This window comes from Andrographis paniculata, unplaced genomic scaffold (genome assembly GCF_009805555.1).
Source record: "Andrographis paniculata isolate CXL003 unplaced genomic scaffold, ASM980555v1 Contig14END, whole genome shotgun sequence".
Classification (NCBI taxonomy): Eukaryota; Viridiplantae; Streptophyta; class Magnoliopsida; order Lamiales; family Acanthaceae; genus Andrographis; species Andrographis paniculata.
In genome coordinates this window covers 1251040-1395218 of record NW_026137424.1, presented here as the reverse complement: position 1 = coordinate 1395218, position 144179 = coordinate 1251040, and the positions used below count along the sequence as shown (strand labels likewise).

The following is a 144179-nucleotide window of genomic DNA, read 5'->3' as shown; positions in this document are numbered from 1 at the left end:
AAAAAATAATTTATTTTATTTTACAAAATATTATATTCAAATTATTGTTTCAATCAAAAACTAAAGTTAAAACACAAAGCCAAACAAACTAATAGTTCATAAAAATATATATATATATATATTATCGATAAAAACATAGCCACTGTGGGAAAGACAAAACTGAAAATCTTTACAGTAGTGAAATTTTCGATGCACAGTAGCAATCTTTCTATTTCTAAAAGAAGAGAGAATGAAGCCCGTAAGGATGGTTTAGTGGGATGAGGATGGACTCATAACCGTGAGATCGTGAGTTCAGACACTCAAAACCTAACTGACATATACTTCCTTCGTTCTAAAACAATATAGACATTTAGAAATAAATACAATTAAGAATAATAGTATTATATTGACAATGGATGTAAAAATATTTTTAAAAGACCAAAATGCCCCTACTTCATATGTACAAGCTCATGTGTAAAATTTATTATTATTATTATTATTATTATTATTATTAAAAAATTCAAATATAAATAAGTGACAAGCTCATGTGTAAAATTTATTATTTAAAAATCTTATATATTTTAGAAAATTATAGTGATTGAATACTTAGTATAATAGTTTTAGATATAAAGAAAATTCTAAAAATTGAGTTATGACAATTAGATCATTTAATTTTAGTTGTTTGTTCATAGTTGTGACAAATATAAATGCCTATAAATCAAATGATTAATATAACGTGTGTATATATATATATATATATATAAACAATAATACATTTTCAGATAATAAAAAGTATTAAACCTGAAATTGAAATAAATTATACTTTGTTATTGTAAATTTTATTTTTTTGTTATTTTTATTGATTAGAAATTATTAGTACAGTAAAAAAAAAGCAAAGAAAAAAATATTCATTATTGTAAATAAAAAATGAATTTATGTTACTATCGCAACCAAAAAAATTAAAAAATTAAAAAATAAATGTAGAATAAGTTCAATTTATTCGAACAATTAAACAAATAAAATTATTATCCAAAATTGCAAAATATTGTGATATGCAATCGAATGCTCTACCACTCCGCTGCGAATAAAAAAACCTAACTAAATAAAGAGACTAAAAATTTTGCAATCCATTTTGAATTTTTTTCTTTTTTTTTTTTTTTTTGTAATTACAATTTTTTACTTTTTATTATTAGATTTACAGTTTATTATTAATTATTTTTATAATAAATAATATTTTTATATTTAATTGATTTTTTTAAATATAGATTAAAATAGAATAAGTTGCAATATTTATGCCTATAAATATGAAATATTTGTTACTTAAAATTTATTTATTAATTACATATATTTTCATTTTTAATATTAAATATATAAATTTAATATATCACATATACATTTAAACTATGTATTTTAAATAGTTTTATTTAATTATCAAAAAATTAAAAAGTCTTGTTTATGCTTTAATTTTGTTTATTTATTTTACTTCATTTTTTTATAAATTATTATATTTATATTTATCTTGATTATATATTAATAAAAACTAAAATATTTGTTATAAGTCAATTACTAAAAAAAAATTACAATTATTGAAATAAATGATGGGTGAACCAAGCCTATGACTACTTTTACTAAAATTAATGATAGATATTTTTTTTAGTAAACATTCACAAATAAGTAATTTATGACTACTTTTTACTAAAATAAAAAAGAGATATTTTTGAGTAAACAGACACAAATAAGTAATTTCTTTTTTATATTTCAATGTATCTATAAGAATAATTTTAATAAATTTTTAAAAACAAATTGTGATTTGTAATGAATTTGAAATGAATAGTTGATTTCAATTTTCATTTAAAAAGTATTTTAATATAATATTTTATAAGACGAAATAATGTATTTTTATGAAAAACTGTACTTAGTGAAAAAAGGTATAAAAACTAAGTTTACTTAATAATATTTTTATTTTTAACTGACCATAACTACTTTTTATCAATGACAATAATGTAAATAAGCGAAATTTTAGTGGTTAGAAATTTTAATGAATAATTAATATTTTATTAAATATAGTATAAATATATTTTTGGTGATAAACAAAAATAGTAAAATAAACACAATTTTTATGGACAAAATGGTATTAATAAGTATATGTATGCATTACAGAAGGAATTTTTTGGATTGAGAATAAAATTATATTCCTTCTGTCCAACTAGAAAGTATATACATTTCTATTTTGGAATGTTCAATTACAAAGTAAATATTTCATTAAATACCTCATTTTTTTCCACAGCAACGGTAAAAATGTCATTACACTACTTTTAACTGCCCACTACAATTAAAATATTATTATTCTTTAAACAGTTACTTTATCCGTGGACGGAGGGAGTATAATATTTGAGAATAAAATTACTAAGTATATTTTGGATTGAGACGGAAATAGCATTAATAAGTATATTTTGGATTGAGAATAAAATTATATAATATTTGAGAATGATATGAGTTCCCCCATTTTTAATTCTCACAACATATTTTCTTTGTGGAGTTTTTTGGATTAAAAAAAAAAAGTAATTTTGGTAAATAATACTCCTTCCGTCCCAAAAAGAAGTATTTATTTGTTTTTTACACGTTAGAAATATTAGTATTATATTGGGATATAGTAGGAATAAAGTAAAATAAAATAACTTTGTTAGTACCTGTGATATAAATATTATATTGGGATATTAGTTTTAGAAATAAAATAACTTTGTTAGTATATGTGATATAAACGTAATGACATTTGTATAATGTATTGTAAGTTGTAAGGGTATTTGTAATGTTAGGTAGATAGCACAGTTACTAAAAAAGGAAATGAATACTTTGTTATGGGACGAACTAAAATAAAAAAATTGATACTTTGTTATGAGACGAAGAGGGTATTTTTTTCGTTTCAACTCAATTTATTATTTTTATCATTTTTGTTTGTCCATTAAAAAGTATTGATTTCTAATTATAATAAAAATAATTATATTTATAAATACGAAATACTCCTGATTGTTACAAATCTATCCATTTTCTTTGTAATTTCAAGGACAAAAGTATCAAAATCATCTTACATCTTGAGTGACTAATAAATCCTATTATTTCCTAATGTACGTGAAAAAGACAAATATATTCTTTCTATTGGAACTCATGGAGTGCTATTTATGTAAATTTATATTAAGTTGGGATTTTTAAGTGTTTTTAGAAAAAATTAACTATTTTTTTTAATGGAAAATGAGTAATTTGATAATTTTAAATTAAAAAATAATTTTTATAGAAAATTATATAGTTTTAGGATTTCTAAATTTTAAAAATATTTAATATATTTCTTATGGAAAATTAAAATTTATAGAAAATTACAATATATTTTTAGATTAAAAAATTAATTGCTTTCATGGAAAAATTATTATTTTTAGATTTAAAAGAAATATATATATATTGGAAAATTTAAGGTTTATTTGATTATGGTTTGAAATTGATTTGAAATGAAGTGTTAGATTTGCATTTTTGCTTAAATAACATAGAAATTGCCTAAACTTCTACCACAATAGTAACCCGTAAATCATTTTTTTTAAATTGGTAACTTTGAAAAATATTTTATTTTATTTGAAAAAATATTATATAAAATTATTATTTAAACCAACATTTAAAATTAAAAGAGAAAGCCAAACACACTAATAGTTCTTAAAAAAAAAATTATCAATAGAAACATAGGAAAGAAACTGAAAATCTTAACGGTACCAAAGTTTGGAATTTTTTACGCAAAACGACGATTGTTTCTATTTTAAAAAAAAAAAAGAGAATGAAGCCCGTAATGATAGTCTAGTAGTATAGAGATGGATCCGTGACAGCGAGATCGTGGATTCAGACACTAAGAAGCCTAACTAACATATACAATATAAACTGACAATACATAACATATAAATTAACAAAGAATACATGTATAACATAATACAAATACATAATATAAATTTACCACACATTGTAATAATTCATAGATTATATGCCGCACTGATCTCATTACAAAATATTTTAGCAAAACACTCACAAAAATTCCAGTAGGTTTGATTAAGAATTTTGTATTTATTAGAAAAAAAAATGGACTTTTAAGTTATTTGTCACGGAATTAGTACTATTACAAATACCATAAAAATTATTCTATTTTTAGGTGTACCGATTTTTATTATTATTCTTTTTTTTTTATGCAAAAGAGACATTTGTACCGTACTTTTTTTTTTGTTACAAATTGATTTCGTAACAAAGAAGTATTCAAACATTTTGTTGTGTAGCAAAATTTTTTAAAAATAAATATTTTCCATATGCCTATTAAGAGCGTTGAGTACCATATTTTGTTAGTAAAATTATTGCTACAAGTACTTTTTATTACTTACACTTTATAGTCAAAATTCACAACAAAATCGAAAAAAAAATGATATTTTGTACGAAATGAGCATTTGTTACGGATTAATAACTGATACTAAAAGTCTTTTATTTGTTCATTTTGACATAATAAATACGAAAATAAAAAAGAATGAACAGTGATTTGTTTGGTTTTTTTTTTTCATTATTATTATTTACAAAATAAGGAATGTATAGTGTTTTTTTTTTTTTTTCTGGATGAAGCGTAATTTGCAATGAACGGATTTTATTCAAATTAATTATTATTATTATTATTATTATTATTATTATTATATGCAGAAGCTTAAAACAAATTCAAATATAAATAAGTGTAAACAAGTCCAATCGATCAAAAAAAAAAAAAAAGTGTAAACAACAACTATGTGTAAATTTATTATTTAAAACTCTTATATATTTTAGAAAATTTTAGTGATTGAATACTTAGTTATAATAGTTTTAGATACTTCTAAAGAAAATTCTAAGAATTGAGTTACGACGATTAGATCAATTTAATTTTAGTTGTTGGTTCATAGTTGTGACAAATATAATTAAATGCCTATAAATCAAATGATCAATGTAACACACACATGTATAAACAATAATATATTTATATATTTTTAAATAATAAAAATGATTAAACCTGAAATTGAAATAAAATTATACTTTGTTATTGTAAATTTTAATTTTTTACATTTTTATTGATTAGAAAGGATTAGTGCAGTAAAAAAAGCAAAGAAAGAAAAAAAAATAAATTACATAATAGTAAAAACGTTGCTATTTCAGTAACAAAAGAATATTAAAAAATTCAAAAATTAATTTAGGATAATTCAATTTATTCGAATAATTAAACACATAAAATTATTATTCATGAATGCAAAATATTGTGATCTGCAGTCGAATGCTCTACCACTCTATTATGGAAAAAAAAAAAAACATTTCTAAATAAAGGGACAAAAAAAAGATTTTGAAAGGAAATCGGAATAAATTAAATTTAGTTGAATTGTTAAAACAATTGACCTTATAATCAAACACTCAACCTTCTGATTCAAAGTCTAACGCGCTATCAATCTCTAATATATATATTTGAGGATGATCATTGACTCCATGTGTCTTTTTTGTGAATTTTAAGGAGAGAAAAAGACAACCCTTAAAAGTTTAATCGGAGAGCGGCATTGAGACCGGTAATAAACATGCTACCGACAAAAAAAAATAAAGATGAAGAAAGGGAAGATGAAGAAAGGGAGAGAAGAGATCGATGAAAAGAAGAATAAAAAAAAAATGAGAGAAAGCAGCAGGAGTTTTTTGGTTTTTTTTTTTTTTTTAATTATTTATACTCAAATGTATAAATGTAAAAAGTATAAACAAATTATTTTATCATATTTATTTATAATGATATAAAATAAATTTTATAATTATTAATATTAATATTTTGTTATATTTTTTTCACATAATTAATATATATATATTGTATGTTATAATGGATTTGTTTATTTTTAATATTCTTGTGTAGAATGATTTTGCATAAATATTACTCCCTCCATCCCACATACCATGTCCATGTTACCGTTTTTGTCGGTTCCACATTCCATGTCACTTTCTTTTTTAGAAAAATGATTACACACTTTAATCTCATTTTAAATTTTTTAATTTTTTTTAATTTTAATTAAACTAATTAGTTATCTTAATTTTAATTTATAATTATTTATATTATAGAATAATTATTTTCACTAATACATTCTTAATTATCTACTAATTACACTCCTCCTAAAATACCGTGTCTACAGTGTAGCAGGTATGTGAGACGCAGGTAGTATTAAATATTGTACATATTAATATAGAATATAATACTATTTTCTATTAATACAATAATTCTTTTGTTCCTTATCAAAGGGTCCAGTGGTGTTTTGTAGTATATTAAGAAATAATACTTCATCCGTTCCACATATCATGTCCACGTTGTCGTTTATGTCCGTCCCACATTCCATGTCACTTTCTTTTTTTGAAAATAATTACACACTTTAATCTCATTTTAAAATTTTTAATTTATTTTTTTTAAATTTTAATTAAACTAATTAGTTATCTTAATCTTAATTTATAATTATTTATATTATAGAATAATTATTTTCACTAATACATTATTAATTATCTACTAATTACACCCCTCCTAAAATACCGTGTCTACACACGGTATATGGGACGGAGGGAGTAGTATTTTATAAGTTAGTGGAAGTGTGTAAGATGTTGTTGACATTTTTGCTCTTTAACTTTATGTATAAAGTAATTGTATGTATAATAATATATTTGTAATTTAAGTAAAAATTAATGGTATTTTCGTATTAATATATGATTATTTTTTTTTTAAAAAAAAAGGAAATGAATACTTTGAAATGAAACAAACGAAAATAGTAAAAAGAGTAATTTTAATTGAGAAGGACGAAGTATTAAATAAATTATTTTTCATAGGTTATTATTTAATTATTTATGTAAAAATTATATATGCTATTAATAATTTAAAAGTTAATCTAGTATAGTACTCCCTCCGTACCACATAATTTGTTAATATTTTCTATTTTCGTTCATCTCATATAATTTGTTATTTTCTTTCTTGAAAATATAATTATGCACTTTAATCTCATTTTAAATTTTAAATTTTAGAATATTATGTTAAGTAATATTTAAAAAACCAATGATAATTATATACGTGAAAGATATGTTTGCAATTTTCCGAACTCTGAATATATCACTATTACTTATGGATTATTGTTGTGCTATGTGATAGATGATTGTTAATATAAAACTATAGTATTAATTAAAAATTTATGTAACAATTAAATTTATTATTCTTAATAAAATTAAATATTTTTAACCATGATAATTTGGGATGATTGATGACTTTAATTTCAAGATTAACTTTCACTTGTTTACTTTTTTTTTTTTTTTTTAATATATGTACGGACACAACCTCCTTAAACTTCTTCGGCCATTCATTTGTAACAACACAATATCTAAATTTGACATTCATCCATAAATCTCATTGTCTTTATGTTTCTATTTTGGTTCAATATTATGTTTACAATGAAGTCGAAATTCGACGCGCGCCAATTTTCTTGTTTGATCCTTCGTGAGAAAGACAAAATGGCTTATGCCATGAAGATGTCCTTTGTTCTCTTCTTTGTTTGCGCTCTCTTTGCCCGGGGAATAGGTGCGTCGCGTCGCTTGTGTGTATTATATATATATGTATACACATTGAAAAATAAAATGTTCTTAAAATCTTCCACTACAAAAAAAATAGTATATTTGTAACGGAATTCCGTCCCTAAAGATTACGTAACTAACATAATTCCATTATTAATTCCGTCTCTAATATCATTAGTAACGGAAAAAGTGAATTTAAAGACGAAAAAATCTCGTTACAAAAATGATATTTTCTTGTAGTATTCATTCGATGTTTAGGTTCTATTCTTTTGAAATTTGGTACCAATATTAATTTTATTATACAATTATTATGATATTTTGTAAAATTATATTATTTTTTCTCACAATACGCTACATCCAACTCATTGTTCAAACCAAGGTAAAGCCAAAATTAAAAAATAAAATCAAACTCCGAAAGAACACACATTTTTTGTGTATTCGTTGCTTTTTAAGTTTTTCAATCTAATGCTCCATGAAAAATTGAAAAACACATATTGGTTGTATTTTTTTAGTATCTAGAAGTTTTTAAAGTTTTTGTTATTAGTTATTGAGAATTGTGAAAGTATTATGAAAACATTTATTTATTTAGATATTTTATCAAAAAAATAATACTCTCTCCGTTCCAAAAGAAAGTATCTTTTTTCGTTTGTTTCAAAACAAAGTATTTGTTTTTTTTTTTTAAGTAATTATATTATTTACTTAACATTAAAAATATCATTAAAACTTATAATATATTATACAAATGTCATTATTGTTATATTCCACAATTCTAATAAGAGTATTTTAGTCTTTTTCTATTGATTTGTACCACATACAAATATAGTACTAATACAACCATTATTATTTGAAATTTAAGGGTGTGTTTATTTATGTTGGGATTTTTAAATTAAAATATATATATACATATATATATAAGAAAAAATAAGTATCATACAGTAATATTTTGAATTAAAAACTCTTGTTGAATATGATATTTTTAATGATAAATAAGTTTTGCGATGCTCTTTACAAAAAATAATAATAATAATAATAATAATAATAATAATAATAATAATAACATGAACAATATTTTTCTTATAAATTTGTACCTAAAGTTAACGCGACTCATAGTTTTCATTGTTTGATTTTTCTCTTCTTACAGCGACCGGAGAAGTTTATTTAAACGATGACGATGTAAGCACTGCCGTTCCTCCAGCTTCTGAATCGAGCATTGATGCTCCGGAAAATGCTTATGTCGATCCTCCGGGTGCTAATTATGCCGATCCTCCAGATAACGACGCTGCTTCAGCTCCCGATGATGCATCGAGCATGGCTCCCGAGCAAGATGACTCGGGCATGGCTGATTCTCCATCGGCCTCTGCCGATGACGTGTCTTCTGAATATGATTAGCGAAGGTGGTGAATGTGCTAAGTTTTTCTATAAATTTGAAAAAAAAAAAATTATTCGAAGAAGACGTGTGTTTTGCTTGTGTTGGAAAAACAAATAGGAAAGTTTGCTCGGACAAGTTGTATTTACTCATTGGTTTCTGTTGTGAATTTATTCCTGAATTTTTTGGATTTATCGTACAAACCTCGTATATAAAAATACGAATTATTTAGTAACATAAGCAATTAAATCAAATAAATCCAAAATACTAGAATACCAAAGTCGAATGTAAAAGAAATGATATACTGGAATTGAAAATCAAAATACAAACAAATAGGATTAAGCCTAATTGAATTGAGATGAACTTCCTGGTTCAGTCTTCTTCTAATCTTCTAATATGGAACTTGGGTTTGCACCAAGAGCTTCAAACTCAAATTTTACTGTTCAGTACTCTTTCCGTTGGCATCTTTTTTGTTCACTATTTTTATTTTGTCCTACTTTATTTTTCGACTATTTTATTTTTGAGTAAAAATAATTATATATTTTAATTTCATAATCAATAATATTTTTAATCTTAATTAAATTTATTAGTTATCTTAATCTTAATTTTAATCTATAATTATTTGTATTATACGTACTATAATAATTATTTTTACTAATATATTTCTTAGTTATTTACTAACTATACTTTATTTAAATTTTCGAATCGTAAATTAAAATAAAGGGAAAAAAAATCAATTTTGTTCCCAATATAACTAAAATTTATCAATCTTGGTCCCAATATAAAAAAACTCATTAATTTTAGTCTCATTATAAACCATTTCAATCAATTTTGGTCCCATTATAAACAATTTCAATTAATTTTGGTCACACTGTTAAAAAACTAACGGAAATTACTGACGTGGACGTAACGGAGGTGACGTGACAGCTAGCCTGAAAACTACACGACCATGTACAATTATACACGACATGTCACACTGCCATGTATATTTCAGTGTACAATTATACATGGTCATGTTGTTACACGACTATGTATAATTCTATATGGTCGTGTAACTTTCTGTTTTGGTATAAAATTTTATATTATTTTATATATTTTTTTTAAAAATATTTTGAATTTAAAAAAGTTGATATAGTTAAAATGAACAAAAAAATGTAATCCTAATATAATTAAAATGTATCAATTTTAATTCAAATATAAAAATTATAGGATATGTTTTTTTTTGTGAAAAATTTTGCCTAAAATTCTACTATTCATCAAATTTTTCCTTTTACAAATCTTCAAATACACAATTATTTTTTATTTTTTTATATTATTATTAAAAATGTATTTTACATTTGAATACAATTTCAACGTAGACATATATAAATGTATTGAAATGTAAAATTAATTTTTAATATTATAATATGCAAAAATAAAAAAATAGTTGTGTAATTGGAAGTTTGTAAGAGAAAAATTTCGATGAATAATAGAATTTTAGGCAAAATTTTTCAAAACAACATATCATATAATTTTTTTATTTGAATTAAAATTGATACATTTTAATTATATTAGGATTAAATTTTTTTTTTCATTTTAACTATATCAATTTTTCTAAATTCAAAATAATTTTAAAAAATAAATAAATAAAATTTTATACCAAAACAGAAAGTTACACAAGCATGTAAAATTATACATGACCGTGTAACAACATGGTCATGTATAATTGTACTCTGAAATATATATGGTCGTGTGACAACATGGCCGTGTATAATTGTACATGTTCTTATAGTTTCTAGGTTAACTGTCACGTCACCTCCGTTACGTCCATGTCAGCAATTTTCGTTAATTTTTTAATGATGGAACCAAAATTTATTGAAATTATTTATAATTGGACTAAAATTGATTGAAATAGTTTATGATGAGACTAAAATTAATGAATTTTTTATATTATGACCAAAACTGTTAAATTTTGATTATATTGAAACTAAAATTGATTTTTAGCCGAGATGAAGGGAATGTTTTTTTTTCTTTTTTTTTTTTAAAAAAACATCAAATAAAGCACTATTTGTTTTATTTTTTTATTACACTAAAAAAATAAAATAAAATTGCAGGGAATAATAATACATCAAACCATTGTTCTAATTTCAATTTTAATGTTCAAAACTTCCAAACCTACTTGTAACCACCAACATGCCTAAGTTGACGGCATTAATTAGCTTCCCTTTTTAATCAGTCTATTCACATAACATTTATACCATTTTTCATAAATGTTATTAAAAGAAATATAAATATAGGCACATATTAATATAAAATATATCATTTCTTAGTAAAAAATCAATTATTTAATATAAAATATTCCCTCCGTCCAGCTATAAAGTATACATGTTTCTATTTTGAGACGTCCAATTACAAAGTAATCATTTCATTAAATACCTTATTTTTTTCACAAATACCCCTACTTTACATCACATAATTACTTTTATACCAAAAAAGTAAGGGCAAAAATGTCATTTCATTACTTTTATCTACCCACTATAATTAAAATATTATTATTCCTTAATCTCCGCGCCAAAAGTAAATGTATATTTATTTAGTGGACGGAATGAGTATTATTTTTTATATTATCGACACAGTTTTTTATATCACACAAAAAAATTAATTAATTTAAAAATAATGAGTGAACACTGAACAGATTGATTGTATCACTAGTAAAATTAAACATATAAATGACAATTTTAGGAGGCCGATTGTTTGGCTCTAATTTTTTGGACTTTAGTTTTTTTTTTTTTATTATTTAAATATAATCGCCTCAATTTTGTTTATTGTTTTATGAATTATATATTTATTAATTGATTTTAACACAAATTATTTTATATTTAGATATTTTATCGGTGGAAGTATTTATAACAATACGAAAAATTTAAAAATATAAATTATTTGTAATAAATTATTAATTTAATTATTTAAAATGCAATTATTTTATTCTTGAATTGGATTTTTCTCCAAAAGTTTTACTTAGATTTCGTTAAATAACTATTCTCAACCAGGCCAAATGAGAAAATACTTTTAGGGTGTGTTTGGTATAGAGAATTGACAGAAAAATGGAAATGTTTCTATTTCTTCTGTTTGTTTGAATCAGAGAAATAGAAGTTGAAAAATAAATCATTTTCATTTCTCTACTTTCATTTCTCTCATATATTCAAAAAAATAGAGAGAAATGATGTTCAGTATATGTATTTTTATTTTTTTATTTTTTTTGTAATATTTAATTTTTATAATTATTTATATTATATTATTTCAGTTTTACAAAAATTATTTTTAATTTATCATTCAAGTATTTAATTTTTTACAAAAATTTATACTAAAATATGATCTTACAAAACTTCGTATATAATTTATAATTTTTTGTTTTAAAAAAAGTCACCATAAATATTTTTTCATGATTCTCACTTGCTAAAATTCTCTTTTGTTAGATTAATCATTTATTTTTGTCCGATCCATTCATTTTTTTTTTTTTTAATTTTTCAACTGAATTCTCTATTGTACCAGACAAGAGAATTAATTCTCATTCTTTCCTCAATTCTCTTTCTCTCAAATTCCATTCTCTACCCTCATTTCTCTGCAATTCCTCTGTACCAAAGGGTTTTTCATTTGTATTTTAAATTTATTTCATACATTTTTATTTATTTTTTTTACTTTAAAAAATATTATATATTTATATATATATATTAATCAAATATTATACTATTTAATAATTATTTTTGTTTAAAAAATATTAAAATTCAAACCAAATAAAAATTAAAAAAATAAGTAAATACACGTCATATTGCTAAAAGAGATTGATATGGCGTTGCCATTTTATTTATTTATTTTTAATTTGAATATTGGTATCTCTATAATTATGGAGAGGCCAATCTACAATGTTTATATTTTAATTAGGTATATTTTTTTATTTATAAATTATTAATATTTATAGTTTTTCAATTTGTTATAATTTAAATTACACATTCAATTCATAAAAACTTTATACTAAATAATTACAGTATTTGTAATTAAATTTGAAGTAATTTTTATATCAAAAAATTTATATATATTTTTTTTACATATTTATCACATAATAATATTTTATATTTTATTATGCATAAAAATGTATAAATATTTTTGTAAATATACATAAAAGTAAATATTTGATTACATGAAATGTACGTTTAAATTAAATAAAATTGATCAATACAAATATAAAATTTAACGTGTTAATATAATTAAAAATAACAATATTGTATAAGTATACAATAATATTCATTGGATTAAAAGAAAAAATACATTACAAAACTAATTATATGAGTAATAAACAAATATAATCATTAAAAATAAAACATACAATACTTAGAACGGATCTAAGTCACCGGCACCAATACCATCGGAAAAAATGCAAGTACCGACTAGTCGAATTTTGTTAATACTATTTTGTTCTTTTTCTTATGATCTCTTGTTGTTGATTATAATATAACATACGAAGATTCGTGTCCAGAATATCATTAAGATCCATTGCCAAAATTTTATCTTCACGTCTGAGCATTTTATATTCTAATTTTTGTTTTTGAAGCACATTGTACTCGTTCATTTGTTCACATGTTTTATTCATAATTTCGACAACTTGTGATGTGTAGTTTTTTAAGGTTTCAACATTAGAATATAAGGTTTCATCAATCTTCTTTTTCATTTTATATTTCTTTCCCGTATGACGTAAATGTTCTTGTGGAGTTTCAAAATTATTATCCGTAAAATTGAACGAAGATCCACCAGCGTCACCCTCATGATCTAAATGAATAGAAAATGAACTCAATGTATGAGAATCAGGAGTTGAATTCTCCGATGACGACGACACAAGTATTGCATTATGTTTTCGGGGAATTTTTCTAGGAGGCACACACTCATTGTGATCTTTAAATTTTCCAAAGTCTTTTAGTTGATCATAAACATGATCAAATCTAAAACTCTTGTTGTTTTTTTCCGCAAACACTCGTCTAGCGTCTCTCAACTGGAAAAAAAAAAGTTTTATAGTTAGTATATTAAATTTATGAAGATTTTAGAATAATAAAAATTTAGAAAGATACTTACTATATCCGATTCCGACACACCATTCCGATGCAAATTCTCGACTTCTTTCTCAAAAACAAGAAATTGTCCGACTTCTTTCTGTAGTTTGCCCATCCGAGTCTGTATAGATCGGAAACTGCGTGGAACCCATTCTTCTTTCTTCTGCACATTATAGGCTTCGGCCACTCTTTTCCAAAACACTACGGATGTTTGGCTGGTGGATGTAATTGGATCTTGAGAAATTTCAAGAAATTTTTCAACAAGTAATTGATCTTCAGCGTTGATGAATCCAGTAGAACGTTTAGAAGACATTTTTATTTTTTTAGAATTTTACACAAATGTAGTGTGAAATGATAATTTAAAACAAAACCCTTCAAATATATATCAAAAGTAGTTTTCTATAATAATTTCAACGATTTAGAGCCATTGGATGTACCTAATATTATCCGACAAATCAAAGCCGTTAGATGTACCTAACATCATCCAACAATTTAGAGCCGTTAGATGTACCTAACATGATAGATCTATTTAGAGCCATTGGATGTACCTAACATCATCGATCAATTTAGTGCCGTTGGATCTACCCTAACATTATCCTTAAATATCATACACATTGTTCTATAAATTATTATATTTATAGCATATATTACATATTTCAATTTAATATCAAAATATTTTTTCTATTGTAAAAATAAATTTCAATATGGAAGGGCTTTACAATGTGGTAGGCCAAAGTTCTTATTCATCGACATTTTCTTCGGAAACATAAAAGATTTTTTCAACGATACATACAAGTTATAAGTTCATATATTACTTCATAATTATTTTATTGAACATATATATTTTGAACAATTATATATAGAGAGCAATATAATAATTAATCACATATATAATTTTTTTGTATTTAATGTAATTTTTATTTTAATTTAGCATTCTATATATTTTTATATTTAATATAATATTATTTTTTTGTATTAACTTTTAAAATTATTTTCTCGAATCTATATATATTATAAACATATTATAAAGTAACAATAAATGATTATGTAAATAATAATAAAAGTTTAGTATAATTGTAAATATAAAAAATTGTTTAAAGTAATATATACAATAAAGTATTTAAATTTTTTTTTTAGAGTGAAAAATAAAATTTTGAATTGGATGTAAAAAAATATTATAACAACGGCATTTTTTGAGTAAAAATTGTATAAATAAAGTTTATGGATTGAAAATGATCTTACTCCTAATTTTTATTTTTATTTTTTTTTAATTTTTTATTTTTTATTTGAGTGATAGTTTATAAGTGATTTTTTTTATATAAGATATGCATTTTAATTTATAGAAATTACAATAGTTACATAGTAAAACAATACAAAAAAAGTAAAAATGTGTTCATTCAATATTTTTGTCATGATCTGATTCTTAATAAATATTATAAAAAATACTACTATAATATATACATACTTACACAATATATATATATATATATAATATCTGTATCTTTTATCTAATTACAAAAATTAACATTCAACATAAATAAATATATATATATATATATACATCTTAACTCAAAGTGAGCACCTCCAAAGCCTTCGACTTGTTTACTATATTTTTTCTCAAGTAACATTAAATACAATTATTGTTTAATCAAAACTTTAAAATAAAGATATAAATATAAAATCAAACATAATGACTAAAATAACTAGTAATGACATTTGTGTAATATATTGTAAGTTGTAAGGATATTTGTAATGTTAGGTAAACAGTACAGTTACTAAAAAAATAAAAAAATAAATACTTTGTTATGGACAGACTAAAATATAAAAATAGTTATTTTGTTATGAGATGGATAATTCTTTAGTTCAAAATTTATAAATTTTTGCATATGTTTGTTCACTTTATAGAAATCTACCTTTTTTACAAAAAAAAATTCTCTATAAATTAAATATGAGTTCCAGTCTATTTGATTTTCAGAGAAATAGTTTTTTTTAAAAGATAAAATAGTTATGTGATATAATTTAATGTTTTAAATATGCATATTTGATGTCATATATTTATAAAATCAAATTGAACAGTAAAAAAATAATAATAGCACAAATTAACATTCATTCAACTTTTATTTATTTATATATTAATCTAAAAATATTTCTTTTATAAATTTAAATTATACAATATTTATATTTTTTAAAAAAAATCATATCAATATTTATAAATATTTGTACTAGTATTATGTGATCTAATATTTGTGTGTAATGTAATATTTTTAAAAATCATATCACATACTATCCTAGAAAAATTAATACATTACGGGTGTGTTTGTTTGGAAGTTTGAATTTTGAGTTAGGATTTAAATAGTAAAAAATTTAAATTTGAATAATTGTATAATGTGATATAAGAAATGAAAAATAGATATTTGATTTGATATTTTGGGAAGAAATTTTTTTTATAAATAGTAGAATTTGTGTAAAATCCTATAAAAGAATACACCCTACACATATTTATTTTTTTTTATATTACCTACACAATTTTATATACCTCAAAAAAAAAAAAAAATTCAAACTATTTCACAAAATAAACACCATAAAATTCTTGTACAAAAGGCTACTAGTATCAAACTCGACTAGATCATACCAACTATACAATAAATATAAATTATAACTATCTAAAAGTCCATTGTCCAAAAGTAAATCGACCATCATCTAAATATAAAGCTCGGTAGACCATCTGCTTCGGCACAAATAATACCTCGAAGAAGTCTCGAAAAATCGGAAGTGAGAATGCTCTGAAGGCTCCAATGGCCGGACTCGGATGCTAGAACGGGAATGTTGTGTGATTGCATCTGTCGGGTGCTATTAGCCTTCATCTACACCGAAAAATATGTTCATCTAGGCTTAATTTATCTATTTTATATAAATATGTTATTTTTTCGTTTGCTTTTATATTTTGAGTTTAATATTGTAACATGTAGAATATTTAGTTAACTTTGTATACATTTGACATATTGATGGTCGATGTCTTTTATATAAAAATCGTTGCTATGTCTCGATTTACATATAGCAAATTCATGAGGTTTTGGTTGTATGTTTCTGGTCGGAAAAAAAAAAAAAAAATGAAAGTCGCCAACAAAATAAAAATACAAGTGACGTTCATGCCAAGGCGATTTAAATATTCAATAGTGTCATCTCATTGAAAGGTTATCATTTTCTATTTTCGTCCGTTCCAAAATAAAGTTATCATTTCTAATATAATAAATACCCTTTCAATTTACACTATATTAGACAAATGTCATTACTTTTAATAAAATGAATTTCTAAAAATTGTAACATACTCGTACATATCAAATTCATTTCTCTGAATTTGAGAATAGTGTCTTCATATGTACAAAACTAACAAGAAACTTTATGTATGAGCCATTGGCCGAATGCATCAACACAAAAAAGAATTACCTCAACAAAAGAAGACAACGACGAGATGATTCAGACAGCCAAAAAATATGTCGAAAAACGGACAAAAGAAAAAACTATTCTCCCCTGATCATAATGGAATGATGCGGCACTCGTTTAATTTCGACAAACGTAGAGAAACTCGCATCCATAGGCTGTTTCCATGGCTCGCCGTCCACCTGCATGTACGCCTCACTCCATTCTCCTCCTCGGAGCTCAAACCGAATGGCTGACGCCTGCAGCAGATGAATTTTCAGCTAAATATTAGTTTCAGGCATCAGCTCAATCGATTGCCTTAGTCTTAGAGACTAAACAGAAAGAAATAAGCATCATTGTTAGGTTTTAATCAAGAGTATATGATTGTTCGTAATATTTGCCACCATAGTTCCATCATTCTTGTTGCTAAAAAAGTTAATACAATTAAAATTACCACAATTATATAATCTATTTACGTATAAGTACACATAGAATATCCTGTTGTGACGGATTAAGATCAGTGATCGAATAACAAACAGAAACGTAAAGAAGACACATATTTACGTGGTTTACCAACAACGTATTGGCTACATCCACGGATAGAAATGGAGAACAAATTTATTCAGGACGGATACATTACACATTACAGAATTCATATCTCTAAGTCTATTTAAATAATGGGAAAACTCAGCGAAATAGCAAACTAGATTCTAGGCATATCAACATATCCATATTTATGTACAAAGCCGAACATAATGGGAATTCTGACCGAATTGGGATTATTTGCGCATTTTTTGCTGGCACGGAGATGAGGCTAAATTATGCAATAAAGATGTAGATATGGCATTTCATTTAGATAACATATATTATGCGTAATATATCCAATAAAGGAATAGTGAGGCCAACCGAACAATTTTGTCTCGAGATGGAAAGCAATTTCTCGACAAGAAAGAACCATCGAGTAAAGAAGTGAATCAATAAAACACATACAAGTTGTGAACAAAATCTAACATCTCCAGCAAACAGGTGTTCTTTTGGAATGTTAATTTTGTTTCTATGTTTAAACAGTAGTTTGGATATAATATTTTGAGAAAAAATAATATTTCATCCGTCCAAATGGAATGTAGTTTTTTTTTTTTCTTTTTTTGTAGTAAATTAAAAAATAATATTATTTTATTGGCTTATGTAAAATGGTATTGAGAGAAAGGTATTTTTATAAAAGTTAGAGTTCTTTGATATTTTTATATAGATTACTTTTATTATAATAGAAAAATGATATTTTTGAATGGATATACGAAAATGGTAAAAAATGAGACGCACGGAGTATATTTTTTAAGGTATAGCAATGATTGCATAGTTAAGAAACTAAAATCAAACTCCAAAAAGAACATCGCAGATCTAACATCGTCTATGGTAACAATATATAGGAAAATGGTGTACTAATGATTGTTATAGTTAATTTTACGGTGATTCGATTAGAGATGGAAATGAAGGTTCGAATGAGATTGCTATATACCTGCGTTATGTGCTTTGCGGAGATAAGTTCAACCATAACCATTGAAGCATGCCATCCTTGCTTGAAACCGAAAACTTCGAGCAAACCATCATCAGCATTGGCCTCAACGAATCCTCTCTGCAATAAAACATTGTCGAAAGAAACTTTCATTTTCTTACGAGCTGCGCAATTCAAGTTCCGGTGATTAAACAGACATCAGAGCAAACAAATACATTTGAGACGAGAAAGACTACATCGTGAGAGATATATGGGTGGAGATGCAGCAACTTGGACACAAGCAACTAGCCGTGTGCTCCGGGTGTTTCATATTTCTTCCATCACTAACAATATGAACGAACACGAAGAAGTTTTAAAAGGTAAATGTGATGCAGGGAAATGGTAAAATGTAGCAGCGATGCAGGAAGAATGTATGCAAAAGCAAATCGACTAACTGCATTTTTTAACAACTCGACATTTGAAATCCAATACATATTGCTACCTTAAATGTTGTAACGAGTGTTCCCGTTGAACGTTAACCACGTGCAAAATGAATTAGAATCATCGATCCCATGTTTATAAGAGCAAACCAAATGATTAGAACAATTGCAATACCTTTTCTAAATACTCTGGCTTTAAATTGCCCCATGGATTTCGACCACTTCCATAACTAGGAAGATTGAGAGCAACCAATGATCGTACACTGAAAAATCAATAGAAATGCGGCCAATGAAATCTAAAACGTTTAAAAAAGAAAGTTGTGAACAAAAAGTGCAGTGTGAAACAGCAGTGGATACTCAGGTAGCATTCCGATCTTCTTTATGGCCAATGTAGCACAAAACTATAGATCATTTAGACACTACAAATAAATTTAGGGAAAAAAAATAAAACAAATAAAAACAAAAAAGAGAATAACCTTGACGGTATATGAATTTGTTCCCAGATCAAACTATTGACCTTCTTAGCATATAACCTCAAAATGTTCTTCAAACTCCTGCACAACAAATATACGGCAATGTTCTCTTTAAGAAGTATATTTAGTTTGAAAGAACTCTAGAAACACAACAAGTCCAACAACTTTATTATTAACCAAAATAAACATGTACATGGTCACATCCCCAGAGCCTAAGGGACACTACCCGATGGCTAACTAACAGACATCCCATATTCGATTGAGGGAGTTTTCAAAATGATTTGGAATATGGTTGAGTCAATAACTGAATATGGATAAACAGGATCTCCGGAGTGTAAGAAATTCAGAAGAGAAAAAATTGGGATAAGGTAACAAATTGGTGGGATAATGATAAGATGTTTCAAATAATCTGAGCAGAACAGATAATTTGTTCTATGAATCAGAAACTTAGAGCATGTAGTGGAAATTTATAGCGGAGAATTCATAATTAATGAGGTCGAACAGTAAAACTAAGTCCATATATATATGTGTGTGTGTGCCCTGGAAATGATAGAATAGCTTCAGATCAGGCATACTCTTCAACAGGTGCATTTACGAGCCAAAATATTTGCCAAGATATCTGACCTCAAACCTGGATCACTGCTGCATGGCGTGAAGAACCACCCTTGCTTGCAACTGTATCCAGAATAGATTATCTGCACTAAATTTTAACTATTTAGCATCCTTACAAGCAGCAAGTAAACAGAGAAGGTATGTTACTTTTGTCATTGAAATAACTACTTCAATGAAATTTGCTCGCATATTTTTGTGCATTTGTGGTGTAAAAATAACCGAAGTGGGTACAACCCATGATAAATTCTAAGGGTATATTTGGATATATTTTGGAAGTGTTTGATGTAAATAAATGTTGGATGTGATACTTTGAACAGAGAATATGTTCATGCCGTAATATTTCCGTTACAATCTATATTTGTAAAATAGACATTTGTGTATTTTATACTTATAGTACTAGTCTTATTTCGGAGATTTGCACTATTTTCTAAATTGAATGATTTTTATCTCATTATAAATATGTACGGTATCTTATGAATAAAACATAGGATTTAGTTTTATGTTGTCATCCATCGAATTTGTTACCCCTATAAAGGGTTATGTTTTAATCCTATAGCTTATTTTGTGCTGATTCCGACCCATGAAGGATTTTGATAGTCTCCATTTCAGAATTTGTTTGCCCATAGAAAGTTTTGTTACTGTTCTAACCCATAGAGGGTTTTGTTCATGCTCTAACCCTAAGAGTGTCCTGTCTGACAATTTATGCTATAATCCTATGAAGGGTTTCGTCTGATCATTGCTATTCGAAGCCTACCTGATGATCTATCTCATGGAGGTCTTGCATTCGATAATCAGTTGACTTTGTGGACAGTTTTGTACCTAATAATCTGCTGATCAACTTGCCAGTATCAACACAAAATTTTTACTCAATTTCTTGATCTATTAGGCAAACTCAAGTTGGCCTCTACAAATCCACTCACCTTCAACTCAGTTTTATATTCCAAACAATTTTTATTGATCAGTCACAATATCAAAGGAAGAAGTTTCTTTTATTCAGTTAATCAGTTTCATATCTTATTTAGCTTAGTTCCAGTCTCCATTGTAACACCCCCGGCTTGCAACCCACGCCAAGTCGGACGTATCGAGATAGACACCACAGGTCTAACACAGATCCTTCTAGGGTGCTTTGTCTCCACTCATCCGCACCTTAAGACTTCTTAAGGGTCACGCATCCTGAAATTATCCAAGAGCATGCACAAATTCTAGAATTCTTTCAGATGACCTCACGAATAGGAATGCACGCATTGTTGACATAAGTAGTCTAATCGGCCCACTTAAAATCTAATCAACTCCGAGGCCATCACACCAAAAACTCAACGCCTTTGCTCAGTCTGTTCCTATGTTTTTAGTATCCCTATGATTTCAGCCCCTCTATGCGTTTCTATGATTGTATCTATCCAGAGCTACTATCCCCTCATTGTAATCTACGTCATCTTCTATTATAGATAATTAATTTTTTTCAAAAACACAAAAAAGGAAAGGAGCAGGGAAAGAAGCTTTCAATGCAATTAATGATAAGTCAAGGAACATAAATCTGAGAAGCAATATTTGATGGGAAAAACAATATGCACCTTGTTTGCAATAGGACCATGAGCAAGGTAAGGCTTCTCATTGCGCAAATGGTGGAAACCATAGGCGACTTGGGCATCCATTCCTGTATCCACATCAAGTAGTATTGTTTTCGAGATATATTCTATGGTAATAGTCAAAACAAGAAACAAAATCCCTATCCAGACCTATGCTAAAATAATTATAAAAGACGCCCTGATAGCAAGAAACATTATCCGGTAAGTCTCCTTCAACTTCCAATTCCTGCAAAATCATAAGCACAACAATTTTGAGAAAGCAAACTTAGTATATTTAACAGAAGGATACCCAAATATTACATGAAATCACCATTGTGGTTTACTATCATCTATATATCAAAAACTATACAGGCCCCTATAAACAAGACTATCTCTTTGAACCAAAGCCAAAGGTTTTACGTCGTACATTTTGTGCCACAAGTGTGGTGAAGCCTACAATTAAATGCTGAAAAAAGCACAAACGAACAACTGATCACATTAAAAGCTCATCAGCATTGATAAACTACCACCATAGTCTTACCCACAAGAAACACTTACCATACATTTTATGATCTTTCTTATCTACGCCTCTATGTAGCATACCTTCTTAACTAGATGCGATCATACTTCTATTATGTGATATAAATTTAAAAGCTAATCTACCAAGTAAGCAGTGAAATAAGTAACGAACACAAAGCATAAATGAATAATTTATATTTCAACTGCTACAAAATTAAACAAAGTAATTAACATATTGAGCATCAACTCCCTATACATGCATAGGAACGAGCAACGATCTAAAGCAATGATAATAGCAGTAAAAAATGAAGTTTGATACAACAAAACTCGTGAATCTACTGCATACACAAGGAAAATATATATATATCCCAAGAAAACTTCTGCCACAAACCGGATCAAGAGGAGTTTTTTCTGTTTGTTTGATAGCATACGGCACCTCTAACTCCGCACCAGCTGGCATTAATATCAAAAGATTCCAACTGCATATTACATTGAGAGGTGTGAATTATAAATCTTCCAAGACTATGAACTCGAGCGAAAGTAAAATAAAGTAACTATCTGAATGTTGATTTAAAGAAATTTTAATGTAAAATGAAAAGGTCTTGCATATAGATGATAATCATAACCACGGAATTATTGCAACAAAAATCCCTCAATGAATGGAATATACCAAAAGGTGTGAATTCGATTTCATGATCTGTATAGTCAGTAGCAATAAGAAGCATATCTAAGCATCTCGAACAGGCCAAAAATTGTTCGGATGACCAATAATAGATGCGGTGCCCGATCAGACAATCAATGGCAGCTTAAAGAAGAATAAAAACAATCTTTGCAACTTGTTTATGAGCCTGTAGTGTTGACTCATCTTGCTTCAGTGGAATACACATGAAATTATTTTCATAATTGGCGTAGAGTAAGTAAGTTTCACAAAATTCATGTTCTGGTTACACCAAATATGCATAGAAAAATGATCTGAAAAAGCTTCCTTTTATCTTCTGATTTCAATTACATTGAAAAAAAAAAAAAGGTAATAATAACATAGATTGAAAAACGAGCAGATACATTATCAGCCTTTTGCATCTGGCTTTAGCAACCCACCAAAAAACTACCTAGAACTTTGATCATTGAAACATTGTTTCGTCCTCAAGGGATTTATATCTGCCTAGATGTTTTATGTCATTCAGCTCACTATGCTTAGAAGAGTGATACAGTTAGAATCATTAGCAACATCTGAATGCTTAGTAGACGTAAAAAACCAAATACCTCACCTATCCAGATTAGCAATTGGCCCACGAATAACACAGTCAAGACTTCTTTTAATAGCTGATTTCCAATTATACGGGAATGAACCACCCTGAAAGCAACAGCAATATACAGAGATCAATCAAATCCACGCGGCTCAAGGATCTGTTTGGTTTGAGGAATTTGGAGGGGAAGGGAGGGGAGGGGAGGGGAGAAGAAAATTACAATGACCTTGTTTGGTTAAACCAAACAGACCCTAAGAGAAAATAAGGGTGTGTTTGTTTGGAGAATTCTTTCCAAATTCTACTATTCATCGAATTTTTTCGACCCAAAAAATCAAATCAAACATCTATTTTTTAATTTTTATATTATACTAAAAATCAATTTTACATTCAAATCATCACATCAATACCTATTTATATCACATCATACAATTATTCCAATTCAAAATTTTACTATTCAAATCCCAACTTATAAACTAATGCCAGGCTCAAGTCCATAAAAGTTTACCCAACCAAAACTCCTTGCCAAGTCATTCCCTGTACCAAGTGGAATGATTCCAGTTGATGGTACCGGCAATCGGGACTGCCTGTTAAGCTCTCCAAGGCATCCAAGGACCCAGCCGACAGTACCATCACCTCCTGCAACCTGTCAAAGATCAGATGAATGACAGACATCCTAGTAAAGAGAGTATAAGCATAATTTGCACTGCAGTTGCTGTTCAAGTAGTAATCTGTATATTAATTTATAAGTGGGAAAAAGGAAAACATACCACAACCCGAAGTTTCTCACGAATCGCTCTCGCACAGTTGTCTCCAAAAGCAGCGTATTTCTCAAGAAAACCCAACCCATATTGAACAAATTCATGAGGCTTCACCTCTGCAAGGTCAAAAACCTGAGCATTCGACACGAAAAAGAGGACGGATTACAACAAAATGTGGATGTGATGAACTTGGAGAAAAAGTTATTTGAATGATTGCCGTAACCCTGTCTACTGAACAAAGCAATCACTCATCAGTGCATAAATATGCTCTCCATCAAATGGAATTTCGTACCAAAGCACCGCATTGATCCTTAAAAATGTTAATTGTATACAATCTTCACTATTTTATTAATAGCCATTAAAATCTTTTGTATTTTCTAGTATTGTATCACAGGACCAATAACAGGAGCGAGCATGACAAATGAATTATGACTTGATATCTCTTCATGAAAGAAAGCTCCCAACAAACTGTCCTACACTAATTTATAGTTTCAATACCCTTTCTCAGACTATTTTTTTCTCACCCAAAATATAAATTTCAAAGCTCAAATTATATACAAAAGAATTATATTCAACCACTAGTTTCTGCCAAAAAAATTCAAATTCAAAACAAAGATAACAAAATGTCATCCGCTGATTTATATTTTCAATACCCTTTTCGCACTTCTTTTTTTTGCTCGAAGCATCAGTTTCAATCCTTAAATTCTATACAAAACATTATATCCATCCACTATGTTCACACTATCTTCACTTGACATTCCCTCCCCCCACCCTTTATTTTATTTTTCGCCAAAGGATAGGAAAAAGGTCTTTTTTCTTAGCAAAACAAATAATATTACAAATTCAAAAAGTGCTTGTGATTGTTTCAGAATAAATGAATCATTCGGTCTCTATTATGTTTGAGTTTTTTTTTTTTTTTGTTTCATTTTCTTTTATATACCATTTTCACAATTCACTGTACTAACTAATTATATACTCTCACAAAATATTACCTCCAACAACTATTAAACCGAAACACAAAACCAAATACACCTTCAATATTTTGCCAAAAACATCGGTTCATCAATTATTTCACTTCAAAGTCACCGAACAAACATTGAAGCAAAAACACAAACACAAAAAAAAAAAAAAAAAAAAAAAATGTGAAGTTAAGGGTGTGTTTGTTTGGGGGACTGGATTTTAAATACGCTATTCATCTCATTTTTTCTCCCCAAAAACATCAAATCAAACACCTATTTTTCATTTTTTATATTATACTAAAAATCAATTTTACATTCAAAACTTCACATCAACGCTTATTTATATCACATCATACAACTATTCAAATTCAAAATTTTTACTATTCAAATCCCAACTCAAAATCCAAACTCCCAAACAAACACACCAATCCCCGCAATTTCCAATAAAATTACACTATTACCTCCCTAAACCGCACTCAAAATACTATTTATACAAAAATGTAAATAAAAATCAAACAAACCCTAGTTTTTTAACTTAGTTTTTCATTATCAGGGTAAAACTCTGGAATTATGGTGAACTCTAACCAATAAATTACCTTACTGAAAACGGTAACAACAACATGCCTTCAAAGCAAGCAACGAAAGAGGATTTAAAAAACCAAAAGAACAAGACAGTTAAAGTTAAAAGGAACAAAATTCACAAACTCACATCTGTCAAGAACCAGCAAAAAGTTCCCAAAAAACTATACATTCCCACACACACAGCACGTGAAAAAGTCAGATTGATTGAAATTTACTGCTGCGGCCGTATTGTTTGGTGGTCAAATTGAATTACCTGTTCCTCGCCCATGAGGTCCTGGAGGCGGGCCTTGAGTTCCGGGCCATGGCGGCCGCCGCTCTTGGCATTGATAAACACGACGAGGGGACACTCGGGCGGCTCCGGCGGCTCGGCCCCTTCCTCCTGGGCCTGGCCCGCCGCGTAGGCTCGCTCCCCGGCGGCGGCATCGACGTCGTTGGCTCGAATCGCCTCCCGCATTGCGAGCCTGATGTGGTCGGGGAAGGTCATCTTCCTCTTCAGGTCCTCCTTAGGGATTCGGACGCCGGCTAGGGTGCAGCCGCGCAGGGATTCGATTACTGAGGACCGGCTCGAAATGCTGTTCCGATTAGGCGTGCGCGGCGAGTCCATTGTATAGATTGACGATCGTTCGTTTGTAAAATCGTATCCGTCCGGCGGTGGCGACGGCGATCGGTGGCGTGAGGTGAGGGGTTACGAGAATGGGTTTGGAAATGGTGTTTAATTACGGAATTGCCTGTTCACTCTCAACGGTTTAAACCTGTCACTCACTCTCAACCAAAACATTAATATATATATATATATAATTGTTTGTTTTTTTAATTAAAAAAAGGGAGACTTGGACTAAAATCCCTGTCAGTGTATTTTGCTTGCAATTCAGTCTCCATTGTAAATTAATTGATCTGCAGTCCCTACTTTATTGATTAGATATGTTATAACTCCCTTCTTGTATTTTCTACTCAATCACAATTGTATATGCAACATGTACTTACGATTGATTAATAAATACTCTCAATTTTATAATATATACCTACATTACCTCCCGCTCTACCCCCAGTATACGATTAGATAATTCCATTTAAATACTGCGTACCTTATTTTGTGATTTTTTTTAAAAAAAAATCACAGAAAATATGCACGATTTAAAAACTGAAACATTCCCTAACTCCCCTCACTCACTCTCCGTTCAAGCCCTAGTTCTTCGAGAAGGAAATCGTCCCTCGCGAACTCGACGATCAGCAGTAAGACATTTTGTTCAGCGAAATTGTGAGAAAAACCGCGAATCCGCCGCGATCCCCCACGAGGAGTTCAAAAAAGTAAGTGTCTGGTCGAAACCCTTTTCGTTTTATGATTTTGTTGACAATCGAATTTTATATCGTAGTTTACTCGATTGTTTGGGGTAGAAGCCCTGGTCCCGTGTTTGTATGCCTCGGTTTAGTGATGAGGAGCCCTGGGTGTTCGGTGTTGTGTTAGTTCAACGGGTGGTTTGAAATTGTTCGAATTTTTGGCCAGGAAACCCGGTTCGGCCGATTTTGGGTGATTTTATCTATTTTTATCTTTGATTTTGTTAATTTTGGAGATGTATATTTTGTTTAGTTACTCGAAGTTGCATATTTTAGGTTTTTTGGTGGATTGTTCGGTAAATAGTCATATTTGTGGGTTGATAAATGCGGTAATATTAGGCACCAGGAGTTTCATTTGTTTGGTCTAATTTGCCAATTAATATACCTGAACGGCACTGTTGTATACTCGGAATGCGTTTTTACTCCTGCTAAATTGTGAAAAACTTTTAACTAAATTAGAGATTTGGATAACGTGGACTTATGGTTTTTACTTACAGGCCAGGCAAGGAGCACAAATCGGTGATCAGCCGATTTGCATTACCTTTTTTTCATAATGAGCTGGCCAAACTGAAGCCACACATGAGAGACCAACACATCGCAGCTATAAACATGACACCATTCGGGCATTTTCTGGATTGCCCGAAAATGAAGTTTCCATGGCACCGACTTGTTGCCCTCGTCAATAGCTTCAGTTCGGAATCTATGTCCTTCAAGATTGGAAGTGACATTGAGCTTCCGTTTGAAGTTGAAGAATATTCTGTAGTCTTAGGACTACACGCGAAAGGAGTCTACGTGACCGAAAATACATCGGTCGAAAGCGAATGGTTTGTTCGAATTTTTGGGAGCAAGCCACGTTCTGTAACCCGCGGGCAGGTGTTGCAGAAGCTGCGTGAGGCTCTGTTTCAGGGGCTGGAGCCTCTTTCTGTTGCGGATGTTGCTCGTCTTTTTATTATGTTTGTTTTTGCAAATATTTTATTTTGTTCTGCGAATTATTCTGTACCCCTTTTTTTGTTACCGTATGTGGAAGACCTGAGTGCGATTGGTGACTACGCGTGGGGACCCGCGAGTCACCGTTATCTGTTGAAGTCTATAAGCGACTTCAAGTCCGGGAAAAAATATTTGACAGGCTGCACCGCGGGTTTGTTGGTAAGCAATGTAATATCGGATTTGTTAATTTTTTCTACTTATTTTGGTATATTGCACAATATGTATTATTGTTGGCAGTAATGTCTATTACAATATGTGCAGGCGTGGTTCAATGAGAGGGTCCCAACTCTGGACAAGGCACGGTGCCTTCCGAAGGTACCGCGTCTCTTTCGGTGGCTGAATAGCCTCGGTCCAATGTCCAGGGTTCATGCAGTTGGTGAATTGACATCCCTAAAGCGGTCAGATGTTCAGGAATTCTATCGAATAGGCACGGAAGAAAAGTTCGTTCGTGCAATTTGTCATGCTTCAGAGGTAAATGCATTATTCAATGTTGCTACCGTTGTAAATGGATAAAATAATTTCTTATATGACATTATTAACATATGTTGCAGGAAGCAGCGCAGCAAATTGCGGCATTGAAGGTGGAGCTGCGGAAGAAAGACACTGCAATTGCCAGACTTGCTCATAAATTACAAAGATCTAGAGCCGGTGTTGTCGATGACGACAGTGAAGGTGAGGGTGAGGACGAGAGCGATGGCGAGGAGGGTGATGCAAACTATGGGGATGAAGAGACAGCAGACCGGATGGCTGTGGAGTCTGAGAGGAAAGAGAAGCAGGCCAACATGGAGGAGAAGCAAGGTCAGGAGGAGGAGAGTCAGGGTGAAGAGGAGGAGGAGGAGGAGGAGAAGGAGGAAAAAACTGGGGAGGAGGAGAGTCAGACTGAGGAGGATCCCGAGGAGGCAGCGGAAGAGCAAGCGAATACCGAGCGCCGAAGCAAAAAAAAAAATGGACATCCTTTTGGCCGAAGTTGATCCGATAAACGAGTCAGATGACGAAGGGGTTGGTAGCCTGCTAGAGTTTAACCAATTGATGGCCATTGTTCCTTATGTTGCACCGATAGATGTCAAGGTAAGCTAATTAATATAGTAAGTACAATTTGTAGGTCGTAGTTGTCTATCTGTTGAATGATTATTTGCTTTGTTGAAATTGTAGCAGGGCGATGACTCCGACCGTGAGACTTGTAGCAGGGCCGCAGATTCATCGATTGTACGTGGTGTAATGGCACGTAAGGATCGGAAGAGAAAGAAGAAGCCTGAATTCGTGACACCTGTGTCGACACCGCGAATTGAGAAAGCGAGAAAAACACGGAGGGCGAAAGGAAAGTCAGCGGTCGACGTCAATAGTGAGCAGGTACGTAGTTCCATACAAATATAAGTCGTCTGGCTCAAAATACTTCAGATAGATTCTTAAATACCTAGTGTTTCTGCGTCAATACCTGTACAATAAATACAGATACCTACGGAAACATGATTATCTTCATTGTTGGTTCAGGAACCATTTGTCGTCGGCGACGATGGGGACTCGGATGCTAAGGTTGTAGCAGACCCTGGAGCACAAAAGTGGGAGGGATATCGCAATAATGACAGCTACTGTGGAAAGGGTTCCTTATCTGAGGATGAGACGAACACCATTGAACATTTTCTCGCGTCATTCGCTGTCCGGTATTGCTATTCACTATTAAGGCTTTATATATTTTTCTCAATCGATGTTTTTATCCGTTTGCGACTATCATGTTGTAGGGACACTGTATGGCAGCAGGGCGTCGTGTCTGTATCGTCCGATGCCGTTTTAGAACTACTGTTTGACGAAGCTGTGAAAGGCGAAGTCATCGACGCGTACCTATATCATCTATGCAGCAATGAATATCAGCTCCAACACAATCCGCAGGTGCGGTGTGGTTGTGTGCCATGGTTCGTAGCGGTGAGTATCCTGTTTGGAATTTATACGGTTAGTATTACAAATCACATTGTTATTATTGCGTTGGTTGCTGTGCTCGATTTTCAGAAAGCCGTGAACGACGCGCTATCACGACCAAGCAGGGGAGCGAAAAAGCCGAGCATCAATAAGGGTAATGTACTCGCGTTTGCCAACTCGCTGCAAGTGACCGTAGGCCAAGAGATTGCCGGAATCATGGACAAAATCCGGTCTGGGTGCCGGTACATATTTCTACCCGTACACACCCGGTTCCACTGGCATCTCTGCATACTGGATACCGTCAAACGTGTTGTGTTGGAGTGTAACTCAATGCGCGACCCCTTCGGCCAGGGGAATGCAAAGAAATTGGTACGTCTTTCGAATGATCATAATTAATTGCCTATGGGTAGGGTGAATTCCTTAACGAAAGAGTAACGTTATTTGTGCAGACGCGATTTTTATCGTTGTATATGAACGCGTCACGACTATGGCCTATGGTCAGCGACATGCCCGAGTACATTAGATGCCGACACCAGGGTGAAACGTTGGACTGTGGACCTTTAGTCTGCATGTTCGCAGAGTGTTATGCGCGGGCAGGTCCAGATGTCAATCTCGTTGGTGTCCTCGGCGAGGACTTCGGCGATGTCAAGAGCTACCGAGGCACGATTGCGGCGAGGATATTGAAAGGTCCCCCCTTCTGAAACGTAGACCCCGATGGAAAAATAGGGCAGGTTAACACATGTAATGAATTTGGATTGATTTGGGAAGTTTTTGCGTTGTGTGGCGAGGTGATGGATTTGTTGAATGTCTTCAGTTTGGATTGATCTGGGAAGTTATTGTGTTGTGTGGAGGTGATGGATTTGTTTAATGTCTTCAATTTGGATTGATCTGGGAAGTTATTGCATTGTGTATCGAGGTGATGGAATTGGTAAATGTCTTTTATGTGGATTGATTTGTCATCTTCATTATATACCTGCGTTGTGTGGTGATACCCGTTGATAGCTTTTATGTGCCTACGGAAAACTAGTATGTACTTCCATTTATATATTACATGCTCCAGTCATTTGCGTTTGTGGGACTGGTCATTTCTTTTGCACTGATCACTGAAATAGCGTTCACTTTGAATCAGTTCAACCGTGTCGGCGTTTCTCATAAAACCCTACTGGACGCCATGTTTTAATCGACCGGAGATACTGCAAGGGCTTACTCGTTAATTTAAAACAAACAATACTAAAAAAACATGATCATATTACAACAAAATATTTGTGCGGGACATAGGTGTCTGGTAATTGCGTGTGGGCCAACGTCTAGATTACAATCAACTATTTCCTGCGGAATGCTAAGCAACACGTGGTTACAGAGAAGTGCTACTATACCTACAACTAGGATACCTACAACTACAACACAGATGCCCGCATACGCAATCTGTGTACCTCGTTCAGCGAGTCTGGTACTTAGCTCGGATGCATAAGTAACGGAGTCATTATTACAAATACCCTATAGTATCTATTATGTACCTACGGAAATAGCCTTTATACTTCCGTTACCATTTCAAATGCTCTGGTACCCTACGGGTGGGGACTCGGCCTTTTCTCTTAAAATATTCATGAACTGATGGTAAGAGTGTATTGGCTTAACCATGGTAGTGTTGCTCGTCAACCCCATAATCTTGAATGGCGTGTTTTAGGCCACAGATTATACTTACATCGCTTACCCGTTAATTGAATTAGAACACAATAGAATAGACACGATAATAAAACCGCAATATAGTTGTGTGGCATATGGAAGTCTGGTACGTAGCTGTGTGCTGAATTTTAATCAATGCTACGCCTCCAAGTTATTACACGGTAATACAATTAGAATACTGTATAAACAAAATAAAATATGGTTTGTACTCGGACCGCAACCCTATATGTTGGAATCATTATTCATATACCCTCTGTAAGCTATTGCGTACTTACAACAACCGTGACATTATACTTCAGTTGCAATTATGTATGCCCTGGTTACCTGTGGCTGGGGAAACGGTCTTTTTTTTTTTTTTCTTCAAATAGCATGTATTTACTGCTGATGGTTAAAGAAGTCATCAACAAATACTTAAGTTGTATGACACATGCACTTGGTTAGTATGACGAGTGTAATACAACAACTATACCTCCTAGTAATAACCCAAAAATAGGATAGCATGTCCTTTCAAAACAATTAGAGATTACATTAACCATCCGTCCCTACAGAGCTACATCATCAAATGCCTCAGTACATGAAAAATATACCTGCAGAATATAACTATGAACCTTCACAACTTCATCATATACCTGCGTGAGAGGGCTACATACCACTTACTACTGCAAATAAGTCGATGGATCCAACCGGTTACATCCTAGAGACACAAAAAACAATTACAATATAGCTATTGAATATGTACCTACTGTCTTAATATATACTCCTAGAAGCCAAAAAGATGTACAATGAAAAAAAGGTTCGCTAAGCTATTTGTTGCTTGCAACTTCTTCTGTTATGTCCAAGACGCCCACAACGACCACATTTCCGTGCATTCTTTACCTGCTGGGACTCGAACCTTCGCTTCTTTGGCCGGCCTGGTTGGACAGACGACGGAGGAGGGTGAATTTGGTCCGCCTGAATTTCAACAATCACGTCCATATCATGCGTCGGTACGGGATTTATTGGCTCCTGGTACGTTTTTCTGTAAGATTCAATGCTATAGTAAAGATCGCAAAAATCATAAATTGACATACTGCATTTTTCAATGCAAGCGCAGGCATGCTTGCAGGGCAATCGGAACATTTACCATTCTCGACAAGAGCATTTGCGCGCCTCCAAATCGACTGCGTATCTTTCATTACAATCTGTTACCTCGAATACAGTTCTAGAGGATGAACTGCACTGTAGCCGTCGAGACGCCATGTACGATAGTGCCAACTTGCTCTCCTGTTTTGGACAGAGCCTTCCGTGCATTATCTCCGACTTTTCGCGGCGTTCATTCATCATTACCATCACTTGCCTTCTAATGGTATCCAACATCCCAACGAATGGCATTGACCTCGCGGATCTCACCCAACTATTCCATGACTCAGCAATGTTATTATTTATTATTCCCCAACGAGTGCCTCTGAATAGTGAATTTGCCCAACATTCTGGGTGTGATTGGGTAATGAAGTCCCTGGCCAATGGCATTGATTCGACCACAGAACTAATGTGGTTTTCGAAATCTCTCCTCAACGGAGCATAGGCGGCCTTATTGAAGACAACGGTCCATCGTTTCTTATTATGCATTGGGTATCTCCGCATAACCTAAAAAAAAGACATTTTATGGCTGATCATAACCAGTGATGTTCATTACAGATTAATATTGACGTACATATACCTGGGTACGGAAGTTGTCCACTAAGTGTCGGAGACAGTACGCATGATGTGCTCCGGGAAAGACGCACGAGATTGACTTTAGTAAACCCGAGTGCCGATCCGAGAAGAATGTGTACTGTTTCCAATCCGTACGTCCCTCACATTCTAAAACAGATCGCAGCTTCCAGCAAAACCACTCCCAATTTTCATCATTTTCCGTAGACACAGCTGCAAGTCAACAAATAAGAACACAAATAACTACAAAGGTTTCCAACGTATAAGGGTACATACGTGCCTAAAGAGAGCATGGAAAACAGCATACACGAACAGCTATACCCAGCATTCTAACAAAATGACAACTGTAGCTAATATCAAATTACGTACCAGAAAATGCTAAAGTAAACATCCCATCATCCCCATCCACTGCAATTGCACTTAGCAGACACCCTTTGTGTTTGTTTTTTATATGTGTCCCATCAAGAAAGAGTAGGGGCCTGCAACCCCTCAAAAAACCCAGCCGGCATGCACCTAAACAAACAAAAAGGCGTTGGAAACGTTTGGTTGCCTGCTCAACTTCGCAGTCTATAATACTTCCCGGATTTGACTCCCGAAGTGCATGACAGTACCATGGAAGTTGTGAGAAACTGTCTCTACCTCCACCATTAATTGCCCTTATCGCATTCTCTTTGCCACGCCATGCTTTATGATATTTCACGTCAATCCCATAATCTGTTTGGATATGCTCCCGGATGTCGGATGCCTTATACGCTGGCATAGAACGTATCTTATCTTTGTAGACCTCAGAAATCCAGTTCGCATCGGCTGCTGGATGATCTCTTGATTGCAATAGACTCATAGTACATGTGTGATGTAAATTGCACTTACGAATGCTGAATGATGCATCACGAGCATGGAAGGATGCATAAATACGCCAACCACAGCCTTTGTCGATGCACACCGCAATAATTTTGCTCGAATCATTCTTTTGGTACCTGAAGTGTTTCTGAGTGGCAATAGAATAATTCTTCAGTAACTTTCTAAACTCCTGCGGTCCCTTGAATGTCTGCCCTTCCCCGACAATGCATCTCTGCATTGCAATTAGACTAGTACTTTCGTCGGGAATAAAGATACCATCGGCGCAATCTTCGTTCAATCCAGAACATTCGGCCTCGCCCCTACATTACAAATACAATAATAAGAATGAAAATTATATCAGATGTAAGTAGTTCTAATTTTATATGGTAATAGATATTTTCAGAGTAAATGGAAAAACATGGGTACCCATCTTACTCAACCGAGTATGTCCACGGTGTCTATGGTTACCTACCGTGTCATCCAGGGTATTTAAAAGAACAACTGCATCTATTCACCGCAGCATGCTACGTGATGCAGTAAATGCCATGGGCTACAGAAATTTCAACGCATCGATCATGGTACACCTACCTAAACCGGATTGCTAGAGGATATTGACAGTGGCGTGTGAAGAAGGAGTGAAAATCGTTAAATACCTTCAAGACGTTATAGCCCCACTACATATCTTTACAATCTCTTCAGTGGTTCGTTCTGCACCGCGCTACTACAAAATCGCGGAGGTGGATACTTACTACCTACAAACAACATCGCAACAATATACCACGGTATTGTTGTATGCCAATATCATGAAAGAATTATTACTAACGTAACCTATAAACAATATGTTTTTACATGTGTTGAACATGACATTATAAGCGCTTACAGACTGCATTCTTACATACTGCATTATAAGTGCTTACAGACTGCATTCTTTCATAAGGAACAATTGTGACTGCATTCTATAACAAAGTTTAATAAAGACTACTTAATTACAAATGATGAGTAACGTACCTGCGTCCAACCGTGCTTCGGAGAGGCACGCTCTGGTGCTCGCTTCTGCACCGTGCAATCATATCCACAAACATTACCTTTAACAAGATATGCATTCTCCACATATTGGCGACATCATCGTCACACAATAATGTCACGTAGCTTTTCTGAATAGGTGCAATATATTGGAGTTTTACCGCCTCAATACTCACTTTATTCCATCTTTTCGATATATTCCGGTAAAGATCCTCCAGCGTGGTGCCCTCTTCTAAACGAATTACATGATGCTCACCCTCGTAGGAACATATAATTAATAATTTCAGACTACTTTGCTCCATGTCCATCGGAGCCTAGCGATCCAACCGATGAATGTATGAACTATATTAGGTCGTATGGGCGATTAGATAATCTTACACAAAATACACTAAAATCATATGTTCTTACGGAATTCTAGAAATGTCTTGATCCTCAATAGCAACACATTACCCATTTCACAAAATAAATATTACCCTTAAACCCTAAATAGCAACAAAATTTATTATCAAAATCACCCTAAATAATACCCAAACATTTTCTTCCAGATAATAATTTTTCAACTAAGATATCGATACAAAAACACACCTGGTACATCTAATTTCGCCGGAGAACAAGAAAGACGGGCCAGGAAACCGGTGACAGCCTTCGGTAGTTCTTCGACCGAATCAACCGACACAAAAACACACTTGGTACATCTAATTTCACCGGAGACCAAGAAATACGGGCCACGGAACCGGTGACAGCCTTCGGTAGTTCTTCGACCGAATCAACCGACCGCCGACGACAGGGAACCGGAACAGGATTCGGAGAGTGCCCTAGGAAATTTTTGAAACGAACCAGACAAGAAGCGGCGATGTAAAATCGGGCGAACAATTACGAACCTTACCTGTGCGGGATGTGGCTTTCGAGCTCACGGAAGAGGACAACGGCTTGACAAGAATTTTTTGCGCGAAGAGAAACAGAATGAAGAGAAATACGATTAGGGAGGAAGAAGAAGGAAAAAGGGGGGAGTGCAGAACAATTTTTTATCATTAGGGACTGAATCCCAAATGATAAATGGACAGAGGGATTTTTGCCCAATTGTCCGTTAAAAAAATATTAATTTGTACTTTTTCTATTATTCGTGAGTATTTTTTAACACTTCAGATACTAATAATAATAACGTGTGTTTACTTATAAAATTTTAATTAATATTATACGTGGTGTTTTGTCATTCAGCTCCGACGTTGATTTTCTGGTCAATTTCCGGCACTATTGTCTGCTTCAACACCTTTACGCCGCTCTCCACTACTTTGCTCGACTATCGATCGATGGCGCCTCCACCTTTGGAAGTTCCGCCTCCTACGTCGCAGCCGATTCTCCGATCAACTCTTTCTCCCATGACGGTGGCCATAACTCTTTGCTTATTTGTTTTTGGGGCAAATTTTGTTTCATGGATATGTAAAACCAAATAGTTTGATTGTATTAATTTTTTCTTTTTGCAATTTAGTCCCATTGAATCAAATTGCAATTATTGTATTTGTAATTTGCTTTTATTGAGACTAAAAGTGTATTCAATATAAATTTTGCAAAGGATTTGAGATATTCAACAATCCATATACTTTTAAACTCTATAGATTTTAATGAAAAATTATTAAAATTTTGTATATAAAAAAATCTCTCCTAATATTAAAATGTTTTGATGGATTCTTAAAATTATTATTATTATTATTATTATTATTATTATTGATCATATATACAACAACAACAATAATAATAATAATAATAATAATAATTTTAAGAATCCATCAAATTGTCGGAAGATTATGAGAAATTCTTTCCTATACAAAATTTTCACAATTTTCCATTAAAATCCATAAACTTTGAATATCTCAATATTTTAAAAGACTTTTAAAAGTCTATATTAAATACCTCAAAAGATTTTAAAAGACTTTTAAAATTTTGGATTGAATACTCTAAATTTTAAAAGATTTTAAAAGTCTTGATTGAATACACCCAAATTTTAAAAATCCAACAAAATCCTATAAAATCTATATTGAATACACCCCCTAAGATTAAAGAACAACTTATAACTTTAATGGTAGCTCAGAAGATAATAATAACATACATAGATTTATTTCGACAATATATCTAAATCAAACATACATATACTTTTTGCGCCTATGACATAAGGCGGCAGCTACAACACTGAATTTAAAATTACTACAGACAACACACTATATATGTTAATATAATACAAATACAACACATCAACAAATTCCGTAAGGGATGGCCTGGTTGTGTAGAGGTTGAACTTGTGACCGTGAATGAGAATTTATCAACAATATTCCATCAACAATATGAATGATAATTTAACAACAATATTGATCTATTTCAGCAATGTTTTTATCAATGTTTCAACAATAAATCTAACTCAAATCATATATTCCATAATCCTCCAAATCTAATGATCCAAAACCAATTCTTACAAGCTGCAAAAATCCAAATCAGCATCCCATCTAAATCACTTCAATGATCTTTTCAGATTGCAAACTATTTAGAGAAGCTATAAATAACAACAAAACATCACCAAGCAATTGTGTTACTGTCCTTTAGTTCGAGATGATGCAAAGGTTACTTTCTCAACATGTATGTTAGCACTCGAATCAATCCTGTAAGAAACATCAAGACCTTCCAAAATGACATGATAAACAACATGAGGGGAATGTAGTTCACCTTCATTTTCAATTGTTTCATCGTCCAAGCAAGTTCCAACGATCGAACTAGCACTGGCAATAGTGCTTTCTGATTCATAACCACAACTAGCAGCCTTTGTTATAATGGAGGACTGATCTGTACGGTTTCGTTGGGATACAGATCTTATATCCCACGAGAGCACCTGCCTTATCAAAGACATAAATTCGTCTGGAGAAGAATAAAGTGACTTGTTTTCCTGGAAAAAGTTAGAAAAATCAAGTTGATAATGAATCCACAAGAATTATATATGGATGCCATCGATCAAATTTTTACATAAATGATAATAATTGTTATGGTAAATTTGTAACATACCATGATTATTGTAGATAATATTTACCAATGAAATTTACGCCTAGGAGTACTTAAAATGGAGTTATGTTCATTTTCAAAAGTTGGAAAATTGAACTTGTCACATGTTTAATAAGGTGGCTTGTGTTGCTATAGGCATATTTGTAGAGGTTGAGGTTGTTCCAAAATCAGAGTCATCAGATTGCAAATAATGTTACCGTCCATGGAAATTGGCCGTGCATGGCTAGGACAATAGGGTCTCTGTGGGCGTGGCACACAGGGCACACCATAAGTTAGTACAAAGAAAATATAAATAAAATTAAATAAGTTGCTAATGTTTTTATGCCTATATACAATTAGTAATCCAATGCATATATTTAATAGAAAAAGCATACAAAGTCTCAAGTATCAAATTAAGAAAGCAACATAAAATATCAATTATTAGTGAACATAGCAGTCGATAGAACAAGGCTGTCTACCGCCACCGCCACTCCATAGCAGTATGTTTATGCACTCAAACCAAGATCTTTAGGGAACCTTTTTTTTATTTTTATTTTTTTTGCAGCTGCATAACAGGTTATTCTAGGGCTCAAATATGTAGAGACTAGAGCCACATTGTCACACAATAAACTTCCCTACATACTACATGGTAGAGAGGCAGTTGTTTTATAATTACCAATTTACAGAGGATGGACTAAACTGACTTCACCGAACTATGATGAAATATATAGAATTAGGATCAATCAAATTATTCACGAAAGAAATGCCCTCTTCCCTCAACTAACACGCCGGCCTTACTAACAGGAATGGAGAGAGCAGCTTAGTCAACAATCATGACTATGGGAACATTTGATTGCTTCTACCCAACCAACTATATCCATAAGCAAACCCTATCTGTGAATAAGGGTAAGATATTGCAGCATTCGCAATGGTTAGGAGCAAATGATATATCTACCAGGGAATCCAAAAGAGAGGCTTTAGTGGGTTTCAACTTTCATTATTATTTTCCTGAAGGGAACCAAAGAGCAAGATACCAAACAAGAGAAAGGCCAACCACCATGTAAAGTTAACAATATATGTTTAAGAAAAAAAATAGAGTAAAGAAGTGTTAATCAGAAACCAAGCAGCCTAATTCTAAAAATTTGGTTCCAGGGTCTTACCATACGCAACCAACAATCATTAAGATTGGAGAAAAAGCTTTCCGAGAAGTTTACAGAAGATACGGCTAGCAAGCTATCCACCTGTTCAAGAATATGGTACATAAAAAACTTACGGTCTAAAGCTTATAATTAGGTGTAACTATATAAGTCAATCTAAAAGTCATAATTATTTGACGTAGGACATTAGTTCCCTTTCTCATAGTTTCTATTATTTCAGCATGATACCCATTTCTTTCAAAAGCCTTTATACATGAACCTTTTTTGGTCAGTGGATGATGGTGAAAACTCAAACACCAGATCTGCCCTGCTCTAATATCATGTAGAAACCGTATATGGTTTGATATACGCTCTTGTTTGATTTTGAATTGGACCATACTTCACTATTTATTCAAGAGAAAAATATTTTTTAGTACCGTATGGGACTTTTTTATCATCATAGGACCATATCTCGAACTTAATTGTATTAGGCCCACAATTAAAACAAGATTAACAGAAATGATCCTCAGGTGTCAGATTTGCTATTTGCTAAGGTGGCAGCATCGTGGCATGTCAAAAATTACATAAATGACTGATGGACATCTACCTGAGGATCATTTTAGGACCATAACTACTTTATTGGATTAGTCCTAAAGCTAATAAAAAGGAAAAAAAATTAACAGAAATGATCCTCAGACAGTCCGGCGTGCCACAACACTACCACACCACCAACTCTAACGCATGAGGACAATCTCTGCAAAAAACTTTTAGTTTTGAAACTAATCCAATACATGGTCTAGTTACGGTACTAAATGATAAGAGGGGTCAGGTACAAGACTAAAAAGAGCAATTTCCTTTATTCAATGTGAACGTCATTACACTAAACCATCATACTTTTAATTCACTGAACAGAATGGGTGGTAATTTAATTGGCATATGACTTTTAAGACCGTATGTTGAAAATAACATCTCAAAGTGAAATCAATATTGTCTATGCTGATAAATCTAAAGTGATTTAGCTTGACATCAAGTTTTATAAGTGATACCATTTTTAAAACCATAGAATCCATTAAATGACAACAATAACAAAGACAACACACTCCAGATAATTACCAATAAGTAGGAAATTACCTTCACCCAGTCAGGAACTGTGGCATCTTGAATGCTGTCGCAGTATGGCAAATAAGGCTTGATATCCAAGACAGGCTGCAATAGTTTTGACATAGTTATGCTGTATTACAGAATACCGTTTATGATGCACTTTCTAGTAAGAGCGACAAATTATGAAGGAACTTTCTCTTGCACAAAACTCCTACCAAAAGGGAACACAGAACTTACAGTCCCATCAACCAGGTCAACACCAGATAGTAATACAACATGCCCGTGGACAGCCTCCACCTAAAAGAGCAACAAAGCAAATTGTCCATAACATTTTTTCTCCGGAAGGGGAGGATTCTGGCGTCAACAACATGGAAAATTTTAATCCAGGTGTTTCACCGCTCTTAAAATAAAACTGGGGATCAGTTTTTTTTTTTTTTTTAAATTAAAAATTTAAGGGGCCAAAAATTTGGACTCAGGACTAAGTAATCTAGAAAGTTAATTATCTCAAGCATCATTGCTGTTATGGTTAGACTTTGTAAATGTATTGGATAATAAAATGCAAATGATGCACTTGGAAGGGTTAGGTAGTAAAACATATTACCCGTGTTTAGAATTTTCATAACTAATATTCAGACAGACTCGGATATGGAACCCCTTTCCGGAGAATAAAGACTCAATGACACTGCACAAGAATAATCGATCAGAATGCAAACCAAAATTTTACAGCAAAACAAGATCAATAATTCCGGGGATTCAATGTCAGTCTTACATATAAAATTTGGATTATCACTATGGGTTCAGAAGTTTCTCGGAAAGTAGAAGTATATTATTTATAGAAGAATTAACAGCATAGAAATATGAAACATAGGAAGCTTAGAGGAAAGGAGACTAGACAAGAGCATATAGGGGATAGTAGCTACATTGATACTGAGACTAAAGCCAAGTAACAAAGTGTGAACTACTCTTTTTGTAAAAAGGTCTGCCCATGAGTTTGCGTGTCTAGGCACCACATTTCGAAATGAAGCCCCAAAGTATTGTAATCCAAATTTAACTTCCATCGAGCTGAAGTTGCTTAAATCCAAACAAAGACATTTGCGGGGTCGCACTCAAAATATATCTTGGGGAGAAGCCTCAGCTGAGTTCTATAATTGGATAAGGTTTGCAAGAGCATTCTAATAGATTACTTGAAGAGGTCCTTCAAATATAACAAGAAACCTTTATTTGAAAGATCTGATTTTTTTTAATCAATATCACCATACCTTTGCAACTGTTAATCCAATAGGGCACAGACGATGGGGTGACCTTGTAGCAAAGACTCCAACTCTTTCACCTTTTAATCTCGGTACCCTTACCTGTTCATCCACTAACCTTAAAGATGCCACTAACTATATTATCAAGAAAATCAAAATGTGAGCACAAACCTTTGCTTTGAATCTTGACTGCGATGGGTGCTTCCACAACTTATTAAGATCAGTATTTAGATGAAACACATAGATAATCCAGCAGTGAGAATATCCTTCAAGACCCTGAAGCGATGCTTGAGGAACTCGAGAATAATCAAATAGCAAGGATGCCTTTGCTAGAGGCACAAGCAAAGGCTGTCTTGGAGTTCCATTACTGCACACATTCCAGTATGAATCTTCAAATATGGAAATCATGTCATTAGATGCTAGGGATGACTACTGCCAATAACAGAGTAACTTCAAAGGGTGCTTTTCAAACATAATGTCTTTAAGAAAATTTGGTGTCAATGTTTAACAGATTACCGCGTAGAGAAGCAGGATCGGACAACTGCAATAGGCGTCATGGGGTATGAATTAAATTCAGGTTTGTCCTGATTTTGCCTGCACATTGCTTCCCTCAAAGCCTGAAATACATGCAATTTATCATCACTATGCACTAACTTCAGTTGCATAAAGTTCTGTTGTAGACTAAATGGAGGAAAGGCACAGGAAACAATGACGCATATTTCAGAAATCTACGTTTACATAATGGTATGCACAATAAAATGTGTGCAAAATTACAACTGAAAGGTATAAGAACAAATCGATCAATGACCATAATAACAACAAAAACAATGAAAGAATCGGAGGAATATTCATGAATCATTGAATGAAAACAAGTCAAACTTACTTAATAACAGATAGAAATCATCCTGACTACCTTATTACTTAAGTTTTAATTCAAGCAACTCAAGTATTAAGTATACAATTCATTCCACCAAGAAGAAGCGTAATGGCGCCAAAGATAATTAAAGTGCAGGACAAAAACAATGAATTGGTAGGTTTGTCAGATTCAACTAAGCCAAAACTTCAGCAACTTCAACCTTTCCAGCAATGGATTCTCACAATAAAAAAAGAATAAACAAATAAACAAACACTGAGTCTAGCAAACCTGTTGTGCCCTAATGCGGCCTTTCCTTTCTGCAGCGCATTTTTCCAAGGCGGCTTTTACGGAGGCTTCAAGTTGTTGAATTGTTTTATTCGATTCCCCAATTGAAGCGGATTTCGATTTCCTTCTCCACAAATACACTACCCAAAAACAAAAGAATGTATGAACATAGAAACTGAGGGATAGTATCTCTGTCAGTGTTCCATTAAAACTTACGAGAAATGGCCGCCGAAGCTGAAACCGAAGCCACAGCAAACGTGATGGAGAGCTGCAGCAGCCATGGCGATTTCGCGCTCCCCATGGATCCCTATTCTACTCCGGCAGTCCAACTGAACTACGCTCTATTGTTCCAGATAGGATTTTGATTTTAATGAATCGCACGATTTTGGACTTGGTTTGATAGAAGCCCGTATTAATTTGGGCTCCACGGGTGTATTAATTTGGGCTCCACGGGTTCGTTTATTTTATAAAAAAAATTTCTACATATTTTTTAAAAAAAAAATTACTCTTGTCACTACTTTTACACTAATATACTCACAGGACAAAAAAAAAAAAAATATTTATACTTATTTTTACCGACTACCAATATAATATCAATATTTCTTAAATTTCGTGCAAAAAACAATAAGACTATACTTTTGGGACGGAGAGAGTAATATATTTCATCCATCGTCCATCAAGTTTACTTTTCGAACATTTTTTAATATTAATATTATATTGAATAGTAGTAAAAGATTTTTTAGTATTAATATTATATTGAATTATAATAAAAAAACAAAATAAAATTATCTCTATAGCATCCGTGCACGAATATTTATAGTAAAAAATAAAATTATCTCTATGGCATCTATGCACGAATATTTATAGTAAAAAATAAAATAAAATATATACTCCCTCCCTCCCATAACAAAATATCTATTTTTCTATTTTAATCCGTCCTATAACAAAGTATTTATTTCTTTTTTTTGTAACTGTACTATCTACCTAAAGTTACAAATACCCTTACAATTTACAATATATTACACAAATGTCATTATCTTTATATCAAACATACTAACAAGGTTATTTTAGTTATTTCTACTTTATTCCTAATATATTCTAATATAATACTTCCAATATAATACTAATATTTACGAATGAAGTATTTATTATGTTAAATAAGTAGTACAGTAGTTATATCTTATTTTGAGACAAACTAAAATAGAAATAAAACTCTTATTGGACATAGGAAATATTATAAGTATTATTATTATTTTTTTGTATTACTTACAAAATTCTTATATTTCAGGTAAAAAAATTTTAAAACCAACACACAAAATAAACTCACAACACTCGTAATTCATGGGTGTGTTTACTTTTAAAATCTTGGTTTTCGGTTTTAATTTTGAATAATAAATTTTTAAATTGAAATAATTATTTGATATGATATAAATATATATTTATATAATATTTTGAATATAAAACAAAATTCTAATGTAATATAATAAATAAAAATTGATATTTAATTTGATATTTTTAAAGAAAAAAAAATAAATAGTAAAATTTAGGTGCAAAATATTATCATTAAACAAAAAAATTGGCAAATAATAGTTGCTTTTTTGAGGCAAATAACAGTAAAAGGTTTGAATGAATATATACATGAAGTGAGAAAATTAGTAAATCATCCCACGGTTAATTTGTTCACTTTAATTTAGGCACAGAGTTTTAGAAATTGTATAATTAGTAAATAATTAAAAAATCTATTAATAAAAATAATTATAATTTATTAAAAATACTTATAAATTAAGATTAAGATGACTAAATATTTTAATTAGAATAAAAAAATTATAGATTATAAATTTTAAAATGTGACTAAAATATATAATTATATTTTTTTTAAAAAAAAATAAATGACAAAGTATGTGAAACGGAGGAATACTATATTTGTTCATCTTTAAATGAAAAAATAAAAAATAAATAAAATTTTGAAAAAAAGAATTCAAAAAATGAAACTTGTTGCCAACCTTTTGTGTTATCCTCTTTATGCTTGTGTGTAAAGTATGGCTTTGATTTGATGACTCCCTCCAAAATTTCCTCAGGCTGTTGGTGAAAAAAGTGGCTTTTTACTCCTTTTTGGCCTTTTTTATTATTTTATACTTTTTTCGTCTCATATCTATATATCAATTTATTTTTTATACAGAGTTTAAAAATATTAGTATTATATTGGAATAAAGTATAAATAAAGGTAAAAAAGACTAAATTAACTCTATTAGTATTGTATGATATAAATGTAATGATATTTGTATAATATATTGTAAATTGGAAGAGTATTTATAATGTTAGGTAGATAGTACAGTTACTAAAAAATAAAATGAATACTTTGTTATAGGACCGACCAAAATAGAAAAATAAATAGATTGTTAAGGGACAGAGGGAGTATAATATTAGAATCTGCAACGTTATTTGACGAGTGCGCTCTAAAATAATTTGCATTAGACGATAAATCGTGTGTGATAGACAAATTCTAGAGGCGTCAGGGATAATCTTACGGTCACGAGTTCACACCCACATCGCCAAATCATCCTTTTATTTTTTCTATTGCTCGTAGTTTTTTAAGATCTTTCTTATTATTACTATTATTATTATTTATATGTGTTCACTTTCTATTTTTTATGAATATTTTTTTAAAATGAAAATTAATATTTTGTTTTGTTGAACTGTTGATTTTTTATGAATAAATACTATATAATAATTTTTATAATATATTATAGAAAATTATGTCACCAAAAAATAGATTGGGTAAACAAACTCAATTATGTTGTTCACTTTTACCATCAAGAAGAAAAAAAAAATTAAAAATATAGGTTTGTTTGTTTTGTATTTTGGTTTACAGATAAATTCTTTAGGTATAAAAAATTACATAAATAATATAAAAATAATGAGTATGTATAACATATTAATTTCTTTTGAAAAAAAATTGTTGGATACATTTTAAAAAATATATATATTCACCCTATTTGCGAAATTCTCTTTAAAGAAAAAATAAAAAATAAATCAATTAGTATAATGGTATTAGAATCTGTTAAAGTCTAAAAAAATTGTTGGATACTAAAAATAATCTTTTTAGTATTGTGTAATATAAATGTAATGATATTTGTGTAATATATTGTAAGTTGTAAAGGTATTTGTAATTTTAGATAAATAGTACACTTACTAAAAATAAAATGAATACTTTGTTATGAGACAGATTAAAATGAAAAAATAGATATTTTATTATGGGACGGAGGGAGTATATTTTTTGAAGAAAAAAACTAATATTTAAAATTTAATAATTATGTCTCATTCATAATTAATTATTATTGAGAGAATATATAAAATTTATTACTCAATCATTTATTGATATTTCTCTCTCCGTCTATTTTTAAAATATATATTTATTGTTGGTACAAAATTTTAAAAAATCATAGTATTTTATTTATTATAATTAGTTAAAAGTAATATAAAGATAATTTTATCTTTATTTTTAAGTATAAAAATAATGATGTGATAGTAAAATTAGGATATTTGTAGAAAAAAAAAATGGGATCCATAATTATAAAAAGAAATTATAATTGAATAAAAAAATTCAAATATATATATTTTATGAATAAACAAAAGAAATTTAAAATAAAATATTTTATTAATACTAATATTATTATAAATTACTTATTAAAAAAGTAAAAATAGAACATCAAAAAGTTGAAAGTAGACACCTACTTGTCTTTTTATAATTTGTTTTCTCCAATGTGGTCGGAAAATTTGTTTTTGTACGAATTAGGGGCAGACAAGACACGAGATGAAACATCACAATTTTATTTTAAAACATCGAATGAAAAATAAATATGTGATGTGACATAAATATATACCTAATATGATATACCTACTATTACTATAAGGGGTCTCGACATAGTTCTGTTATTTGCAAATATGCAGGTATTTGATATCTGAATCGAACCGATTAAATACCTAAAATTGTGAACCGTTAACCGAAAATATTTGCAATATTTACAAATAATTAGAATCGTACCAAAATTAAAAAGATATAGTATATCTTAAAAAATATATTCGGTTAGATTAACCAAACCGAACAAATATCAAATATGCAGTATTTGTATTCGAACCGAATTTGCTCGATTAATTGCAAATTCGATTTGATTCAATTCAGTTCAGCGATTCGACGATTCGGTTCGATTTTTTTGCCTATCCTTATCTACTATAGGGTGTTTGGTTAGGGGATTTTGCCCAAATTTTATTACTTATTATTTTTTTTTCCAAAAATAGATAATCAAATATTTTTTTATATTATACTAATAATTAAATTATATTCAAAATACAATATCAATATCTTTTTATATCACATAATACAGCTATTTAAATTTAATTTTGTTATTATTCGAAGTTCAAACCCAAAATCCAAATTATCAACCGAACAAAGCCACTTTCCTTATTTGTTTGTCATAAAAAAAATAAGTATTGTTTCATTTTTTAGTACAAATTATACTATTTTTTAATTTTTAAATTATTTTATTTCTAATTTTCTTATTCTAAAAATAAAAAGTTACACATTATATTAAAAATTGTGTCCAAATTAAATGAAATTATTTTTACAAGTAGGAGGGAATATATTATTAATGCTCCATTTGTCAATTTGAAATGTGGGCATTTATTTTTTACGGAGAGTTTAATAGATATTATGGGTGTGTTTATTTTGTAAGATAATTGGAAAGAAATTTTTTTATATACGAGATAGAGAGAATTGCGTAGGAAATATAAAAATAATAAATGTATTTAATTTTTAATTTTTTTGGAAAAACGCATGAGAAAAATATTAAGAAGAAAAAAACTACTCCCTCCGTCCCACCTAATTTGTCCATATTTTCTATTTTTGTCCGTCCCATATAATTTGTCCTTTTCTTTTTTGAAAAATTAATTATACACTTTAATCGTATTTTAAAATTTAAAATTTAAAATTTTTTTTAATCTTAATTAAACTATTTAGTTATCTTAATATTAATCTATAATTATTTTTACTAATACATTTCTTAATTACTTACTAATTATACTTTACCTAAATTCTCGTGTCTACAGTAATACACCCATATTACATGGAACGGAGGGAATATATTTTAGTGATAGCTTGTAATACTTACTTATCAAGATACAATATGTGTAATTTTGAAAATAATGCAAGAAAAATTCAATTGAATATTTAATCAATTACACAAAATTTATTATTCGATCGTGTAATTTCTAGATTAAGTTCATCAACCTATTTACTACTTTATATAATAGTTACACAATTATAAATATAATTATTCAATTAATACATAATTGATAGATCAATTTAAAATTTGATCAAGATAACAAATTACATCTAACGATTGTAGATACAATAAACATAAAATAATATGAATATCAATCAATCAAAATATTTAATTAAAAAAAATCTCACAAATTCATAACCCGATATCATAATCCAATCTTACACTCGAAAAAAAGTTTAGCCGCTAAACATAATTAGGAATCAAAACCAATAAAATTTTACCCAAACTCTCTCTTTCCTCTTTGATTTGTAACATAGGCATGGATATGCCTAGAGTTGGTAAAAATTGACCTCACACGATAACTCAATACGAATTCGACACGAAATAATTGAGTTTGTGTCAAAATTTTTAACTCGATTATGTATACGGGTTGACATGAACCAGACACAATAATAAATGGGTCAGGTTATATTTGAGACTTTCAACTCGAACCCGACACGATAATCCGATTATAATATATTAATATTGATTCATACTATATTTATTATATATGTAAAATAATTATATTTTAATAATTTACTCATATATTAATTTAAATGAAATTCGATTTTAAATATTTCAACCTAATTAATTGTGCACATTACATTCGAACCAATAAAAACTAACATAATACGACAACACGGCAAAAAATAATTGAATTTGAATCAAGAATTTTGACTTAATTATGTATACCGGTCAACACAAACCCGATATGATAATAAACGAATCGAATTAATTTAACTCATTTAAAGTATTCAATCTAATACAAATTTAATAAGAATTGACCCATTGCCAGCTCTAGACATGCCTGAACAAGTGTCAAGTTCTAAATTATTTGCACCAGTTTTCATTTTCTTCATTGCTAATACAAAATTAAGTTCAACAAAACAAAGGATTTTGGGTTAAAATTTTGATTCAAATAATGACTTTGATTTATTACACTCAACATTTTTAAATAAATTATTATTATTATTATTATTATTATTTTTTTTTGTAGTATGGGGAACTATGTTGGTAATATAAAAAATAATATTTTTTTGTTGAATTGTTGACTTTTTATGAGTGGATAATATATACTTTCTCCATCCCACTTAATTTGTCCACCATTTCTATTTTCATCTGTTCTACTTGATTTGTCATTTTTTTAAAAAAAATACAATTATACACTTTAACTACATTTTAAAATTCATAATTCATAATTTTTTTTTATTTTAATTAAACTCTTTAGTTATCTTAATTTTAATATAAATTTTTTTATTAAATTATAATTATTTTTACTAATACATTTTTTAATTACTCATTAATTATACAATACGTAAAACTCTGTCTAATGTAAATGAGACAGCCGGGACAAAGGGAGTATTATATTATTGTGTGTGTATATTTATATATTTTTTAATAATATTTATGAAAAATTATTCTATTAAAAAATATTAATTGAACAGACAAATAATATTTTGATAAAAAGATTAATAATAATAATAATAATAATAATAATAATAATAATAATAATAAAATTTTCTCTTGGCAAAGTTGGCGTATTATATGGATTACATAGTAAAAGAAATTGAAAAAAAAAAAAAAAAGAAAAAACTCATAAATAAAATAGGCTTGGGTTATAGTTTTGTTTTGGTATCCATTTTAGATGAAAATATTATTAGATACGATGGCAATATGTTTTTTGTTTCGATTTTAATATTTTTTTATTATGTAATAATTGCGATTTGATTTTATATAGAAAATATTTATTTATTTCTTACGAATCTTTTTAATTAAATGAATAATAAGTGTACTATTTTATTTAAAAATGATAAATAAAATACATATTCTATCATTCGTTATTGTATATCATAATCAAGATTTGATTGATCACTTCTTTGGCATTAGTCTAGACAGATTATTGTAAACTCTTCAATAGGACAATTAAGTATCACTACAAAAACATATGGTCATTTGAGCGGTTCAAGACCGCTATAAATGACTATTTTTTTTTGTTTTTTACAAAAAACTATTTGTAAAGATTTTGTGTCGGATTTTGACCAGTATATATACTCAAGTTACAAAAAATTTATGTATCGACTTTTTCCGCAACAAAAAATGGGCGGTCAACGCATTTATTGTAACAATGTTTGTAACGCTATCATTGTACTTTCGATTTATTTGCAGCGGACATTTATCGTTATAAAAGAATCGTTACAATATATGCTCATCCACTTGTTACGGCTTTTGTTACGGTAGTAATTTCGTTACAATAGTTGGTTGTCAGAAAACTAGTTAATATTTTTTGTACCAGTATTTGTAACGACCAATTTTTCGTAACGAAAAAAGTTTCCTTATTTTTTCAATAATAACCTAAAAAAATCATTTCGCAAACGAAAAACTTGTACGATGTGAGAAAATACTACTAAATGACATTACAAAATATAAGAATATTACGGCGATACGATTATGATAGCAAAAATACTGCCAAATGGTTTCCTTATATGACTGTGTTTAGTTTTTGTTTCTTTTTTTCATCCCTTGTGTTGGGACTGAGCCAACTCAACACCCTAACAATACTCTCCTCAAACCAAGGACCAACCAATGGACCTTGCATGCCCACCTTGTACCGCCTATTACAAAAGGACTTGCTACCTGATCACCTTAATTAAGACCGACCCAACACCGCCAGGGGACTTTCGACACAAGGCTCATCCGCAGGTCACGAGGGCGAGCCCACCACCACAACCAATGTCCAATGCCACCCAGTCCACATCAACATCTAACCGGGCTCTGATACCACTTGTTGGGACCGAGTCAACTCAACACTAGTATGATATTGTTCGTTTTGGGTTGAACCCGCACAGATTTGTTTTTGGATATCCTCCAAAAGGCCTCTTCCTAGCGAAGTTCACTTAGGATTTACAAGATGTAATTTTCTTCACAACTTTCAATGTGGGACTTGGATTTGCATTCTAACACCTTGAATAATACTTTATATATGAGATTTTATAAAAAATTTAATAATATTTTTATTAGGAATCGGAACTGTTTGTATTGTATGATCGAGTATTTGTACTTGCCTTTGCGCTTGTACAACAGATTGTTTCAAACAAATACTTGACTTTCAGGTAAATTGTTATCATTTTTGTTTGACAGAAAAATAACAAGTAGATTGTAAATGGCGATACGATTCGTTGACCTAGTTCGAATCTAAAATCCTACTATAGAGAATACCAATTCAAACCGAATTTTGCTTTCATAGTTGAAATTAAAAGTAGAATTTTCTTTGAATTTTTTACTTTGATTTTATTATGATCTTCTCAACTAGTTCAGTTTATAACCAAATATAATGTTTATGGAATCATCAGTACAAAACTAAATAAGATTTCTAACCGTAGTAATTGAATAATAAAAATTGTGAAAATGATTGTCAATTAACAAAGCCTAATGTATTTGTTTGGTTGTGCTTTCAACCACTTATTTTTACTATTGACTTATGATATATATATATATATATTTTTTTTTTCAAAAAATATCATATCATATACTCCATCTGTCCCATAACAAAGTATCCATTTTTCCATTTTAGTCCGTCCCATAACAAAGTATCCATTTTCTATTTTTAGTAACTGTACTATCTACCTAACGTTACAAATACCCTTACAACTTACAATATTTTACACAAATGTCTACCTTTATATTACACATACTAATAAGGTTATTTTAGTCATTTGTACTTTATTCCTATTATATCCCAATATAATACTAGTATTTCTAAAATTACGTGCAAAAAGCAAATAGATACTTAATTTCGAAACGGAGGGAGTATTTATTTTATATTTAATATATTACATTAAAAATAATTTTTATTTGAAACAACATTTCGACATTTATTTATATCATTTCAAGTATTAATTTCAAATTACAATTTTAATATTTCTAAAACTCACCAAACATACAACCCAACAAACTCTATATATGTTTCTAATACTATTTTGTAAACTGAACACAATAAAATCAAAAATTGAACCAAAAAATTGAATGTTGTATTAATTATAATTTTAACTATTGAGTAGTTAATTGGTTTTTAATAGGAGTATAATGAAAATTAGATAGTGTAATTTTTTAAATATGTTATATATTGAAAAAAAAAATTATTGAATTATGTATAAAAAACATCACTCATTGTCACAATTAAAAGATTCTGACGCCTCCAAATCTTACTTATCACATATGATTCATCTAGTATAACTTGATTTATTAAGCTTAGTTTGCAAGTTGTTAAGTTTGACCGTGAGTTTATCTCGAGTATGCAAGATTAACGATTGCAAATTCTCACGTCATAAAATAAAGGTACATAACTAATTTTTTTATTTTTATTTTTATTTTTTATGTTCTTGAACTAGTATTGTATTATTTATGTTTCTAATATCATATTAAACATATCTATTTTTTATTAAAAATATCATATAAAATGCATCGTAGATTTTTATTTTTACAAATTGACAAATCGACAAGCTTTGGATCAAACATCTTTTTACGGGAAAAAAAAGGTTTCTCCTTATGATTATATATATAGACATGATTATACTCCCCTCTTTCCGTCGAAGCAAAGGTTGAAAAATATAAACCATTATTATTTTTAAAAAGATACCAAACAAAACAATTTATAGTGTGTTCGATATCGAAAAGGGAATTGCATTTCCATAATAGTAGATAATAGAATTGCAAAAAAATAAATTGAATATAAAATGAAAATTAATTATTTTATATGATAAAATAGAAAATTCAAATGAGATAAATATATAGAATAAATACAATGATTTGAATGAATTAATATTCTAATGGGAATTTTAGTTTATTTACCGATAAAAATAAATTATTATTTTTGTTTATAAAACTGTATATCAAAATATTATTGAAAGTAAAATTTAAATTAAAAATTCAAATTTGAGCCAAAACCCAACAAATTCTTTGTTTTTTAGATAAAGTATTATTTTGATCCAGTAAAATATATATATTTTTTCTCACACTAATCTATATAATTAATTCTTTTTGTATTAAAAGTAGTTCTCATACTATTATCAAAATAATTTATATTTTTATATAAATTATAAATATATTAGTATTATATTATACATTAATGACAAATGACAAATTTACTAATTTTTTTTAATGTATTTCCACTCAATTAAATACTATTATTGTATTTATTATAAAAATAAATAAATATATATAGTTCTGATTAGAGAGAGAGAGGTCATCGTGTTTAAAAGAAGAAAAAAAAAATTGAACAGTAAAAAATAAATTCCAAATAGCTACATAAACAAACAATTTTTATTTTTATTTTTTTTGAAAAAAACAATGAAAATATATACTCCATCCGTCCCAATATAATAGTACTATTTACCATTTTTGTCCGTCCAAAAATAATAGTCTCATTTTCATAAATAATCATATCACTATAAAAACCACCCTTACTTTTTCATTATTATTACACAATTGCCACCATTTTTTACACTAATACACTCACAAGGGCAAAAAAACCTTTTACTCGTACTTTTTATCCCCTATCAATATAATATCAATATTCCTTAAATTTCGTATCAAATACAACTCAGACTATAATTATGAGACGGAGGAAGTATTTCAAATGGAAAAACATAAATAAAAGAAATCTTGTGTTTAAGGTTTTATAATGTCTAATAGTTACTTTTACACAAAGATTTTATTAAAAATATATATTATGCTCACAAAAATATTACACTAATAATTATAACACAAATTCAACAAACTCAACCAAATAAATGCCGAAGGACCAAAATTATGAGTTTGTTTGCCAAGCAATTTTTTATCATCGTAATTCTATATATATAATATATATTATCATCTCATAAAAAATTAATATTTATTATAAAATATTATTTTTTTATATACTAGTGACATGATTTTTCATATTTCATATAAAAAAAATTAAATTAATAAAAAATAAAGTAAAAGAAAGCATTTTAATAGGTTTAACTCAACGTGAGAACTCCAATTTTATTACTTTTTTATTTTTTTTTTATGACTGTAAAAATCCACGATCGCTACTCGAAAGTGCGCAGTAAAATTAGTCCGATCTTATTATTAGTAGAACATTACATTACATTATGAGGTTAGGCCCATCCACTTTATGCATGCATCATTATTCCTTTACTCATGCCATTGAGATTTCAAATCCTTCAAGCATAAACATTTTAACTTTTACACACACATGTGGGGTGGGCTACCCACCTTACCCCCCACCCCACCCCACCCCAAAAAGGGTCTTTTAGTTGCTTTCTTGTACTCAAAGCATGTGGACTTTTGAGTCCCCTTTACACTCCCCCTTTTCATTTGTAGTTCATAAAGAATAATGTGAAAGTGGCTTTTGTCTTTTATTTATTTATTACTATTTTCGTTTCTATATATTATCTACTTTTCGTATCAATAAAAAAATTTATATAATATTTACACTTACTTATTGTTTATGAAGATTTTATGGATTGTATTTGTTGCGAAAATTAGAAAATCAATAAAAATAGAAATCATACAATAATATAAATATTTGGCTACTCAATTCGATCACGATGATTTACATCTGAATGTGGCAAAATCAAGTACTTTTATATTTAAATGTAAATTACAAAATTAATACGTCAAATATATATATAGAAGTATAGGTCAAAATTTTAACACGCGGTCAAATAAATTGTACGGACAACCCAATTTTGTCAAAACCCTAAGTTAAGTTCGATCGATGCTCGAGAGGTTGAATGTTGCTTTTACTTATCTTAAAACAATTATATAATATATATTTATGTATATTAGATAAATATTATATTTTGGTTGACGACATACTTATATATTAATTGGATAAAATTATTTATAATTCATTTGTGGTTTGAAAAATCTCAACTATTTTTTATTTTTTTATATAGTTAAAAATAATACGAGACTCTATTGTATTTTCATAATATTACACCAGATCTCTTTTTAGTTAATATTTTTAAAAATACAAGAGAGTCTTATATATTTTTTAAGAAATTATGTGCAATATTTTTTAAAATACAAAAAAAAAAAAATTATGTAATTTTTAAATCACGAAGGGTGTGACGCCGATTTTTCAAACTATGGGTGGATTATAATCAATTTGCGTATTAATTGTTAGGTTGGACATATTTAACAAAATGGTAGATGTTTATAAGCTAAATTAAAATTTCTTTTATATATGTGATTAATAATAAAGTTAAAAATATTTTTTGAATAATTTTAAACCATGCTTGTATATTAAATATGGATATTATTTTGTATGTAATAAAATTTTATATTATATAAATAAATAAATAAGCATATTTATTTATACCTAATTAGTTAATAAAGATAATGATTTGTAAGTATATATTTTTTGAAAAATGATAGAAACAAGATGTTATAACTAAATTTGATTTTTTAGAAAAAATAATTAAGATCAAAATAAAATTAAAAAAAATGAAAGTATAATACTCCCTCCGTCCCAGATACCATGTCCACGTTACCGTTTCTGTCCGTCCCACATACCATGTCACTTTCATTTTTTGGAAAATGATTACACACTTTAATCTCATTTTAAATTTTTAAATTTTATTTTTTAAAATTTTAATTAAACTAATTAGTTATCTTAATTTTAATTTATAATTATTTATATTATAGGATAATTATTTTCACTAATACATTCTTAATTATCTATTAATTACACTGCTACTAAAATACTGTGTCTACAGTGTAGCAGACACAATATTTGGGACGGAGGGAGTACTTTGTTCCAACCACAAAACAAAATGTCCTAATTAATTGAAAGTATCATACTTTGGTATAACTAAAATAAATTTTTTTTTTTTTTTTGAAAAATATTTAATTGTAATTATCATAGTTATTATAAAATGGTAGTAATAATTGGAAAAGTGGGAATTAAGCATGAAAAACGGTGTAAAAGGTAAGTGAAAGCGTGCGTGTCCAAAGTGCAAAAAGTAGACCATCATGATTATTTTTTTTTCCAATGACTTTCTATAAAATCAATAAATAAAAAAATATAATTGCCATAAAAAAAAAAAAATAGATATAATTGTGGTGTAATTTATATGATATCTAAATTTATGATCGTAAAATTATGAGTTCAAAATTTCTGTTAATATTTATTACACATAATTTTTCTAGTATAGCTTCTTCGATTAGCTAGCATGATTTGCAAGCTATTGCGATAAATTTGAAAATAGCACTTTGAATTATCACATTATATATACATATATATATAACAGTGTATTTATTTAAAAAAAATAAAATTTATTATGATTCACTTGTGATTTGAAAATTCTGCACTATATATACTCTATGGTTTTTGCATTCCAAATAAATGATATATGCAGTGACCAAATTAACATCTAAATTCCAATGGGACAAAAATTTATAATTTATTTAATATTTAACTAATAAATTTAAATAAAAAATAATGACATAATTATATATGATTTTGAATAGTTTTGGGGGACAAATTGTGTACGTATATAAATACATGAAAATTAATATTTTCAATACTAAAAAAATTATAAAAAATTGGGCTTGGGGTCAATTGTCAATTTATCCCCCAAGTCCTAGTATAGTTCTGTCCCTGGATATATGGTCTTGACGCCTCTAGATCTTGTTTGCCACACATTATTCATCTAGTGTGATTTGTCGAGTCTAGTTTAAAGATAAAGTACACTTGAAGAATAGCGCTGCGAGTTTCCACTTTATGAAAAAAAAAAACGATATATTTATTAAAAATAATAAATTTAGAATTAATTTTGAAAATGTGATATAAATAAAATAAGTACTCCATCCGTCTCATAACAAAGTATTCATTTTTTCATTTTAGTCCGTCTTATAACAAAGTATTCATTTCATTTTTTTAGTAACTATACTATCTACCTAACATTACATATACCCTTACAACTTACAATATATTACACAAATGTTATTATCTTTATATCACGCATACTAATAAGGTTATTTTAGTCATTTCTATTTTATTCTTACTACTAAAACTACGTGCAAAAAATAAATGAATATCTAGTTATGGAACGGAGGGAGTATTTGATTTTAAATTTTTTAAAAAAATCAATAGAATAATATAAAATGGAAACCGACTTTGGAGGAAACATACCCTAAAGAATTTCCAAATGCCCACTACTTTGATGTAAAAAGTTATAGATAAATCATGTTGGGGCCAAACATCTTTTCGAATATGTTTTTATGTGAAATTTGGAAACTTAATTAACTATTTTATGGGATACTTCTTGATATATTTGTTATAGAGTTTTAGAAAAATAAATAAAATTCCAAAGTAATTCTACATATGTATATATATGGCAGTAGTTTTGGCGATGATTGGTTCAAATTAGCACGATTGATTGGGTTAAATTAATACCGTGTTATTTTGACTTAACATAACCAAGGCAAACAACAAATGTTCTATATAAACACAATGCAATAATATATCATGTAGAAGCGGGGGCGGATCTACATGGAGGTTAGGGGGTCAACTAACCCTCCAATCCTCAAAATATATCTATTTTTTAGTGTAAAAAATAGTAAAATATATATATATATATTTTTTAAGTAATTTGTCTCTCCTATTTTTTTATTTAATAATGTAAAAAATTATAAAAATTTTATAATTTTGTTAATTTATATTTCTAGCCTTTAATTTTTATTTTTTTATAATAAAAAAATATTGAATTTTATGTAGTTTTGTTGAATTTCTTTTAAATTTTTTTTTGCCCGGATGTGCTATGAATTAAAAAAAAAAAAAATTGAATCGATAAAAAAAAATGATAAAAAAATCGATATTTTTGCCTCCCCAAACTTTTACTGCCGGTTCCGTCACTGTGTAGAAGCATGTGCTGTAAAATTTTATATTTGTGTTGTATAAATATATTTATTATGCTGAATTAATAATACACTGATTTGTATTAAATTATATAAAATATACCGTCAAATATGTACTATATGAAATTATATCACTTCTTATCAAATATGTGTTGTCTATTCTGATTATGCATATATTAATTTGATCCAATTAGCACTCAAATCAAAATGCTCTGTATATATGTATAGATATGTGTTTGATAAATATTATTCTCTCAATCCGCTATAATCAGGACAATTTTTTTTTTTTTTTTTTTTCTGTCAAATTTATTCATAATTCGTTTATAATAAATAATTTTATTTAGACATAATTTATTACATCAACTTTAGCAAATAATATCATTTTGTCACTATTTTTTTTTTTACTTATCGCATCTTTTTTAATTAATTATTTAATAATTTTTTTATAATACCCTATTTTGTTTTTTTATCTACTCTACATTATATTAAAATATTATTATTTTTTACTCTCTATATTCCAAACAAAATGACATAATTAGTTAGATGAAAAAAGTAAAAATTATAAACTACCATTAAAAAAAAAAGAAGAAAAATCTTATCTAATATTTATTATTATTATTATTATTCAACATCTAAATATTCAAGAAAAAATACATATAATGTATAACCGAATTATTAAATACAAATAATTAAAGTAAAACTGATTCAAAACATTAAATACAAATAATACAAATATAAATAAGAATTGAACCTACAAATCAATCAAAAATTATAAATGAAGAAAACTACAAGATAATGATAGACGAAAGCAAAGTCACATATTTTATATCATTACTGAAAAAAAAGTTGATAGTTGCAAATTTACCTTAGATTTTAATTTACCATAATTAAAAGTCACATAGAGCAATTTCATGATAAATATATATCACAACTTCTTATTTTGTCACAAGTTTCGCCACAAATATTGTCACAAAATTTTTTTGTGAATAATAAAAATATTTGTAATATTTTAAATTATTACAGATATTGCCATGATAAATTTATGTGGCTTTTTAAAGTCATGACATAAGTAACAAAAACAACCATAATTTTTTTACTACCATTCGTAGTTATTTAAAGTAACAACAAAATAACAAAATTATCTTCAATATTTTTATTTTTTACTAGTATTGTAATTGAATAGTTTTTATAAGTATACATAACTATTTAAAATGATTATATAAATATCGAAATATTCACAAAGTCTTAATTCTACATTTATTTTTATAAAAATATTGTAATTACTTACAATTATCTCGTAAATAATTTATTTAATGTAATTGGCTGCATATATTAATGTAATTGAATATTTAACTATTTATAGTTACATAATAAATTTAATAAATGTATTGTTAATTTTGAATTTCATGTGATATATTTATAAGAAAATGATTGATTTTTAAAAATAAAAATAGAAATAATTGATGAACAATTGACAGAATCCAAGAAGTTATCGTAAAAATTGTTAAATAAATTTAATAATTATTTTATATTAAATAGACAATATCGAATTTTTGTTATAAAATTTATGATGATATATTAAATAAGTATGTATATATTGTTAATAATAAATTTATAATTAATAATGTTTATATAGTTATAATATAAAATGAAACCAAAATAAACAATTATAGTAGATAGTTAAATTGATATGAGAGGTCTTTAATAACTATAAAGTCGTTTGTTCTAATTCTACCAATAAAAAGTTCTATAAAATATATTATTAAAGATGCAATATAAATAATAATAATAATAATAATTTATTATATTTACTTAGTTTGTGCCGTTACCAAATTATATAATTTTGAAGGATGAAGAAAATAGTGGCATTTATAATTACCACAATATTATAAATTCTATTTTTGCGAATTTAAAATTATTTATTGTTTAGTATCTCAAAACATATGAAAAAAAAAAAAAAAACAAATAAACCAAACTATATCTAATTTAATGATATTCAAATTTTATTACTCATTGAAATTTGAACAACAAACCAAGATACATATAAAAAAATATCTCATGTTATAGATTTAGTTTAAAATTAATTTAAAATATAGTTATAATATGAATTTTTATTTAAATAATATTTTAATGTGATATTTTATAAATAATAAAATAATTTATTTTTATTGAAAATCGTACAAAATAAATAATAGTAATTTTAAACTGAAATCACAGCCAAATAAACAAATATGAACTTCTATAAGTATCTCCTATATAATATCAAGTTACTTGTCATTTTAAAATCTCAATCCAATAAAAAATGCACATAGTATAACATGAAAAATCATATTGTAAAAAATGGGAAAAATATCAAAGATATATTTAAAACAAAAATAATTCATTTGAAATAAAAGGCATTAATTAAAAATATATATATATATATCATTTGATATCATTAATAATAATATATAAAATAATTGGAACAACTATAACACTATCATTTGACATGATTATATCAACAATATTTGTGCACATAGGAAGTGACAACCAGCCGTAAAAGTTCGGGGGCAAAATCGATTTTTTTTTTTTTGTAAAAGATAAAAAATTTTGAAAAATTTAAATGTTTTAGAAAAAATCTCAATAAAATTACATAAAATTTAATATTTTTTAATATAACAAATAAAATTTAAAGACTAAAAATATAAATCAACATACACATAAAATTTTTATGATTTTTTATATTACTAAATAAAAAATTAAGATGGACAAATTACTATAAAATACATAATTTTATTTTATTTTACATTAAAAAATATATATATATTGAGGGGTGGGGGTCAGTTGACCCTCCTAGTCCCCATGTAGTTCCGCCGCTGCACATAGGTGATGATGTTTATGAATATGTATATATATATATCGATTTCGTAGTTGTTATTTTTTAAATGCGTGCGGAATAAATCCTCAGATCGAACAAAATAGTCTGCAAGACACGCTATGTAGATAAATTACACTAGACAGGCTCTGTGTGATAGACTTGATCCAGAAGGCCTTAGTAGAAATTAAAATTGTAATATTGTAATTACAAATCAATTTACCACACCAACTCGACTACTCTTACGGCAATGATGTTGTTAAATCATTTGGTCATCCACTCTTTAGTGGCAATATAGAAACAATGAGTTCATTTTCATGGAAATAATAATAATAATAGTAATAATAATAGTATTACAACACCATCATCAAGATAACAACATTAGGATAATTTAATTCCAATATCCTAAAAGTCATCACACACATATATATATATATATATATATTATTTTTTAGAAACTAAATTGTGTAATGTTTCAATCATATTGAATTGGTATCTCAAGAAATGAATGTGCATGATTCCTCCTCACATTATCACAATATGCTCTTTTCATTACATGACAAAATGAGATTTAAGACACAAATAAGTGACATAAGCCCTTGAACTAAAGTTAATTTACTTGTCATTTGGTTTTGTTTTGATACTTTCCATTAATTTAAGATTTGATTTTTTATAAGGTGAAACATCAAGGGTTCTATTATTATTTTTTTTTGTATTATTTTTTATTTTTTTAATCTTTTAGGTGAATATGAGTTTTATATGGGATGTCATTAATGACAATTTGATGTTGGATATGATGTTATATATATATATATATATAAACTAAGATAAAAATTGAATAGTAAAAAATAAAAATAATTAAAAACACACGAGAAAACATATAGACAACGACGTAATATTTTGAATAAAAAATGTAGTGAATATAATAATTTTGAAGAAAAATAAAATTGCAATGTGGATTGAATAATACAAGTAAACACAACAATAGTTCTTTTATTCACAACACTCGTCACCTCAAAACTGACTTTTAGACATTGATTGTTGTGTTAACTGAATTTTGAGCTTGAGAATTTATATTTATAATATCTCTCCTATCGGCTCAAAAATATATTATTTTCTCATTTTCAATCCTTCGTATACAATAAAATATTTATTTTTTAGCAAATGTAGATCCTACAATACATTATAAAAGCACTTTCAAATTTATACTCATTTATATAAATATTATCATATTAATTTACATCAAGGGAAAAAAAAAAAAATACACATACTTTGTAATACCAACTACTATTAAAATACAATATTAATTAATCTTTCCGTCAAAAGCAAACAATTAATTTAAGAGCGGACATAGAAAATATATTTTTCTCATAACATAAGTTCTTCAAGAATGGTCGCATCCGTTACTCACATGATGGAGTTCGAACTCAATTAGTTCCTAATTATTCATTTGGTTGAGTAAGTTCAACTCCATACGGTAAATGAGTACCTTAGCTTGAATGGCTTGTTAGGAAAACTAACTCGTGTTTTTGTTATATATTTTTAACACTATTTAATTTACAATTTGGATCTTGTTTCTTTTAAAAAATAATTATGTTAATTTATATTTTCTATTCTAAATATTATATTTCGCTAAAATAAACCAAAATATCAAAATAAAAGCAAAATACAACGATTACACCCTTATTTTGTTATTCTTCGCTATAACAATACACTAGTTGCTATTAGGGGATCAATCCAAGAATTCTAAAATCAAAATCATTATTCAAAATTAGGTCTTTTTACATGAAGATTGATCTTTTCTACAATCTCAAGGCAATGAAAAGAATCTATATAAACACGCTAGAGCCAAATTTGCATATATAGGTCGATCACTATATTTATGTTCTTAAATTCATTTCTCGCGACTTCAACAATTCGAAAGCATACCATATCACTTGGGATCCTTTTCCACTAATTCTTGCACATATAAATACCTTGTGTGTTGATTCTATGTTCCTTAGGCTATGTTCTTTTAGGGTTTGATTTCAGTTCTTTTTTTTTTTTTAATTATGTAATATTTTGAAAATGAGTTTTTATTTAATTTTTTTATTTAAATAGTATTTCGATATAATATTATGTAAGGTTAAATAATATATATATATTTTTATCAAGAACCGTATAAATTGAATAGGGCTCTTGCCAACATAAGTATTGAGTTAAAAATCTTTATTTCTTTATTATGTTAGCTTAATTAAGAGAAATTTATTTTCATTTAAGATCTAAGTAAATATATATATATATATAATTGAGTATAATTTTTGTAGAAGAAAGAAATTATTCCTGAATTGAGGGTAATAGCAAACAAATTACTTCACTCAAGTAAGCTATACTAAAAAAAGATTAATGCACTGGTTAGATAATAAAAAATTAAAAAAAAAATTGAAAGTTTTGGGATTTTAAAAAATTTAAAATGTTGATATGATATTTAAAAAAATAAAAAAAATAAAAAATTGAAATCATGCTTAAAATTTCAAAATTACTATCTAAACTCGAGTGAAAATAGTAGAGGAATTTGCTATAGCTAGACACTTAATGTGTTTGTTTGGGGATTTGAATTTTGGATTTGATATTTAAATAATAAAAATTTTGAATTAAAATATATAATTGTATAATGTTATATAAGTAACTGTGATATTTTAAATAAAATTATTTTTTATTAGAATATAAAAAATTAAAACTAAATATTTGATTTGATTTTTAAGAAAAAAATTTAATGAATAAAAATAGTTTGGTAAAATTCTACTCCCTCCGTCACAATACAAAAACAATAATTTTATTTCCATAAATAACCATATCACTATAAAATTACCCTTACTCTTTCATTATTATTACACAATTGTCACTGCCTTTTACACTAATACATTCACAATGACAAAAATATCTTTTACCTATATTTTTTACTCACTATCAATATTCCTTAAATATCGTATTAACACAATTAAGACTATAGTTCCGGAAGGGAGGGAGTATAAAAGATAAGACCCTACATTTTATTTAAGGGTTAATTCTCCTAAAATCCCCAATTTCTAAATCATTTTCCTTATCGGTCTCTATTCATATAATTTTTCCATTTAGCTTCCTATTTATTCCATATCATTCCCTGTTTGTAATTATTACAAATTTTTACCCATTTTACCCTTTAAATAACTTTTTATTCATATTTTTATCCACTAAATATAATCCAAAACCCTTAGGTAAATAATATTTAATTATATTATTTGTTTATCTATGGAACAAATCTATTTATTTTATATTAATAAATTTTTGAATATATAATTTATTTACTTATAGCTCAATAATTTTTGCAGAATTTGTTACAATACCTTTAATTTTTATAATAGAAAAATATTTTTTCAAATAAAAATTCATTATTTTCAATCTGTTTATTATATTACTCATACTTATATTTAATTGAAATCAATATTTTTCTTATAAATATTTTATATAATTATAATGTAAGAGTTATGAATACTTTTGTATTATATATTTTATTATTATTATTATTATTTTTTGTCAATTATTATTTTTGTTATTGTAATCTTTTATTTTATATTTAAATTAATACAAAGTAGAAATAAACTATAAAAATTACAGTGTAGTTGAAAATAAAAAGAAAAAATGATAAAGAAATTAAACGAAGGTACTATAGGTTTTTACATGAATGGAGAGTAAAAAAAAATAAATTTATAAAAATAGAGAGTAAAGAAGATAAAATTAATATATAAAGAGTAAATAAAAATACGAACATAGAATTAAGAACATAGTGAAAGTTGCCATTTATTTAATACTAAGAAAGTTGATGGAATGAAACGTGACAAAAAATTATGGTGAAAATATAGAGTACATAAAAACAGAACAGCTGTGCAGATCTGTCTCCTCCCCGACACGACACCAAATTTGTTCTCCAGAAATTCTTGCAACTTCCAAACTTTTATTTATTTATTTTATTATTTTTTTATATCTCACTTTCCCATAAATCCCTTTCCTCTTCACCACCTGCTCTCCAAATATAAAAATAATTTAAAATAATAATAATCTGAATACCAAACAATGCATGCTTTGCTTTGCTTTGCTTTCTTTCTCTGACATATTCCACCTTTTACACACCATTTCCCTTTTTATGATCATTTCATTCCTTTCATTATTCTCAACAACATATCGAAATTCGATCGATGATTCATTTTTCAACAAATTACCAAAAAAAAAAAAAGAAAATTGATTTCTGTTCATCATCTGATTTTTGAATTTCATCGTCTGATTTTGAAAAAAAAATAATAATTTTAGGGTTTTGTTGTATGTAATAAAATTAAGGATCTGAGAATATGAGAGCGGCGGCGGGATTGGCGGCAATTCAGCACACCCTATCGCCGGAGGCCGCCGGAGTTGTGAATCAGTCGATCGCGGAGGCGGGCCGCCGCAACCACGGCCAGACGACGCCGCTGCACGTGGCGGCGACGCTCCTGGCCTCGCCGTCGGGATTTCTCCGGCAGGCGTGCATCCGATCGCACCCCAATTCGAGCCACCCGCTGCAGTGCCGGGCGCTGGAGCTCTGCTTCAGTGTGGCTCTTGAGCGGCTCGCCACGGCGGCGCAGAACATGCCGGAGCCGCCGGCGGGAGCCGAGCCGCCGCTGTCCAACGCTCTAATGGCCGCCCTCAAGCGCGCGCAGGCCAATCAGCGGCGCGGCTGCCCCGAGCCGCCGCCTCCACAGCCGCCGCCGCAGCTCCTCGCCGTGAAAGTAGAGCTCGATCAGCTCATCATTTCCATACTCGACGACCCCAGCGTGAGCCGCGTGATGAGGGAAGCCGGCTTCTCAAGCCCAGCCGTTAAAGCCACTGTCGAACAATTATCCATCGCCGGCAAGCCGTCCAACGCCAACACGACGTCGTTTTTGCTGAATCACTGTGCGGCCAATACGACGCCGTTTTGGCTGCAGAAACGCAATTTAAAGCTGGATGAAGAACTAGAAAGGGTTCTCGAAATCATGTCGAGAGCCAAAAAAAGAAATCCAATTCTCGTCGGCAGTTCCGACCAATCCGAGGCTGTCGTGAAATCCCTCATCAAAAGGATCGAAAACAAGGAATTGGGGATTTTCCAGAATGCAAAGGTTATTACAATTGGGAAATGTTCTTACAAAGAATTAGGTACCAAAATTGAGGACATGATCAACAATGGAGGGACAGTTGTTCTTGATTTAGGGGATTTAAAGTGGCTGGTGGATCCGCCGGAGATTCAATCTCCGGCGGCGGCCGAGCTTTCGAAACTACTAGCAAAATTCTCCGGCATCGGCGCCGGCGAAGATAACAGCCTGTGGTTCATTGGCATTGCAAGCAGTGAGACTTACTTGAGGTGCCAAGTCTACCATTCCTCCATGGAAACTGATTGGGATCTTCAGGCTGTTCCGATGTCGTCTCGATGGCCGCTTTCCGGGATGTTTCCGAGGTATTTTCATGTCGGAATTCATCGACACTAAAGTAGAACAAACAAACATTCTGATCATAGAGTTTAACAAATTTTCCGTGCTTGTTCGACAGAGTTAGTATGGATCCTCCGACGACGGCGTTAGGACAATCGTGGCATATGTTGTCTGATTTCGGGCGAAATATCGAGCTTTGCTCTCAATGTCGCGAGGATTACGAAAAAGATCTCGCGAAGCTGATGGCCGTCGAGAATTCGTTTTGTGAAGCGACGCAATCGACTTTGCCCCCGTGGATGCAGGATACCAAGCCGAAGAATGATCATCGATCACAAGTACGGACTTTTTTTCGATTTTGATTCGATGTTTTAAGTCGACAAAAATCGAATCTTTTTGTATGATTTTGGTATGTATTTTATCTTAGAGGAACGATGGCGCGGTTCTTTCGAAGAAGAAGGATCAGGAGCTTCGAAGAAAATGGAAGGATACATGCTTACATCTTCATCCAAACTTTCACCAGAAAGTTCATCGATCTCCTTCGCCGATGATGTTCATGGCAACCTCGTACGATTCGAATTCAATCGCCGGCTTGATGTCATTACAGCCTACATTGCCGGCAATGAAGCCCTTTGGACAACTTAACACTGATCAAACATCCCGAGGAATACTTAGGCGCGATAGCCCGCCCCAAAGTCCCGTAAGGACCGATTTGGTCTTGGGACGAAAAGAAGGCGAAAGATTGTCGAAGAAGGTGACAGAGGACTTACTAGGTTGCATTTGTTCCGATGTTTGGACCAAGTCGAACGATAAGTTAGTCGCCGCTTTCGACATCGATGTTTATAAGAAACTTCTCAAAGACCTTACGGCGTACGCTTGGTGGCAAGCGGAGGCCGCCTCGGCGGTGGCGTCGATAATTTCGAGACGGAAATTAGGTGATAGTAAGCGCCGGGGTGCGGGAACTAGGGGAGATCTATGGTTATTGTTCGTAGGACCCGATAGAGCCGCGAAGAAGAAAATGGCGTCGGTCGTAGGCGAGCATGTGTCCGGGACAAGCCCCATAGTGATAAGCCTCGGCTCGCCGCGGGATGACAAAGAAGTTTGCGCGACCCATCGTGGGAAAACGGTGATCGATCAAATTTCGGAGGTGGTTCAACGAAATCCGTTTTCGGTGATCGTGCTAGATGACGTCGACGAAGCAAATGTTTTTGTGCGTGGAAGTGTCGTACGTGCGATCGAGACGGGTAGGCTTGTGGATTTCTACGGTCGGAGCGTTACTCTCGGGAATGTAGTGTTCATCCTCTTGGGAAATTGGTCGAGAAGTGGTTTCGAAGCTCGATACATAGACGAGGAAAAGCTCGCTGCTTTAGCGAGCCGGAATTGGCAATTAGGGATAGTGGTAAAAGCAAAAAACGCGAAACGTCGTGCGATTTCGCCACATAGCGAAGAAACAAGGCCATTGAAGCCTCGAAAAGAGGTAGGGACATTTACCGTGTCGTTGGATCTCACTTTGGCTCCGAAGGATGATCAGATGGACGGTTGTGATTACAATACGAGCGATATTACTGTTGATCATGACAATGAAGTCGGGCAACAATGCTCATTTACGTCAGTGCCAAGTGAACTTATAGACAATGTGGATGAATTCATCGTGTTCAAGCCAATCGAGACTCGTTTGGCTTTACGGGAGATCAAGAAGAAGATCTCGTCGAAGTTCTCAGTGATTGTAGATGAAAATTTGTCAGTAGAGGTAGAGGATCGAGTTTTGGAGAAGATTTTTTCAGGATTATGGCTCGACCAGATGAGCCTTGATGAATGGATTGATAGCGTTTTGGCGCCAAGTTTGGATCAACTGAAGCCACGACTACATGCGAGAGTCGGGATTGCTCCCGTGGTTCAACTTGTGGTCGAGATCGACCGGCGCGACGGGCCGAGGAAGAGCAAATGCAATGGAGAGTGGTTGCCTAGTATCATCTTGGTATGAGAAGTTGCATTTAGGTATAGTTTTGGGGTGTAAATTTGATATTATTGGGTTTTGTCGGGGTTATATGAAAATATGGAAACTTTGTGATATTTTTATAAAAGTTTTAGGTAAGAATTTGAACATACACCTTTATTTCTTGGTAATATTTTGTCTCTTTTAAACAATGAAATCAAATTTTAGTAAATAGTATGAAAATAAAGTTAATATATATTACATATAAAATAAGTAAGGGCATGAATTTGATCCGGTCAAGTCAACGTAATTTTACCAGATTACGGTGATGACTAATATATATATATATATATATACATATCTCAACATAATTATAATACTAATATATATTATATCATAAACATATGTTATTTTATAACATAATATATGATAAAATATATACAATAAAATATATACAAATATATATTGGTGATCTTTATAGCATATGTTGCTGATCCGGTCAAATTAGCTCTATATTATTTTGGTCAGATCAACATAAAATCAACAGCCAATAAATAATAACAAAAAAAAAGGTAAAATAATTGAATTTGGAAGGTTTTGTCAATCATTTTTTACTCAGTTGTGATTATTTTGTATACTAATATATTCTTTTATATTCTTAGTACATTTATAATTATGTTCTAACTTTTAATTAGAGCTAGCAAAATTAAGCAAGGTTTAAAAATCGGATCTAAACCCAATACAAAAAAATCGTGCCGAAAATTTTCGGACCGTGTTTGGCCTGGAATGCTAAACTGGACTGTGCTGCCCGACTCGATTTATTAAAGTTAATATTTTAAATTTTAATACTTTTATATATATATATATATATTAACTAATAAAATAATAATAATAAAAAATTATAGCTTAATGATAAAGTTTATATATATATTATGACACGAGAATCTGTAGTCGCTACTCTTCGAATGCGCTTTGAGTAAATTCAACTGAAGCTAATACCAGGTAAATTATGTCTGACAAAACAAGTTGTATTAACATGTGTAAATTCAGTTCTTACTTGCATAATTTGAGTAAAATTTTTATTAAATTATTTTCAAATTAAAAGAAAAAATTAAAATGGTATGAAATTTGAAATTAAAAAAAAAAAAAAAAAAAAAGAAGAGTCGATATGTTTGTTTGGATTTTTATTTTATAGGATGTAGGATCTCTTAGTTGTGATTTAAAACGAAATATGATTTAAATTTTGGTTTAAACAGTATTTTTATATGATATTTTATGAGAAAAAATATTGTACTTTTATAAAATTTATATCAGGTGAATATTAATTTTGATTTGAAAACAATTTTAATAATTAGTCATTTTTTTACAAGAAACTGTGAAATAGTAAAGGTGTGTTTACTTGTGAGATTTTGGTTTTGAATTTTAATTTTAAATAGTAAAATTTTGAATTAAAATAGTTGTTTGATGTGATATAAGATGTGATGTTTTGAATATAAAATTAAATTTTAGTATAATAAAATAAATAAAAATTAGATGTTTGATTTGATATTTTTGGAGAAAAAAAAAATTAAAATAGTAAAATCAGGGTAAAACCTGACAAATCATGTTTATGAATTATGATTTTATTGAAAACGAGAAAAATACATAATAATAATAATAATAATAATAATAAAATATAACAGAACCTCGGCGAGTAGAATACTTCAGCAATGGTTTCTGGGACGTTACTTTACCATTTCAAATCCAACTCTAACAATTTTGAATAAAAATACACTCATTTCCGTTTTTTTTTTAAAAAATATATATATATATATATGGTATCAAAATACTATTTAAACAAAACTCAAATTAGCTTTATTTCAAAATACAACCAAACAAATCCGAAGAACCTATAATATGAGCAAAAGTCGACACAATAGAAACAAATAATCACACAATCATCAATGTTCATTTGTCACGCACAATCCTAAATCTATACTAGTATTACCTAAACATTGCTAATAATAAAATTTAGAAAATAGTTTAAATATTTTCCTTTATTTATTTAAAATAAATTCAGCCCGCGATCGATTGACATAGCTGGCCTCAAAAGATGCAGTCGAAAATATATCAACCTCAGCCAGCTAGAACATAAAATTTAAGAGAGTTCAATAATACAAAAACGCAAGTTCTTCAAGGTACCCGATTTCCTGCCACGCCCTCAATCCCGACTCTCATGTGGATATACATAACACAAGTTCGCGTATGTATTGGCAGGATCTGTTTCACGCAGCAGCAGTAGCTTTTTGTTCGATGGATTCGAACACTAGTTCGCCCACTTTCTTGCACCCCACTAGATTCTGTGCAAACGACGAAAATAATAAATCAAATCTAGAGACTTTTACACGTGAAAAAAACTAGCTAGGACAGAAAATAATCGATCAGTCAGGGATTGCGCTGTTTTTACCATCCCGGCAGAGAATATGTCGCCAGTGCGATATCCTCTATCTAGAATGTCCAAGACAGCTGCTTCGATTCGCTCGGCAGCCTTCTCCTCACCCAGCCCGTACTTTAAAAGCATCGCGGCGCTAAGCAACGTTGCCAATGGATTCGCTTTGTCCTGTATATATGTAATATATGTGCTTTGTTGTTGTGCCAGCAATTCATTAATTAAATTTATACGCAAAATTGCTTATAATTCACTTGTAGTTTGGAAAGTCTACACCATGATATAAAAACTTTTACGAGGCTTTTTCATAAATCAACTCTAAAGATTTTATGTAATACTTTTGAAAATATGAGTGAGTCTCGTACAGAGTTTTTAAATTATGAAGAAGAATAGTGCAAATTTTTCGAACCATTTGTGAATTATACGTAATTTTATCTAATTTCTTATATAAATGTACGACCGCATCAAACATACCTGACCGGCAATGTCAGGAGCGGAGCCGTGTATCGGTTCAAATAATCCCGGTCCCTACACAGTAATGTCTCAAGTATTAAGAACATTGAAAGGAATAAGAGTTTCTTCGAGCGGACTAACGTACGTACCGATTCGCCTAGGCTTGCAGATGGTAGCATCCCGATGCTTCCAGTAATCATTGATGCTTCGTCAGAAAGAATATCCCCAAACATATTGTTTGTTACAATCACGTCAAACTGCATAATGATAGGCGAAAATGACATATCATTTATGTATTTCAAGAAGCCAAAAGGGTGGGACAAAATAGATTTAAACCTGTTTAGGATTTCGAACAAGCTGCATAGACGCATTGTCAACATACATGTGTGATAGTTCGATATCGGGATATTCCAAGGCTATGAGCTCTACCCTCTTTCGCCATAGTATAGAAGACTGAATATTATGGCATTTGCATCACATTATATTAGAATTAGCTCAATCCGTTAACAAATAAAACAAAAGAAAATATTGCCTCGATGAAATTACTAGCAGAACAAATTTTATAATCAAAACATTCCGATAGCAAGTAACAAACGAATTATTTTTTACCAGAGATTACATTTGAATCTCTAATTAGCATGCTAAACATAGTAAAATATAAACTCGTCAGTTTGGGATAGCAATTGAAGAAGCTTTCTCACTGGAAGCCAATTGTTTGTGGCAGACCCAAACCAAAACGCAAACGATCGTGAAGTGCAATAAAGTAATATGGATCTTAAGACACTTCTTGCAAATGATACAAACTTGAAGATAAATAATTTGTGATAATATTACCTCTAAAACATTAGCTTTGTCAACGGAACACAATTTCCTCCGTCGTTTTCTAGCAGTTTCAAATGCAACACGAGCAATGCGATCAATCTGAAAGAAAAAGTAAAGTGAAAGGAATTTATATCATATGAACCAAGTGGATATTAATATAAACATTCTGAATAAAAACATGATATAATAATTAGTTGACAAGCTTTATGTATTTTGATTATTAAAACTACGGCACCACAAAACTAAAAGAGCTGTCAAACATTAACATTTAAAACTGTCATATTTTGTGTTTTCTAGTTTTGATGTTTTTGGAGTGGAATAATCGTGAATGCGATGTTTTGAATAAAGAATTAAAGTAAAGTGTGATGTTTTATAAACAAATTGGTAAATTCAATAAAAGAGAGAAAGAAAAAAAAAAAAAGTGGTATAAAAATCACTGAGTAAACAAACCCTTGTCACCAATAGAATCTAACAGTAAATATATACATATAAAAAAATAAGAAATGGGCCAACAGAACTACCTCTTTAGTTGAATACACCTCAGTGTTGTATCCAATTTCCTCACCATTGTCATTCGTTTTGATACCCCTCGGCTCACCAAAGTAAATACCTAAGTATTAAAGTTTTCAAGAATGATTTTAGACCATTACACGATATAAGTAAGGACAATATTCAAACAACCAGAAAGTAAAACTACCTCCAGTCAGTTCCCTTACAACCATTAAGTCCACACCTTCTGCAACTTCTTTCTTCAAGGTCGAAGCATCCACTAACTAAGACAAATTCAGAGCAAAAAACTAAATATGCGCAATCGTAATCTTATCCCCTATGTAATATAGAGACATGCTTTGCTAATATAAACAGATCATGCTGCCATACACAACCTACCAATCAAATAGATTCGTTAAGTAAACAATACTTCATGTCAATTCATCAAGTAAATGCAACTAGATACATCTAAATAAAAATGTGTGCATGTCCAAACATCTATCCGAACTTGACACATATTTTAACAAAACCAACATTTTCGATATCTGGTATCAATTTGCCAAATATTATTAGTGACTAATAATCACTCAAGCGGTAAAGTAACAAAAATTACTTTCTTTAATTTATATCATTAGGTCAAGAAGATAAGATTAACATATCTGCTGACCCTTTTAACCTAGTAGCATGTGATTGATGCTTCCTTTTCTTTTTCTTCAATACTTTTACAAACTTTATGTATTTTAATTAGTAAAATGACGGCATCATAAAACTAAAAGAGCTGTCAAACATTAACATTTAAAATTCTCAATCTTTCAAAGACAAACAACTTTCGGATCCATGCCATGTTCTAAAGCAACAAAAGTACAAAACAGTATTTTAAACAGAATATAAATAAAAACAAACAGTCTGTCCATAAAAATTTACATTTTCACCTGTGGATAGACAGTAGCTGGTCTCAAGTTTGCAAATGCTTTTAGGCCTGATCGAAGCTGAAGAAGCCCTGTCTCAGGTTTAAGATGTTTCTCAATATTATCCCATTTATACCTTCAATTATAAATATAGACCATCGAAAATGCATTAATCATCATGAAAAATAAATGAATCGAAAATAAACACCTAAAACATTGTTTCAAATATTCATCTTCATCACATTGCTGCAATACATACCCTCCTATGGCTCCTAGAAAAACTGCATCGGAATTCTTTGCAGCAGAAAGTGTCTCCTCCGGCAACGGCACTCCGGTCAAATCCAAGGCGCAGCCACCAATCGGCATCTCCTTGAAATCAATTGCAAATCCTAGCATAAACACATTTTTTGAAAATGCTAAATTAAACAGAAGAACGCAATCAAATCATCCACCAGCAACTTCAAACTTCAGTTTGTACATTACCTTCAATGGAGGCAACTAGCTTTAGCGCATTCTTCGAAACGGAAATGACTTCCGGACCAATTCCGTCCCCGGGGAGGACTACGACATTGTATTTCTTCCCCGATGGCACATCGGCAGAAGAGCGTATGCAGGAAAACTGGCGGCCGTTTCTGCCAGTCAATTTGGGACAGAGTGGCAGAGGTTTCCATGGATTGACACGCAGAGAAGCAGCCATTTCAGTTATCTAGTTCGAGTAAATTGGATCAGTTCAAACTTCCTAATTGATTAGTAAAGCAAATGCCAGAATGATTCACACATTGCTCCTACATTTTAACCATCATATAAAATCAAATCAAATCAAAATGCGTAAAGAGAAGCAACATAAGTACCATTTTCCGCTGCGTGCGATTCCACTGAAGAAGAAGACGTTGGACTGAAGAAGACGTAGAAATTAGGGCCGGCTATCGCAACGGTACCTAATAATTGGATCGGCCCCGGACCCGATTTTAGATCCGACCCTATCGAATTCGACTAAATCTAAGAGTTGCCCATTCTGTTCGGATCCTCCGGTTCAAACCACCGGTTTAAGTTTAGAACCGGCGGATTGTCCATTAAATTTATTTATTTTATTCTAGCAGTCACCACGGCCAGGGCGGCGCAGGCGCGGCGGAGTAGGAGGTGCAGGGCGAGGGTAGGTGACGAAGAAGGAGGGTAAAGAAAGAAGAAGGAAAAGAAGAACGAATTGGAGAAGAAGAAGAAGAACCTGGTGCTGCGGCGGCTATGGTCTGTCGACGTGTGTAATGTATCGATTAGGGAAATTGATGTATTTCTTATTTTGTAATAATAATAATATATTGAGTAAAAATCATTTTTTGTCTCATTTATTATCACAATTATCAATTTTAGTCTCATTAAGAAAAATTATCAATTTTGGTCCACTCAAATAAAAATTTATCAATTTTAGTCCCAAATCGATTGGGACACGGCCATGTTGATTACCCTGCACTTCTGAACACGGCATTGTTCTTGCCCGTGTTCTGAACACAGCCATATTTCTGCCCATTTCTCAACACAATCATGGCCATGTTCCTGCTCATGTTCTCAACACAGCCATGTTCTAAATCATATTCACGATCATATTTTCAATATAATCATACTGTAGGTCATATTTATTATTATTTTCACTTTTTGATTAAAATTATTTGATATAAATATATACACTTATAATTTAACAAAAATATATTTTACAATTATTTCATAATATAAAAAATAATCAATTTTTAATATTTTAAACATATATAAAAACAATAATATATTAATATATATTTTTAATAATATTCCCTCCGTCCCATATACTACGTTGATATTGCAATTTTTGTCTGTCACACATCCCATGTCGCTTGTTTTTTTTTGGAAAATAATTAACTATTTTTTAATTTAATTTTTTTTAATTTTAATTAGTTATCTTAATCTTAATTTATAATTATTTATATTATATGATAATTATCTTCACTAATATATTTTGAATTATCTACTAATTATATTTATCATAAATTTTCGTGTTATAGTGACCCAAACATCCAACGTGAGATGGAGGAAGTATAATTAATATTTTAAAATTTTTACTATAAATTTTTAAAAATATATATAATGATTATTAAAAATATATATTAATATATTATTGTTTTTATATATTTTAAAATATTAAAAATTAATTATTTTTTATATTATGAAATAATTGTAAAAAAATATTTTTGTTGAATTATAAATATATATATATTTATATTAAATAATTTTAATCAAAAAATGAAAATAATAATAAATATGACATACAATATGATTATATTGAAAACATGGTCGTGAACCTGGCCTAGAACATGACTGTGTTGAGAATATGGGCAAGAACCTGGCCTATAACATGACTGTGTTGAGAACATGGGCAAGAACACGGGCAAAACACGACTGTGTTCAGAACACGGCCAGGAACTCGGCCGTGTTCAGAAGTGAAAGGTAATCAACACGGCCGTGTTGGCTGTCTGGGATGCCCAGGCACCTTCTGGGATGCACAATCACCAAAATTGATATTTGTGATATTGAATGATTTTTGCTATAATATATTTATAACTAAATTTAATATATATTTTTATAAAAAAATAATAATATTAATAATAAAGATAATTATAATATAAATAATAATATAGTATTATTATATTTATATTTTAAATTTTATAATTTTTCATTATATGATTATATTTAATTCAATTATTTTATTAATTAATACATCAATATTTATATAATTTATTTTTTTAACAGGAATGTTACATAAATCTCTAAAATGTGAGATTGCTCGAAACTTTCTTTATTTTTTTTTTAAAAAAAAATTCTCTAAATACCTTAAAATTCTCTAAATATAAAATTATATTACTCGTAACTATGAAATGGCTTTTCTATCATTCTATTGTTTACAAAATAACAAGAATACCAAATTTATTTCAAAAATTACAAAAGTCGCATATTGTATTATTGTCCTTGATCCTAGCCAAATTTGTACTGCTGCCTCACCTTCGATCAGTTCTACCTGCCGAACCGTCTGCTTCTACCGGTCAATCTTCAGCCGCTGCCCGTCTGTCACAATGGCTCTCTATCAAAAGTAAATTTGTTTTAAATTTTGTTTTATTCTCCTACATAATGTTCTTATCATACTCTTATTTTGTAGTATTATTCGGTTTCTTGAGTTATATATGTCAATATTTTAGTTATTTAGTTTGGTTATTTATGTTTAAAAATATTGAAAATTTAATCGCTTGTTTGATGGTTTGTTAAATAGAATAGATTGGTTTTTTATTTTGTTTACGTTAAATGTACTCAATTTATAAAATACATATATATATTTTTTTTAATTTTGTAAAAAATCTATCGAAAAAGAAGATAGTCATAACACTACAATTTTATCTCGATGTACCACAGCATATTTTCTCATCGATTATGTTCGAACTAGAGCCATTAATGACACCTAAACCTCATTCGTGTGCTTGTGGACTGAGTGTTATGTATACGATACCGAAGACACTAGAAGAAAAGTACAAGAAGTAGCCATCATTGATGATTATCGGACTGTCATTCTTAGTGCAGCTAAGTCTTGTTAGTATGGTCAAGTTGTAAATACCGATGTTGTGAGATACACGATTGTAAATCCTTTATTTTCATTAATAAATATTAAATGCAAATAGTTAGTCTCCTTCATTTGTATTTCAACTTGATTAAACAGTGCACCCAAAAATTTTGTCATCAAATTCACTAAAATCCATTACACTAATTCTTAAAAAGTATGATAATAATATGTACGCAAGGCTCGAAAATGTTCTGGTTTTCAAGGAAACGCAGCTTGTTTCCGCGAGCTCGAAACAAGATAAAGAAGAGCTGAACAAAAACCTATGAGCCGAACAAAGCTATGAAGATTACAGTCAAAGTCGATGATGTGCTCATACACGAACAATTTCACCTATGAAGAATCAACGAAGTTGCAATATTGATCAATGTTGGAGATGTTTGTATTTTGGTGTGTTTGAGAGAAAAAGGGAGGAACGATACTTCAACTGCACGAGGCCTGATACATAAGACGTCAATTTTGAAGTTTTCAAATTTATGTTATTACGAGCCAAAATTTTTAAATGTCTATAAGAAAGCTTCGAACATAGGGAGAGGCCTTCCAAGATACGGTTTGTTCTTGCTCTAAACTACTGTTCAAACCTCACAACTAAAATCAAAATTTTCAAAATAATACAACAATGGAAAGCATGTGAAAATTTATGGATATAATCAGCACATATCTCCCAGACAAATCTCTCCACTTCGCACAATAGACATTATGGCTGTGTTTGTTCGGGGGTTTGGATTTTGAATTGAGATTTGAATAGTAAAAATTTTGAATTTGAATAGTTGTACGATGTGATATAAATAGGTGTTGATGTGATGTTTTGAATGTAAAATTGATTTTTAGTATAATATGAAAAATAAAAAAATAGGTGTTTGATTTGATATTTTTGGAGGAAAAAAAATGAGATGAATAGTGAAAATTAAATCCAATCCCCCAAACAAACACACCCTATATGTATTCTAAGACATTAATAATAATAATAATAATAAAACTCTTTTGTGTCATATTAAAATACATGTAAAATAGGTCCGATAAGGAATAGCCTGGTCGCACGAGGGATGGACGTGTGCCACATATGGTTCTGCTGAAAAAATCAAACACGCAAAAAGTAAATATAACTTTTGTTACCTGAACGAAAATAGTAATATTATATTAGTCAGTAGAAGTGTGTAAAATTATTTTAACATTTTTTTGCCTTAAAAATACAAATAAAATAAATATTTTCGTAAAAGTTAAGAGTATTGTAACATTTAGATACAATTATTTTACTACAATTAAAATAAATATTTTTTTAATAGAAAAAACAAAAATAGTAAAACACATACATTGAATTGAGACATAAGAATAGTGTCTTTTAAATAAAATAAAATAAATAAATAATTTATCAATTATCAATTTAATACTAATTTTTTGCAAATAAACTAAAAAAAAAACTATAAAATAAATGATTGATAAATTATTTTTTATTATTTTGTATTCAAATTAGACTATTTAAAAGATTTGACACTTTAATTTATATAAAATTTGCATAATTTAGAGGGTACTTACAAGTAAACATTAGCTTTAAAAAAAGAGAATATTTTGTACCTAATTTAATTTAACATAAAATATTTCAAACAATAAATAAAAAACAGAGTATTTTTACATTTTTACTAAAAACATACGAAGAATTATACAATTTACACTACTACTATTAAAAAAAAAAACTAATAATAATAATAATATATAATAATAATGATGATGAATTTTATTGCAAGATCTGACAGTCAATCTAGGGTGTGTTTGTTTGAGGGATTTGTTTGAATTTCTACTATTCATTCTATTTTTTTTCCATAAACATCAAATCAAACATCTATTTTTTATTTTTTATATTATACTAAAAATCAATTTTATATTCAAAACATCACATCAACACCTATTTATATCACGATCATACAACTATTCAAATTCAAAATTTTTACTATTCAAATCCTAACTCAAAATCCAAACCCTCGGACAAACACACCCCTACTAAACCATAAGCACAGTGAATCAGCCAAAAAACAGCAGAACAACATAAATCATTGTCAATACAGAGCGAGCAGTTCTTGCAAGAAGTGTAGGAGACTCAGCTAAGAATTTTCCAAGCTCCAAAGAATCACAGATTCAAGTAAATATCAGAGATAAACAAGCTCCCGATACATGGCAGCTTCAACCACACTATCCTTGACACCAATGAAAGCAATGTAATTAAAATCTAACGGTCTCTTTTTCGTCTCGTACTATTCATAATTTTTTTTTTTTCGCTCAAAATTACACTAATCTATGATAATAATAACCATCTCGACAGTCGAGACTAATTTATTCTAAATAATATTTGTACTATAAAAGTCTACGTTAGTTTTTACTTGATCAAACATAACGTCTCAGAGCATGTAAGACAACAGCAAACAATAAGGGAATGCAACCTGGATGAGGCAGACGACACTTGAAACTCATTTCCATCTTCTAAACAAACCACACCATATATCTGATCTGCTTGCCGGAGGTTTATGTCATTCTGTAGGTCAGCTCACACTGGAATAATACAGCCATAATGCACCTGAAGGCCTGCCTTCACCCACAACGATCATCTAAGACACCGTATAAGATTAAAACTGGAAAAATAAAAACATAAAACATGTATAACCGAAACAGATAATAAAACTAGTGTAGAACACTTTACCAAATTGATTTTCTTAGATTTTGCCATGTTCGTTGAGGAGTGCCAGCATGCATCCTATTTCAATTTACGGAGGGTAGGATTCCAAGGGAAGAGTCGAGCTAATTTACCAAGAATAGTCGACTTTATTGTCGTTAACCAGTATTTACAAAAACCTTGACAGCAAGAAGGGAGGTCTCCCTGCCTACTCTTACCTATGACCTCATAGTTAAGACTTCATTAGGGATCGAACTGATCAGAAGAGTTACACCTAATACTATCCATATGCTTTCACTCCCATGCCAACGATTATATAGACAACACAATTGTAAACCAAAAAAGAAACAACATACTACGTTATCACATCACCCAACTTGTATAATGCGTAGCCCCATTGAGGCTTTACGCACTCAAATTACCAAAAGTCTAAAAATGGATATATTAATTTCGAAACTCATGGTTAAAATCATAAAATTTCTTCACAATTTTCCAAAGAATTTTAAAGCCAAAACTGATCCATGAACTTTTGTAAAATCTGCAGCTAACACATAGATCTATCATGCTATTATGTTTCCAAGAAATAAAATCTCTGTTAACAAACAGCCGAGGATGTAAACATGCTTGATAAAGCTGAAAATTGCAAAACATACTTACTCTTGTTAAAATATCATAAATAGGCTACAGTTCGAACATTGAAATCTCAAGATGAGAATTCACCTGTAGCAGCTGTGATTAGGGAGGAAGATGAAGATGGAGAGCAGGTCTTAAAGTAATTTCATCGAGTACAGTTATATTTATATACCCTTATACGCTGCCATGAATACTTTCATACTGCTTTTCACTATCCAAAGCCCTTACTCTTCAAAATCTAATTGGAAGTCTTCAAGTCTCTGTCTCTGTCATTAGGGGATGATACGACATACCAAATCCTTAAAAAATCAGCATCTGTTACAACAAGCCCGATGACACCAAGATCAATTTCCTTACAAAAATGCTCCTGTATTCAGCCTCTTGCTTTCAGGCCATCTGTTGTGACAGGATTGAGCCTTACGGCAGGTATTCTTAACCAAATTTCACCCCCTTTTTCAGATTTTCTTGCGACTTTGGTGATTAAAATTACGGGGTATAACTGTATAATACATTCTTTTGACAGTCAAGTTAGCGACAAGGTATAGTAAATCATACAGATGGCCGAAGAATAAACTTCCTACCAAAAAGTCTAAGAAAGTAGACCCACTCTACATACATATAGTTTTAACATAGAAGAATCTGGCGGGATATGATGCATATATCACATAGTGGCACTCCTCTGATGCCGTTCTTATGTTGTGGGGCTTGGCTTCATTAAAAGGTGCATTTGAGAGTGTATGCGTGCAGAGTACCCATTGCCTTTTCTTATAAGAATACAAGTTAAAAAGTCTTACTTTTTATCACATAGTTTCGCATGGCTGCTCCAAGGATTGAAATTATGCACGGTAAAAATCAAATTTTGAAGGCAAGATTATAGTTCCTATCATTTGAGTGTCTTAATAATGGAAATGAAGAGGGAAAAAAAACAGAAGAGGAAAAACCTTCTAATAAGTAAAAATTGTCCAAACAGTTAATGGAAGATATGGATGGAATTGAACCTTAGTTATGACAAAAACCCGTTCAAATACGATTGTTCGACATTTCCTCTCAAGTATAGAAAATTGTTCATATTAAACTCCTAATTGGAATATCTGTTGTTGCTCCTCATTTCCTTTTCTCCACACATTAGTCATTCATTCTAGACTCTTATATGAAGCCATAAACCAATCAAATAATCGAAACTCAAAACATTCATCGACGTCTAGAGGATCAAACAAACGCCCTGCACCTTCTCCTAGATTTTAAACCTCAGCATTGATTAAAATACCTCAAAAATTCTTACAGGAGATTCATATGTACAAAACAACTATCTTAACTGCAGTTAGTGTATATATATATATATATATTATACTTATATCAGATTTCCGGCAACATAAATTTTATTCTAAATTGATCCTTTTAGTATGAAATAAGTAACAAATCCTGCAGTAACATATATATATATATACATAAACGTTTCCGACTATATCATCCAAAATATAAACACAATTCCCAACATAACATAGACGGCTTACAGAAGCTAACGCTTCAAGGAGATGTGCCCTGCTCCAAATTAACAGCCCAAAGCCTCTTCCACTGTTCATCGCCGCATGCCCTCAAACCTGGAATCGGATCCAGGTCGACCCGGGTCCGACAGGCGGGGCAAGTCGGGTTCTTCCTAATCCACCGGCCCAAACACTTGGCGTGGAACAGGTGCTTGCAGGCAGGGATGTTCCGGCACTCATCCCCTTCCACGAAGGATTCCAGGCAAATGGCGCAGTCCGACACCCAGGAAAAGGCCGCGGCGCTGTACGCCACGTCGGGGAGGAGAGGCGGATCCGCTGGGGCCGCCGCGGCGTCCTCGTCCTCGGCGGCGTTGCCGTTGCCGTGGCGGTGGCGGTGGTGGGGGTGGTTTTGGAAGAGGCGAGAGCAGCGGCGGTTGAAGGTGTTGGACATGAATAGAAAGTGGAGGAGGACGATGGCGGCGAAGCCGAGGAAGAAGAGGAAGATGGCGATGACGAGCAGCATGATGACGCCTTGGAGGAAGACGAAGAGGAGCTTCCGCTGGCTGCGGGTGAGGTATCGCGGGCGGAGCGGGGAGTCGGCGGTTGGTGGCATGTATGTAGGAAGAGAGCGTGGGAATTGATATTGAAATTGAAATTGAAGAGACGGTAATTTTTTGATATTAGGGTTTGGGAATTGGGAATGGGCGACGAAGAAGAAGATGAAGATGATGATGATATTAATTGATGATAGTGAGAGGAGGCGCCGTAGGTTTTGTCGGGTGGGGAAAAATGTGTTAATTGAGATCGGGCACACAGTTTTAGGGTCAAAATATGTTTTTTTAGGCAAGTTTTTTCAAATTTTACAATTTCTCTTTCATTTAAATATGTTTTTTCTTTCTTTTTTTTTTGTTCAAAGTTATTACTATAATTTTTTTTTTTTCAGTAAAATAATATATACTTTCTCGGTCCCCAATTTATCTATCTATTTGCTTTTTGACGGAGTTTTAAAAATATTAATATTATTTATGATAAAATAGAAATAAAGATAAAAATACTAAATTAATCCTATTAGTATTGTATGATATAAAAGTAATAGCATTTGTGTAATATAGTAAATTAGAAGGGTATTTGTAATGTTAGTAGATAGTACAATTACTAAAAAAAGAAACGGATACTTTGTTATGAGACGAACCAAAATGAAAAAATTGATAGATTGTTAAGGGACTGAGGGAGTATATTTTTTTTATATCATAAGAAAATATTTATATTTTTACTTGTTTTATAATCAGATTAAATTGGTATATACACGAAGGAAAAATTATTTGAATTCTATTTGAATTATAATTATAATTCACTTGTTATTTGAGATGCTCGCCAAATTTCAAAGGAATCGAAAGTGATTTCAACACCTTGCAGTATTTCTTGATCCACTATAGCCCGAACCACCTGGGCAGAAAAAAATATATTTCTTCGATTCCGTAGAAAGATTATCTTTACTTTTTGTACGTAAAAAAAAACCTTTCAATAGAATAAAAAAAATATTTTCTTTTTAAATATTATTTTAATATCAAAATTCAAATCAAATTTTTTCAAATTCAACAAAAAGAAACATACTGGTCACACTTTATGCTTGCCACAACTACAATTATTCTCTCTATGTATATGATCCCTTTCATCCAAAATAATATAATTGCATGTACTCTTTCCGCTCCATAACAAACTATTAATTTTTTCATTTAATCCGTCTCATACAAAGTATTCATTTCTTTTTTTAGTAACTGTATTATCTACCTAACATTATAAATACTCTTATAATTTACAATATATTACACAAATGTCATTACATTTATATCACACAATACTAATAAGGGTATTTTAGTCATTTCTACTTTATTTCTACACATCCCAATATAATACTATTATTTCTAAACCCCGACGCCCCAGGTCCATCTGCCACACATGGTTCGCCTAGTGTGTCTTTCCCGTCGGGCCTGTTTTGCAGGGTATTAGATTCGGTCGGGGGTTTACCCAGTGCATACTTTCGGGTAGCGGCTGCGGACTCCCAAGTTATCAAAAAAAATATATATATTTCTAAAACTCCGTAAAAAAATAAATGAATATCTAGTTGTAAGAAGGAGTATATTTTTTAATGCTCCAGTTATCAAGAAAATATTTATTAAAAAAATAAATATTAATATAATATATAGTATATGTTTAAATAAAAGATTATATAATTATATATAACAAAATATATCTTAAATTACCAGAATATATCACAATTGCTTCTTTCTGGTTCATCATGTTTGTCTGTTGCTTCTGCAGCAGCTTTTGATCTGGTACCTTTCTTATGGTATCTTACAATCAGCAAATCTTTATAAAAAAAATTTTTTCCTTCCATTCGGCTCTAAAAGTCTCATTTATCTTTTGCATTATTATATTTAACATTAAAAATATTCTTATAATTGTATAATTTTTTGTACAAATGTCATTATAATAATACTATAAGACACTAATAAAAGTATTTTTTTCATTTTCCCTTGATTTGTAATATATTTTTCATATATAACTAATATTCAAAGATCAACACGTAAAAAGTAAATGAACCCTTAAAGTCGGACGAAGGTAGTAGTAAATATTAATTTAATATAAAGCACATTATATACTACAATATAATTATTTGTCTTATGATGATTTACTAAATTGTTTCAAGTTAATGAGCTGTCTTAGTAACATACTATTTGTCATGTGATGATTTGCTAATTACTTCAGTTTAATTTGCTAATTTGTACAAATCAAATCAGCACCCTAGTCGCTGTCATATTGTAATGTTAATATTATAAGATAAATGCATATATATATTACTAAACTTCTTCAATCTTGATATTTTTAATGTCAATAGAAAGAATAATCTTGATATTTTTACTAAACTTCTTCAAGATATTAAACAAATATGAGACAAAAATATTGATGAATACACTCCTATTATGCTTTTGAATATTATTCCTGAATATTTTTCTGATGTCAAATATGCTATTAAGTATGATAGATGTAGTAATATAACTCTTGAAACGGTTATGAGTGAATTAAAGAGTAAATCATTATACTTGAAGATTAATGAAAAAGAAAAACAAGCAGTTACTATAATTGTGGGAGTAAGAATTATTTTATGAATCAATGTCTATATCCTATGGAGAACTTTAAAAACCAACAACATGAGAAGCGAACGTGACTACAAAAAATAAGGTTATAGGTAACGTGTTTATGGTAAGAGATAATATTTCTACTATTGACCTGGTGTAGGAAACTGAATGGTTACCTAATATTGCCCTTGAGAACTTTGTTTTCGATTTGTAACTCTATCTCGCATAGTTTTGTTGGTACAAATGATTTTAGTTTAAAGTTTTTTGTTATATGTTAACTTTAGAAACTTGATGGATTGATTTTAAAACATGGTGTTGTTTTAATGTTTGCGTATATATTTACTTTGTGCTTATATATATACTTTTGTATGCAATATCTATATGGTAAGTTGCATGTATATAGGCGATGATATAAGCATGTTCCCTACTTTTGTTATGCCCTTCAAAGCAACTATGATGGTAGACCAAAAACAAGAGAGAGATTGTTGGGTTGTATTTCTAGTTCGACCCGAATCACCCGACCTGATCCAACCTTATACTTGAACCGATTTGATCTGTTTATATTGGATCCCTCTTCTCTCTCTCATTTTCGATTCAATCAAATTGAAAATGAATAGGTCCTCGCTTCTTCTTCTTTCGTTCCGACGACTTTGCGATTTCAAAATTGGAAATCAGTTCCTACATCTTTGTGATTGATCAACAAGGTTTGTTCGTAAACCCTTGGGTTTTATTTACTTTCTTCATCCGGTATAAATATGTTGGTGGGTTTATTATTTTTCGAGTGTGGGAACCGAGAGGGAGAGATTAGTTGTTTGGTGCCGATCCATTGTGTTCTTCCTTACTTAGTGCTCGTCGGAGTTCTGTTGGACCTCCTCCCTTCTTTGCCTTTGTGTGCTTCTTTGGTTTTTGTGGGATTACGGTTTACTCAGTGTCGAAACCCTTGATTACTCCCCTTTGTGGTGTTTCCTCATTGAAAGGCTTGGAGTTATCACGGAATAGACTGTGATTTGAGCCTACTGAATTATTCCCGATATTCCTTTTAATTATAACATTGTTTTCTTTGTTATTTTGATTAATTGATACTAACCTACTAATATTTTTGGTGAAAATTATTTGATTGGAGGAACAATCTGAATCATCAGGGGGAAAGAGTTCCTAGCAGATGGAGAATGTACAAGTATAAAAATACAGTTTTAAAGTTTTTTCTTTACATGCATTTGTTTGATTGATTTATGTTTGAATTTAAATTACATATTAGAAAAATTAAATTTAATGGGTTTATTTTGCATTTTTGGATGAATGTAATTTTTTATTAGATATGATGAATTAATATGAAAAATACTATTTATATCTCACATATTCTATCAATGTTGTCGTGTTCATCTCATGTCACTTTTAAAATTTTTTTTTTAAAAAAATTAATTATATTTTTATTTTTTAATTTATAATTTTAAAATTTTTTAATTATATTAATTAATAATTTTATTTTTAATTCATAATTATTTTTATTATATTATAACTAGTTTTATTAATATATTTTAACTATTTACTAAGGGTGTGTTTGTTTGGGGGTTTGGATTTTGGATTGGGATTTGAATAGTAAAAATTTTGAATTTGAATAGTTGTATGATGTGATATAAATAGGGTTTGATGTGATGTTTTGAATGTAAAATTGATTTTTAGTATAATATAAAAAATAAAAAATAGGTGTTTGATTTGATATTTTTAGGGAAAAAAATTGAATGAATAGTGGAAATCCTCCAAAATCCTTCAAACAAACATACCCTAAGAGCAACCGAAATGACCTCATTGTTGAGGCCCTTCCTTGACTTTTTTCCCCTTCATCGAAAAGTTAACTGTGCAACAACCGTCTTTCCCAAGCCATCTTCTCGACCCGCCTCCCATGGTGCTTGGTGCAGGCGAGGCAAAGTTGAGGCCAAAATTTTCTCTCTCCCGTCCTCTCTCTCTCCTTTGCCTTGCTCTTTTCTTCTTTTATTCGACTTCTTCCGCAACCTAGCTCCGGCTCCGCCGACCCGTTCACCTCTCTCTCTTTCCACCGTGACCTCCGGCCTGCAATTTTTTTTTTTTTTTTTTTCAGCAGAAGTTGTTTTCTTGCCGTCTCTCATGCTCGTCTCCCTCAAACACTCCAATATCCACCATTCTTGAACCTCGGTTTTTTGGGCGAATCGTAAGGTGAGTGCATTTTCGATCATGATGTCGTCTATCGTGTTCAAGAAGATGAACACATCTATTTTGCAAAAATCCGATATTTGAGCGTCGATTTTGATTTGGAATTCCAACTTTGATTTGTGCTATTTCGATTTGGGTGACTTGGGCTATTTCGATTTAAGTTGCTATTTCGACAATATCAAATAATTATCGGAAAAAAAAAAAAATTATCGAAATAAATTCAATAACCAATAATAATTTATCGGAATAACTCGATAATCACAACAATTTTATTGAATAAATTCGATAATCGCGACAATTTTATCGAAATAAATTTGTTAATTACAATAATTTTATCGAAATACATTTGACAATCAATATTAAGTTATCGAAATAAATTCGATAATCACGTCGAGTCGAAGTAGAACCTCTTTCCGTAAAAACGAATACGCTTCGGTAGTGCCTCCGGTTTGTAGCGTAACGTCCCCAAAGATAAAACAACGTTCGTCTCCGAATTAGGTGGTACCCTAATATTTCGGAGCTCCGGCAAACTAAAATGAAGGGACTTGAGCTATGTCAGAAAGTTAGGCAAATATAGCTTCCGGAGCTTTCCGAAAAACTCGCCGAAAATTGTTTGGGATGGAGAGGACTATAGAGGAAGAAAAATCTTTTTCTCTTGGTGTGGTGTGGTTGGAATGGTGGAAGTGGCCTTATATAGGCACTCCAACCTTAGGAAATTTAATATCAAGCCGAAACCGTCGACTTTTAGTGATTTGTAATCGTCGGTCATAATTTTGGTAACGTCTGACAATAAATACTATACTTAGTTCCGATTATAAACACCAAATTTAATTTCGATCATAAATATATTATTTGAATTTTGAATTTCAAATAATTATTTATCATATTTGCACGTAAATACCTGGTCCGGACAGGTGAGACGCGTACCCGTAGCTTACCATCATACAACTCATATGTATTTTAACTCACCGAATAATCAATTTAAAAAATTATAAATTTTAATTTAAAATTAAGTTCTATCAATTAAATAATTAACCGATTTTTCAACGTTAAGCTTCCAATTATTTGATTGTTGGTAAACACTACTTCTCTTTATTAGTGCTAACTTGGAATATTTGATCAGCTCCTTGTTTATTGGATGGAGTTTTTGTTTGCAAGAATTCGATATGCTCTTTATTTTTTGTGATTTTTATTTTATTATTTATAAAATAAATTAATTATATCTATATTTATATTTTTTAATTAGTATTAATTTTTATATTGTATTTACTGTATTTAATCAAATAATATTATATATTTTTATCTATATTTTGTATAAATATTATTTAATAATATTAAATTTTAATTTATTTAATTTTAAAAATATTTATTATTTTATTTGATCAAATAATAAAATTTTTTAATTTACTTTATTAATATAATATTAAAATATTTTTAAAATTAAATATATAAAAATAATAAAATATTTGATGATATTATTTATAAAATTTAAAAATTATAAAAAATAGATAAAATATTATTTGACCCTATAAGATACAATTGAAGATGAAATATTAACTAAAACCCCAAAGACAACTTAATTTGGTACAAAAGAAGTATATTATTTTAATATTTATAGAGAATAGTAAAATTAAAAAATTAAGTTTGATAAACACACTATTTTTTTTTTTTAAAAAAAATTTAACTCTAATGTAATGTTAATTATAATAAAAAGTTAAAGAAAATTACAAAATAACCATACTTGAACTAACCCGATTATGGGGGTGTATGACAAATAGTTTTTTGAAAAGTTTTTAACTTATTGAACAACTTTTAGGTGTTTGATCAGTTAAAAAACTAATTTAGGTGTTTGGTAAATTAGCTTTTTGGAATAGCTTTTTGATCCAAAAAGCTAATTTCTGAAAAGCTAACTTACGCAGCGTTTTGAAATAGTTTTTTCTATAATTTTTTTTTATTCCTTACCCTTAAAAGTTTATTATACATTTTACACAAATAAATATATTTTGATTATTTATTAATCATATTAGAATATTTTATTATATTATAGTTTTACTTTTATAAATTTAAAATAATTAATTTTTATATAAAAATAATTTTAATTATAAAATATATAAATTTATTAAAATTAACATAAAATAAAAAATATAAATATCAATAATAAAAATAAATTAAATAAAGTAAATTTATTGAAAATTATAAATATAATGAACTAATCGATAACTAACATAATAAATATATAAACTAAAAATTTATTATATTATATTTTACATCATTTTCAATAAAAAAAACTATTTATATATTTTAATAAAAATATATTATTTTTTAAATATAACTATAATAAAAATAAATACTTTTATAACACTTTTACAATTTTCAATAACTAATAACAAAAAATTTTAAAAATTCTAAATTCAAAAGAACATAATTGAATATATTAGAAATCAAATAAAAATTGTCATTTTACGTATAAACGACTAATATCAAAAAATTATTTTACCAAATATTTTAATACAAATAGCTAATCGAATCAGCAAGTCAAACCAACTAATTGAATCAACTCAGTTAACAACAGCTATCATCGACTAATTGTGGAACACGTCCTAAGTATATTTATGTAGGAGTAAAAGAAAAACAAAAAAAAAACATATTAATAAAAAAGTCGGAACAGGCGAGATGACAGTGAACAAGAATCTGTATGAATTGCCAATGTTGAAGAAGATGCACTTTTCTTGCATGCTCGCCTTTCGAGGTTGTCGAACGCCTCTTTGTATGTTTCCCATATCCATGAAATGAAACTCTCCCGTATTGTCATTAGTGTATGAATGCCGCATTTAATTTGGTGATCGAATGGTGGTTGTGGCGATTGATTGATGTCCACCCCCAATTTTAGGGATTGGGCCTCAATTTGGGGATTTTTTTTTTAACTTTCTTAGGACGACTGAAAAAATGGGGCAAAGGCGAAGAGATTTTGGGCGAACGATTGTCCGTCGTTGAATTATTTTTGGATTTCTGCGGTTCGCGAGAATTGATTAAGAGAAACTTTGGGGCCTAATTTGTGGAACTTGTTTCTGTGATTCCTGGGAAGTATCGGAACCTTGTCGCTGGAACTCCTGGATTTTCCGGCGAATTTAGGTTGCGGTATTGAAGGATTGAATTGAATTGAATTTTCCGGGGGTTTCAGAAAGGGGGAATTGCCTGAATTTGAAAATTTTCAGTTTCTTCTCCTCGAATTGAAAATCAGCTGTTGTGTTCTTTTCTTCTCTCTATTTTTTTAATCTTTTGGCGTTTCGGATTTGGAAAAGCCTTTTGAAGCCGCCTGTGTTGTTCCTGTCTTTGTCAAGGTAGAACTGCTTACTGTTTCTGCATCTATTGAATAATCTGTTGGAATTGATGAATGATGTTGATTGTCTGTTGCCTCGAATTTGAACTTTGGAGCAATTCGCGATCGATGTTCTCCGTATTCTTACAATTGCAGGATTTTTGCTGTGGTTGATTCTACAGGAATTTGGATTCGATTTCTGCGTGAAAAATTCTGAGAAATTGTCAGCGCTGTTGATTTGATCTGCTATACATCTGTACAGAAACTCATCGATCTACCGAACGTGTTCCTACTTTGATCTTTGGTTGACTTGTTGAGTTGAATTAGAGAATCTGTGGTTTCATCCATTTTTCTTTTTCTTTTTCTTTTCTTTTCTTTTTAGTTCTGTTTTTTTCTTTGGTTAGTTGTGTCGAACCATGAGGTTCCTGAGTCTTGTGGGTAATTCTTTTGGATGCACTGCTTCTGGTGAACGTCTCGTCTCCGCCGCTAGAGACGGTGATCTCCAAGAAGCCAAGGCTTTGTTGGACTACAACCCTCGTCTCGCGAGGTATTCCACATTCGGTGTCCGGAATTCGCCGCTGCATTACTCTGCAGCTCAAGGTCATCATGAGGTGTGCTGCAGTTCAATTTTTGAATATATATATATATGTATATATATATTTAATCTCGAATCATTTGTCACGGTTGTTGGTTTTATTGTTTGTTTTTTAGATTGTTTCACTGTTGCTCAAATCTGGAGTTGATATTGATCTCAGGAACTATCGCGGACAGGTATAATTTGTTCTACTTTTTTGGTTTGTCCTTGCGTCGTTTTTTATGTTATGTATGTAGTTGTGTTTGTTGCATTGCACCTACAATATCAAAAATGGAAACTCGAATGTTGCAATTTGTAGCTTGCATTGACTCAGATGACCAAATCCGATTCTGAAATTGGTTATACCGTCATGTTTTGGTATATGAATTTAGATTTTAGAATTCAGATTGAATTCACTGTGTTATTGAGTTTGGTCCAAAATTGATCCTGCACGAAACTATTATAGAAGTAGTTTGAAAATGAAATAAGTTATTCAGTTTAATACAAATGCCGATTGAAATTGAAAATCAGTATTACTGAATTGTTAGAACTGATTTCCCCATGTATTTCGATAGATTTATTTTCAACCTATAGATTTATCGACCAAACCAGCTATTTACCTGATCATAAATGTTAATTCGTCTTCACTTGCAGACAGCTTTGATGCAAGCTTGTCAGTACGGTCACTGGGAGGTTGTTCTGATTCTAATGCTTTTCAGAGCCAATGTATGACGTGTTATGATTTTTATTTTTTCAATCTTAACAAATTATTGTGACGATGCACACTTTATCAGCGTTCGTTTTTTCATTGTAGATTCACAAAACAGATTACCTGAATGGAGGAACTGCGCTTCACTTAGCTGCCCTAAATGGCCATACTCAGTGCATCCGGCTTCTCCTCGCCGATCATATTCCTAGCATCCCTAATGCATACAGTATCTTAAAAAAAAGATCGACACACAATGAATCCGTTTCTGAATTTGATGTGGGGTATGACTGAATTTTATTTTGTTCTTTTCATTTCTGAAATAGAACCATGCTTATACCGAGCAAAGTTCCTGTATCGTTCTGTTGAACAGTTCTCTCCGTGCAATAATTAATAAACCTGCTGATGGCGGTGTCACTGCCCTTCATATGGCTGCCCTGAACGGCCATGTGGAAACCGTTCACCTCCTTCTGGAACTGGGTGCATCTGTGTCTGAGGTCACACTTCAAGATGGGGCTACGATTGATCTAATAGGTAAATATTATTTTCTTTTCTTTCTTTATTTATTTTGTGCCTAGAATGTTTGCCGAAAGTGCGCTTGATGAGCAGTAATTCGCTGAATGTTATGGTTGAGAAAACAGTTCTTCTCGTCGGTTTGATTTTTTTTTCTATTCTCTTTATACACGTTGCTTGTGCCATTTTGTGACAATTGTAAATATATTTTATGAATCTTCTGCTATTGCTCTTCAAATGATGTTGGTTTCGACGTTATTTTTTGCTGTTTGAAACATCATGATCTTGTCCTGTTGTTTTTTGGCTAATTAAAGAACAAATATAAAGGGTTTGTACTTTTGGATTTTATTTATTTATCTAGTTTTTAAGTTTTGTGTTTTTTGATTTGATTTTTTTTAGCTGAAATAATTGTTAGATTTTATATTTTGTATGAAAAATAGTTGTTGGAAGAAATCGTCCCCAGTCATTCAAATCTATCCAAATCTATGCTCTAGTTTGTTTTGTTAGTAAAACACTGTACTACTTTTTCGTATTTTTTTATGTGCCCAAAAGTATGAGCACATAATTGGATGACAGAAGAAGTATTTTTGAAGGAAAATTGAGAGATTGATAGTAAAAAGATGGAAAAAAACTCAGACCTAAAGACACCGGAGATTTCTCTCCTTTCTGCTTTGTGTTAATAATATCGCATTTTCTTCTCCTCTCCTATGCCTTAGGCGAGTATTTGTGATCAATTTCTGCATTAAATCTTGAAAATGGCTCTCTCTATTGTTTAATCTGTGCTGTCATATCATCCCCTGCAGGTGCCGGTAGCACTCCGCTCCACTATGCCGCATGCGGCGGCAATGCACAGTGTTGCCAGGTCGGTGTTTTTAACAAATTCTATCATTGTGCTTTGTCAATGTGCTGAAAAGATATGCTTTCGTTTTGGCTATTTTCAGCTTCTGATAGCCATTGGCGCCAGCCTGACTGCAGAAAATGCCAAAGGGTATGTTACTTTCTTTTTTATTTTTATTTATTTATTTTCTTTCTGTGTTTCTTTAAATGAAGCCCGCTAAAGATTAGTTTGCTTTGATCCTTTTTTATGGGTGTATGTCGTCATTTCACATTTTAAAGATTTTCTTGTAGGTTTAGTCCTTAAGAAAGCAACCGAGGCTATGGGTTGTATAAGATAATGTGTTCTTTTAGGTATGAGAAATTGTATCGAAAATAAAAAAAAATATTTTGTATTAAATCGTTGATTTCTTGCGGGCGAATATATTATATATATTGTGTTTAAATGTATATATTATATTTTTTGTAATATTTATAGGGAACCGTGCCACCTAAAAATAAGTTGGATGGATAAACCCTATATGATCTTATGTTCGTCTTCTCTTCAAATTCTTTTTATTTATCTAAGAGCAAAGGGGATTTAATCTGTGGAGAATTACTCTATTAGGCCGCGTTTGTCGATATAACTCCAGTACCTTTGAATTTATAGTCACTTGAAGGCTCATGGTTTTGTTTTTTCTCTAACTACCCTTCAAATGCCTTTTATTTAAGAGCAAAGGGGATTTAATCTGTGGAGAAAATTACTCTGTTAGGCCGCTTTTGTCGATATAACTCCAGTACCATTGAATTTATTGTCAGTTGAAGGCTCCTGGTTTTGTTTTTTTCTCTAACTACTCTATGATATGTGGTCGAAGGTGGACTCCATTGATGGTTGCTCGTTCGTGGCATAGAGATTGGCTTGAGGACATTCTAACCGAACAACGTCGGAGGCAACTAAGAGTTGGCCCTACACCTTACTTATGTCTTCCTCTCATGAGCATAATTAATATAGCTAGGTACGCTAAAAACCTATTTCGGTTTTAAGGTTTTATATTGAATTATTATCATGTTTGGCTCGAAGCAATAATCTATGCCCGGTTAAATTTGCAGAGAATGTGGATTGAAAAGTTATGATTCGCCATCCACATGCTTAGACCCGTGTGCTGTTTGTTTGGAGAGAAAATGCACCATCGTTGCCGAAGGTATGTTTTTGTTGCTTCTATAGACCAACCCTTTATTTCATTGAGATTTTTCGACTTTTTTAGTCTTGGCGCATTTATTTATAGGTTGGCTTTTATTAATTTTGTCTCGGTGCTATGTGCTTATTCAGCGAATAGTGTCTACTGTTGCAACTAACTTTAAATTGTGAGACAAAGCTGTCGAATGTGATGAAAAATTACGGGTATGTTTGCGTTTTGAGATGTTTTTGCTCATTTTGGATCGAACCTTTTGGGGTAAGAGGACCTACAATTACCCGTTATCATTTAGTGTGTTTGTTTAGTTTTTATCGTTTTAGATGTTTTTGTCATGCAGAACGGGCATATTGTGAAAATATTATAGAGAATGATGTTATCAATATGTTTGTTTAGTATTTATAGTTTTAAATATTTTTATTGCGCGGTATCGTTTTCAATTGTTCACTTGCGCGATTCAATTGTTCATCAAACGCTTTTGGGGTAAAAAATAGTGGTTGGATGCACAATATTGTGTGTATAATTCAGGCGTTGAAAATCATACTTTCGGATGGAAACAATGCTTTTTACAGTAAATTAAAGTCCAAAAAAAGATGTTGAAAATACAGTCGAAGAAAACCTACAATTAGCCGGTATCATTTAGTGTGTTTGTGTAGTTTTTATTGTTTTAGCTGTATTGGTCACTTAAGGACTGGAAATCGTGAAAGTAATATAGAGAATGATGTTATCAGTGTGTTTGTTTAGCATTTATAGTTGTAAATATTTTTATTGCGCAGTGTCGTTTTCAATTGTTCACTTGGCGATTCAATTGTTCATCGAAGGCTTTTGGGGTAAAAATAGTGGTTGGATGCACAATAGTGTATATAATTCGAGCGTTGAAAATAATACTTGTGGATGGAAACAACACTTTACAGTAAATTAAGTCCGAACAAAGACTTGAAAACACAATCGAAGAACACCTACAATTATTCCGTATCATTTAGCGTGTTTGTTTAGTTTTTATTGTTTTAGATGTTTTTGTCGTGCAGAACGGTCAAATCGTGAAAGTATTATAGAGAATGATGTTATCTGTGTATGTTATCTTTGTTTGTTTAGTATTTATAGTTTTTAAATGTTTTAATTGCACGGCATCGTTTTCAATTGTTCACTTGCCCGATTCAATTGTTCATAAAATCTACGATCTTGCTAATTTTATTTCGAAATCATCGAGGTTCAGTTTGTCTCACCGGCATTTTCCCTACCCCGTTGCAGGTTGTTCCCACCAATTCTGCACGTGCTGCGCGCTCTACCTATGCTCCACAAACACGACGCCGTCGGGGGCATCCCAAGTTCAACCCGGCTCGATCCCGTGCCCCCTCTGCCGCCACGGCATCGTTTCTTTCGCCAAACTTCCCGAAACGCATCCGGCGTCGTCCCAACCGATGGCAAGGACAAAGTCGCTGCCGTTCTGCGCGTGCTCGGGTGAAGCCCCGGAGCAGGCGGCCATGGAGACGCCGTTCTTCCCGTGCGCTCGAGGGACGCTGACCTGCCAGAGCTTCCCGGCCGTGAAGTTCAGCCCGATTCTTTGCCTCGGCGCGCCTGACGATGCCGCCAGCCCGGCCCTCGTGGCAAAATCTGGGGAGCCCGAGGCCCGGGGGATGCGGTGCTCGAGCTTCCGGAAGTCGGGTTCGCAGAACGACGGGCACCGGAGATGGCTCTGCTCATTCACTCAGACTGAAAGCAGCTACTGAGAGGCGGAGGGGAAGGTATACTATACTGTATGTATGTTAAAAATGTTACCGTCGCCTGTGAAAGTTTTTATTTTTATTTTTATTTTTTAATATATATATATATATATTTTTATATGTATATTGATTGTTATATGATGTCTCATGTCTGATTGTGAGTTTGTTGATGAAGGTGGGACATTGAAATTATTTCTTCATTTTTTAATTTATTATAGATGTCGAAGTACAAAAGACTTTGTTCCTTTAGCATACTTTTTCGATACATTTTCTAAAAAAATTAATATATTACGCAATTTTTTATACCTAACATTAAAATTAAATAATTATTTTTTACTTCTTCTGTTTCACATTTTGTGTTCGGTTTGTAAATATAAAAATTTAGGTAAAATATACTCTCTTCGTCCCAAATACCGTGCAATATTTGTGTTTGATACGAGAATTTAGGTGGGGAAAGAGAAATGATTATTTATTTTTTTTAGTTGAACGATGTGATGGAATAAAGTGAAGTATATATTAATATATATATATAAATATTATTAATTATTTCTAAATTTGGAAATGTTGCAGTGAGTTTGAAAAAAAAAAAATGAAATATTGCAGGGTGTTTGATACGGAGAGAATAATTAATAATGAATTAAAAAGTGTATGGTAATAATAATTATTGTATAATAAAATTAATTATAAGTTAAAATTAAAATAATTCAATAGTATAATTAAGATTAAAACAATTATAAAATTTAAAATGCGATTAAAGTGTATAATTATATATATTTTTTTAAAAAAGTACAAATAAGGTGAGATATATGAAAATAAAAATATTGAACGAAAAATGTGGGACGGAGATAATATTTTTTATTCTATTATAAGATTAATTTTATATTTAAAATATTACATTAATATCAAATTTCTATCTTATTATATAATTATTTAAGTTTAAAGTTTTATTATGTAAATTCAAATCCAAAAAATCAAATCCACAAACAAACATACCTTTTGTTTTTGTTATATTATGATGATTCATGAATAATAAAAATTATAAATTAAATACTTGTCTAATGTAATATAAAATCTAAATAAATACTACTTGGTTTGAGACATATTTCCTGTGATTGTTGTGTGTTTGTTTGTAGGATTTTGTCAAAATCCTATTATTCATCCAAAATTTTTTTCCCAAAAACATCAAATCAAACACCTATTTTTCATTTTTTATATTATACTAAAAATCAATTTTACATTCAAAACTTCACATCAACACCTATTTATATCACATCATATAACTATTCAAATTCAAAATTTTTACTATTCAAATCCCAATCCAAAACCCTATGTTATGTTAATATAAATAATGTGACGTATGTAATAATCTTATGTGCATGCAATCAACACTCTAAAATTTAGCACAATAACCAAATTTGATCTAGTATAGTATTTTGGGTTTGTTTGCCATAACATTTTCTTTTCAACAAGATCACAAAAATCAACATTCAACAAAAAATATTATTTTTCTATTATCAATACATTTTTTTTTATATCACATAATTTTTTTTTTCAAATCAAAACACTAAACAAATCATTTGATTTGATATAAATAAATACCATCTCCGCCCAATTTGAAAATAAACATATACTTTTGACACATGTTTAAAAAATAATAATATTTTAATTGTAATGGATAGTTAAAAGTAATTGAAAGACAATTTTATCATTACTTTTTGTATAAAAATAAAGATGTAATGATAAAATATTACTTTTTGTATAAAAGTAAAAATGTAATGATAAAATATAAGTATTTGGAAAATATATATATATTTTCGAAATAATTATTTTGTAATTGAAAAAAAAAAAAAAAAAAAAACCATACCTTGCTCCCCCTTTAACCCCCACTTAAGAGACTAGATGTATATTACTCATCCAATACACCAATTGACGAGGCTCAAAAGTCACTAAAGTGGACTAAGTAAGAGTAGGAACTCCTAGCCAGATCATTTGTCACAATAAGTCAGAAATCTCATTGTCAAATGATAACAAAAAATGTGATGCATTGTCAGAAAGATATGCCAAGTTCTACAACAGAAATCACTCTCCAATGGCAAGGGAACAAAATATTGACCTGATGAAGTCACATTGCTTCGAAAAAGGGGTTAGCCACTTCGATATCAATTACAATAGTGTCTAAAGTGCCTGCAAAAATAGGCACAACGATGAGGAATTACTCAATAAATACTTAAGAAAACAATCACGCGACTTTGACTTTCAACTATAATATTCAAATAAGACGAGAACCTCATACTGAAATGAGAATAATAGCTCAACAACCGAATCATATGCTAGATGGAATACATAAATATGCTTGCGTTGTATATCTTAAATAGAGCCCTACAACCAAGTGATAATATTTTCGAATTTTTCCAAGACTTTGAGGAACTCTTGGAGAACTCAAGAGATAGGAAGGAACAATAAGATTTCTTTGCACCGACAGACAATTAGTTGCAGTTCGCGTTTTCAACCCAATAATGAAAAGGGCATCTCGAGTATACATTTTGAAGGTCTTTCCAACTATTCCAAGAGCAACACCAAAGATCATTTGAATACTAAATAGTAACGCCAGGATCTACAACATTTCAAAGTTCAAATTATTCCAGAATGATACATACTAAATAGACGAAGAAAATATGTTAGGATTATGTTACAATTTACATAGTAAACTACACTTGGCATTCAATCATATCTAGTGTAGATATGTATGTACATACATAAACATTAGACTTTATTCTTTTGAAGTTTGATTTAAGTCTTTATGTACGGCCATCACATTTCCTTATAAGCATATGTTATTTTCTCACACAAAATATCATATCCAACTACCATTCAAAACAAAAATCAAAATAAAAACACAAAAGCAAACTTTAAAAGAATGCACAGCAATACAATTCCATCTAATTATATATTTAAAAAAGATAAAGAAAAAGAAAAAAAAAAAAAAGAAGAGATTATTGAGGAGATGAAGGATCTAAAACAAGAGAGCAAAATGAGAAATTGAGATGCCTGTGTGATTAACCATGTGCAGAGCATATTTAATTTTTTTTTTTCATTGGATTAATTATAAAAAGAACCCAAGACTATGAAAATATCATCTAAATTACAAAACTTGTGGTGTAACTAATGATTACTCCAAATCACATCTTTAAATGACACAAATGTAAATAAACTCACCTAAACTTCTTAATAACTACTGCATTTGTCCTAATTTGTTTGCTAGTATTTCTATTTTGAGATGTTTCAAAATATTTGTAACTTTCTTTATCCCCATTTTCCTCTTTTACCCCTAACAATACAATTTACAAAATCACCACAAAAAATAAGAACAAAATGGTCAAAAACTATCAAAATTATACAATTTAAAAAGCCATGCAAAAACAAAAAACTAGCAATTAATTTGTGACGGTGGTAGTATAATATAGCTCTTTGCATCATATCAATGCTCATTATTTCAAGTTGGTTATGATCACCTATCATTTTCTTTATAATTTATAATAACTCACAGAGTTGTTAGAATTAACAAAAGCATGTAAGCAATTTAACATAGATGTTTCATGTATCTCAAATTAAATTTAATAATTGGCACATTCATGCAAATTTAAATCATCGCCTAAGATAAGGGCGATATTTAAATACTCACTTCTCATTGGCCTAAAAGTTTAGGGTTAGATTGTTTGGCATTTCATACAGTACAAACACTATACATCTCAAAATTATCTCAAAAAATTTCCTCAAGATAGAATCCACCTACAATCTGCTATTTCTATCTCCTAAAACTATAATATATTTGATCACACATAGATATAAATATGAAAATTTCCATATTAATATATTTCAATTTTTATATTACCTACACTTCCTCGTATCTAACATAATAAATACTTCGAACCAAAGACACAAAACAAACATACCTCTATTGTAAATCAAATATAGCTCAATACTTAAACAAACATCTCATCACCTCATTCAAAATTAAAAATCCCCCCAAAACTCAAAAACCATCTGAGATTCCAAACATACATCGATAACTTTATCCAATAAAATTCACGCGCAATGAAAACAAACAGAGCAGGCAGAATAGTAACTCAAAAAACCTGAACATGAAAAAGACAATGAAATTTGAGTCTATTTCAACATAAAGCTCATGAGTTGGTAAGAACAAGCATGAACAATCAGTGATCATCATTTAATACCTCATTTAACAATCACGAAAACCATACACAACAATTGATGCTTGAAGTTCCCGATCCACTTTGAAGTGAGCATGAAAGAATCTTTTGATCTGCGGGTTAAAAATCCAGTATGCAACCACATCAATCTAAGAATCAGGGAAGAATCCTTACACATTCACAGCACCAAAAAGATAAGAAAAAAGGAGATGCTTGAATGTCAGACCTCAGAGAAATTATGTGAGTGTAGGAACTCCTTGAGTAGATTTTCTTGCGAATCAAATAATACAATGTGGCTAGGTCGAGTCCAATTTTGTGCAAATCTTGTTGCAAAGTCTAAAGGGTTGGCTAGAAATTGGTCAGACTCATCCATTGTTACCCTTTCTTCGCTGCGTACAAATTTGATAAATAAATATGAGCCAGATATCGTTTAAACAATATATCCAAACATTCAAGTGTTTCTGCTAAGGATGAACATGGACGAAAACCCTTGATTAGATAAATGCCCTAGATTCATAGCCACATTTCGTGAATAGGATAGAATAATTCATGTGTATAACACTTTACACTTCAGTTCAATGTTTGGACCATGTTTACAATGCATTTCAGATAAATGTATAATATTATCCAACATAATCATGTGTATCTTTAATATGTAAGGTCCTAATCAATCCTAGGTCAGGCTATTAATGTGCTAATTTGTGCTTATATTATGAGATAGTGAGAAATGAATTATGCGTGTAGGGAGGAGTACCTTGGAGTACAATCCAGGAAACACATAGGAATGTTTTGGTGTAAAGTTGAATAGTATGGTGTTGCATGGCAAGGTGTTAGAAAGAGGATATGATTGATCGTATTTTCTTTGTCTCGAACAGCCTCAGAGAGGTAGTTCATGACATCTTCGGCTCCTCTCTGGGTTAAATAGAACGCATACACAAAAATATCAAAGGCATATATATGTATATTACTGATTTTGACACATACATATACATAAATAAATGATAAAGCAGTATAACTACAATGCAGTATTTATACTATATATTTTGATAAACTTATAAAAAGAAAAATAAAAAAATAAAAGAAAATAAAATAAAATAGACCAGAATACCCCATCAAACAAAACGTTAAAAGAACCTCCTATTGTTTTTGTACTGCAAATTACCTTTCTTCAAGGAGTTGGTTATTTTTTATTTTAGACATAGCATAAAAGGATTAATCGGTTATCATTAGAAGTTGAAATAGACAAAATTCAATTCAAATACAATTTGAAAGAAGTAGGATTCAAAATCCTTTCATTTCTAATAGTGTGTTACTTTGTGTTTTTATATGTACGTATTTTTTATGTTAAGTATGAGTAATCGTATTAGTAATGTAAAAAGTAATATTTTGTATTGAGTTGTTGACTTTTTGTGAGTAGATAAATATATGTTGTGTTAATGTGTGTCTATATTGTATTTTTTTTTTTCGTAATATTTATGGGGCATTGTGCCATCAAAAAATTGTTGGGTGAACGAAAGTATGTTTGTTACTATTCAATTCTCTAGTTCGTCTCACAATTACTTTCTAGAACTGGTGTAAGCAATACATGCAGTAAGAGATTCATGCATCTCATTTTTATTATTTTCTCAAAGAATAAAATGAGTAAATAAAGCCATCATACACATAATCCCAATTAGCACATAAAAGATTTCATATTTAATAGGAACAATTCAACGTTTACCCTACCTATTCTTATATTTAATAATTATTTAAAATTTAGAAGCAAAGTGATCAAATAGGAATAACACTATAAAACATACTATAAAATAAAAAAAGAAAATACAAATTAAATTTAAACAAAGTGGGGAAAGAAAGAAATTAAGCCTTTAGTTATAATATACTCCTTTTGTCATCAAAATTTATTTCACTTTTCATGCAGATGAATAAAGAAATTCATGACACGATGAATAAAGAAGATGAATATAGAAATTCATGCTACATCAAGATCATGAATTGCAAGAGAAGAGTAACCTTGTACCTGATGAACCATACTCATATATATTGCCATTGGAGCATTTGTGACAAGCAAGAATAAGAGTGCCATTTTCAGCTTGCGAGAGTGCTTGACACGATAGCCCACACCTCCATTCACTTTCTTTTTTGCGAGCTCACATTGTCCAAGTTCAGATAATGAATATCCGGAAAACATTAGTGCTATAGGAAGCACGGGAAGAACGAACCTGATATTTTGAGTCTGAAGATAATGAGAGGTATTAAAAGACAATGTACTAAAAGCACTGTATATAGACATATTGTGCACACAAACTAAAAGTAAGCAAAGCACCTGAATTCTTTGTGGCCAAGAAGACTATATACTCCCAAAACCCATGCAATTAAACCAGCAAGCTTCCACTCTTTCGATTCAACAATGCCAGCTATGGAAAATGGTATGAATGTAAAAAGCATGACGGTAAATCCTTGGGTCATGTACCAATGCCATGGATGCGTCCCGTAATAGTCTCCACCAGAGGAAAAGAAATTGAACTTCATGAAATTAAGAGGGACAACGACCCATGACCCGTATAATAGATAATCCAATAAGAATGTGAGACCAAGCACAAGCGCCCTGATACATGCATTTGGAGGATACAATATGTATTCCAGATTTCAGAACACATGTACAGTGAATCAGACGAAATAAGAAGTAAAATTATGATCCAAATTCCAATGGATAAATAAAAGCCAAAAAGTAAAATAAGATTCAGAAAAGAAATTAAAACCATGGTCCACAGAGAAAATGCTGCCAATAGGCATCTTCTAGTAAGGTATTAGAAAAGGAAACAATGAAGAATAAAGAATTCATTAATTGCTATAGTTACATGTCAAGAATGTTAAGCACTGATCCAATAGCCCCGAAGACAAGTAAAATATATAAGAGGATAAAATTGCACTTTCATTGTCATAAAATTTAATATTATTACTATTATTGTTATTATTATTAATATTTTAACTAACTACATTAGTAGATCAAATTTTTAGTAATTTCATATTTTATTATTTAGGTTTCAAGGCATTAAATATTCATGGGACACATGTTGCATGAGACACACCGCAGTCAGGTATATTAGATTTCATGTCATACTTCTTTTGTTAATCTGAAAACCTAAGAAATCTATTGGACTAAAGTTACTAGACATAACTATCCTAGCAATAAACTTTGAACAATAAGATAAAAATGAACTATGTCATAGAAATAAATTGCTTGCAGAACCTACAGTAAAGTTTTTCCAAATAAGGGAAATAAGCAAAAGAAACAGCAAGAAGAAAACATAAGGGGCAGTTGACTTACTAACCCAATTGGAACCACTTCAAGACAAACAAATTTTAGCTTGTTGCGTGTCGTGAACAGCTCTAGAATGCCAATATAAATCCATGTGATCGCGCTTGTTGGCCGGATAGCACATGCTACAGCTGCTGCCAACAATGCACAATATCTATAACCTGATGGAACTGCACTTGGAGACGGTCTCAAGCAGGGCCAATAGTATAAACTAACAAGCGTTAAAACTGTCTCCAAACTATTTGACAATGTTCGATTGATGCAGAAAAACATGAACCAGTTGGTTAGCTGCGCAAATAACTGCAACAGAGTTAAGTAACTACAAAATGTTATCTATTCATCAATCAAATAAGCAATAAGAAAACCATAAAACTGTCGAGGGAAAGTTCAACGGAAGAAAAGAAAAAGGCATTGTATATGCAGTGTAAGGATACAGCCCAAATTGCAGAACTATCTCCAAACAAAACACGCGAAAGTTTGTACAGGTACAGATCACCTATGGCAGAAATCATGGACTGGAATAACCGTGGAGCTCTTATCTGTGGAAGACGATAAAAATTGACACATATTCATATTGCAAAAACATAACACTGCTACTCAAACAATACATCATAATCAATCTATAAAATTGCATAAATAATTATTCAAGAAATAAAAACATTGTGTCTTTTCATTACATAGGATCACAATAGTAAACTAATAAATTAATCAAATTCTAATCATATCATTCCTCCAAATTCTGACACAGCAAAATCTGAAGAAAAATCCTAAAGAAACACATATCACAAAAAAATTTGTACTAAATATATCAAAGAACAAATGCAGTTTTAGTCCAACAATGAGCTAGTATGTGCAATATTAGTCCCATAATATATATATATATATATATATGCAAAAATTGGTTCCATGTCGAATGAATTCAAGCAAAATTCATCTTTCTATTATAATTTTAACGAACATTAAATACGACCATGTACATACCCATGGCCATGACAATGTATCTCAAGTCTTAGTCGTGTTACTTGTTACATGGCCATGTGTCTAAGAACACGGTCGTATATGTCAAAACAACAGTCATGGTACTTAATACATAGCCGTATATTAAGTAGCATGGTAGCACTGTCAAGTTTTTTAGATATGCATTCTTTTATTAAGAAACATGGCTGTGTTTTTTAAATGGACAATCATGTATAAATAACATGGTCGTACGACGTCTTTATTGCACAGATGCTCCCATAATTCGTCTTTAATGCACAGATGCTCCCATAATTCGTTTGAAATAGAACCGATTGTATGTATACATACATACATACATATATATATATATATAAAGATCATGGGACTACTAGTTTTGCTCAGGCCCACTGAACTAAAATTGCAATTAAAAGATTGTTTTTTCCAAAAACAAATCATCGACACTCTCCTCAGCAAAGAAAAGCAAGAAACACACGATTACCATGAACCAAGGAGAATCCAGTCGGAGAAATGCCAGAGCTTTATAAAGAGCTGCAAACAGAAGCGGATGCAAGTAACTCCTTATACCTTTTCTCCATTCCCACGTCAAATGACCATACCTGAAATATCAAATTTCATTTAAAAATAATAATAATAATACTAATAATAACAAAAAGAACAAAAATGGGAAAGATTAGCAGAGCCTGGCTTAGAACGAAACTGCTAATGTTCGCATCTCCCCTCACCCAAATGCAATGCGATGGGCTACTTCAAGTGCCTGCCAGTGCTCGTCCGGGTTGAAATATGTTTGCACAAGCAACGAATTAATCATTCGCATAGCCAAACACAGGGCGAATACTCTAGCCAGAGATGGGGAAGAATCATCGAGCTTAGGGCTTTGGGAATTAAATTCGTTGCCTCTATCACCGTCGGACGGCGATTCGATTGGAGCGGTTCTCCTGCGTAACATTCCCTCAACTTCCAACTTCCAACTTCCAACTTCCAGAGTCCTGCGCCGCGATGCGATCGGAAGGGGCGATTTTGGGTGAACATTCAGAAGCTAATCAAGTCGGGTCAGAATAGACTTGACATCCAGTTCCGAACCGCCGGTTGGTTCAAACCGAAATCGATCCAACGGTTCGGTTTCGGCTTAGCCGCGAACCGCTGATTTACGTTTGAACCGGCGGTTTGGAAAGAAAAAAACCTGGTTCGGCTGCGGCGGACCACTAGAGGAGAAGGAAAGAAGAAGAAACGAAAAGATTGAGAAAGAAAGAAGAAGATGGGGAAAAACCTTCTGCGGCTGCCGCCGCGGCGGCGGCGGCGGCGGCGGCTAAGGGGATGTATCAGCCATTAGGCAAAATTGTATTTATAAATTATCTTATAATACAAATAATTATATATTAAAGACTATGATAACTAATTATTTTGATTAAAATTTAAAATTTTAAAATAAAATTAAAATGTATAATTAATTTTTTTAAAAAAAAATAAATAAAAATAAAAAACTTGGCATGATAAGTGAGATTGTATTTTATAATAATAATATATTTATAATTAAAATTATTATCTACACCATATTATTATTAAATTGTTATAAAAGTAAAAATAATTTTAATATTATTAATAATAAGTCATTATTAATATATAGAATACTAATAATAATATAATACTCCCTTCATCCCAAAACTATAACTTTGGTTGTGTTGGATATTGGATTTAAGAAATATTGATATTATATTAACAATATGAGTAAAAACTTCTTTGCCATTGTGAGTATTAGTGTAATAATAGTGACAATTGTTTAATAATAATAAAAAAATAAGAGTACTTTTATAGTGATAATTGTTATTTATGAAAATAAGACTATTGCTTTTTTAGACGAACAAATATAGTAAATATGATTATTGTACTGGGACGGAGGGAGTATTATTTTTATATTTATATTTTATAATTTTTTATTATATAGGTATATTTAATGTAAATTATTTTATTTTTTAATACATTGATATTTTATAATTTATTTTTATTTATTTTAATCTAAAATTTAATTAATTACTTACTTAAATTTATTATTTTAATTATTTTTATATAGTAATAATTTAATTAATTATGATTTATAAAATGTTTATACAATAAAAATTCTAAATATATATTTAAATAAAATTAAAAAATTAAAATCAAAATTAATTATTTATGAATAAAATTTAAATTTTAAAAAATAGGGAATAAAAAAAAAATATTTAAAATAAACATACATAAAATGACCGTTCAAATTGTAACCGTTTGTTTTAATATCGTAAATGAAATATTCATTCAGAATGTTTGATTTTGATTTGATATTTTAAAAAATTATAACCGACGATTTATAACAGTAATAGTAACTGACGGTTTGAACCATTTGAACAAGTTTACTCTAAGCTAATCAAGTTGGATCGGATTAAATATAAATTTTTTAAATTGAAATAGATATATATATATATTTATATATATTAAAAAGTTAATATTATTTATTTATTTATTTAAAAATATGTATAATTTCTTTATTTATCATTAATATAGTATTATTTTATTTATTTTGATTGTTTACAATTAATATATTTTAATTTAATAAAAATAATTTATATATATATTATATGGCTTCGGCTACCGCTGCCGAATAATATTCAATATACTAACAAACAACAAATAGGTTTACTATTGATTGTACATTATTTGTATTAATATAATACAAATATAATACATCATATATAATAATTGATTTTAGTATATAATATACCCTTATATAACACAAGTTGTAATTATAAACAAATATGACATGACTTTATTATAAACCGTACATACTCTATGTAACAAAGACAAACTGTTTCTATATCTTCTGTCTGTTATTTTAAAAAATCAACATCGTAATCGTTTACATAATCTATATATATAGGTTTATTTAGGACAAATTTTTACTTAAAAAAAATATATTCATTGACTTATTTATTCAGTCTCAAATAGAAATAAATAAAATGCCCATATTGTGGCTTTTTTTAAAAAATACATCTCCATTAATTCTAAAATAAAGTTTGTGTAATTTTTTTCTATTATAATAATAAAAAAAAATTCTTCTAAAAATAACTGGTTTTATTATTATTTTTTTCTTACCTAAAATCACTGTGTTTGCTCTAATGGGATTCACCAAATTCGATCCGAATTTAAAGTGTGTTTCTTTTGAGATAGTTAAAAAAAAATTGAGTTTGAGTTTAAGCTTAGAGTAGATCTGAATTTTAAAATAAGTTCGAATCTTTGTGTTATTTAGGTTTGTAGGTTGAAAATAAGAAAAAAATAAGCATGAGTGTGCAAAATAGATGGAATTCGACGTTCTTGATGTATGATATTGCTTTATCTTTGAAGAAAACATTTACTTGTTTTGAAAAAATAAATAGAGATTATAAATTCAGTCTTTTATAAAGTGATTGAAAAGTGGTGAGGTTAATGCGTAATTACTTGAAAGATTCTATGATGCTACTTGTAATTATGGCAGAAGCAATTTTCTTACATTCAATATTTTTTATTTGTATATGCGATTTGCGAATTCGAATGAAACAGTAAAAATCGAGTAACGTTAGTTTTTTAAGTGAAATAACTATCCCTAAAATAAGGTTTGAAGAATATTGAGAGGAATGTTCTTTGTTGTTGTAAATTGCAATAGTACTTGACCCAATCTTTAAGCATGCATTGGTATAATATGATTATAAAAAAAATCTATGGAAAAAATAAAACAAGTTATAAAAATATGATCCAAATAACATTGAATAATTTGTTCATTGAGTTTGAAGGTGATCTTACTTATACTTTTCAAGACACATAGACAACTTTGAGGGGAAACATTGTGAGCACATGAACTATAATTGCAAGAAGAAATATACATTGCGAGATTTTCATAGTTGGCATAAAATTGCTCATTTATCTACTTTATTTTTTGTCTAGAAGCCTGAATAAAATCCGAATAGCATGTCTTTCCTAAAACAAATTATTTTAATATGTAGAATTAGTGAAAAACAAATACTCCAAAATTTTCTATTCCTAAAAAAATTGTAAGTGACATTCTTGAATGAGTGATCGATGAAAATCATACTTGTTTGATTCCTTATATTCTTAAAACATTCGTAATAATTGGTAACAAAAAAAAAGTTATTATTTATAATATTCAAATACTTAAATTTAAAAAAGATTGATTTAAGAATTTGAAACATACAATTTTTATGCAATGATATTTTTCAAGGCATATTGAAAAATATTCAGACACTTGTTCAAAATTTAAAAGTTCAAAAATTAACATGATCTTTGAGGTTTATAGTATATTCACTTATCTTAAATTTTATTGTTTTTAAATGGTTAAAGACCAATAAAAATGTAATTATGACATATATTTACACATTTTCCGCAATTTGACTAATTACCCGTATACTAACTAATATTATTCTGAACAAAATTTGATGGGTGTTAAATATTTACTTAGATACCCAAAAGTATGTAATTTATTTAAAGTCATAAAGTCTTTTACATAATCAACTTTGTTTGAAAATATCACTAAAATTGATATTTTTTAATACTACGAGTACACTTTTGTTATAATTGTATTACTCCAAAAGTGCAAAAGTGTAGGTGACTGAACTTTTTGTGTTATAATGCTTGAGGATAGAGTTGGAGATGTTGTCTTCTTTTGTCCCCTAGATTTGAGTGGCGAAATTCTAGTTTTTTAAGCTGTAGTTTGAAATTTTATTGAAACAATTCTTAATAAGGATGTTGTGACGGATTAGAGTTAATGATCGAATAACAAAAAAAAAAAACGTAAAGAAGACACAAATTTACGTGATTCATCGACAACGTGTTGGCTATATCTACGAGCATGAACATATAACATATTTCATTGAGGATGGCTAGGTTTTTGTATCCCTAAGTCTATCTAAATAAATCAAGAGAATACATCAAACGGACTCAACCCAATGCCAACTCCAAAGCCCCGTGAAGACTCGGCAAAGTGGCAAATTAGATTCAAAGCAATTAGCAATGGATGCTTAATCGATGTAACCTTTAGAGTCACTAAAAATGTTCTACGTTTGTATGAATCTTGTTATGTTTGAAATTTTTATAGTTTGTTTTGATATTTAAAATATGGTCATTCTAAAATCTATTTCGAATTGTTGTATTATTCTATTTGGGGTTTTTATTCTTTAATTTGACGAGTTTGTGTATTTAAAATTCTATTTAGTCTATATCTTTAGCATTATAATATATTATATTATTAGTTAGATGATATTTTTTATATTTAAATTGCAAGCAATGTTTGATTAAATTCAATTAATGAAATTTTACATATATTTGTGGGAATTATGTATTGATCTTAATGCAGATCTGAACAGATTCTTAGAAAGGTATCATATAATCGAATCCAACCGGATCGAATCCGGTGAACATTTTTTAAGTTCTCGCATATTGGAATAAAATATCTGTAGTTGCAAAATAAAATTAATCTCTGCAGTCATTTAGTAATCAGTTAGAGTTTGAAAGTTTCTCCTAGTCAATATTCTGTTCCTATTTTTGTGTTTTTTTTTTATCAATACTCATTATGTAGGCTATTTAAAGCTAAGTTCTTCTTACGAAATAAGATTGATCTTGGTTCTGGAATTCGAATGCAGTGTTCTTCTTTAATCCATCAATTGGTATCAGAGAAAATATTCTAAATACATTACACTTTAGTGAACAACATACAAGTGGTTGAGGGATGGCGATTGACTCAAGCAACTTCCAAAATCCTTGTGTACCGAAGTTCGATGAAGACAATGATCATTGGATTTTGGTCATGGAAAACTTGCTTCGATCAAAAGAATATTGGAGTGTGGTCGAAGGAAGATATACGGAACCGGGATCCGAAGAGCTGACAACCATTCAACAGAAGGCCTTGGATGAAGCCAAGCTCAAAGACTTGAAGGCACAAAACTATTTTTTTCAAGCTCTTGATAAGACTATCTTGAAGACTATCACCCATAAGGCAACGGCGAAGAAGCTATAGAATTCAATGAAAGCTAAGTACCAAAGAAGTGCAAGATTGAAAAGGACTCAGTTGCAACGGTTTCGAAGGAAGTTCGAAACCTTGGAGATGAAGACAGGAAAATCAGTGACTGATTATTTTGGACGAGTCATGATTGTTTCTAACGATATAAGAAATTGTGGAAAATATATGAATGATGTGAAGATCGTCGAAAAGATCCTTCGAACACTGACAAAAAATTTCAATTTTGTCATGTGTTCTATTGAGGAGTCGAAGGACATTGATAAATTGATGGTCGATGAGTTACAAAGTTCACTATTGATCCATGAACAAAAGGTGAGACAAAGTGAAAGTAATGAGCAAGTTTGAAAGGTTGAACATGGCTCCAGTCCTGGTCGTGGTCGAGGAAGAGCGAGTAATCGTGGGTGAGGAAGAGGAAGAGGGAGATCTGATTTCGATAAATCTCTCATTGAATGCTACATGTGTCAGAAGCTTGGATACTTTCAATACGAGTGTCCTATTGGGGAACGAAGAGCAACAAATTATGTTGAATTTAATGAAGGGGATGAATTGCTATTGATGGCCTATGTTGAGATAAATAATGCGAGTAAAGGGATATGGTTTCTTGACTCAGGTTGTTCTAACCATATGACAGGTTCAAATGAGTGGTTCGTTCAACTTGATGAAGGTTTTAGTCATATTGTCAAGCTAGGAAACAATTCAAGACTGACAGTCAAAGGCAAAGGAAATATTAGATTTGAGGCAGAATAATTCAAGCCATCATAGACGTTTACTTTGTACCTGAACTTATAACCAATATGTTGAGTTTTGGGCAACTACAAGAAAAAGGAATGACTTTCGTCATTACAACATGTGCATGCAAAGTATACCATCCACAAAAGGGTTGATTGTAGTCTCTCAAATGACAACTAACCGAATGTTTACAATATCTGCAACTATGAAACCGCCTTTAACTCGATGTTTCAAGGTCGATGATGAAGACACACAACTTTAGCACAGGCGCTATAGGCATGTAAACTGCCACACTATCAAGAGAATGCAACACAAGAACATGGTGAAAGGACTATCTCGAGTGAATGAGCAGACCAAAGTGTGTGAAGTATGCAACAATGGGAAACAACATCGAAAAACCATACCCAAGAAAAGTACATGGAGAGCATCTGAGAAGCTTTAGCTCATTCACATGGATCTTTGTGGGCCCATATCCTCTACCTTCTTAAGCGGCAAAAGGTACATCTTCGTACTTTTTGACGATTTTTTACGTAAAACGTGATTATATTTCCTTTCCGAATAGAATGAAGCATTTGAAATTTAAAGTGTTTAGGAATTTCAAGACTCTAGTAGAAAAGGAAACAGGAAAACCCATTTTCGGATTAAGAAGTGATAGGGGATGAGAATTCACATATAATGAGTTTAATCAATTCTGTGAATTACACGGGATTAAAAGGCAAGTAACTGCTGCTTACATTCCCTAAAAATGGTGTGGTCGAATGTAAGAATCGGACTATAATTAACATGGTTCGATGCTTTCTAGCAGAGATCGGAATGCCCAAATACTTTTGGGAGAAACAGCAAACTGGGCATGCCATGTACTAAACAGGTGTTTCACAAGTGCTCTTAATGACATGGTGCTGGAGGAATGCTGGAGTGGAATAAAGCCGAGTGTGGATTAATTTTGGGTGTTTGGTTGCATTGGGCATGTGCTCATACCCAAGGAACAAATAATTGAACTCGGTACTAGAAGCCATAAGTGTGTCCTCCTTGGGGTGACCTTTGAATCAAAGACATATAGATTATTTGATCCAATCTAGAGAAAGATAATAATAAGTCGAGATGTTATCTTTGACGAAGATTCAAAGTGGGATTGGAATGCAGATGAAGTTAATATAGGCAGCGAACAATTGGTTTGGGAAGAAGAATAAAAGCTAGCAACTGAAGATGTTCGGGATGAAGCAGAACCCCTGAATAACACTAAAGAAGGAATAGAAGATCATGAAGAACCTGAAAACACAACAAAATTAGCAAGAAAAGTTAGAAAAGAACCAATCTGGATGGGTGATTATCAAAGTGGAGAAGGCTTATCAAATGAGAATGAGGGTTTTGCGATGTTTAGTTCTCTTAACGATCCGGTAAACTTCGAGGAGGCTGTCAAAGAAGAAAAATGGGTGAAAGCAATGGAAAGTGAACTACAAGCCATTGAGAGAAACAAAACATGGGAACTTGTAGATTTACCCGAAGATGCAAAGATAATTGGAGTAAAATGGGTCTTCAAGACCAAGCTAAATGAGAATGGGGAAGTCGAAAAATACAAGGCCAGGTTGGTTGTAAAAGGATATGCCCAAAGGAAGGGAGTCGACTGCGATGAAGCGTTTGCACCGATGGCACGATAGGATACCATGCGAACACTGCTTGTTGTGGCTGCTCAAAGAAATTAGGTAGTATATCAGCTCGATGTGAAAAGTGCCTTCCTATATGGTAAACTTAAAGAGGTTGTGTACGTCAATCATCCACAATGGTTCGTTAAAATGGACGAAGAACACAAAGTTTATCGTTTAAATAAAGCCCTATATGGACTGAAACAGGCCCCAAGAGCTTGGTTCAGTCGAGTTGAGGGTTATTTTAAACGCGAAGGATTCACAAAGAGCAGCCACGATCACACCTTATTCATAAAAGACATAAGAGAAATGCTTATCATAGTGAGCCTTTATGTCGATCTAATTTACGTAGGAAATAACCATGCACTCTGTGAGAATTTTAAGAGATCAATGCAACAAAATTTTGAGATGACAGATATGGGCATGATGAGATTCTTCCTTGGTGTGGAAGTTTATCAAAACAATAAAGGAATTCACCTATGTCAGCGAAAGTACGCACGAGATGTACTTGAGAGATTTAGAATGTGGAATTGTAATCCAGTTAAGAATCCCATTGTTCCTGGAACAATTCTCCTGAAAGATGGAAAAAGGAACAAAAATTAGTGGGCAGCTTAATGTATCTCACAGTTACACATCCCGATCTAGTGTATGTGGCCTATTTGAAATCTAGGTTCATGGATAAACCGAGGGAAGAACACATGAAGATAGCAAAGAGGGTATTGAGGTATTTGAAGGGCACACTTAACTATGGTCTCTGGTATAAAAAGAATTCTTCCACTAAACTCAAGGCGTACACCGATAGCGACTATGCAAGAGACATTGAAGACAGAAGATGCACATCGGGCTATGTTTTTCTCTTAAGCGGAGCAACAACATGTTGGAGCTCAAGAAAGCAACCTATTGTTACATTGTCGTCAACGGAAGCTGAATATGTGGTTGCAACCTCGTGTGCATGCCACTGTATTTGAATACGAGGACTGCTCAATGATATCAAGGAAAAACAAAAATAAAAGTGAGTGTTTTGCGACAACAACTCAACTATCAAGCTGTCCAAAAATCCTGTGATGCACAAAAGGACTAAGCACATCGATGTTAGATACCATTACTTACGAGAGCTTGTGAATCAAAGAGTGGTGAAGTTAGTATTCTATGGTACTGAAGATCCAATTGCAGATATAATGTAAGCCATTGATGTTGGATGCATTCACCAAGCTGATGAGTTTACTTGGAGTTCAAGCACAAGAAGTTTAAACTAATGCTTCATGAAACATTTCAGTTTAAAGGGAGGAATTGTTTGAATAAAGTACCTGCAGTTGCAAAATAAAATTAATCTCTCAATATTATGTTCCTATTTTTATGTTTTCTGTATTAGTGCATTACTCATTAGGCTATTTAAAGCTAAGTCTTTCCTACAAAATAAGATTGATCTTGGTTTTGGAATTCGAGCGAAATGTTCTTATTTAATCCATCATCGCATTATTGAAACTTAATCTATGAAGTGAATTGAAAGGTCGGATTCAAATCTGAAAATTTAGAATTCGGATAGGATCCGACCCATTTACAAACATCTTTCTATATATTTTGTTTGTAAGTGTTCAATCCAAATTTTATAGTTCACTGTTGCTTTTTCCATTAAAAAATCAAATCAATTTCTATTTTAAATTTTTTATATTATATTTAAAATTAATTTAAAATTTTACATTAAACACTTATTTAAATTCAAAATTTTATTATTCAAAACCTCAAAATCCAACTCCAAAACCCATAAACAAACTAGACCCCAAAATGCGTGTAGGCTTATTCAATACATGCAATGGTACCCAACCAACAAGATTTAAAAACACCAATTCTTCATATGTACATTCATAATTAACTACATTCTTCTATTGCATATCTAACTTCCTAAATCATCTAAACAAACACAAATTTCCAAAGACATCAAATATTTCTAACACAACAAACTGTTAAATGAATGACATAAAATATTATTAAAAAGACCTAATCAATAATTTCTTGAGTATCCAAACCCTTTGTAGCTACAACAGCAGCAGCAATGTGTCTCATTACATCCACTTGAACCCTAAGTGAAGCAACATAATCTAGGGTTTCTTTAATCAAACAAACTTCATCCATGTCATGTCCACCCGGTACAAGTCCTTTAAGCACAAGGGTTCGATTCTTCACAACTTTTCGGGCCCGAAGGACCGATTTCATTCTCCGGGGTACCACTCTCCGCCTTGATTTCACCTTCTTACAAGCGCATGTTAGAATACCTCGAGTTCTTTGGAAATTCTTATTATTCTTACATTTATAATTGTTTGTCGAGACATTCTTGCTAATTTCCTCGCTTGTTAATATGTGTTTTTCCATTGTAGCACCGGCCATTGTTGCGCGGCTCCAATGAGTGGTCGGGTTTCTTGTGGAAGCAATGGCCATGTCCGCGGATAGTTTTATCGCTCTTTTCCTTTCCAAAATGGTCATTTTTGTTTTGAATTTGTTGTATATTTTGAGACAATTTAGCCATTTCTTGAGGAAATCTTGCTTTACAAATGCTGATGAATTATGCATTGATCTGCAGGTTGTTTTGGACACAATTGGAGAAAATTATGTTACCGATTCAATTCTTACACAAGATTCAAACAAATAATATAGACAAGAGCGTGAGCGTGCAACGAACAAACATAGAGCATTTTTATTCAATTTAGATTGTTTTCAATAAAAATATATTATTTTTTTATACAAAATATTTAAAAATAAAGAATAAATATATATTAATAACACTTACACAATTCTTGATTACTATCAACAAAAATTTTAAAAGATCATAAAAACAAAAAGAACAAAACAATAGTTTCTTCATATATTAACCCAAAAAATGTGAGGAAATTTTATTCAAATACAAATTAAATTACTCATTAGGCATTTTATTGCTTCACAAATCTAAAATCAGACTTTATTCAATACATCTTCTTCCCCAATATTTATTAAACTATATAGTGTCTGCTCTTTTGTGTTTTGATTTAAAGAGTGAATGATTTAATGTTGTGAGAAGAAATAATACTTCCTCCATTTCAAAACAATACTCTAATTTTCATAAATAATCGTATCATTATAAAATTATTTTTATTTTTTCATTATCATTATACATTATTTTTTACACAAATACACAAATATTTTAGTCTTTGACTATATACTTTAAACCAATTTTCAATATAATATTATTATTTCTTAATTAAATTTCATGCCGAATCCAAATGGTCTTATTATTTCGGGACAAAAGAGTATATTTTTATTAAAAGAAAATAATAACCGACTAATAAAAATACTGAAAATAAACTCCAAAGAAACAGACGTATAATTATAACGACTATTACAAAATTACAACCCACATATTTGAAATCGAAATCGAAACACTTGCAAATGTTTGGCTATCAACCTCAAAAACACATTGAAATAGTGAAAGTAACCATTTGAAATTTCGACAAGCTTAATCAAATTGTTATCATACATATATATATATATATATATAAATATCGATTCCAAAGGTTGAATGAAATTAGATAACAAAACTATATTGATACATATGATTATAAAAAACCTGCATACCTTGTCATGACAGAGCTGCAATTAACCTGTGAAGAAACTTCTGATAATCCAAAAACAAACAAAATTTCAGAGAGAGGGAGAGGTAGAGAGAGAGAGAGAGAGAAAGAGAGATGAATGATGAGAGGAGGAAATTGCAGAAGGGTAAGAGGGATCGGAAATCTATTTAATTTGAAGAATGAATGAAGGATGGGGCCATGGCCATGAATGGAAGACACAGCACATGCTGGCACATGCAGCTAACCCTAGCTAAAGGAAGAGGAGAGAATCTTCTACTTAATGCTTGCTTCTTTAATTTGAGGACAAACAGATATATACATATATATATATATATATATTATTACAAACACCTTATTTCCTCTCCACTCTCTTTCCAACCATATTATCCAAACCAGCCAAGAAGCATTAGTAATTTGCTGAGGGAGAAAAAAAACAAAAAAAACAAAAAGATTAAGATGTATTGTGGGGTTTGAGTTTTTATGTATGGATTTTGAAAATTAAAATCTTGAATTAAAATATTTGTTTAATATGATATTTATATTTAAAATTTATTTTTAAAATAATAACAAGAAATAAATGTTTAGTTTTATGTTTTTTTTTTCTTTACTTTTTTAAAAAAAAGTTGATGAATATTAAAAAGTTTAAGGTAAACTATTTTTCTAATGTAGTATGTAACCCATATTATTATTTTTAGAATTTTAAAGGGACTTTGTATAAAAACTGTTAGTTTCGCTTCTTTTTTTTTTTTTTTTTTTTTTTCAGAAATAATCTTTGGTTACCAAAATTGATGCACCGATAATGTGACTCGTCGATATTGATTTGGCGCTGACGTGTTAGACACATCAGCACCACTTGGGTGACAAGTGGATTAAAAAATATTCAATTTTTTTTTAAAAAATTCACTTGTCACCCATGTGACGCTGACACGATGCCAAATCAGCACCGGTAAGCCACATCATCGGTGATGTGTCAATTTCGGTGATGAAGGATCATTTCTTTTTAAAAAAAAAAAAATAATTGCATGACTATTTGCATATCGAGTTTATTTATAATTCTAAAATGATAATGGAAGTCAAAAGACTAAAAACAGTTTAACCAGAATTTTAAGAACCCAGAGCCTACAATCCCTTCCAAAATATTATCCAACAAATATAATACTTATATAATATAGGATGTAGGGTAAATTATATAACACTTTATTGTAATTTAGTAAAAATGTATAAAAACACCACGTTGTTTTATTTATGCTCTGAAACTCTTTTGTGTTAATGTAAAGTTTGCACGAAATACTTTTTTCGTCAAAAATTGATATTTGATTGTAAATAAAATAAATAAAATATCTTAAATAATTTTTTTAATAAAATAAATAAATTATTAATCCTTCATTTTATAGTTTTTTAGACAAACTATTATCTAATTTTTATAAAAAAAACTATAAAAACAAATGATTGATCAATTATTTGTTTATTTATTTTATTCAAAATATTTTTTAAAGATATTTTACGTGTTTTATTTATATAAAACTTGCATAAGTTATGTGTCTTTATTTAGAACCAAACATCAGTTTTGAACAAATGAAATATTTTGTGCAAACTTTTCAATTAACACAATAGAATTTCATTAACAAATAAAATACAAAGTGTTTTGTATATTTGTACGGAAATACAAAGTGTTATATAATTTACTCTATAGTGCATACAAACTCACATAGTATATAATATAGATATTCACATTCAATAATTTGAACGCACAAAATATTATTATTTTTTATATTACTAATGTTATCGTACCTAACACTAATAAAACTAAAAAAAAAGTACTTTCTCAAAATAGAACTCATTTATAATATTTTTTTTCTTTTTCCTTTCTAAATAAATATATTTATAGATATTTAAAATTTCATAACTTTTATAAAGCTTATTGATATTAATCATATATAAATAAATATTATATATAATCTTATTTTATTTTTTACAAAATAACATATTTATTTATATATATTTTACTAAAATATAATATTTAAACCACTTTCAAGCATATTCTAAATTTAAATTAATCAAATATACTACATTATATTTGAAATTCATCTCCAATACCATCTCATTGATCTTATTGTAAATAGGTCCTTCTAATTTTCATTTTTGGGTCGGAAAAGGTTTACGGCTAACTCAAAATCAAGTTCTCATCTTTACATTTTGTTCAGGGGATTGGATTGGATTTACATTATTTATTCAATTTTTTTTTTCCCAAAAACATCAAATCAAACACCTATTTTTCATTTGTTATATTATACTAAAAATCAATTTTACATTCAAAATATCACATCAACACATATTTATATCACATCATACAACTATTCAAATTCAAAATTTTTACTATTCAAATCCCTACTCAAAATCCAAACCCCCAAACAAACACACCCTTTGTATATTTTCCGGCCATCTTGCTCTACTACGCCTTTCCAATAGCGATGCTCCCTTGATTGATTGTTGTCGTATTATCTCTGGGGATACCACAAGCCATATTTCATTATGCAAAATAGGCGATTCTTTGACACAACTAGGCGTTTTTTTTTTTTTTATAAAAAATTCCACTTCAGTTTCGTATATATGTTTAACTATATATATAATATTTTCAAGAATATATGTCATTTTGATTTTTTTTACTATACTTTTTTTTATAAAAAAAATATACTACTGATTAGGGTCCGTTTGGATTGACTTAAAAAATAAAGAGAAGCCAGAAGCAGAAGCAGTTCGATTTTGTGTTTGGATAAATCATTATAAAAGCAGTTTTTCGAAAAAAAACTGTTTGGACGTTATATAGTTATATAGTTGAAATTGCTTTTAAACTGTTAAAATTATTTAAAAGGACATGCGGTTAATATAATAGTATTTTTCTATAACATTTTTATAATTTAATTTAAATTTTATTTAAAGATTTTAAATTAAAGTATAAAAATTGTACTTTTAAATTTTGATTATTTATATTTTAAAATTTTAATTTAAGGATAATATATCGATTAAACATAAAATTACAATATAATATTAAATAATTTGTATTTTATAATTTATTTTAAAATTTATAAATTATATTTAGTAATTTAAGTATAATTAAAAATTTTATATACTCTTATTTAAATTTTAAATTTTAATCCAAATATAATACATAAATTAACAATAATAAATTAATTATATTTTTTAATTTTTATTAAAATATAATATATATAAGTTATTTATTTTTATATTATATTATATTAACTTATTATATTTATTATTATTATTATTATTATTATTATTATTATTATTATTATTATTATTATTATTATTATTATTATTATTAAGGATAAATCAGTAATTTTAAATGAAAAATGCTTATGCTTATTTCAGAAGCTACCCCTATGAGCTTCTGAAAAAAGCACTTTTCAACTTAAAAAACCAATGCAAACAGGTGCAAATTGCTTTTTTTTTTTTAGAAGTAGAAGCCAAAAGCTCCTGCCAGAAGCCAATCCAAAGGGGCCTTAATCTCATAATATATTATGTCCAATTAATAGTTAAATACAAAACACACACAAATCAAACAAAGTTTAACACTACTTTGATTCTTTGAATAAAAAAAACTATATTCAACATTGTTGATCTTTGATGTTTTGGATGGACCTATAGAACGATGTCATCAATGGAAATCCGTCCATTCTATCGCATAAGCACTTGTGATCGAATTGAGAGAAGGGATTTAGCCATGTGACTGGTAAGCATTGTGGTAGAGCCAGAGTTATTTCATCGAGTGGGTTGAAAATTTTCGTTAAGTTCGTTCAGACATCATTATCATTTTCAACCGAATCAATGATAAAAATATGTATCTTGACATATTCAATCAACACAAAAATGATAGTTCAATAAAAAAAAATCTCTGAATCTGGCCAGGACATACAATCTATGTAGTTGGCAACATAATCGACACATACAACGAGAATAATTGCTCGAGGGGCTTAAGTTCCCCCGGACCCCATGTAGTTCTGTCACTATGCAAGTGTGAGAGCGAAAAATCCGAGTAAAAGAACATTGTATACATTTGGGATTACTTTTATTGTAAGTTCAAATTATTATTGTGCCTAGACTATGTTGCTGAATTGAGTTACCAACTTCTTATATATGTCTCATGATTCATTGTGTTGGTAGATGTGTGTGCCCCGAAAATCATATCAAGTATTAAAAAATTTAATTTTATATGTGAAACTTTCAGGTCTTTTCTGTCATACATGGTTTGTCTAGTGTGATTTGTCTTGTCGGACCAAGTTTGCAGACAATTAAGTTTAACCGAATATTTACCTAAAATGCATTCGTCGAGTAGTAGATGTGAATTCCCACATTATATGAAAAAAACTAATCTTACATGTGATATATAGTCTTAGTACCATTAGATCTACAATAATTAGAAAATTGAGGTGTGAATGATAATAACCATAAATATATTTTAAATAAATCAAAGAATTTTGTCGATTTTAATTTATATATATATATATTCATATTCAAAGATCTGTTATTCGAATTTGAATATTGATCATTATTAATCAAATACAAATTTTAAATTGTTACATTTGATTCAACACTTATAAATATATTGTTTGACATAAAATGTTTTTTTTTTTTTTTTTAAAAAAAGTAATTCACACATCTACTTAGGCTTCATTTGATTTGGCTTTTATGAAGGAGTTTTAACTTCTACTTCTAAAAAATTATTTTATGAATATTTGTATTGATTTATGTACTAAAATTAAAATAAGTTTTGAAACTGAAAGTACCTTAAAGATGAACTTCTGATATAAGCAAAAATATATTTCAGTTAAAATTATATTTTTATTCTTAATAATAATAATAATAATAATAATAATAATATAAAAATAGTTATTTTATATTTTAATAAAATTTAAAAATATAATTTGTAGTTTTATTCTTATTTTACATATTATACTTAAATTAAAATTAAAATGCTAAATTTAAAAATATAAATTTTTAATTGTACTAAAACCTTAAAATTATCAAATATAATTAATAAAATTTTAAAATAAATTATAAAAATACAAATAGTTTAACATTGGATTGCATTGTTTTAATTTCATCTTTTTTTTTAAAAAAAAGTTAAAATATAATTACCAAATTCAAAAATATTTCTATATTATATAATTTAATTTTTTAAATATAATTAATAAAATTTAAAATAAATTATGAAGGTTCTATAAAAATATAATTATATTAACAACATATTTTTAAAAGTAATTTTCACAGTTCAAAATTATTTTAAATTTTATTATATCCAAACACTTTTTTCAAAAAACAATTTTTATAAAGATTTATCCAATTACAAAATCAAACTAATCTAAATATCTATTCGAACACCAACTTATATTGACATAATTTAGCTAAGCCGTTCAGCTATACTTACTCTACCAATCAACAAAAATGGCTATTGTTGTCCCGTGGTCATTGGGTTAAATCCCCGACGCCTCAGGTCACCTGCCACATATGGTTCGCCTAATGTAACTTTTTCGTCGAACTTGGTTTGCAGGATATTAGATTCGGCCGAATATTTACCCAGTGCGCACTTTCGAAAAAAAAAAAAAAAAGATGGCTACTGTTGTAAATTGTAACAACTTCGAATGGAGCAATTAAAAATGCTTCTTTAACTAGTGGGTTTAATTTCTCTTATGAATAAATATAAATTATTATAAATATATTTGTTATATATATATGGAAAAAAAAAAAAAAAAACCAAGTACACATATTGACTCCATTAATATTCATCTTTCCCGTGCACGCAACTATTTGTAAGGCGCTAGATGTCCTTTTGACATTTCTATATATTCTGCATGTTCGGTCTAGACTTGGGGTGACCATTCGGATTTTGTCAAATTTGAATCGATTCGAAAATTTAAAATAATTCAAAAAATCAATTCAAAAAATCAATTCGAATCGAATTTAAATATCCGAAATTCGAAATCCGAAAATTCGTAATCCGAACTAAAAAATTTGAACTAAACCGAAAAATCCGAAATTCTAAATATTTTTATTATTTTTTTTAATTTTTAAAATTTTTAATATTTTATTACTCCTTCCGTCCCAAATACCATGTCCAGGTTGCCGTTTCTGTTCATCCCACATATCATGTCACTTTCCTTTTTTTGGAAAATAATTACACATTTTAATCTCATTTTAAATTTTTAAATTTTATTTTTTTTTAATTTTAATTAAACTAATTAGTTATCTTAATCTTAATTTGTAATTATTTATATTATAGGATAATTATTTTTCAATAATATATTCTTAATTATCTACTAATTACACCCCTCCTAAAATACCGTGTCACGGTATCTGGGACGAAGGGAGTATTATTTTATAATATTAAATATATATAATATATAAAAATTAAATATATTAAAATATAATTAATAAATTTGAGTTTTTTATATTAAAATATAATATTTTCTAATAAAATATTAAATATGTATAATAAAAAATATATTAAAATGTTATATTTCGGATTTCGGATTTGTTCGGATTTTAAGTACACTGATCCGATCCGATCCGAAAATCCAAAATTTGTTAAAAATTCAATCCGATCCAATCCGAAAATCTGAAAAATCCGAACCAAATTTTAAACTCGGTTTAGTTCGGATTGGATTTTTGAATTTCGGATATTTTGTTCACCCCTAGTCTAGACGGCACTTTGAGATTTATAATAGATTAAAAAATAATAATTTTTTATTAGATAGTAAAAGTGTAAGATAGATTTTGATATTTTTGTCATTTAATTTTATGTAAAAAATAATTGCAGGGTGTATTTACTTGTAAGATTTTGATTTCGAGTTTTGATTTAAAATAATAAATTTTTGAATTAAAATAGTCATTTGATGTGATATAAATATGTATTGATGCGATGTTTTGAATATCAAATAATAGGTGTTTGATTTGATGCTTTTTGGGAGGAAAAAAAAAGTCGTAATAGTAAAATCAGGATAAAAAAAACCCACAAATATGCAAAATTAAAGATATTTTGATATTGATGTATAATTACTTTACTAAAATAAAAAATAAATACTTTGGAGTGAGACAGATGAAAATGAGACGGATAGAGTATTATAAACTTATTGGGAGGGAAAATGTGGTTGACAAATCACTACCAGGAGGCGACTCTTGACACGTTTTGATTGTGGTGCAATATTTAAAATAATATGATTTAATTAGTTAATAATATTGAATTAAAATATTATTTTATTATTTTATTTTATTTTTTTTATGTAAGTAGTATTATTGTAATTTTAAAATAAAAATTATTATATATAATTAAAATAAATTTAAAAAAATGTGTTTAAATATTTTAAATATTATATCATAATAAGAATATATGTAATAAAAATATTATTTTGAAGAAAATAAAATTTTAAATAATAAAAACAAATATAAATAAAAGAATTTTGAGTTTTAATTTTATAAAAAAAAATATTTATATTTATAAAAAAAAATATTATTAAGATAAATTAATTTTATAAAAAAAAGATGAGTTTTAATTATAAATATTTATATTTGTTTATCGATGAGAGATATATAAATAAAAGAATTTTGAGTAGATCCTACATAATATATGATATTATGTGTTATGAAGTTAATTAAGTTGATTTATATTTGTTAATTATATTTAAATTTATTATATTATATTTAAAATATTATTTAAAAAAATGAGACAATTAAAATGGAAGAAACAAAGTATTTAAAATATATATTATATTTATGATATTCATTTTATTGAAATTATTATGAACTATTATAAATATGTATATGATTTTACGTTTAAAATAGAGAATTTTAGTTTCTATTTCTATCATTATTAAAGATATTAAATTCAGATATAAGTCTTTTTAAATAATAGAACATGCTTAGACTTTACAAAAAAAACCTTTTTGGTCTATCAGGCTGATCTGTTTATAGATTTATATATATTTTTTTATATATAATATATACAAATATTAGATGTTTTAATTGTTTATAATTCACAAAAAGAAATTATATTTGGTGATAATAAAAAATATAAAAGTTAATTTATTTTAACTGACTTATTATATATAACAAACAATTGTATTTAGTTTTTTACAAATATTAAGTTTAAAAATAAAAAATAAAAAATATTATACAGATTTTTAAATAGGCTCGAAGGTCATGCTTAAATTTAAAGTAGGCAAGATCCACGGCTTAGAGATATATTTTAACAAGCAGATAGACCATAGTCTCTGGTCTGGCTTGATGTGGCTTATTTCATCCCTACTGCTACCACTTCGATCTTTACTAACAAAATTTTGAGTTCTGTTTCCAATTCCTGAGTGAACATTGTGAGCAAACAAGTAAGTTTTGTTTTCAACTTTGTTGAGATATTTTAGATATTAAGTTTAGATTTGGATTTGTTATCCATAGATTAGATTGTTTAGCTTGTTTAGGTTTGAACTTATCGAGTCGGTATGTTATATCTATTTATACGCTTATATTTTAATTATGAAAATAATGCAATTGTTTAGTTTTCGTAAATTTTATTTTAAAATGATATCGGAACCTATTTTTCTTCTGGAGTAGATACAGTATACTAACATGTATTTCTACTAGTACATTCAACATATAATGTACCCGGAGGTCTCAAAATCTAAGATTTTGTCTGTAGTTGTTAATCTTTTCGTTTAAAGTCTTGGTTTCGTCTGCATTTGAATTTGGGAATCCTGTTTGCGTATCTTTCCGCGATTCGTTGTCATATTTCTTTAGAACTATGTGTCATACTGCATTGAGAGTCTCGTTATTTTTTACTCTATTTAGAGTTTCGTTGTTTTCGACTACTGTGATTATTGATAGCATAAATATAAAAAGAATTATATAAAAATTAGATATACATTTGACATATAAAATATTTGAAAACAATTAAATTCAAAACAATTCAAGACCCTGGGTTTTGATTTTTGATTTTACTATTTCAAAAAAAAATTTTCTAAAAAAATATCAAATTAAACTATTATTTCGTTATTTATTATACTATATTGAAATTTAATTTTATATTTAAAATATTACGTCAGTATATATTTATATCACATCAAAATAACTATTCTAATTTAAAATTTTATTATTCAAAATCAAAACTCCACAAATTATACTCCAAAAAATACAAATAGATGGAGAGGAGCAAGAGTATGTAGTATACAAATGATAATGAATACTACAAAACTAGCATAATTAGCTCCAACGAAAGAATATACTTTATTTGTCTCAATTAAAATGTGTCATTTGAGATTTTGTAATAAATTAAAAAATAATATTTTATTAATTAGCGAAAATTTATAAAAAAATTTGGATATTGTTATCATTTTGACTTTATATAATATAAAGTAATTATATATGTAATGGTATATTTGTAATTTAAATAAAAATTAACGAACATTTTAACATCAGTGTATAATAACTTTTTTTTTTTTAAATATAAAAATATTTTTAAATAAAATAAATAAAAATAATACTTTAATTGGAGCGGGAAAAAGTAAACATTAGAGGTGCAAAAATTGCAGAAGCACATGGATGATTTTAGGGTAAGATGGGGACTTGGCACATTAATATATTTGTACGAATTAAGAATCTAGGGTGGCCATGCACGTGCACCTCATTTAATTCACCACATGACATTTCACTATCCACACATGGCCAAATTTAATTTATACTACTTACTATTTCCTGAAATAAGATTATAATTTTTTGGGACACTCAGTTTTGAGACGGATATAAATGAAGAATGATATTCTTTTTGTTTCATAACAAAGTATTTATTTATTTTTTATTTAGGTTTTGTCCATAACAAAGTATCCATATTCTTTTTTAGTACATGTATTATCCACCTAATACTCTATTTGTATCATATCTATATATCTATTTGCTTTTAGCACGGAGTTTTAGAAATATTAGTACTACCTTCGTCCACCGCCAATCTATCCGTTTACTTTTTACATGTTAATCTTTTAATATTAATTATTATATCAAAATGTAGTACAAACGAAGGAAAAATGACAAAAATATTTCTATTGGTGTCTTATAATAGTATTTGTACAAAAAAATTATACAAATATAAGAATATTTTTAATATTAAAAACAATGACGCCAAATGCAAATAGATAAATTGACGGTGGACGGAGGTAGTATTATATTGGGATAAAGTAGAAATAAAGGTAAAAAAACTAAATTAACCCTATTAGTATTGTATGATATAAAGGTAATGACATTTGTGTAATATATTGTAAATTGGAATGGTATTTGTAATGTTAGGTAGATAGTACAATTACTAAAAAAGGAAATGAATATTTTGTTATGTGACGGACCAAAATGAAAAAATTGATAGATTGTTAAGGGACGTTGGGAGTATTACAAATACCCTTAAAACTTCCAATATATTACACAAATACCATTACATTTGTATCACATAATACTAATAAGGTCATTTTAATCATTTCTACTTTATTCCTACTATATCCCAATATAATACTAATATTTCTAAAACTCCGTGTAAAAAATATATTGATACATAGTTATGAGACGGAGGGAGTATTTTCTTCCATCCGACTATGGAGTTCATTTGACTGTAAACACGATAATTTAGGGGTTATATAATTAGTGAATAATTAAAAATATATTAGTAAAAATAATTATGAATTAAAATTAAAATAACTAATTAATCTAATTGAAATTTTTTTTTTAAAAAAAAGATAAATGAAATTGAAGTATATAATTCTTTTTTAAAAAAAAAAAAACCGACAAAATAAGTGGGACATTCAAAAATAAAAAAATAGACATGATAAATAGGACGAGGAAGTACCGGTTTTATGAGACAGAGAAAGTATTATATATATATATATATCTTATGTTCCACTCTTTATAAACATATAGTTTAGAAATTTTTATATTATTTATTAATAGTAATTTTTTAAAAATATTAAATTTAATATTTATTTATTTTCATAAAATATCATACTCCCTCTGTCCCAATACAATAGTCTTGTTTACCATTTTTGTCCGTCCCAAAATAATAGTCTCATGTCCATAAATAACTATATGACTATAAAACTACAATTACTTTTTTATTATTATTACACAATTGCTACTACATTTTACACTAATACACTTACAAGGGCAAAAAAAAATTTTACTCGTACTTTTTACTTACTACTAATATAATACCAATATTCCTTAAATCTCGTGTCTAACCCAACTCAAACTATTCAAAGATGTGTGTGTAAATGGAGCTATTATTACTCTAGTTAATGCAATGATTTCTCATTTCTTAGATTAATGAGGGAATGAATTATAAGAAAGGTTATTATTAAAGTGTGTGGTTGCCATCTAAATTATTTTTGAATTCTTGGTCAATTATAATATTTGAAAAAAAAATAAAATTATTGTTTGAAAATTGTACTGTTGACTAATAGAGAATTTTGTTTTAATTACAAACAAAGCAAATATTTGTTATTTTTACTTTTTTTTTTTTTTACTCCCTCCGTCCATCAGGATATTTTATCTGGTTTACTGTAGACACGAGAATTTATAAGGGGTATAATTATTAAATAATTAAAAAAATATTAGTGAAAATAATTATCGTATAAAAAAATAATTATAAATTAAGATTAAGATAACTTATTAGTATAATTAAAATTTTAAAAAGTATAAATTAATTTTTTAAAAATAAGATTAAAATGTATAATTCTTTTTAAAAAAAATGACAAAATAGGTGAGACGGACAAAAATAGAAACGTGGACATGAGAAGTAAGACGGAGGGAGTATTAAATAAAAACTCACAACTGTTATAAAATGTTGCCGAAGAGTTTTGAAATATAATGTAATATATTTAATTAAAAACAAATTCAAATTTTGCATTAATATATTTTAATAGTCCTATCCCAATCAAGTATATATATTCAATATATCTAGTATTTTATAAAAAAATAAAATTATATATAATACAAATAAATATATACAATATAGATAAATAACATAAATGCATCCATGTATGATCAATACAAATTGATTTTATAAAAAATAATAGAGGGAATTTTGAAAAAGAATATGTAAATATATTTATTTACTTGAGAGAATCAAACATAAAAGATAATAAATTAGTCATAATTTAATTTATTTTATTCAAGAAATTTTCAAAGATGGTAAATTTTGGGAGTAAAGTGCAAAATAATAATAATAATAATTATAATAAAAAAACTAATAATAATAGAGAAGGTTCAATAGAGAAGGTTGGGAATGTGTGTTAAGTGTTTTAGTTTGAGATTATTTTTTTGAATGTGGTATATAAAATTGTATTCGATAATATAAAAAATAATATTTTTTTTATTAAATTACTACTTTTTTAAAAAAATAATATAAAAATATTATATATATATTAAAAATCGTATCATAAAAATTTAATTATGTGAACAAATATGTTATGATTAATGGTCTTTGTCCAACATTTGAAGTACAAAAAGTTTCATATATAATCAATAAATCCACAATATACAATTGTGATCTTATAAGTTAAATGCATTCAAATTATGGTTCAACACATTTTCTAATATTCGGATTTTTCCGACTATTTAAAAAATCTATTGGACTACTTATATCAATAAGATTACGCTATACTTTAGAAAAAAAATATATAAACTATTACCTATGTCCCATCTCCAAAAGGGCTAATTGGAGTTTTGTATAGATTAAAAAATAATAATATTTTATTAGTTAGTGAAAGTGCGTAATAGATTTTGATATTTTTGTTCTTTGATTTTATGTATAAAACAATCGTTAATAGTATACTTGTAAATAATTTTGGTAAAAGTTATAAATATTTTGATATTAATATATAATTATTTTTATTAAAATAAAAAAATAATATTTTAAAATAAAACAAACGAAAATAATAATAATAATAATAATAATAATAATAATAAAACAAAACTCTAGAATTACACGTTATTGGTGGTGGATGTTTTTAGAATTGTTGACATAAATGCAGACTATTATTAATTGTCAATAATTTTGTTTGCGAGTGTTGGGTTTTAAATTGAAATAATTATTTTATAATAATATAAATAAGTATAAATTTAATATTTTGGATGAGAAAAATAATTTTTATTATAATATAAAAAAATTATTTGATTTGATTTTTTTCAAAATCATAAATAATAATAATCTTAAAAAAAAAACTAAAATTATGAGCGATATAAGGTTAAATTGATGGCAAACTAATAATAATAATAATAATAATAATAATAATAATAATAATAAATTACATAGCTCATAATAATATATTTGCGACAACCTAATACAATCAAAATTCATCAAAATTAATCTTTGATCAATTAAAATATTGATTAAACTAATAATGACATGGTCACTTTCTTTTGAAAGCCCATGGTAAAAATATTGAAAGTTGGGCTAATATTCTCTTGATAATTGATGGCCCATTGAAAAACTTCCAAAAGTTTGCATTAATGAGGTCAATATGTAGAAAAAGAATTTGGGGTATGTTTTTGAGTTTTGTTTTATTTTATTTTATTTTTTTGAATTTGAAAAAATTTTGGTTTGAATTTTGTATTAAAATAATATATGATAAGATATTTTGTAATAGAAAAAAGTATAATTTTTTTGAAAAATACAGAATCTAAATAATAGAAACCTGGAGATTTGGAATAAAAGAAACAAACCCATATCAATGAACAAATAGAGGTAATCAAATAAAAGAATTTTCGATTAAAACTGGTTATAAAATAAAAAATAATAATAATAGGAGTGTGCTTGTTTAGTGTTTTAAGGTCCTGTTTAGATTTGTTTTTTATATGAGTTTTTGACTTCTACTTTTAGAAAAAAAAAGTCTATATATATTGCATCGACTTTTGTTTAAAAGCAGAAGCAGTCTTTTAAGTTAAAAAGTAATTTTTTCAAAAGCATGATTTTTGAAATAAGAATAAGTACTTTTCGATTAAAATTATTGTTTTGACATTCTTAATAATAATAATAATAATAATAATAATAATAATAATAATATATAATATAAAAATAATTAATTTAAATATTCTATTTTAATAAAAATTAAAAAATATAATTATATTATTATTTTTAAGTTATATGTTATATTTAAGTATCTAAAATTTTTAATTATAGTAAAGTTATTAAATATAATTTATAAAATTTTGAAATAAATTGTGAAATAAAAATAATTTAATATTATATTGTAATTTTATTTTTAATTTATATATTATCCTTAAATTAACATTTTAAAATAGAAATGCCCAAATTTGAAAATATATATTTTTATACTTTAATTTTAAAATTTTTAAATATACTTAGAGGGGTGTATTCAATATAGATTTTGTAGGATTTTGTTGGACTTTCAAAATTTGGGTGTATTGAATCATTAAAAGTCTATCAAAATCTAGACTAAACTTTTAAAAGTTTTTTAAAATCTTGAGATATTCAACAATTCATAAACTTTAAAAGTCTATGGATTTTAATGGATTTTTGTGAAAATTTTGTATACGAAAGAATCTCTCATTACCATCACAGATTTTTTATGGATTCTTAAAATTATTATTATTATTATTATTATTATTATTATTATTATTATTGTTGTATGTGTGATCAATAATATGATAATATTTAATACTATTATTATAATTTTTAATGAAAATAATAATTTAAAACTAAAATATATTAGCAAATTATTATGATTTTTTTTAAATATATATTTTTACATTATAAATATAATTTTAAAAAATATTATTATCACTGTCGTCTTTTCTTTTCAATTATCGAATACACTATATTATCATTACGATAACGGTGAAATAGATATTTAAATATATATTTTTTGTTGAATCGTTAATTTATATTTATTTATTTATTTTAATATTTTTTTCAAAAATCGTAAATTATTTATTTATTTATTTTAATATAACTTTTTACATAAAAAGTAAATACGTATATATTAATACTTATATATTATTTATTAATATTAAATATTATCTTATTAATAATTATTTATTATATTTATAAAATTTATTGTTTGATATAAATTTATATAATTAATATATATTCACAAAAAAATTATTTTATAATCCTACAAAATCCATATAAATCCATAAAGAATTCAATCAAATCCGTAGAAATCTATTTAATCAATTACTAAAATCTATCAAACTCAACGTAGACTCTGTGGATTTTCTAAATTCATATAAATTAATAAACTTTTTAAAATCCATTAAAATCCCAATTGAATACACCACTTAATAAGATTTAAAAATAAATTATAATTTTTTTTATAGAAAAATATAATTATATTAACCGTTTGTCCTTTTGAATAATTTTAACCATTTAAAATTATTATTATTATTATTATTATTATTATTATTATTATTATTATTATTATTATTGGTGTTATTGTTGTTGTTCTTGTGATAAATAATATGATATTTATTAATACTATTATAATTTTTAATAAAAATAATAATTTAAAACTAAAATATATTATCAAATTATTATGAATTTATTCAAATATATACTTTTATATTATAAATGTAATTTTAAAAAATATTATTATCATAATAAATATGTATTACTGACGACTTTTCTTTTCAATTATCGAATATAATATATTGTCATTTCGCGGTGTAGTTCTCATTTTTTTCAATTATCGAAGACAGAATATTATCATTTCGATGACGCTGAATAGATATTTAAATATATAATTTTATTTATTTATTTATTTATTTTAATATTTTTTCAAAAAACGTATATTATATTTTTTTTATTTTATTTATATACTTATTTATTTTTTATCTAAAAAAGTTATATAAATATAATAATTATAACTAATAAAGAAATATAAAACTAATTTGATATATTAAATAATAATATAATACTAAAACTATAAAATTAAAATTAATAATCTACAATATATTAGTGTTACACATGTTATAATATTTCTACATTATTAATAATTATATATTATTTATTAATATTAAATTTTATTTTATTAATAATTATATATTATATTTATAAAATTTGTGTTGGATATAAATTTATATAATTAATATATATTTATAAAAAAATTATTTTACAATCCTACGAAATTCATATAAATCCATAAAGAATTCAATAAAATTTGTAGAAATCCATCTAAATCAATTACTAAAATCCATCAAACTGACTCTGTAGATTTTTAAATCACAAAAATCCATAGAAATTTTAAAATCCAAAAAAATTCATTAAAATCCCAATTGAATACACCCCTCTAAATCTAAACTGTTTTTTTATAAAAAAAATTACTTTTATAAATTCGTCGAAATATAAAATCAAACTGCTTCTGTTTTTTACTTCTACTTCTTCTTCTATTTTTGGCTTCTTCTTTTGACTTCTACTTCTTCTTTCTATTTTTGCTTTGCTTTTGACTTCTACTTCTTCTTCTATTTTTGGCTTTGCTTATTGTTTAAATCAATCAAAAGGAACTCTTAATTTAATGTATTTTTATATTAAATACTAGAAAACATATCATTAATATAAAAATTAATTTTTTTATTAAATCGTTGATTTATAATATATATTATGTGAGGGTGCATATATTATATTTTTTTACGATATTAATCAATATATATAGATATAGTTGGATTTTTGGGTATATAGAATCAGAAACATAAGGTCAAAAATAAACTTAAAATAAGATAATCGAAAAATAAAAAACTCCGAGAAATAGAAAAATGTCTATCTGAATTCCTAAATGATCTCGAACGGCCAAAAATTGTGATACAATACGGAAAAGTTGTTGATTGGTTCGGATTAATCGTAAATTTTGCATACGAACATAAACAAACTAGTGTTTGTTTTGTGAGATGGTAGGTTTATTTAAAAAATCGTTCTCTTGTTTTCTTTACTTTGTTTTTAAAAGTTACATATAAATTGTACTATATATATAATCCCTTCCAACCCCGAGTAAAAAAAAGAAGAAGAAAGAAAATCAAATCAAACACTATTCTTCTTCAAATTTATTATTTCCAAATTCAAAATACAACTTCAATATTAAAAGCCAATATTTCGTAATTTGTCTAAACTGATAAAACTCACAAATTCGAAAGAACGGCTAATGAAAGTAATATACATAAATGGTGTGTTTGTTTGGAAATTTGAATTTTGAATTGAGATTTAAATAGTAAAAAATTTGAATTAGAATAGTTGTATAATGCAATATAAATTGGTGTTGATGTAATATTTTGAAGGTAAAATTAAATTTTAGTACCCCATTCATCATTCAAATCTATGTTCACTTTCCTTTTTAGGTTGTCATTGAAAAATATTCTCGTTTCTTTTTTAAATAAAAAATTATTATATTTTTGTATTTTTTTTACTATAAAAGGAAAAAGTAACAATTATTACTCACTCTTATTAAAATCCGTGTCCGGTCAAATAAGCACACATTTGCATGACTGAGGGAGTATAATATATAAAAAAAAGTAAAGAATGTGTACTTGATTTGATATTTTTTGAATTTTTTTTTTTAGATAAATAATAGAAATTCTAAGAAATATTGCAAACGAAATACTCCCTCCGTCCCATAACAAAGTATCAATTTTTCCATTTTAGTCCGTTCCATAAAAAAATATCCATTTCATTTTTTAGTAACTGTACTATGTACCTAACATTACAAATACCCTTACAACTTACAATATATTAGACAAATGCATTACCTTTATATCACACATACTAATAAGGTTATTTTAGTCATTTTTACTTTATTCCTACTACATCTCAATATAATACTAATATTTCTAAAATTACGTGCAAAAAGCAAATGGATACTTAGTTCCGGAACGGAGGGAGTAAGAAATTAAAAACTATAGGGGAGAGGATAGGAAGACCAAACTTTTCCGAAATAGTATTTGTTTGCCTTGTTAAAAGTTTACTTGTGAGGTTTTGGTTTTGGGTTTTAATTTTGAATAGTAAAATTTGAATTGAAATAGTTGTTTAATGTGATATAAATATGCGTTGATGTGATGTTTTGAATGTAAAATTAGATTTTAGTGTAGTAAAATAAATAAGAATTGAATGTTTGATTTGATGTTTTTGGAAGAAAAAAAAATTAAAATAATAAAATCAGGCCAAAAATCTTACAAGTAAACAAACTGTTTGTTTTAATTTCAATAATATTTTATAAAAACAATAAGATTTTATTAAAAAAACATGTTGACCGAATAATAATTATTTTTATTGAAAAACAAATCATTAATTTATTAAAAAAAAAAAAATCTGAAATCCCACTTATAAATAAATAAAAAATATACTACATGATATCAGTTGCTTAACAAACGCTACCTTAATTATTCAAAACGTGACTTTCATCATTGTACATGATCGTGTTTCATTTAAAGTTAATGTCTCTATTTTATTAAAATTAATTAATATATTTGTACACGACAAAACTGATTTTTTTTTCTTTTTTTCTTTGGTTAATTGAAGCCAAATTTATTTATTTGATATTATTATTATTACTATTTTTTTTTTTTTTTTGTCTGTCCATCAAATTTACTTCAATACTATATTTTGAAAAATTCAAAAAATCAATATTTAATTATTACTATTTATTTGATACTTATTTATAATAAATACAATTCACTTTGTTACATTCTATCTATATTCTCTTTAATTTCTAATTAATTTTTTAAAAATATTCTTAATTATTTTTTTGACTTTTTTAATAAAATATATAATTTTTTTTTAATTGACGAATCGAGCTAAATTTTAGGGAATATTATAGACCCAACCATCCAGCATCGAATTTGGGATATTCCGTCGGAAACCACTGGAATTATTTTCCATATTTGTTTATACTATTATTATTATTATTGGAAAAAGATAGACAAAGACGTAAGTTCATATAGGTGTGTTTGTTTGGGGATTGGATTTTGAGTTGGTTTGGGTGTGTTTGTTTGAGGTATTGAATTTTGAGTCGGGATTTAAATAGTAAAATTTTTGAATTGTAATAGTTGTATGATGAGATATAAATAGGTGTTGATGTGATGTTTTGAATGTAAAATTAATTTTTAATACTCCTTCCGTCCCAAAAGAGTTGTTTGTTTTTTTTATTTTTATTTTCGTTCGTCCCAAAACAATTGTCTTGTTTCCTTATTTAGTAACCATGGTCCCCACTTTATAACAAAATTATCCCTATTTTTCAAACTACCTCTAATTATTACTCTAACCTACTTTTTAAAATCCTTCAAAAAAGCAAGGGCATTATAGTTTTTTATATTCTACTTTATATCCACTTTCAATTAAATATTATTATTCCTTAATTCTCGTGCCAACACCTAACAAGACGTCTCTTTTGGGACGGAGGGGGTATAATATAAAAAATAAAAAATTAGTGTTTGATTTGATTCTTTGGAGAAAAAAATTAGATGAATAGTATAATTTTGGACAAATCCTTTAAACGAACGTATTCAGGATAATTTAGCCATTATTCTGATTTTGATTAAATTAGTGTGATACTCGAGTTTCTCACTACTCATTGGCCAATATATATTTCATATTTTAGGTATTGGTAAACTACTTATATGTTAATTTGTGGTAGTTTAAATATACTTCATGAGTTGCATACATTAGTTTACTTGAGTATTAATGTTTAATTATATGTTCTATTTATATTATTTATGTGTTAATTTATAATTAGTTATAATTCATGTTTTGAGTGCACTTTATATTATTTATATGTCACTGGTGATGTTAGGTTATTTATTTTACTTTTGAATATTAAATTATTTATAATTTGGTATATGCTTTACCTGTTTATTAATAAGAAAATATTATCATAATTTATCTTAGATTCTAGTAGAATACAAATAGATTGGATAAATTATTTGGATATTAATGGTGTAAGTTAAATATAGATCACTTGAAAATTAATTATAGTAATTAAATAAAAAGTAAAATAAATAGAATAATTAAATAAATATATATATAAATAAAATAATAATAATAGTAATAATAATAATAATAAAATTAAGGCGGTGGAGACGGGTAATAATCCCACCCCCACCTCAATCAAACCTCATCAAAACGGGAGAAAGGCAACGCGAAGAAGAAAGAAAGAAAAAAAAAATTATGCCGAATTCAGGTATTTTTCCGTGTTCATGAATTATTGTTATTTTACTAAGTAGATGAAGTTTTGAGTAGAAATAATTATTTAGTAAATTGGGGTAATATTTGTAATGAATTGTTGTTAGATACGATATTGGAATCATGAAAAGGGCTTTAAGAGTTAGAGTTATTGACGTTTTTGGCGAATTTCAGGTAAGTAGAAATTCATTTGCAACTACAATGCATAAATATATTATTTTGTGAGTTAATTATGTTTGATTGATAGTAGGTGAATATCAGAAAACTGTAATATGTGATTAATATTTTGTGATTATGTGGTTTGAGCCTGCGAGATCCATATATAAATTAGTTTCAGCCTGTGAGCTCTGTATGTGATATGGTTGAGCTTATGAACTCTATATTTGATGTTGAAGGATTCTGTGAGCTCCAAAATTGATGTGGTTTGAACCAGTGAGTTCAATAATATAAGAATATTGTGAAATATGTTGCATTGCATTTTCATTAAGTATGCATATCATGCATTGAAATGAAATAAGATGATTTTACTATGTTAGACCGCTGATTATACACCGAGGGCGGGAGAGGCGACCTGGGGAAACCTGATGTAGGCTACCTGGTGTAGGCCACCGTCTATTGTGACTTTACATACAATGTTTAAACAATGCATTCGGAAGAGGGGACTTGGGAAGAAGCAACCCGGGAAAACCTTGCGAGGAAACCCGGTGTAGGCTACCTGGTGTAGGCCACCGTTTGATTTGAATATGTGGATATTGAGCTCCTTCCGATGTATAGCAGTGTGTCTAGGGGCCCTGGAGAGTATTTCATAAATAAATTGGTAATTTCAAACGAGACCACATTCTGCATGTTGAGAATTTTGAGATAAATTTCACATCATGCATAATTTCTACTTACGGAGATTTATAAATCTCACTCAGTTTATGCATTGTAGGTAATCCTGATGATATATGACTTGATGGTCAGACTGGAGTAGCCGTGGCGCTCTTACAGGCATTTTGAGTTACTGTGTACATAGATGACGACCTGTGGGCAGGACCGTGGCTTGTTTTGCTTCCGTTGTTCTATATTACGTCTATTTTAGAAATTGTATGGTGTTATAAATAGTATGTCGATTGTGTAGTTTTTGATATGGTTTGAGATCCTTTTGGTAAATGTTAACAAGTTACTGTTGAGTTATGTTATGTTTTGCTGAGAAAAAAAATTTATAGCAGGTTAACAAATTGTTATATATGTAAGTAATTAAGAGGGATTATAGCATGTTTATCGTTTACTTATATGTGAATTGACGTTAGTATTATAGTATAAGTGGGGTCGTGTTAATTAGTAAATTAATTTAAAATAATTAGTAAATCATCACAAGATATATAATACATTATCAAGTTAGTGCATTAACTTGAAACAATTAATAAATCAAAACAAATAATGTATGTTGTGTTATATAAAAATATGTGTTATGTGGATTACATTCATCCTAAATAAGCATATGTGTTATATGCAATTATAATATAATGTGTTATGCTATATATTGTATAAATATTTGTTGTATGAATTATATATTGTATTGTATAATTTACTTATTGTACTATAGTGATAAAATTAGAATATATTGTGATGAAATCATAATTATGTTTTGATATATACCATTATATAATTTGCTTTTAGAATATGTGTTAATTTCTTTATAAATCTTTGTTGATTGAGTCAAAATATATTGTGCTAAAATCAAAATTATATTATGCTATATGTAAGTATATAATTTGCTATTAAAATATTTAATATTAGTTCCGTTCGACTCTAACGGTCCTGTTTATTTTTTACATATTGATTTTTAAATATTAATTATTATATCAAAACGTAGTACAAATTAAAGATTTAAGGGGAAAGATAAAAAATTATGCAAATAGAAATAGACTTGTTTTCAGTGTTTATTTTTTCCCTTATGGTAGCTTGCTCATTATTTGAACCATCCCTCAAGTTATATGACAAAGAGATGAATATATTGTAAACTATTAAATAAATAAACAAACACTTATATATAAAAGTGTAGTTGTATGCAGCAGCTAGATATACGTAAAAGACAAGTTGTGTTGGATTTTTTTAAAAGTAAATGTACAGATAATAACATATGATGATGGTGATGCTGAGCACTTCTACAAATGTTGTTCCTCCCTTAAACTATCAAAAAATATAGCAGTAGAACGAGAGTGTACCTGCATTTTCCTATAGACATTTTCTATTAATAAAGGAAACATGAAATAGTGATTACCTAGAGGTTCTTGGGAATCTTCCTCAGATGGGCTCATCTTCGGGCTCAAAATCAATTTTTTTTTTACATCACTTGGTAGTTTTTTTGGATTTATAAGCTTTTTTTTTTCCCAGGTCAATGAACTCTCCGCCAGTATGCAATTTATCATGCGTGTATCACCTTCAGCAAATGACACCGTCTCTGGAACACTTCCCACTAACTCTTTAGAGAACAGGATTGACATACACTTATCTACCGATCGACCTCTTTCTCTCCATAACGTCGCCCACTGATCAAATGCCTCTATAGTTTGAGGCTCGGGTTTGAAAAGAATATAACTGTTATGAAGTAGATATGCATCCATTTTTTGGAGGTAAAACTGGATAGAAGATGGGCCTAGACTTCCGACTATTCCTTGCACCATCATATTTGGAGAAATGAGCATCTAGGATATTCTTTAGCTGCCGCGCAACGAGATGTGGCTGGTACATAAAACGTAAAGAAGTTTTTTCTACTTAGGACTAAATGGCTTAGGAAAATAGATCTAGGCTTCAGCACCGAATCCCACGATACTTTATATGTGGGACAAGGTAAGGTTTTAAGGCAATCGTATGGAAAATTGTAGCTAGGGGGACACCACAACGGCTCTAATGCATAATGAGAGTAAAGTGTTTACGTATAGTATTTTTTAAGTTGTTTGTTTTTTAAGTAGTCTTTTATAGTCCAAAATTGATCTAACGGTTTCACCAACCGGAAGGTCTATTCATAGCGGGCCGAAAGGCGAAAAAGCCGAGAACCAATCATCCGTGTATTGTCCATGCGAATGAGCATCATGCCGTAAAAACAATGTGGAAAATATAAGTTAAACCTTAACTATAGACACCAGAACAAATTATAAGAACTTGTATTAAAGGATAGCCTCTCATACAACTTGTTACGTTTCTTCGACAAACCTTCATAAATATTAGCAAAAAAGAGGGTCCCCAACGTAAAAAATTACTCATATGCAATATGAATCATTAAAATTAAATATGCATATGATATGCACTTTGAAGATAGGAAGATGATGTACCAATTTAACCAATAGAGAAGGAAAGTTGTATGCTCGGCCTCGGAAACCTTGATTTTTCCACAAGCCCACCTTCGACTTTACTTTGTAGACTACATGGTCTTTTGGAGGAGAATTACATTGCAACGATCCGAGATCTGGGTCTAGCCCCATAATGGGAAAATTTGACAACATTTCAACATCTAGTAACATGGGAGACAAATGCCCACTAAGCAGAAGGAAGACATTTTTTCGGTCCCAAAATACTGCCATTGTAGTAAGGATCTCTTTATTCACATGAAAAATGTAGGTAGACAGTTGAATAGACTTGTCTATACCTTGCACTTTCCACTTTCTTTCGTACACTTCGGCCACTCTTGAATACCAGTCCCAATACAACTCCATCGATGGGGATACAGTTTTAATTTCATCGAGAATGTGTTCGGCATCAAACCGACAAACGTTGATGGCTATCTGAAGCTCATTAGGGAAAACAAGGATAATTATTATGCGTCTTCTGTCGTCGTAAAGTATGGTCTTAGCACTGGGGTGGCATCAACGTCGGCTTTAAGCACCGGTTCCACTTCACTTCCATTGAAGGGGATAACACCGTCGGATATTCAGCTGGCCATCGGGGGGTTTAAAAGAAATGTTTTGGTCGCGAGGGCAACGTAAAAAGATGGTGTAAGGGTAAAAGTTACGTACGGTAAATGGCACAGAAGATGAAGTGGCTCCTTTAGCCTAAAATTCAAAATCGTCAATCCTTGCTTATTGACATCTACAGAATCATTCTCCCATAGTAAAACAATCGACCATAACCTAAAATTCTTTTAACATATATAAGTTTTTGTCATTTCTATACAAATAATCTCTGTAAACACCACATTTTCTTGTTTTTGGGTATAATTATTATGTTCCCATATAAAATTAAGGCAATTTGATCTAAGGTACATACTACTACATTTACTGTTTTTCATTCGCTCCAAATGTTTCAAGATCGGACAGCCTATTTCCTTAACCACTAGGGCAATTTTATCCAACGTAAATACTTTTAGTACTTTTTAAACAAATTTATTTAACCTAATTGTCAATACAGCTATGGGGATTATTTCACCCAAAATGCTAAAAATTGGCCTGACCCCAAATAACTATTATTGATTATCCAAGAAAAAAACATATAATGTAGTATAATTTTTTTTGTTTATTTTTCCACAACTTATCACTGTAATACACATTATACTTTCACTCTAAAGAAGTTGAAATCGGCCAGCCTTATCTTTACACTCGAAATCTGATCAAAATCAATCGGCCAGCCTTATCCTCACACTCGAAATCTAATCAAAATCAATCGGCCATCCTAATTTTTGGGAGTTTAAAACGAGGTCATGGTTAAGGCTATAAAAATCAGGCGAGCCCCCAACTAACAAAAAAAAAGGAAATAATACTTTTTGATCGGTGTTGACCTTGTGAGAAATCACAGCCTATCGGATTTGAATCGATTATCTGTCGGCGCAGCTCGGAGTTCCGAAGCAGAAGACGGCAAAAAGGAGGCAGGATGAAAGAGTTTCTGTAGATGCAACGGCACGAAAACGGGCACGGGTCCACGCTTATGTGAGCCGGGGGGGAGCACATGGGGATCCAAGCTTGACGGTGGAAGGAGAATCCAAAAAAAGTATTATTAAAAAAAATTATAAAAATATTGAGTTTATTTACCCATTATATTTTTAGAAGATACGTATTTTGGAAATATTATAAAAAAATCCAATAAATACACGTACAATTAATGGGTTTATTCATTATTTTGTAACTTTATAAATTGTTTAACTAAAATCACATTTTTTTTCTTTTGTAATGATAAATTATCATAAAATATTATTTAAAATAAAATCATTTTTTTTAATCTCCTCTATATAGAATTTGAGTTGAAGTGAAATTCTGGCCATCTATAAAAGAAAAAACACGGATCGCTATTACCAATCACAATTTCAAGTTTGTATTTTTTTTTTTAATTGACGAGCAGAATAATTTACCAAATTTACTTTTATTCTTTGGAAAAATTTCTTTTCAAATTATATATATTTTTTAATTTGATTTTTTTTTATTCTATACAAAATAATATGCATATTAATATACTTTTGATTTTTTAATCCTAATTTTAAATTATTTTATAATTAAAGTATATTGAATTTTATTCATAAAAAGAGTTATAATCACATCCTATATAAATCGGTCATTCACAAGTTTTTAGATGCGGGGAAATTCTCTCCCTATACATCGAATACAGAATTTTTTTGGATTTACGTGCCAAATAAACAGGGACAACAATTGACATATTTAGCCATATTATCCCTCAATATTACTCATTTTTCCACTCGGAAAAAAAAAAAAAGAAAAAGAGGACATCCACTTGCACGTGAAAAAGTAAAAGTACATATGAAAATCCATATAGTCGATCATAAAACTTTTCATATATAAATGTTTAGAAATAATATATATCTAATACTTAGAATATGCCATCAAAAGAATTTTTATTTTTTTTTCATTAAAACATTACAATATTCAACATATTTTTCCCTACTAAACTATTTTTATTAAGAAAAAAAAAATCAAAATACCACAAAAATACTAAAATCACTAATGACTGGTATTAATATACCTATGACTTTTTTCAATAAAAAAATGGATTTGCGATGGAGTTTTAAATAAAATGTATTTATTTGCCTCAAATTTAAAAAAAATTTGAAGTTAAATCCAATATTTACTATTGAGAAGAATTTGGAAATATTATATTATTAAAAAGTATTTACAATACTAAAATGTGATGGATTTAAATAAATGTATTTATCGGCCTCAAATTTAAAATATTTTTGTGCTTTTTGTTCCATTTTTTTTTTTTTGTATGTTTGTATTTTATTTTATTTTTTTCAGTGAAATGAAATAAATATTGGATACAATAATTATATTTTGTATAAAAGATAAATATTTAATTTAATTTCTGAAAAAGGTTGAGCTTTGTTTGTTTATGAACTTTCAACCTAAATTTTATTATTCACTATTATTCTCTTAGAAAAAAAACACTATTTTTTTATTTTTTTTATTATGTAATATTTGTGGAGTTATTTTTGGCCAATGACAAGTGAGGCCGGTAATGCACAAACCCTCACAACCGAAACCCGGATCCAGTAACTCGAACCAGATCCGGTCTTCTATAAAACCGGCGGTCCACAGCTGAACCGAACCCGGTCCGGTTCAGTAGCTTATATATAAAGGGGCAGGGGGGCCCGGTTTGAGATATTCACCTAGACTCTCACTCTCACTCTCACATTCTCTCTCCCCGACTCTCAAACCCTCCCTCTGAAAAGCCTTAATTGCGACGACGTTTTCCAGCGATCTTCTTGGGTCTTCTCCGGTGATCTGTCCGGCGATTCGACTGGTTCGACCAAGTACTTCGGTAAACAGCCTGAGGCTGTTCCTTGGTTTGATTTACGATTTCGAGCATTCATTTACAGTGAGTGTATTGATTATATTGTCTGTTACAAAGGGTTAGGCTTAAATCGTTGATGTTTTCGTTAGATCGTGATTTGGTTCGCATGTTTGTTGCGTTTCCGTGGATGTCGGTTGTGTTTGGGTTGTTATTGTGCATTACAGTAGGTGTTGGGATCGATATTAGATTGGGTAAACTGAGTCCGAGCATTTGCTTTCGTTTAATGAAAGATTCTTTAAGTTCTTTGGTTTAATTCGTGTGTTTCTTGTAT

The 144179-nt window shown here is 29.3% G+C and overlaps 10 protein-coding genes across 23 annotated transcripts; 2 read left to right on the top strand and 8 right to left on the bottom strand.

The window, feature by feature from the left end:
• Positions 1-13189: 13189 nt before the first annotated feature.
• On the bottom strand, positions 13190-14376 carry LOC127259238 (uncharacterized). Its single transcript, XM_051286425.1, has 2 exons — positions 14057-14376; positions 13190-13976 (listed from the first exon to the last, which is right to left on the bottom strand). The coding sequence occupies exons 1-2, from the start codon at positions 14345-14347 to the stop codon at positions 13398-13400; spliced, it is 870 nt and encodes a 289-aa protein (XP_051142382.1). The 5' UTR covers positions 14348-14376; the 3' UTR covers positions 13190-13397.
• Positions 14377-17328: 2952 nt separating this feature from the next.
• On the bottom strand, positions 17329-26850 carry LOC127257988 (diacylglycerol kinase 4-like). 3 transcript variants are annotated; one of them, XM_051284606.1, is made up of 12 exons: positions 26355-26850; positions 24570-24692; positions 24308-24445; positions 23824-23909; positions 22947-23034; positions 22208-22283; positions 22043-22125; positions 20484-20554; positions 19863-19940; positions 19562-19649; positions 18971-19087; positions 17329-17714 (listed from the first exon to the last, which is right to left on the bottom strand). In XM_051284606.1, the coding sequence occupies exons 1-12, from the start codon at positions 26703-26705 to the stop codon at positions 17556-17558; spliced, it is 1458 nt and encodes a 485-aa protein (XP_051140563.1). In that variant the 5' UTR covers positions 26706-26850; the 3' UTR covers positions 17329-17555. The 3 variants fall into 3 exon arrangements, 1 of the variants encoding a protein (XP_051140563.1); XR_007840203.1 differs by lacking the exon at positions 17329-17714 and adding an exon at positions 19204-19290 and having other exon boundaries at positions 19028-19087; XR_007840204.1 differs by lacking the exon at positions 17329-17714 and adding an exon at positions 19183-19290 and having other exon boundaries at positions 19053-19087.
• A 5972-nt stretch (positions 26851-32822) lies between these two features.
• Positions 32823-33574, bottom strand: LOC127259498 (uncharacterized). 2 transcript variants are annotated; one of them, XR_007840508.1, is made up of 2 exons: positions 33147-33574; positions 32823-33041 (listed from the first exon to the last, which is right to left on the bottom strand). XR_007840508.1 is itself a non-coding variant. In XM_051286866.1 (2 exons), exons 1-2 carry the CDS (start codon positions 33530-33532, stop codon positions 33019-33021), a joined length of 396 nt encoding a protein of 131 aa, XP_051142823.1. In that variant the 5' UTR covers positions 33533-33574; the 3' UTR covers positions 32823-33018. The 2 variants fall into 2 exon arrangements, 1 of the variants encoding a protein (XP_051142823.1); XM_051286866.1 differs by having other exon boundaries at positions 32823-33028.
• Positions 33575-37922: 4348 nt separating this feature from the next.
• Positions 37923-43567, bottom strand: LOC127259257 (uncharacterized). 2 transcript variants are annotated; one of them, XM_051286464.1, is made up of 9 exons: positions 43447-43567; positions 43234-43370; positions 42606-42706; positions 42261-42456; positions 42099-42191; positions 41077-41136; positions 40870-40944; positions 39763-39843; positions 37923-38510 (listed from the first exon to the last, which is right to left on the bottom strand). In XM_051286464.1, exons 1-9 carry the CDS (start codon positions 43529-43531, stop codon positions 38160-38162), a joined length of 1179 nt encoding a protein of 392 aa, XP_051142421.1. In that variant the 5' UTR covers positions 43532-43567; the 3' UTR covers positions 37923-38159. The 2 variants fall into 2 exon arrangements, with proteins under 2 accessions (XP_051142421.1, XP_051142427.1); XM_051286470.1 differs by lacking the exon at positions 39763-39843.
• Positions 43568-65472: 21905 nt separating this feature from the next.
• Positions 65473-68859, top strand: LOC127258023 (protein SUPPRESSOR OF MAX2 1-like). Its single transcript, XM_051284665.1, has 3 exons — positions 65473-66796; positions 66889-67105; positions 67195-68859. The coding sequence occupies exons 1-3, from the start codon at positions 65679-65681 to the stop codon at positions 68749-68751; spliced, it is 2892 nt and encodes a 963-aa protein (XP_051140622.1). The 5' UTR covers positions 65473-65678; the 3' UTR covers positions 68752-68859.
• A 1721-nt stretch (positions 68860-70580) lies between these two features.
• Positions 70581-75051, bottom strand: LOC127259524 (3-isopropylmalate dehydrogenase, chloroplastic-like). Its single transcript, XM_051286905.1, has 12 exons — positions 74655-75051; positions 74287-74509; positions 74063-74192; positions 73828-73939; positions 73104-73179; positions 72928-73016; positions 72419-72505; positions 71921-72037; positions 71734-71841; positions 71606-71659; positions 71150-71302; positions 70581-71042 (listed from the first exon to the last, which is right to left on the bottom strand). Exons 1-12 carry the CDS (start codon positions 74655-74657, stop codon positions 70968-70970), a joined length of 1227 nt encoding a protein of 408 aa, XP_051142862.1. The 5' UTR covers positions 74658-75051; the 3' UTR covers positions 70581-70967.
• A 2561-nt stretch (positions 75052-77612) lies between these two features.
• Positions 77613-82998, bottom strand: LOC127259418 (RING-H2 finger protein ATL56-like). 6 transcript variants are annotated; one of them, XR_007840503.1, is made up of 3 exons: positions 82247-82998; positions 79870-80015; positions 77613-77872 (listed from the first exon to the last, which is right to left on the bottom strand). XR_007840503.1 is itself a non-coding variant. In XM_051286752.1 (2 exons), exon 1 carries the CDS (start codon positions 82827-82829, stop codon positions 82260-82262), a length of 570 nt encoding a protein of 189 aa, XP_051142709.1. In that variant the 5' UTR covers positions 82830-82998; the 3' UTR covers positions 79199-80015; positions 82247-82259. The 6 variants fall into 6 exon arrangements, 3 of the variants coding, with proteins under 3 accessions (XP_051142709.1, XP_051142717.1, XP_051142739.1); XR_007840500.1 differs by lacking the exon at positions 77613-77872 and adding an exon at positions 77909-78506; XR_007840502.1 differs by lacking the exon at positions 77613-77872 and adding an exon at positions 77909-78503.
• Positions 82999-90208: 7210 nt separating this feature from the next.
• On the top strand, positions 90209-96629 carry LOC127259289 (E3 ubiquitin-protein ligase XBAT32). Of its 3 annotated transcripts, none has more exons than XM_051286514.1 (11): positions 90209-90887; positions 91048-91476; positions 91577-91636; positions 92094-92165; positions 92254-92429; positions 92519-92679; positions 93462-93520; positions 93600-93646; positions 94347-94487; positions 94582-94673; positions 95916-96628. In XM_051286514.1, exons 2-11 carry the CDS (start codon positions 91282-91284, stop codon positions 96392-96394), a joined length of 1482 nt encoding a protein of 493 aa, XP_051142471.1. In that variant the 5' UTR covers positions 90209-90887; positions 91048-91281; the 3' UTR covers positions 96395-96628. The 3 variants fall into 3 exon arrangements, with proteins under 3 accessions (XP_051142471.1, XP_051142480.1, XP_051142489.1); XM_051286523.1 differs by having other exon boundaries at positions 91022-91476; XM_051286532.1 differs by lacking the exon at positions 90209-90887 and having other exon boundaries at positions 91273-91476; positions 95916-96629.
• A 1685-nt stretch (positions 96630-98314) lies between these two features.
• Positions 98315-106008, bottom strand: LOC127259359 (mannosyltransferase APTG1). 3 transcript variants are annotated; one of them, XM_051286653.1, is made up of 10 exons: positions 105619-106007; positions 105375-105492; positions 104353-104457; positions 103932-104218; positions 102923-103204; positions 102617-102818; positions 101354-101511; positions 100826-100988; positions 100624-100712; positions 98315-98572 (listed from the first exon to the last, which is right to left on the bottom strand). In XM_051286653.1, the coding sequence occupies exons 1-9, from the start codon at positions 105840-105842 to the stop codon at positions 100629-100631; spliced, it is 1623 nt and encodes a 540-aa protein (XP_051142610.1). In that variant the 5' UTR covers positions 105843-106007; the 3' UTR covers positions 98315-98572; positions 100624-100628. The 3 variants fall into 3 exon arrangements, with proteins under 3 accessions (XP_051142610.1, XP_051142628.1, XP_051142619.1); XM_051286671.1 differs by having other exon boundaries at positions 105594-105731; XM_051286662.1 differs by lacking the exon at positions 98315-98572 and adding an exon at positions 98621-99002 and having other exon boundaries at positions 105619-106008.
• Positions 106009-115058: 9050 nt separating this feature from the next.
• Positions 115059-117241, bottom strand: LOC127258043 (transcription factor IBH1-like 1). The gene is made up of 2 exons (XM_051284686.1): positions 116912-117241; positions 115059-115877 (listed from the first exon to the last, which is right to left on the bottom strand). The coding sequence occupies exons 1-2, from the start codon at positions 116917-116919 to the stop codon at positions 115304-115306; spliced, it is 582 nt and encodes a 193-aa protein (XP_051140643.1). The 5' UTR covers positions 116920-117241; the 3' UTR covers positions 115059-115303.
• Positions 117242-144179: the final 26938 nt, after the last annotated feature.

Coding starts and splice junctions, on each gene's coding strand:
- LOC127259238 (XM_051286425.1), bottom strand. CDS start 14,347: ATGTCTTCTAAACGTTCTACTGGATTCATCAACGCTGAAGATCAATTA. Junction 13,977..14,056: donor GTGTGTCGGAATCGGATATA/GTAAGTATCTTT, acceptor TTTTTTTTCCAG/TTGAGAGACGCTAGACGAGT.
- LOC127257988 (XM_051284606.1), bottom strand. CDS start 26,705: ATGGACTCGCCGCGCACGCCTAATCGGAACAGCATTTCGAGCCGGTCC. Junction 24,446..24,569: donor GTGAGAAACTTCGGGTTGTG/GTATGTTTTCCT, acceptor GATCTTTGACAG/GTTGCAGGAGGTGATGGTAC. Junction 23,035..23,823: donor CCAATTGCTAATCTGGATAG/GTGAGGTATTTG, acceptor TGTAATATGCAG/TTGGAATCTTTTGATATTAA.
- LOC127259498 (XM_051286866.1), bottom strand. CDS start 33,532: ATGCCATTGGCCAGGGACTTCATTACCCAATCACACCCAGAATGTTGG.
- LOC127259257 (XM_051286464.1), bottom strand. CDS start 43,531: ATGGGGAGCGCGAAATCGCCATGGCTGCTGCAGCTCTCCATCACGTTT. Junction 43,371..43,446: donor AGCTTCGGCGGCCATTTCTC/GTAAGTTTTAAT, acceptor GTTTTTGGGTAG/TGTATTTGTGGAGAAGGAAA. Junction 42,192..42,260: donor AGTCAAGATTCAAAGCAAAG/GTTTGTGCTCAC, acceptor GTGGATGAACAG/GTAAGGGTACCGAGATTAAA.
- LOC127258023 (XM_051284665.1), top strand. CDS start 65,679: ATGAGAGCGGCGGCGGGATTGGCGGCAATTCAGCACACCCTATCGCCG. Junction 66,797..66,888: donor CTTTCCGGGATGTTTCCGAG/GTATTTTCATGT, acceptor CTTGTTCGACAG/AGTTAGTATGGATCCTCCGA. Junction 67,106..67,194: donor AGAATGATCATCGATCACAA/GTACGGACTTTT, acceptor ATTTTATCTTAG/AGGAACGATGGCGCGGTTCT.
- LOC127259524 (XM_051286905.1), bottom strand. Junction 73,180..73,827: donor CAGCTACTGTCTATCCACAG/GTGAAAATGTAA, acceptor AATTTGTCTTAG/TTAGTGGATGCTTCGACCTT. Junction 72,038..72,418: donor ACAAAGCTAATGTTTTAGAG/GTAATATTATCA, acceptor CATAATATTCAG/TCTTCTATACTATGGCGAAA.
- LOC127259418 (XM_051286752.1), bottom strand. CDS start 82,829: ATGCCACCAACCGCCGACTCCCCGCTCCGCCCGCGATACCTCACCCGC.
- LOC127259289 (XM_051286532.1), top strand. CDS start 91,282: ATGAGGTTCCTGAGTCTTGTGGGTAATTCTTTTGGATGCACTGCTTCT. Junction 91,477..91,576: donor CAGCTCAAGGTCATCATGAG/GTGTGCTGCAGT, acceptor TTTGTTTTTTAG/ATTGTTTCACTGTTGCTCAA. Junction 94,674..95,915: donor ATGCACCATCGTTGCCGAAG/GTATGTTTTTGT, acceptor ACCCCGTTGCAG/GTTGTTCCCACCAATTCTGC.
- LOC127259359 (XM_051286662.1), bottom strand. CDS start 105,842: ATGTTACGCAGGAGAACCGCTCCAATCGAATCGCCGTCCGACGGTGAT. Junction 102,819..102,922: donor CTTGGCCACAAAGAATTCAG/GTGCTTTGCTTA, acceptor TCAAAATATCAG/GTTCGTTCTTCCCGTGCTTC. Junction 100,989..101,353: donor TTCCTGGATTGTACTCCAAG/GTACTCCTCCCT, acceptor ATTTGTACGCAG/CGAAGAAAGGGTAACAATGG.